Below are 144,179 nucleotides of genomic sequence, written 5' to 3'. Positions count from 1 at the left end.
GATATTTCTGAGATTAAAATGCAGAATAAGATTAAAATAAATATACCAGACTTTCTCCATATGTCCTAAGGACAATTTTTAAAAGCCTTTTCATGCCGCTACTTGAGCCATTTAGTAACAAAGTCCCTGTGTACTGTTTTAGGAATGGCATAGTCCTACTTCTTTGCCAGAGATGATCTTTGTCAGATGCTTCCAGCCAAATTTTTTGTGCACTCAGTACCATTGTGCAGGCCAGATAAGAAATCATCCCATTCAACCTCAGGAATTTCAGGAAATAAGTGACAAAGAAAAAAAAAAGTTCTGTTGAAAACCATGAAAAGGGTTTTGAATCTGAGATCATGGGTATCTCCTGGTATGCATTGCTGAGATCTGAGGGCTGTGACAAACTCCAATAAATAATTTCAGTTTACTTTTCCTTACTTTTCTAGCACAGAATACATATGTTCTCAAACAATACTGTAGCATAGCAACTTCTCATTCAAACTGAAAATTATAGGGAAAGTGGCTTGAAAATTGTACCATAATGGATTTCTTTTCAAAGTAAACTGTAGAGCTCTCCTTTTCAAATTGTGCTTTGGTGAAATTTCCTTCAGGTTTGCTCTTCTCTACATTTCATTTACTTAGTTTCTTTTTAAGTTAGATCACTGAAATGCCATATCCGTCACAAGAGTACCGTACATTCTTCACAAATTTTCATTTAAAACCTGCCGCTATTTCTATAAAACAGATGAGCTCATAATAATACTGAAACAAATCTATCTTTCTATTAATTCTTCTTATGGTTTCTATGATGTGGCTTAGAAATGAGATGCATCATGACAGTTCATTTGTTTCTGCTCTGCATATGAAAGTGAAAGCTTACAGAAGTGCCTAAAAGCTAACTTCACAGGATAGAAATATTGTAGAACTAGGGCTAAGTGTATCACCTTGAAATTGGGTCTTTGGTTTCATCCTTTTGTGTAGACTTGTCCAAGGTTAAACAGAAGATAAAGCAATATTAGGCTATACGTAAAGATGGTAAAACTTGCCAAGTACCTGCAACTACCGTGTAAAAAGCTGAGCTATCAGAACAGTGAGGAAGAAAGGAGGACAAGATGCAAAAGAAAACATATCCTCCCAGAAAGAACAGGACTGTGGATGCAAAACTGTCTATGCATTTTAATATGGCCATAAGCAAAGCTCTGGTATGTCAAATACAATAGAAAGAAGGGACTACTGCTGCTTCCTAGAAAACAAAGTGGGGTTTGTTCGTCTTTTGAGTAAGTTGTGTTTGTGTGGTTCATGATAGGGCATGTTATTTGGGGGAGGGAAAAATCTTTCTCAGTGAGTTGCAGTCTCCTTTGCTGGAAGAAGGCTGGAGCAGAGGGGTTGGCTTCTATGGTGCTACCAGTGTCACCAAGCAGGTAAACCAGAAGCTTCTACCTGCTGTATTCCCTAGTTGAAATGTCCCAGGGTTTAACGCACGTTGTGGTGCATTTGCACCAGAGGTGCTACGCTGGGCACTGGATACAACTTTTTAATTCCCTTCTACTGTCTGTCTCATCCCCCCTGCAGAGGGGGAGGGTATTATGCAGTATTTGGGCTAGCGAGAGTGCTGCATGGACAGATTCCCTGCTCTTGATCTGACCTAGACATCCTAGCACAATCCTGCTGTGGGCAGGAAGGACATACTTGTGTAGGTAAATGTCTGCCACAGTTTGTCATTGAAATATGCAAGTATCAGACTGAAGTTGATCTGCGATGACTGAAGTTTTATCATAGCTTAACACTAGACTAATTTTTATTGTTACTGTTGCTAAATAATGGTGGTCATATATAGATATGAGCCCTACAGGCTAAAATCAGTTTGAATTAACATTTTGATTATTTCAGTACATTTGTATTTTTAAGAAGTTGTTAGGGTTTGTTAAGCAATGGTGTAACAGGTTGACCTTTCATGATGGATTTGAGGATGGATTCCAGGGGAGAAATCATGCCTTCATTGGAAAGCTATATCAAAGAAATGGAAAGCTTCAGGTTAAGGGTCAGTTTTTGACTTCCTAACCTGTGAGGGAAAACTTAATATAATTTTAAACATTTTGTTTCAGAAATAACTTGTAAAATACTCCTGGGAGACTTGCATTTGGACAGTTATATTCTAAAAGGCAAAAATAGAAATGAACACAAAGTTAACAAATTGTGGGAGTTGCTCATGTGCAGGCTGATCACAAGCAATGGCTTTCAGGATAAGGCTTTAGGGCATGTTAGAAAAAGACAATGTATCACTTCAAAAATCACCTAAAAGGAATCATTCACTACAACTGAACGCTTCTCAAGTTGAAACAAAGGACCTAATTTCTTATTTCTGTTGCTTATATAAAAGCTGAAATCATATTTAGCCCTAATTCACAGCAATCACAATAGTGTGCCACTTTATACTTTGCAGTTCAGTTTCATGACACTTGAAAACTTTGTTCTAATTTCTGCCTTGCAGAATTATAAAAAGGTTTTATTTGTTATAGCTCTCATTCTACCCGCAGGTGAAACAATGCCCTTTAGACTAAGAGCAAGGATGAGATGTAATTTCTGAAAAGGTTCTTATTTTACAGTGGCATTTGGGGTGTTCACAGTATTTCTGGGTGTTCAGGATAGAAAAGTAAGGAAAAAACAAACCAAGATCACTTACTTTTCACAGTAGAAGTTTTTTGTGTAATGTACGACTTCCTAGCTTTGCCTTCCAAGTGCAAGACAGATACTTTCAAAAGCTCTTCAAATGCATTGATGTGACTTTCAAATGAAGTTGTGGAAACCAAAGGACAATCATTCAGACACTATTCTAGAGAGATCAGTTGACAAATAAAAATGCAAAAATGTTGTACTCCTGTAAATCCAAAATCAATCAGACAACAGAGGTCAGTAGTGTAAAATTAGAGAGACAGAAGGATGAACTGGGTTCTGACCAAGGAGTCATTCCATAATGGATAACTATAGGCAACTGTTTTAATCGTAAAATAATGTGCCATCACTAACAGGTTAACATTCGAGGGGGGTTTCATTGTAATGCCTGTTTGGAATGACAGTCGTTATGATATAATTTTACACTACATTTTCAGAGGCGTAAGTATCTGCAGGTGCAACGGGGCAGTGGAGAACTGGGGCCTCTTTCATCCTTAGGTGATAAGCATATATGGTTCCTGCACTCTTCTGCTCTGAGAAGGAGCCTGCATAGTTCAAATATCAAAGGGCCAGTGCTCCGCTCTGTTCAGAGGAGGTCATTCTGAGCCTCACTTGTGTCTAAAGAGTAATGATGGATATTAAGAAAATAAAGATAAATATACATATGTGGGTGGGCAAAAGAAAGAAAGTGGCATAAACCAAAGTCCCAACTGAAAAGGCTTTAAAGCCCTAATTTCTGGTTTCCTGCTCACCACCCTGGCCACGGGCTGCGTCCCACAGTTGCAGAGTGGCAGTTACACAACAAGAACCACAAGAGGTGACAACATAGTGGCAGTGTTGTGCTGGCTGGGGTGTCCACATGTGGTGACACCGAGCACCCGCTTCGCATGGTTTCGCACCAGATACTTGTGTTTTGGGAAAGAGCAGGGGGAGGGAAGGGAGATGCAACCGTACGTTTTCTGTGTTAATATGTGTACCACTCAAAAGAAATGATGGACGCTGGGCAGGAGTTGAGATTGCATCCACATCATTCAGCATGTCAAACTATTTCTCTGAAAAGGGCATTTCGGACTATGTTGTCCAGAAGTCAGGCATTGTCAGGCATCCGCAGGCCTTGTTTGAGAGCTCTGCAGATCTCATTTTGAACATGTTTGTTTTAAATAAGAAAGTGAGTAAATTCCTATATTTAGCAGCTGACTAGGCCCTCTGTTTGCCATGTATTTATTCATATGCCTAATTATATTCCAATAATTACTTCCTTTACAATTATTGGAAGTACTCATGTAATAAAGTTAGCATATGTGCATCTTCAAGAGTAGGGCTTAAATATCACTAAATTGTTCATTTCTCTTCCCAACTGTTCCCTCATTATTCAAGCTAAATAATATGAATAAGTAAAAAAAAAAAAAAAAAGTAGTCAAGAAATTAAGTTTTACAACAAGAATCACACCAGTTACTGCTTTATAGAGGAGGAAAAGGAAGGGGGAGGCGGGAGAGGAGGAGGAGGAGGGAAACAGCTGCTGATCCAAAACCCTATAACCATAGTGCTGTCACTGCCAGTGTTTCTTTCTTTCCAAATGTGCCTTTTCTGATTTTGACAAATGCAAATCTTGAAACAGGTTTTAGAAAAACAGAGTGGTTGTATTTTCCCTTTAAAGAAAAGAGATTTTATTTTTTTAGAAGTTCTAGAACTACAGTTTTCAGGAAACTAAATTATTTGCAGCAACTAGTGAAAAAAACCCACTTTAAAAGGTACTTTCTGTTGCCTCTGTCCTGTTTCTTGTTATTCCTTAGAAATGTATAAGCATCCTGTTTAGATCCACTTCTATTTCCACTAGTAGTTTGTGGAAAAATCTTTGGTTTTTCTACAGTTAAAAACTACATTTCAGAGCTACAGATTTTAAAATAAAGTTATTTTTTTATACCTTTGAACAATGAACTTCCATTCTGCATAATGTATTTTTGAGTGCTATAAAGTTTAAAAGCGTCAAATATGCAGTGTGTGGAAAAGCAGTAAGTTGCAAGTGAGTGGAACTGTGCTGCTTAAAGTACAGATTCATTCTGTTGAATGCAGTTTCTGAATGTTATGGATTATGATGAAATGCTGCGTTGGATATTATGCGTTAGAATGAGAAGTACGTTGACTAGATAGCAACACAGTGGAACTTCAACGGTTAAGTGCCATCCTAGTCTTAGAAAAAACATAGAGCCCTGTCTGCTTATGCAGAGATGAACAATCTGTGCTGAGAGCTGCCTTCTATTGCGGTGACAGAGGCTGATCCATTGGAAGGTTATTGCTCAACCAGGAGTCTGCAGTCATCTGCACAGTTCATAAGTATGATAATATGGAACTGCCAAGAATTTTATAGCTATGAATGTGCATTCATATAAATAACACCTGAGGGTATGTCTCTCTAATGAAGGCATGTGGAGACAAGGCACACAAATATTTCGGTGTTGGCTTACTGTAGTCATGCAGCTTCTTTAACATGGAAGAGACACGTCTTTTCATACAATATTTTAGAAGTGCTTTTCCTCTGAGGCGCTATGTGAATAAGAAAAAACCAAGTAAGTGCACAGGGGTAGCCCAAGTTCTCATCATGAAATAGGAGATGAGAAGACAGTAGAGCTGAGCTATTATAGAGAATTCAGAAAACTGGTGTTGCCTGAAAAACGGCTCCTTTTTACTGATGTCATTGCTGGAAGATGAGCAGGGGCCCGAGGAAATTAGAGATTTTCATGGATTCCTGCTTTCTAAGAGGATTTTGATGCTGCCAGTTGAATTGTAACAATGAGGCAGTTGCTACCAGCAGCCTGCTTCAAAAGAGTGGGTGCATTTGGCATTATTTATACTAGGGAGACTTACAGCTTGGCTGGTAATTTGGGGGGTGAGGGGATGAGGAGATATTTGTAACCTTCTGAAGGGCAGACATGACTTCTGGGTTCATGATGCTTCTTCAGTTCCTGAGGTCACAACTTGATAAGACTGGGGATAAGGAACAGATAGCAGCCTGCCATTTTTAGGCTCTGGTTTGGCAATTACACATGTTCCAACAGCACATAAGTGCATAATGATGAGCACGGAAGTAAAGATTCTCTGTGTGTGTGTTCATCCTGTTTGCTCAGTGCATCATCAGTTGATTCATTATTTTCTTAATTGTGAGTTTCATATGGATTTACTGTTCTTGAGATTTGAAGAAGTTCATGTATGAAATTGCTGAACTCCCCCAAAATGGAGTTTTAACTGCCATTTATCATCATGGTGCCAGAGGAATAAAGGGGAGCACATTTGAGAACAGTTTGAAATAGGGTGCTTGGGAGAATTATAGAAACTAAGCTGACTTCTAAGCCAGGAACATGGTAGGAATTGTAATGAGAACAGTATTAGCGGATCCATGGAAAATGGAGTTTGCAAAGGGACATCACGCCTCTTGGAATTCTTTCAAGCAGGCAACGAGCCTGTAGATAAAAAGATGAGTCAGTTGTCACAACCTCCTCAGATTTTTCAAGTTGCTTTGAGCCCTTGAGAACTTAAACTGGTATGCAATAAAGAGAAGATCCTTTTGTAGATTAAGAGCTGCCTGAAGAAAATGAGAGGAATACATATTTTTCACAGAAAGAGATCCAGAGGGGTGTATGCTGTTTGCCGTGTTTAAAGACCTAAGAAGGGATGTGAGTATTAGGGAGATAGTGTTTGCTGCCTCTATAAAATTATTTGCAGGTCAAAACTAAAGCTGGCTCTAAAGAAAAGTTTTGCTATATAAATGACTGAGAAATAAAATAGCAAGACTAAGGTCCATACTCTACAAAGCAATATGCTTGAACTAAAAAATGGACTCTGAATTAATTTGTTCCATTCAGGATCTTGGTCTTCCTGTGGTAAGCTTGCTGTCATCTCAGTGTTCAGCAGCAGTCAAAAAGGGAATTAGAAAATTAGGAATTACAAATGGAATACCATACGAAACAGAGCGCATAATTATGCTACTGCTGTAAGTCTGGGTCTTTGCTGCATCCTGAATGTTGTGTGGTGTTCTGACAGTTCTGTCTCAAAAGGCATATAGTGAAATGATAAAAGTGCAAAGAATGCCCAAAGTGTTTAGAAACATATAATGATTTCTATTTGAGATATGAATCGGATAAGGAGTCTTCTGTGTGAAAACAGATGATTGAAGTGGGGTATAACAGAAGTTTATAAAATCATGAATAAGATGACTAAGGAATGTTCATTCACTTATGATCATATAATACAGTGGGCACACAGTGAAGTTATTAGGCAGGGGAGTTTGAAGCAGAAAGTCCCTTTCCACACAGTGCACAATTTAATTGCATATCTTGTTTCTGCAGTTGCTGTAGAGGCCAATAATATAAGCATAAATTCTGTAAATTTGAAACTGTCAATAAATACAGTAATCTGAATGAACCCATAGACAAAGCCTGTAATCTGCAGGGTACCAGCAGGTAAGAGTAAGAGAAGGAGCACTTTGTTACACACTCTTTCAGGTGACTACTACTGACAACTGTTAGGGAGGGTATTGAGCTAGTTGAACTTTTTTTCTGAGTCAGTATGCCTGTTATTTCATAAAACTATAATTTTATAATTATAATTGTTGGGGAAGGAGGGGAATTGCAGTGGCTGAAAATCTGCCAGGGTCCTGTTGAGACTTTTCCTCAGTATTGGTCTATTAAGAAAAGTGAATATTTGCCCTGTCCCTTCAATAAATCACAGTTTTAACTTTGAACTTCACAGATTTCAAGATTTGGAGAAGGCCAAGAGTCCACCTGTGAGTCCCTAAAACATCGCAGTGCCTCCTGCCATTGCATCTCTGGAGCTGTGTTGCCAATAAAGCTGTGTTGCTATTAACGAGACCTTCCCAGCTACGGCTACTTCGTGAACACCTCCATGCTGGGAAAATCCCTGCAGAGGGTGATTTGTGGTAAAGGTAATGCAGTCTCTCTCTTTTTGGGGTTAATCAAGAAACCTTCTCTTAGTTTCTTCACAGGCCATGCCCCTTCTTTCTCAATGGATCTTGATCTTTGGGATAAAAATAAAGAATGGTGCAACAGAGATTGCTAACATCTTCCCTCTTTTGTGAATTGATTGTGGAGGATGTGTGTGGGCATATGTTCTAGTCTTGATTTACTAATCACAGAAAAAATGATACTGCAGCTTTGTTGAAACTTGTCTTGCAAGATACTAAAAGCTGCTGTTGACTTACTAATAATAATAATGAAAAAAGAAAGAAAGATCTGGCTAGGTATTAACCTCATGCTAACCAGAGTAAAACATTCCTTGTACTGAGAACTGAAAGTCGTGTGTTTTGTGATGTCAAAACAATAAAGAGGCTTGATACTTAGATTATTTTTCTTTTTTCCCTGACTCAGGGTGCCTTTAAAGTAAAAATGTACAGATGTTGTTATCTTAAGTATTTTGTCCAGGAGGCTATTTGTTAGACTAAGTTTTTTTTTAACTTTTTTCTCCCTCCTTTCCCCAACCAAGTGTCATTGCAAAAAATTCTTCTTCTGTTGCTCTTACAAATGATTAGGAAGAAATCAAATGCCTTTTCAAAGGAGTGTTGCTCTTGTTCTACAATGGAGTCTTACTAGAGATGTTTATTTCTGTTGAATGTATTCACATTCAGTTTTATGTCCTGCTGATGCAACTCTTAGCTTATGCTGGTCTGACAAAATAATGCTTCCAGTCTTCAGGTGTTTCCGCTCCATTACCTTGATGTTTTATCACTATATTATTATGATGATATTGCAAACAGCTCTCCAGCACCTATTCCATAATGCCACTGACATAGCCCAGCCCGGTTACATTTTGGAGCTCTGAGTCACAATGTTTGGACTTTGGGCTTTTATAATGTTTGAAAATACTTCTCTTGCAAGTGCCCTGTTATGAGCATTACAGTGCAGGTCTATGCAAGGCCAAGGTGTACACATTCTGCAGGAATAAAGATTATTCAGATGTTCCAGAAAGGATGAAGAAGTGTTGAATAAAGAAAAATGTCAGGAAATTCAGCCAGAGCTGTGGCAGCCTTGTCAGTGCTGCTGTTTCTCTTCAGAGTGCACTCCCATACCGTCTGGGGCACACAGCTGACGGTGTGTTCCCATGGCCCTTAGGAAAAGGCACCTTTGGCCAGCAAAGCAAGGAAAGGCTTCTGAGGGATTCACAGAGGGCAGGTCTGTGGTAGGGTGGAGATACTTAACATACCTTCATGACCTAGCTTGAGGTACTGGAATGCAGGCTCACCACAGCATCTGCAAAGGTATATGTATATTGCCATGGCCGGACTGTTTTTAGGTACCCAAGTTATTTCAATACATTGTGTGATGTTATCCACAAAAGATGAAAGAACTTGGGTACTTTACAAATCAAGCATGTGTTAAAATAACTCTCCCAGTGGACTGTGGCATGCCGCTTTCTTTTCTCCTTTGTACCTCAAATAGCAACAGACTACATGTAGATAGGGAGCAGGACACTGTAGTTGAAAGTAGCACATCACCTTATGATTATGTACATGAGGCAAGAATTACAAAATAACAGAATGAACACACTGAAACTATGCAGCATTCCCTATCATAAACTTCAGCAAAAAGCTGTTGTTTAAATTGAAGTAAATCACAAACATGTCTTCTGTTACAATGAAGACAAAATTGGAATAAGGCTATGCACCCAGCAATACTAAGCATGTACAACAAATTTATCAAGAAGGAGAAATGCTGCTAAGCAGTGTGGCAATTTGATATTAAGACTACATAATGCTATAGGACCATTATTTCAAATGTACTTCAAATTTTATTATCTACAATAGAGTATTTTTATGTTCCTACTTCACCACAATGTTTTGACTTCTAGGTAGGGCCAGTCTGTTACCTACACATCTAGGGAAGCCTTCTTAATTGATTTAAATATTAATTCCTGTGCTTTATCCATACTTGTGCTTCTGCATGGAGGCTATGGTTAATGGTTACGCATATCTGCAAACTGACTACCTCCTGTAATAGCTTCTTTTTCTGACACCAAACAGATTGTTGAGTGATGCAAACTTTCCCCATAAGATTGATACCCTGATTCTTCCCTCTCAAAGCAGCTGTCATTTTGGCATCCTGAGGCTGAAATAAACTTGGCATGCAGCCTCAGGAACACAGGATCCGAAGGGCTTGCAGTCACTGCTGACAGGCATAGGCTTGTACCGTGACCTGATCCCACTGCATGGTGATTGCCCTGCCATGTGCAGTTGGTCAGCAAGTGCTTGTAACATCTGTTGATTGTTGTTTATTGTCTGCAGAACACTCATCTGCTCAGATTTCTTTTCTAGCTGCTGCACACCTGGCGGATCTGGTAGTTTTATTTCCACAAATACAGACAAATCCGTTCCTTCTCCCAACAATGGTCAGTTGGCTCCAGGGGTGACCATAAAGGGCTTGAAAACTGGCATGTTGAAGGCTGGAGTAGAACACAAAGAACTCCTGGAATCTTTAAATATTAAGTGAAAATGAAGTGATGAAGTGGAACAGAAGGAATTTTTTGACACTGAACACTTACTCTCTGATAAGCACAGCTGCAACCCACACTGTACTGCAAAAATTCCCAGAGATGGAGTCAGAAAGCGTCATGAGGGACATTAGTGCTTGCCTCTAATAAGCATGCTTTTTACTAACACAGTGTGTTACTCAAAGGATGGGGACTGTCAACCAAATGTGTGTATGTTCTGGTATCCCAGCTCAGCAGCTGATAGCTGTGCAGAAGCAAACTTGTGAATTTTCAGATTTAGATGGGGCTTTTATAATAAGGCAGAGGAGGAGGGAGAATCCAGAAACCAGATCTGGCTGTGGGTTCTGCTGCAGCTTTCCTCTGTGATACTGGGGCACTCTCTTGCCCTGAAGTAGATTATCAATCTTTTTCACTTGGAAATGGAGATTATAATACTGCTATACCTCACAGGGAAAGAATGAAAATGCTTTGAGATAATCCTTTATGTCCTGCATGGAAAACACACCATTACTATAGAATAGCTGCATTTTATTTGATTAATGTTTAATGTTAAGAACAGTTCCACAGTAAAATGGGTCAGTGTACTCAAGAAGCAAATAATCATGCCTTGATCTAACTGCCAATTAGGTTGCTGAATTACTTAAAAGTGGACCTTGATCCTTGGAGATGCTGATTGAGTGAAATGCATGCATCAGTTCCTATTACTCAACTTCTTCTAAAGTCAACGTTATCAGAAATTCACAGAAGTTTACTTGCTTGTATGCTGGAAAACATATTATTTGTCTGGTATGTACTAAAAACACACACCCACAAGTAAAGAAAAGCGATATATGCGAGCCGTGCAAGAAATGATAGGAAAGGTACAGTCCTAGTGAAAGCTGAGAACACCTCTCCCTGACTGTATCATCTTACCATCCTCAGTTGTTCATGTTCCCAGATGGATGGAATGAGCTGGGATAGGTTTGGGGTGTTCTCTTTTGAGACTGCTGGCGCGAGAGACACATAAATAAACAAGGCAGAGAACTCCCAGCACACCCACACAGGGACTGTTAATTGCAGTTGAAGAAAATGCTTGAGGTCCCTTCCAACCTGGTATTCTGTGATTCTATGATGAAAATACACATAGCTCTTATAATGTGTATTTTAGAATAGTTCCTCTTATCACATAAAATAAGACTGGGCTTGTTTAAATGTGAATGCCTGATTTTTAGAACTCTCAGAAAGAGAGAGAATGACCAAGCAAATGATGATCTGGAAATAACCATTAGAGTAGTTACAGTATATAGAAATGTGGAAATGTGTTTGTGCCATAAATCTTTTACCAATTTATGATGTTATTGGAATAGTTGTTTAAAACTCAGTGCCTTAAATCTTGATTGCCTACAAGGCACAAGTCATTTTGCCTTTTCCTAGGAAGGGCACTTAAAATTTAGATGTATAGAAAGATGGGGAAAAAATAGTGAGAAAACTCAATACGCAATGAATACAAAATTCAAAACTGCATTTGAAACCTTTCTAATACAACATAAAAATTTGCACTTTCATAATTATTGAATGACCTTTCCTTCCTTGCCCCAGATTTTAGTTGTTTGCAACAAGTGAACGAAAGAACAAATCATTTGAAGTCAGCGAAGCCAACACAGCAGCTTCCATAAAACCCTTTGCCAAATTGATTAGATTTGCAATTACTCACTAAGCCTGCCTGGTCATGGCAGCATCATGCGATGAATCTTTTCATTGAATAAAACTGGAATTGCAGAGGAACTAAATTTTTTTTTGTATGAATCCTTCTGTAGTGCTTGTTTAAACATGAAATTGTTCCTGATTAACTGATGTGTGAGCAGTCTTATTCTGGAGTTAAAAAAAAAAAAAAAAAATCTTCCTGTTAAGCTTGATGTAGTTGTTTAAACAGAAGCAGTTTCTTTCCTTTGGTGGATGTAAATGGTTAGTGGTTGGATAAAGAAGTGGTATTTTTAAAAATTCTTCCTTGGATAACAGATTTTCTTAATTTGTTGATTTTCTTAATTTCTTAATTTGTTGGACTAAATGAGAAAGTGAAAGGATCTGATAGTTTCTGCATGTAAAATAGCAGTACAGGTAGATTGGCATGAAGGTAGAAGAATCCTTTGTTTCTGTGTAATAACTTACAAAGTACCAGAAACTAAAGGTTGCATTGCTCAGCAGGGAGCTTATGGGAACTACAGTGTGTCCTCAGCTTCCATGTAACTGCTATTCCCATCCAGGCAAAGTAGGGAGAGAGAACAACCTGATTTTCATTCAGACAGTAACTCAAATCCTGAGCACAATGGGCCTTTACAGACTTTATTTAGGATTTTTTTTTTTACAGCCTTTGCATAATTAACATTTTCATCATTGTTAGTGAGCACGTTAGCAAGTGAGACTTATAATATAACGAAAGATTGGATTTGTTTGTTATGGACTGATTTAAAATACTAAAATTAATTAAAACTATATATTGTCCAGAAAAGAAATATTTTAAAATGGTGATCCAGGTGAAGTAAAAAAGATGACTGTGGGTCTGAGTTCTACCTTGTCCAATTTGTTCTTCAGAAATCAGGATGTTAATCTAAAGAGAAAAGTGAATACATTTGTTAGATTTATTTTTATTTCAAAAAGAAAAAAGGACTTCCATTAGCAAAGAAAAAGTAAAGAAAGTAGAGAAAGCATCTTTCTGAGGCTGCTAGCTTTAGACTTCAACCAGAGAAGCTGCCTCTGCTGGCTTTGTCTGCAGTGATCTGAAAGCCATATTTAAACATGTCTTGAACACAGGTCCTGTTGAATCAGTGGCAGACACGGTTTGGTTGGTACATGTGAATGAGGTAGCTGTAGTACCAAAATTGTAAAATTGTTATAGACAGTGACTATCAAAAAACTTAAATCTATTAAAAAATAAAAAGTCAGATTTCTTTGCATGGTTCTTGTCAGTCACTGGAAACCTCTGTGCAAACTGACTGGGCTTTACCTCCTCCATGGAAGCCAAACAGCCAGCTGGCTGCCCTCACAGCTGGGTCTGATCCAGGACCTGATGGGAGAGCAGGTGTAACAAGTGTGGTAATGACCAAGCAGCTGCTTCCACTAGTTTGCTGCAAGGGGAACTGGGGGTCTCAGCTACGCTGTGCTGTTACAATAAGGTAGATAGTGACCTAGAGACCAGATTCCTCAAGTGACTGTAATTCCTGGTCTTGTGCTTTGCAGACTCTGTCCCAGGGCCAGGTCCTGCGTGTCCAGCACCCAGTGCAGCTCCTGGAGGTAAGTGCTATCAAGGTTGTGTGGAGTTGTGCTTTGGGTGATGGCCAAAGACTCTTTAGTCAAAGTCTGTGTGAGCTAGGAGAACAAAAGTGTTTTGTCCCGAACAATGATTATTTTTGGCTCTGGATGGAGTTCACATGTGTCCTGTGAAGGTTCATCTTGCTTCCTAAGCTCCTGGGGAGAATCTCCAGGGAGATCCTATGAATATCTTGCTTGTAAACCTTCTTCCTCCCTTGCTCCCTGCCAGCACTTACCCAAGAAATACCTTGCTTACTTTTTTAATCTCCTCTGCTAGCCTATGAGCAATGGTTGGCTGTTTTGGCCCAAATTGGCTGGAAGAGGCATATATAGGAAGACACTGAGGAGAGTTGGCTAGAATTGCCCAAAAGTTTGCATCTGGTATCGGGTTATGTCTCTCTGCCCTGGTGAACAATGGTACAAGACAAGCAATGTTTCACGTGCAGGACAGTGTTGTAGATCAAGAAGCATGCATACTATAGATGGGTCTGGGACGCAGTCAGTGCTACAAGTTTCACCTGTGGTGATGTAAGATTTGGGGATATATATGTCTGGCTGAGAGAGCCACAAAATGGGGCTGCAAAGGGGCCTGTGATGTGTATAATGATGTTTAAGCTTAGGCTGCCCTTACTGGGGGGAAATCTTACATAGTGGTGTTTGTAACTAGTGAATTAGAATACTGCAGATGTTCAAAATGACTGCAGTTTTATGCCTTAGTTATCAGTAATTTTGAAGGAACATCCTTAGTTCCTTCCACGGCAATCCGAACTATGGGTGTTTAGTTGCCATTTGTCACCAGCATTTCTCTGATCTCTGCCTAGCTACGCTCATGAAGTGCCTCCAAGTATGTTTACAAAGATGTTTACTCTCCAAACAGCTCAGGCTGGTCATTCTGAAACTACTTAAGGAATGTACCTAACAACTCGGGTGGAAAAATATTCTCTTGATGTAAAAGACTTGAAGAACTGCTGTATAACGCTGGTCGCAGTGTTCGCCAAAATTCTGAGTCTGGACTGAAATATTTCTTTCAACTCATATTTTTATTTGTGTAATACTTTGTATATTATATAGAAACATTAAGTTAAAGCCATGACACTAAATGTTAAAAACTCAGACTTAAAGTCTTTAAACCTGGAATATCATGTCAAATTCTAAACAATTTGTCTACAGGGGTAAAATATTTTTATTTTGCAAGCCACTAAAGAATGGCAGAATGATGTCTATAGTTGTTTTAGACATCAAAGAGAAAAAGAAAAGCTATAAGAACATAGCAGCATCTTCATCTGGAATTGTATGTAATCTGATTTAAATATAACAACAAGTAAAAAAGCTGCATCTTAGGAATCTTTCTGAAAAGATAGTAAAGAAAGAGAGATTGAGACATTCTTCATTCATTTGTAAATTATATAAATATGATGAATGTCAGTTCTGTATAATTCAGAATACCAAGTGTGTAAATATAACTATTTTAATCCTCTGGTTTCTAGACTGTTCAGAGCAAAACATTTTGCTTATGTGGTATTGAGCAGTTTGTCTTCCTTACCACTGTAAGCACCTTTCTCTCCTGTGCTGCTGTTTGCTAGTCCTAATGTCATTGTTAACAGAGAACCAAGAACAGCCATAGAGAATATACTAGCAAAAATAATCTGATAGCCTGGCTGCATAAAAATGCAACTGTTTATTGTAGCTGTTGAGATGCATCTGTTCAATAAATGTAAATAATTTGGAGAACATGCAGTTCTAAAAATAGTATGTGTATTGCATTCAGGAGAAACCATCCAGAAGGTTGAGCCAGGCTACTAACACTTAAAACTACGTTTACGTTTCCAAACTGAAACAACTATATAGCTTTAGAACTTGCACAATGAACCAAACCTTTTTGGCCTGTATATTTTTTTTTCATCTGGAACTACATCAGTTATAAAATCAAGCCCCTTTTTTTAAATGAAATGGGAAGGGGAAGTTTACATATTTTGCCTTTTCAGGACCATTTGATGTGTTACATCAGAGCTGCACAGCTGAGTACCCACAAGTTGTGTACTTCTGCGTAGTATGTTTTGTTCATATAAATGATAAAAGTTCAGAAATGTAAAGCATTGCGCCTTGCCTTCCTTCTAGAGAAAGCCTAAAATGGCTTGCCAAGCTCTAGCTTTTCCATCCCACATCTTCTATTTTCCAGAAATTATTTTTTTCCTTTGTAATTAACTACACGGTTCTATGGAGGAGGAAAGTATTGCTGGCACTAAGGCTTGCTCAATACATAGACACAGCAGGTGAACACCTTGTAGCCCTTTGGCCGAGTATCAACACACCATTAATAAGCAGACAGCTTGAAAACTCAGCAATAGAAGAGCGTTTGTTACAAAAAAAGAGAGGCAGCTTTGATCTGGCCATTGTGTTTCTTAGAATCACCCTGTTATTATGCATAGCAGAGTGCTCATGTTTAATTGGTCATCATACCTAATCTTGGTCCCCCTTTATACAGGGATGGTACAAAAGAGGAATTCCTGAAGTACATGTTAGTTATAGATAACCCACTGTGTGTTTGTTTTGGAGGAAGAGCAAAGGAAGGAAACTGACATTTTTTTTTTAAACTTTTTTTTCTCTCGTCATCTAGAGCAAATGAAAATAGTACAAAAAGATGAGAGACCATCCAAGGTAACTCTAAGCTGTTTGTGTGGAGTTCTGCTCCACCCTGTATACGGTCTATTTTTGTTGTTCCTGCTGTGGTCACTTGAGACAGGTTTTAATATAACTACGTCTTGGAATGCTTGTTACTGCATCTGGAGATGAGAAAACTCTGTCTCCCCTCAGCAGCCTCCGTGGATAACAACAAACAGGTACAACGTGCCCAGGCAGCGCTGGGGGAGGGAGGGAGAGGGAGAAATCAGATGAAGCTGACATGCCAGTATCATTCAGATGGCTCTGGATGAAAGTATTTCTGTGACTCCTTACCCAAGTTATTGAGTTACAAGCATTACCTAAAAAGTAACTATAGTTACTATAAGAGTATTATAAGCATGCCAGTTTAAATGGTCCCGAAGGGCAAACTGCTAAGACTTTGGTACAGACCTCAATGCTATTTTAAAAGACTTGGTTTCAAATCTTTACTAATTACTGTGAAATACATGGATTGTAGTAAGCCTACTTTCTTGTAATTAGTTTGGGACCCTTCCCTCTTGTGGTTCTTTAGTGAAACCGTAGGGCGGTGTTTATGCCAGTGCAGTTTTCTGCCGTGGCAGTGACTGTGAAGTGATTGAACACTGGATTAAGACTTTGAATGAGTTGGGCATGAAGAGCAAGCAGGGAAGGGCTCTATTAGCAATAAACATCTGGGAGCCTAATTTAACAAAATGTTTTGTTTCCACATTAGATGCACATTTCTGGTGCGTTTTCTCCTCTCTTTTGAGCAAGGGTGTTTTGGACTTGAGCCAAAGACTTGTCTGTACGTGGAGTTATCCTAGAATAATTACTCTGGAAAAAGCAGCCTGGATTAACTCCATGGGAGCAGAGTATTGTTCCAGAAGGAGTTATTTGGAGTATCAACATATTTGAGTGCTCTGTCTTGATTGCGCTTTTCTCACTTTTTCTGGAATCTCATGTGTGAGAAGCTTCTCTCTCTGTGTCTTGGATATCGATAGAAAAGGAGAACAAAGTATCGTCATGCCGCTTGGCACTCGCGAGGTTTTAAAACTTTCCCTAAACCGGAGCACTAAACCAAGACTCTGTTACAAACAGACTGAAACCTCTCTCTCTCTTTGGGTGGATGAAGTGCGTGAAGGTATGCTTGCAAATATCCTTTTGGAGTTACGGGTGAAAGCATGACATAAAATGATCTGGGATCCAAACCCACATGTTGTTTTCAAACCATTAACAGGCAGGGGTAAGCAATTCTCAGATCTGTTCAGAGATAGGAGATGCTGGAAGAATGGTGTTTAAAGTCATGTATGTAGTCTTGAGTCTCTGTCCTCATGTCAGAAAACAGAGATACATGTGCACGGATTTTTTTTCCTCTCTTTTCCTCATGGATGTGGTGTTTGGGGAGTACAGACTGAACGTGAGAAGCACCTGTGTGCTGGGGTCGTGCTGGCCGTAGCTCCTTATCACCCTTACAGCATTTCAGAAAGGTGTGAGCACACGGTCGCTACCTCGATGTGCCGCTGGGCCGCACCCAGAGCCGTATCCCCTCTCGCCCCGGGGGGGTGCGTGCCTCTGCCCTTCCCGCCGCCGGTGCCCGCGGGCTGCGGCCCGGCCCTCGGCTGCGGCCCGGCCCTCACCTGCGGCCGTGACCCGCCCCCGGCACGGCTTTATTCTCCGTTGTGAGGAGAGACGGCGGGGGCGGGGTCCCCCTGCGGGCCCCGGGGACGTTTTGTGCCGCGCCGTGCCCTGCCCCCGCGGCGGGGGCGCGGGGCTCCTCGGCGGGGAGCGGGCGCTCGGGGGCCGGGCGGCCCGCGGCGGCGGAGGGCGGGCGGGGCGGGGCGGGGCGGGCTCCGCGACGGCGCGGAGCCGGCGGGGCACAACGGGCGGCCTCGGCGCGGGAGCGGCGGCGCTCGGCAGGTCGGCGGCAGGTTCCCGGCGCCGGCAGGAGCAGATGGCGGCCGCGCTCCTCTTCTACCTGCCCCTCCTGCCGGGGCTGGCCGGCGCCTTCAACCTGGACACGGACAACGTGATCAGCCGGCGCGGGGAGCCGGGCAGCCTCTTCGGCTTCTCCCTGGCCATGCACCGCCAGCTGCAGCCGCAGGAGAGACGGCTGTGAGTGCTCCCGTCCCGGGCCGCCGCGGGCACCCTCCTCCCTTCCACCGCCGGGAAGCTTCCCCTGGCGGCGGGCCGGGGCCGCCAGCCCCCACCTGGCGGCGGGGAGCGGGGCCGGGCGGCGGGGCGCCCCGCGGGGAGCGGGCGGGGGGGGCCCTCGGAGGGACGGGGCGGCACCTGCCGCGGCACGGGGGGTGCCGCGGCGCCGCAGGCCGCCCGGAGCCGGCGTGCGCCCGGGCGAGAGCGGCGGGGACGTGCCGGGGAGCGAGGGGAGGAAGGGGAAAGCGGGCAGCAGCCGCCGCGGGGAAACCTTCCCGCCTCGGCCGCCAGAGCGGGCTCCTGCGCGGGTCCCCCGGCCGCTGTGCCCGCCGGGCCCGGGCGGAGCGGGGCGCCGGGAGGCCGGAGCCCGGGGCGGCGCCGAGCGCTCCGCCGGTGCCCCGGGGCTGCGGGTGCCTGTCCAGGCTCTGGGGGTTGTTCTCCCGGGGTTACCCGGCCTCGGGTAAGGTGGGGGCTGCTGTTCGGGGCGGAACCTGCCGGGGAGTGCAGGTGGGAGGTGGTACAAGGAAGACGGGAAAAATAAATCAGTGTTGGTGGCATACGGGTGAAAGCTAGGAACTTCCTTTGGGAAATTCAGGAAGCAAAGTAAGGCTCTTTTGTACGTCTTCAGAATCCTTGCCTCTTGAGTGCATCTGAGCAGTGCCTGACCCCACCCTATCCAGTGGTGCTGGATGGAGTGTGTCTGGTATGAGGTATTGTTATTAAATAAATGTCCTTTCCTCAAATACTTAGTTTTAATCAAGGCAAGACAAGCCCGCAATCCATATAGAGTTAATGGGAGAAGGAAGCTGGAAAGAAATCATATCCTTCATAAACTTAGCTGGTAAACTTACTTAGACATGGGCCATTTTGCTCATGCTTGCATTCTGCGTGATTTCATAAAAATTGCAGCGCGTAAAGGAATGCAAATCACAAATACCCGTGTTCCGTCTTCCATCTAGTAGGCAAAATGACCCGTGGCATCCTGGAGAAACACAGATCTGTGAGCTCCTTTTCAGAGGCCTTTATCTTAATTCTTGACAGGATTACTCTTGCATTGGTCTCGTTTTAGTTCTACTAAGAAGGCAGAGCCTGAAGCTTGTTAGTTTCCCATTGTACTGTCAGTACTGGTAGAATGAGTGCGTCAGAATATGCAGAGACAGAAAGCCAATTACTGAGAAGCCAGTAGAAACACAAGAGTGGTCACAGTATTCAAGCTAGTCTGTAATATTTGGCTGAAATGCTTCAGAGATTATTAGCATGAAAGTTCTGTATTGTATGTATAGGAAGTGCTTCCTCGGGCAGTCCAGATCTGGGGACAGAGCAGAACCAGATGCTAACTGCCTTGATATGGCTCTCTGAATCCAGGCTTTCATGAGAAGCAAGGGTCTCTGATAGAGACAAAACCAGACCAGAGAAACCACGTTTTATGGTGATGTGAGCTTCTGAGTATGAGATGTCTTGGCCATTTTTAAAATCTACTCATGAGTTACAGCATAAAGAATTTGAGTGCTACCCTGGGTAGCTGCTGGGTGTCTTGGAATGAAACCTTTTATATCACACAGGCGTATTATAGTTGCTTCGAGCATTGTTTCTATGTCTGTAAGAATAGCGGCGTGTGGCTGTAAGGAAACAAGACATTAAACGTGCCAAACTGTAACTATCTTTCCTCGGGGCAGAGGTGTGTTTAGCTCGCTTTGTGTAAGTTCTATCTCATGAAACCGATGGGAGTTTTGCTGGGGAAACTTGAAGCAAAGCCTCCCATGTTAGGCTGCATATTTATATCAGATAAAAATGAGCAACGTTGAACTAATACCAAACGATTTGTGTGTCCTGTTCACGGAAACTACATGCAGTTTCTAAATAGCTTGACAAGCTTGATAGGTGGAACAAGAGGTGTCTGCAGTCTGGATACGCAGTAAAGGTGGAAAGTTAGGGGAATGGAGGTCATACTGAGGTCTCCTACTGAGAAATAAGTATTTCTAATGCCTGTATGCTGCCTGTTATGGGTAACAGCAGGAATTTTAGTAGTTTGTTCTCAGGGGTGCAGTACCTCTGCATTCCCAACTGCATTTTTGTTTGTGTCTTACCTCTGCTGCAAAAGTGGTTTTATGTGCATCTATCCCTTAGTCAGATAGATGTATTTATTTTACCCCTTCTTCTCGAATGGATGCTAACTTCAAAGCTCAGTTACCGTTTGATTGTGAGCACTGTGAAGTAGTTGCCAAAAATACACAAGCCCCATTTCATCATTGAAACTTAATTAAAAGTGACACTCGGGTTCTCATCTGGCAGGGACCACCATTCCAAAAAAACCTGCCAACCCGAGCACCCCCTGCCCCTCCAATTTTACAAAATTAGAAACGGTTTGTAACAGATGTGGAAGATCAGTCGATCCTTGGAAAAAGAAGCAAATGAGAGAAGGTGAAATACATGAATTCTATTCAAGGGCTGTTTTAGTCTGTGGCTTGGAGCAAGGCTTGGTAAAACAAACTAAATGATGGATAATTTTTCTCTTGCCTCACTTAAGTGGTTCTTAAGCTAAATGGTTCCCTCTTCCTCACACCAGATAATTCAGTGTTAAACATTATGAAAATCCTCTGTAAAGATGAGGGTGGAGAATGTCTAGGAAGTGTGACAAGGGTTGTCAAGCGTTGGAACAGGCTGCCCAGGGAAGTGGTTGAGTCACCATCCCTGGAGGTATTTAAAAGACGTGTAGATGTGGCACTTAGGGATATGGTTTAGTGGTGGACTTGGCAGTGTTAGATTTATGGTTGGACTTGATGACCTTAAAGGTCTTTTCCAACCTAAATTATTCTATGATTCTATGAAATAAAGGTACAGCTGAAATGGCCTTTAATTAAACACGGTATTTGCTTTTGATCACCTTTTTTCTTAGTCACAGGATACTCTGGATTACATATTAGCTTTGAATAGCAATCTTTTCATTTGTTAGTGTTAGCTACTAGTGCCATGTTTGCTAATGAGGAATTACTTAACTCCCTACAGCATGGGTAGATGATTGTTCAAGAGCTGCTTTGACTTTAGTTGTAAATGGTACTGAGTATAAGGCTATGGACTAGTAACAGGATTTCATTTTTCTTTGTGAATATCTTTGGGTGAGAAAAGTTGGAAAGTTTGTCAGTTGGAGAGGAGAAAAACTTTTTTAATTCATAGTGACGGAAAGTAGACTGCTAATGGCATGTGGGTGTGAAAGACAGCCAAACGCAATCTTAATGTGCATCAGGGGAGCGTTAATGTTGGAGGTACTAAGGGCAGCCTGCCTGGATTTCTGTGTACGGTTCTGGTTCATTGTCAAGCACAGTGAATCTGGTAGCAGAAGAGCCTAATGGAGCTCTAAGAGAGCTGGGCTTGTTGCCCTGTGTAAGATAGTTCTGTTTTTAATCTGTCAATATGACGAAAATAAGGGAGTTCTGGTTCTGCAAGGGGGTCATGGCACAACAGCAGTGCGTTTCGACTGCAGACTGGAAGAAGGCTTGTAACTTGGAGGGGCCTGAGACTGAGGGACAGCGTAGCTATAGGAGTAATGGGGTTAAAGTTCAAGTAGTCCTGTGGTGGAGAATGCGAGTGTATCTAGCATCTGTAAATGGGGACTACACTCGCTGTATATAAAAGCTACTGTATATTATAAATATGTTACTATTATAATAAATATGTTATTACTAGTGACTCTCTATATAATGAGTATAGTCACATATGTGTAATTTTATGTATGTAGAATATATATATAAATGATATGTAAGTATAAATACTCTATGTAAGATGTCCAGCAGGTTTGTTCCAGTCCTTTTTGGTTGTAATTCACAAAAATTTAAGCAAATGCCTTGAATTAGACTGTAAGCCCCAAGAATACCTAAATTCTAAATTTGTATATAACGTCACTTGCAAGTAATTCTGACATTATTTTCAGTAGAGATATGGAGCTGAATTCATGTAGGCTTCTTGTTATTGTTTGAGGCAAAAAAGGATGAGATTGTAGTAATCAACATTCAAGACCTTCTCATCAGCTGAAAAGCTGTGTGGTTGAAAGCTGTGGGTAGGCGTTTTATGTCAAGACTGCACTGACCATTAGCAACTATAAAGTCCTAAAAATTGCAGTATCTTATTGAAATTTTTACTTGCAGCAGGTTTTGCTGATACTGCATATCTCTACTGTGAGCTGTTATATCAATACATGACAAAGTTGCCTTTGGTCAGCAGGGCTGCTGACATTGCTGTACTGCTGCAGTGCATCCTCAGTGGCATTTAGCCAGTACCTCTGTGTTGACTGAGGGCTTCTGCTCATAGACAGTTTGCTCCAGCAACAAAAGAGCTGGATTATGCTGGTCTGCAGTGGAAAATGACAATTTTGGCTTGCAGAGGTGGTGTAGTGTAATTCAAGCTTCAGATGGACTGAATTAATAATAGTGCATATTTACATCTTCAGGATTTAAATGCTTTAATAATGCTGGTCTTTAGTACTTCAGTCAATTAAAAAAAAAAAAAAGGGAAAATTAAAAATGAATCCTTCTTTTTAAAGTCTGTGTCCTTACTGTCTCATTGCACTTAGTATTTTTTTTTTTCTTGAGTGGGTCTGTGTTTTTGTCTATGCAAGCTATTCTTGGATAACCTGCTTAGCATGCTTGATTACTTTCTTAATTAGTGATAGCAGGGGAGTTTGTCTATGTTAGAGATAAATGTCCTGTAGCAAAGGTCAGGACCAAATGAAGTTGGGAAGGAGGAGGGAGGAGTAGTTTAAGAGTTTCCTTGTAGTGGTAAGGGGAAGATTTTTAAAAAGAAGATCCATCCTACTAATATCATGGGTGAAAGAAGTGAGAAGATACATTTACATTGCATAAGGGGCAAGAATGTGGAATTGCTATAGGTGGAGTCAAACTGCAGAAGGCAAGCTTTCTCTCAGTGCTAAGTTTGAGTTTTGCTGTGAGTTGTCTGTGGCAGAGACACAGCTGACAGGTTTGCAGGTCAGGTATACAAAAGATTGGAAACTATCATATAATTGTCACTATCTGACTCCCATTCTTGCAGGTGGAAAAGAAGAGGTCGACATCTTTATTTTTGTTTTATTTTTTGTTGTTTTCCTCAAAGGAGCAGGAAAGAATTGTGCACTCAGTCCTGCAGAACTCTACTAAGGCGAGAAGGATGAAATGGAGCATTGAGCTGGTGTACACTAGGAAGTTGCAGTAGTGAAACCACTTCCGTCAATGTAGAAAAAGAGCAGACCCTGCAAGGCACTCGTGAAGTCACAGGTCGTACCGCAAAAATGTGCTTCTGCCAGGACAGTTTAGTCCAGGTGGCTCTAAAAAGGCTATGTCAGGATAGATGTGCTACAGTACAGTCCTTTGCTGTTAGCTGTGTGAGTTCACAGGTTCAGCTTCAGTGCAGTGTTAACTGGCGTGACAGACGTTCATAGCATAAAGCTAGCCTTCCCACACGGTAAGTGGCAAACCTCTTAACCCAGTCCTCCGTCCCCTTGAGAAACTTGTTTTTCAAGAGGTTATATACTTTTCAGATAACTTTTTTTTTTATGGTCACCTGTAAGTGCATAAGAATCTTAAGGAACTCTGTGGTAGATGTGTTATTTTTCTTATGCTGGTGTTATTAAGAATATTCATTGCTGTGCTGGTAGGAGCCTTCCACAAATAAGGGACTGTAGCATATGCCTTCTGTCAGCAGTGATGATAAATGGTCTTGTGTGCAGACTCCAGCTTTGAGAAACAGCCTAGGCTATCAGCTTCAATTACAGCTCATAAAATTGTTATGCTCTTACTGGAAGATGCTTGTACCTGATACAACTCCTTGGTTTCATGGCTTTTTGTTTTCACCTATGCTGAGCCTGATGGATGAATCAGTTTCTAATGTGAGAGGTATCGTCATGGTGGGGTTGCTAGAGCATAACATTTACAGGGTAGAGGTGATGACAGGTTTAGAAGCATTTTGGCTTACGCTTTCTTACTTTTAAATGTCTCAATAGATGTGGATGGAAATTTATAGAGGCACAAATTCCTCTCTCTTCAGGCTATGTGTTTGGAAAGAGAAGGGTATTCTGTAAGCTGTTACTCTCTGTAAAACACAGCCCTGCCAAGCCATTCCAAGAGCATTGAAATATAAGTGATGGCTCAATTAACGAAAATTGCTTTAAGTTCCTCTGGTCCAACTCTTTTGTACTCATCCCTTTCTAAAGGGATGAAATTTATGTCAGGTAGTTCTTATTTAATAATATTATGATATAAATCAACCCTGATGAATGCAACAGATGCTAGCCCAGCGAGCTCTATTGCTGCCAAAGTATTAGACACATCTCAGAAAACAGATCAAAAACTTAATCTTGCATCCTCTAAAGCCAGCAAGGTTAAAATAGTGTAACTGGAACAAAATAACACAATGCAGGCAAGGAGAGACCTTGATCTCGGGAAGGAGGAGAAAGGCTTTTCTCTTCAGTAAAGTAAGTGAAACCTAATGAACTGCACAACATATGAGTTAAGGACAAAGGAAGAGCATTCTCCTTGACAAGTTGTGGTGTTCTTGAGTGGGGGCTGTGGGTCCTGACAACTCTGCTTAATGATGCCAGAAGGCTGGGCAGGAAAGTGTTGGGGGAGGGCTCACGACTGGAAAGACCAGCCAGCAGCTATTCTCTTGCTTTTCAAACTCAGCTGATGTAGACACACACAAATGGGCAAAGTAGACACGTCTTTGTGCATGTCTGACATAAAGCCTTCAGTGAAACTGTCCGTGAGGTATTCCGTTGTGAAAAGGAGTTGTAGTCCTTAATGGTGTTTGCTCTAAATATTGGGGGAAGTCATCCTGTACCCTCTTAGTCTGACTTTTAGGTCGATTTGAGAACTGTAGTTGTCAGCTGGATGGGCTGAAATGTGTTTGAAGAGCGCAACCACTTACCATCTGAAAGCCAAGGTGAGAATGAGCTGGAGAAGCATTTTTTGTCTGCAGTTCCCTTCATGCGGTGAGAGGTGGGGTGCTGACTGGGGTGTGCGTGCTGCATGCACGCTCTGCCCTGGTTCTGAGCTGCATGGGCTGGAGCTGAGCAAAGAATCAAGGCTCTCTGCAGTGCTGGCATCCTGAAAGCTTCAGCTGGCAGACAGCTGCTTGAAGCTCGTTGCTGTCCCGATCTTACAGACCGACTGGCACAATAAACTTTATGGTGCTCTTTAGACTTAAAATGTGACCCAGTCAGCTACAGAAGGGTAGGAAGTGAGGGAGACAGAGAATATTGGTCAAGATGCAGGGATGTAGAGTGAGCCATTTAAGTATCTGAAGAATGTAGCATGTACAACACGAGGCCTGCTTTCTGTGTGCTGCTGTCTTCCAAAGGAACAGGATTTGGGACAGATGTTCCAGGAGTCCTTCTGCAACAGGGACGTTAAAGGGAGCACTGTATCATTATTATCTATGAGCTGAAATCTTAAGACTCAGCATTTTTACTTGAGGACATAGTTTTCCTTTGGTTTCTGTTTTCATTATTTGAGAGCAGCAAAGAGCTTTCAGACAGGTGTGCACAGAGAAATGAGATGTACTGGTAGTGTTGGGCACAGAGGCGCAGCTGTAGCGTATCTTCCGATAATAATTCTGACACAATTTCTGTATCAATTTCACTCTTATGCTGGCTACCTTGGTCATGAATAAGACTCTTTAAGCTGACGTATACTTTTAAGAATAAACCGTAAGGCAGCCCTACCATCAGGTATAGATCCGTCTTCATCCAGATGTGGCATTGTATGTACTGTATTGTCTACTCTTAAAAATACTATTTACCTGTGTAGAGAGTCCTAATTCATCCTTTTTTTTGTTATGATCTAGTAGAAAAACATCTTGTACTGTGGCAGGAAATAATAAATACTTTGTGTTATATCTTCTTCAGAAATACTGGATAACCCCATCAGTCTGCACCTGGACTGTTTGATGGATCCAATCTGTAACTGTACAAGACAAATGTAAATCTTTGTAGTATGACTATCAAATTAAGTTTATTTAATTAAACAATTTTTATTTACGTTTCTGAGAAGTCTCTTTACTATTGACTGCCCTTTAATAAATATTCTGCAGTTGTCTAGGCTCTTTCATCCAAAAATCTAAATGTAATTTATAGTGATACTATTTCTTTAACTGAAAAATAGGAATGAAGAGGAGCACAAAGTCACTGTTGCGATGCTAGCTATGATGAGTGCATTTTTCTGTGTAGTATATGTTACTAGTGCTGCTAATGTTAATTTGTAAATAACAAAGAAAAACTTATGCAGAAGCAGGACAGGTAGGTTGGCTTCTCATAAATGTTTTTTCTTAAAGGGTAACAAGCAGAGACAAATGGTTTACTGATCTAATTTGTTGCTGTCTGGATTCTCCACAAAATAAAACAGAACATTCCCAAATTGGTATATTGGGTTGCCTGGCATGTTACAGCAGAAAATTGTTCACCAGTCAGCATGGGCCACTCTTTTCCCCTCTGTTAAACTCTATCCAAAACCCTTTCTGCGTGTGCCAGAGCAACTGTCAGTTTTGTAAGGAATGCAATCTGGTAAGTTTCCATAGGAGATACCTCAATTCATTTCAGAAGAGCTGCTGTTTAAAATCAGCTGTTGTTTAAATGTTTCAGAACCAACATGGGACTGGATGAATCATTCTAGCCATAACTGTAAAAATGCCATGTTTTGGGGACATAGTCTAGGGAAAGAAGAAGGCTGAGATTAGGCTGTCGGGCAAATGGCTGTTTGAAAACAAGTAAGCAAAAATCCATATTACTGAATGAGCAGATGGTGGTCTGTACTGTGAAATGTTAGCTAGAAAATTAATACCTCATAATGGTATTCAATAAGGGTAGGTACAGTAAGAGGCACAGGAATATTTGAAGAAAGAAGTATACAAAATGGTCTGGAAAATATTGAATAATTCATTTATTAGCATTAGATATTGTTGATTGAGATATATATAAGCAAGTTGCTGCTTTGAAACAATGGCAGAAGAATATAGCCTAGGAGACCAAACGTGAACATGGGAAAAAAAGTCTCACGTCCGTTTTTAAGGGAATTATTCAGTATATTAAAAATAAGTGAACTGAACCATAGGTTAATAAAGCTCCCTTCACAACTTTAGCATCACATGTACTGTGTTCTTGGTAAGATGCACTTCCCTTGGGTTTAAGGTGTCAAGAGTATCACGTGTTCTAAGACTATTTTGAGAATTCCCTAACTATTGCTTTGAAAAAGAGAATTGCAGTTATGTTGTTTTAGTTTAAAGAACAGGCCAGATGTATTCTGCTATGAAGTACCTGAGATTAGATTTTGTATCAAAATTATAGTAAAAGGTAAAAAGTACTGGTTCTTGCATTCAGATTTTCGGAGCATTTGCTAGTATGGACTGACCATTTTTGGCTCTGTTGGAACATGGGCTGTTTTTCTCGTTTCCTCTTACAGAACTGCATCTAAAAATATGTCATTTCCTAATATTGATTTCCTTTAAGCAGTTGTACTAATGTGTGTGAGGATGTTTTGACTGTTTGGAAGCGAGGAGGTCTGCAGGATCAAGAACAGAAGCGAGAGGGTTTCATGGTATGCTCCCTGTCTAGATGCAGTCTACAGCATAAAAATGGACTCAGCTCCCTCCAGGGTAACACATATGGATCCTGCACTGGATTTCACTGTCAGCTGTCAAGCTTCTAGGTTGCTTTTCAGCTGTCTGTGTTCTTCTTTGCATTTGTTTTCTATTTTCAAGGAGTTTGGAGATCTTTGAGAAACAAGGAACAGCAAGTAGGAATGATCAGCGTTGTTGCTACTGGAGTTTGCCGATAGTGTCCATAGGAATGGCAGGCGTTCTTACAGAGGCTGAGCGTCGTTTCCTTTTTAGTGAAGATGACAAAAGCAATTTTTCAACTGGAGTTAAATGTGCTTAGCTTCTGCCTGCTTCAGCTGGCATTGATGCCCTCCTCAAAAGTAGGTCTATAAAACATATCTTTAAAAAACAAAGCAAAACAAGATTGCAGGTATGCTGGGAACAACTCATCCCTGTAATGCCTGGGGTTGTTTGCTCAGCAGCACATGCGCAGGTCAAAGGTCTGAGGGAAATGCATGTTTATCCTGGAAGCGCTCAAAAGTGGCAACCAGCTGTTGCTGATAGCAAGCACATTATCATCGTTTGCAGTTGAATTTTCTGCGTCCCTCTTTTCTCATAGCTCTTTTCACATTACTCTTGTATGTGAATTGTAAGGATTGGTTAGCCTTGCACTTTGTCATTGATGCTGCTGAAGCTGCATAGTGGTTAGATCCGCTGGCTCTTAGACCTTAGCTGTGTCTAGCAGAGTGTGTGAAAAGAGATCACGGCTCATATTTAATTATTCATGTTTGTTTAGTGTGAAACAAACCTTAAGTGAAAATCATGTTATTTTCTTGGCCAAAGATGCTAAAATAAATTCGGTGTATTTTTTTCTTACATAGCCAACGCTTGTAGCTGCTACTAAAAATATGGCATAATTGTGCAAGTCTCTGTAAACTTTTCATCCACTCGACTTATTTTTCTGCTAGAGATATGTTTGATAATTACGTAGTGTGGCCCCAGAATACTGCTTGAAGAGGCAGGTTTCTTCTCTCTTCTAAGCCAAACTATATTCCTGCATATAGTGGAAGAATACTTCGTTGTTGTCAGGTCAGATCCAGTTGTAGTAACAGCTGCGATACTGTTGGCACACCTTTCAGCTTACAGGAAAACAGGGTGTTAAAATACTTGAAAACAAATAATTAATTCCAGGTTCTGCTCAAGTGAGAATGTGGGGAGTGGTGAAAGATGGAAAAAAAGTATGCATGAGGGGAGGCGTGTAAAAATTAAGCATGTGTGCCTGTGGAGGGGAAGCAGTATGTAGCGGAAGAGAATGCAGTGGGTTTCTTGGCGTAGTCTCAATTATAAGTTATTTTGCAAACAGAAAAATCTTGTTCTTTGGTTTTGCAAGCTGGATGAAATTCTCAGAGTTTGTACATTCCTACTCATAGTAAAATATAATTGCTGCTTCTTCCACAAATACGTATATGGAAAAGTTTCTTGTGAATATAGGATTTATTTCTGTTGATCTATTTGATCCGTGTTTCGGTATCTGCATGGAACATAAAAAAAGGCTCCTTAAGTGTCCCAACTGCATGGACATTTGTACGACTTGGTTCTCCTACGAAAATACCTTATTGGAGTGACATTATTCCAAGTGATTTGAATGCCTGTGTTTTCAGTTAATTTGAAGGAGTGGGGGGACTATGTGTCAGAACATGTACCCAGTGACACATCTGCTTTTGTGATTGAGTTCATGGCTTGAAGAAAAGCCTTACTCAAACTGTGGATCCTGTTATATGCATTTAACCCAGGGCTATGATAGTTTTCAGACTGAAGGCATGAATTGAAATCTGTGCTTTAGCGCTGCTGTTGAAGTGTGCGTTTGCTGGCTGTCTGTGTACTCATTCTCTGACACATTTATGAGAGATTATGTATTGGGAAGGTACATGCCTTTTCTACACACGCAGAGCTCTTCAGCCTGCTGCTGCAGGGGACCTCTCTGTGGTGCCGTGGGCTTGTGTGGCCGCTGGGAGGGCACAGCTTAGCTCAGAGTGCCAGTGTTGGCATGGTGTGGGTGGGCTTCCCACTGGGGCTCTGGTTGGTATGTTGTAGCTGAATGTGATGAACTTCTTTTGCTCAGACAGCGAATCTCCCAAAGTTGCATACTACCGTTTCTGTTGTTGTGTATCTAGTGCAAGAGGTTTGTACCTGTCTTGTTTTTCCCCCTACAATTCAGAGGGGGACAGTGGTAAGCCTGGAAGAGAAGGAGCAGCAGGGGTCTCATAAATTGTATGTACGGGTGAAGGAACCACAGCTTGGGTTAGCTTGGGGAGCAGTCGCTCCTCAAATACCGTGGGGCTGTGGGATTAGTAGCTGTAGCATGTTCTATTGCCCATTGATTCTCATGTGAAATATCTGTCCCTCTTACTGTGCTTCTTTCATGCCTTTTAATGGTTTAATTATGGTCATAAATGAAACTGATGTACTTCATTCAGTGAAGGAAATAGAGGAATGACATTTCAACCCAAATATTTGTTCTGCACTGTATTAAAACTCTGGCAGGTTTTTTTAAAACAGCTTTTGGCATGTTGATGAACAGTATGTGCCTGTAATGGTTGTTACCGCTCTAACAAGTAGTGCCTTCAAACGCTGACTGGGAGCGCTGCGCTTTCAGATTGCTTTTTGGAGGGGAAAAAAAAGTCTGAGCAACTGTTTCCATATTTTGATTACTTCCACGTTCATTTTCTAAAACATGTACCTAGTAGATGATGTGATACTCCTTTCATTTTTCATGAAGTTCAAATGGAGATAGTATGTGTGTGTGTGTGGGTACAAAGACAAGCCCTGCAAATACAGAGTTTAAATCTGAATTCAGAGGTTTTCTATGGCGTGAATGGCCAGCAGCCCAGCTGCAGAAGACAATAATTCCCGATTTCTGTCAAGTGCTTGCTTACTTGAGCCTGTAGAGTGAGCGTGCCCACAAAGCACTGATCACAGCACTAACTCACTGCTTTAATATAGTAGCGGCAGCAGCCTCTTCTTTACCAGCCTGTTTTGCCTCAGGAGCCGGGGCAGCGCTGGGCGAGGAGATGGGCCAGGGCCCTGGCGCGTGGGGGCTGCTGGCACGAGCGCGAGATTGCGGTGTGGGGGCGGCAGGGACGGACAATTCCCTCTTTCTGTGCTTGCAGGTAGCTGGGGACTGCTGGGCCACCCCTGCTTTATTGCAGACGCCCTTGCTCGCTTGTCCCGCTTGCTGTCGGGACCTGCGCCTGAGCGTGCCCTCGCTGCCTGCAGCGGAGAGTAGCTGGGTTGTGCCCCGCTGACTGTGGTGGGACGCGCGTGGTTTCAGCGAGCCTAATGCAGACAGGGCGGCTGCGGGCAGGGGCTGGGCTGGAAGCGCTAGGGCCTCGGCTCCCAGGTTCGTTTCTTGAAATGGTGCACTTGTCACTTCTTGAGTTAAGCCTCGTGTTCTTATAAGAGGATTGCATGCAGTAACAGGCACTGCCGCGTTAGAAAACCTGAGTGAAAATCCCCTTAACATTACTTCTTCCGTAAGTTTATCATAGATTAATTTTAGAACTGTCTCATACAGGTTTTATAGTATCATTTCATGCTCAGGTCTGTTCCTGGCACGGGTGTTGTTCTTTCTTTTAAACCTGAAGGCAAGTATAGCTTGTAAGGGAGAAATTAAAACTGTAAGTATTATACAGGTTTCACTTGCTCTGTGACAACATGAAAAATGTGAGATATCTCCTCATTAAAGCCAGAGAGTAGTGTCTGAAATGGAAAACTGTTTTTTGAAACATGACTTTGGAGCAGACTGTACCATTTCTTGTAAGAAAAATGCTTTCTACCAATGAAAATGAGATCTACAAAACCTATTTCAAATCCATGCAGGCTGGGCTCTGGACCATGAGCGGAAAGGGTTTATTTTTCCATGTGACTTTCAGAAAGTCAATAGTAAGTGGCCTTTCCAGAACAACAGGTATCTTTGTAGTGCCAGTTTTGCTTTGTAGTAGCTTGCCCTAGTCCTTATGCTGCTTTTGGCTTCTTATCCCAGCCTCTATCATAATCCGCTTCCTAAAAAAGGCTGAACGAATAAAATGAAAATCGCAATCCTTCAAGTGCCAAGCCTCCAGGCAACAGAGATTAATGCTGTACTTGGCCATGGCTTTGCACTGGTAGTTGGAAAATGGAACCGTGGAGCAGCAGATTAGGAGAACCATCAGTCACTTAAAATAGCTGTTAATAACAGGCTGGCAGTGATGGGTATCTCTGTAAAAAGTGTCACAAACAAGATCCCTGCTGACATAGTCACTGGCTGTATTTTGCCGGGAGAGGGTTTTTTTTGGAGAAGCCCAGTCCCGTAGTTCAGCTCCAGTTCCCGTTAGCAGCCTGAGTGTATCGAGGGACGACCTCTCTGTGCGCATTAGTCTGTGGTGCTCCTGTCCTGTGACTTGTTTCTGTTGCGGGAGGCCAAATCAGGCACAAAGCAGAGGTGGTGCCACCAGTATTCAAACACAATGTCTGTCGCATTGACCGACTTCAGTTATGTTGAAATAGTGTGGGGGTTAAGGTGTTCCCATCGTCCACTTATGTCAAGTTTAAAAACTGTTGGGACGAAACCAGTGCAGAGGACTGAAAGTACAGCTCGAACGGAGGGCTCTACATGTCCACATTGAGATCAGGGTCTCTGGCTGGAGGTTTTAAACATTTGATAGACAACTAGTGACTGTGACTGGTGATTTGGTAGTAAAATTTAATCTATATATGAGTTCGTGGTAGTTACTCTAATTTCCTCATTTTGTTCAATTCAGTGAAACTCTTTGCAAGCAAGTACTGGGAGCGTGAGAGGAAAAGGATGCAGGAGTCTGCCTGTCTAGTCAGGGGTGGAAGAAGTTTCATAGCGTTGAGCTTCATCACTTTCCAAATTTGCCGCCCTTGTGTGTATGGAGTCTTTCTGAAAACACAGTGAAGTGCAAAGCCTGCAGCGGCAGCATTGTTATCTGAGAACAGCAGCCTTAAATTGGACATTGGTGCTCAATGAAGGTTGCACAATTGGAAATTACTTACACTGCTGACTATTTTATTCTCCCTATACGTGGAAATGGCTAATGGTTTGTTACCCAGGAAACACTCAGTGATTTCTGCTCCAGTCTGTTAAAGCTCAGAGCTGGCACTATTGATGTGTTGCTGTTACTTTTAAAGAAAGGATGGTAAAGATGTGGTACCGTGTTTGGGGTAGAAGATACCATGGAAAAGGAAAGAATTTAAGGAATGAAGAAAGCCTTGGGAGATAGGAGAGTATCTGAGCTCAGTGCAGACTGTGGTATTTTTTGTATTTGTTTAAATCAAAATGTAATTTACTCAATGGAAGCCTCTTACTTTGATGAACAGCATTTGCTTTAAAAAAATGTTAAAGATATTCTCCCTCCTTTGACTTGATTTCTTTTGAGTAAGTGTTTATTCCAAAATAAAACTGTAATGAATCGCTGATAGTTTTTCTTCTCTGAAGTATGTTGTGAAAATCTTAAGTTGTCCTTAGACAGTTCAGGCTATAAGTGAGGACAAGAATTTCACTGTGGAGTGAGGGACTACTTCCAGGAGCCTGGAGGTTTTCTGGATTTCTTTTGATATGGTTTTCTCATCTTAACTGCAGCTTTCCTTTTGGAAGCGACCAGGGTAGTTTCATAAGCAATATTGGAGGGAGTTCAGATAGCTGTGAGCAGAAACTACTCCCGGTTCCCACTGTTGCTTTCATTAGCCGAGAAGGAGCCACAGCCACCTACTAAACCTCTCACAAATTACTAACGAAAGCAAGGGAGGGTTTTAAAATCTGCAGCCTACTGGTTAATATTCTGTAATATCTGTTAAAAGCTATTTGTGGTGTATTTTGCTTTGAATTTTAATAATGCTTTTGGGCTACTTTTGGTTAAATTAAGTTATAGCCTTTCTTCTTGATGTTCACCCTGTTCTTGCTGAATACTGATCAACAGCAGTTGACACACTGAGGCCTGGTGCCTGCCTGACTGCGGGCAGTGAGTTCCCACCTCCTTTCACTGCTTGAAAATGTGTGGGTTTATAACGCGCGTTTTCTACATACAGTTATCCAAAGGTCTGGTTTAGATCTAGATCAAGTCAGTAAGATGTCTTGATGCCTTTCCTGAGGCTTGAGTAGTGCTCAGCATAACTGATGAAATGGAGTTTTTCTTGCCTCAGCTGTTCCGTTCAGGTGTAGTGTAATATTGCAGTGAGGTAGGGTGGGTGTAGCTGTGTCCTAGGGTGCTACGTGGTGCTACACTGGTCCCTCTCTTGAGAGGGGAGCTTGTGCCCGTCCCTGTTGCACGCTGTGGCTGCACCTTGCACATGCAGGTATGGCGGGGGTCACCGGTGTCTGTGCAATGCAGGCACCATCCACCTGAGCCAAAATTTCATCTCAGTGAGGTCAGTTAGTTAAACTGGCATTACACGCCAATCCTGGAGCTCTAATCCTATAGGATTATCTCAAGTTTGGCCATGAATCCAGGGTTGTAAGGGAGTAAATATGTCCCTGGAAGCCAGCAGATGCTTATAATTGGCAGTGGGACTTGAGTCATGATCACGTATCTCCAAGAAGTAATTAAGAGAAAGCAATAATTAATCTAATTCTAACCAATAGAGCATTAGGACTGATTTATTTGGTTTGAAATTAGAATTTTGGTTTGAAATTGGAAGGCGCGTGTTTTAATTATGGGATATAACTGGAGCTAAAGAGCATTGCAGTTTTGTGCCAAGGTATGAGAGAATACTGATTTTTTTTCCAACATTGTCACTTGATAGACACTTCTTTTAATCTACAGAAATGTGACGTAATGAACTATTAATAGAAGTTAATTTATCACCTGTGCAGTCTGATTGGCTCAGGGAAAACCCAATCAGTTTATAGTATATATTTAAGCAAGATGAATGGGGAAATGCAGGATTCAAGTAGTACGAAGCATCTGATTCTGTAATTTTCATGAAGAATACTAATATTTTTTTTTTGTCTGACTTTTAGCTCATACGGTAAACATTAGATACTAAGTCATCATAACTCAAATCATAAAAAAACTAAGGCTCCAACAGGAGCTGATGCTCAGGCATGTTTATATTCAGTATACTGTATGGCTGAGCTTCTGTTCTCTGTATAGTAATAACGCAAACCTGCTGTGGGATAGAAAATCAGTAAAATATCCGCGTGTTGGAGTCGCTGGGGTTTTCATCTCTGGCTCTGCAGTCTTGACATTGGGACATTATTTTGGTATCTAAATACGGATTCTGGAGCCGACTTTGAGCATTCACGCCTGAATTGAAAGTAGTGACTGTAGCCCTCGTACACTTTCAGGGAGAAGTCCCAAGGAATAAAATGAAGCATACTGTAATCATGGGTGGAGAGAGATGAAGAACTTACTTTGTCAGCCTTCGTTCGCAGAGGAAGTTCTTTGGTTTTAATTTCGGTGTTTCATCTGCCAATATAAGGAGACAGCGATACCTAGGAGAGCACCTCCTCCCCCCCCCTTCCCTCATCCTTTTTGCAGAAAGAGGTTTTGCTTGCCACTGAGAAAACTAAAATGGAACATGCATAGCTGCAGAAAAACCTAACCTGTTTTTGGCATGATGAGCTCAAACTTGATTAAAATTCTTCTATTAAAACACAGCTGAGTAAGTAGCCATACAGTAATGACTGGAATGTGTCCTCAGTCTGGAAGGAGTCTGTTGAGCATGTAGCACAGCTCAGGGTACAAGCTGATTCATTTGGGCTGCTGCAGTCATGCTGAAATTCACGCTGGTGAATGGTCCATGTCTCATCCTTCCTCAGTTTCATGCAGACTTCTGTTTTAAATGAAGTAATTTGGCTTCTGTAGTAGAATGCTGATTTTTCAAACATACCTCTTGAACAGTAGGCAAGGTGAACGGCAGCTCTGTTGATCACAAGTCACAATGTGCTTCACAGGGGATTTTTATGTTTTGCTTGATTTATTCAGCCAAAGATTAGATGCACGTGACTTTCTTACTTACACTCCTAATAATGTTGATGATCCTCATAATGTTTATAATCCTCATCATCTTGAGTAACGTATCTTGCAGAACCTGGAAGCATAGGTTTAGTCTTCTCTGCTGTGGTCTTCGGGGCAGATAAGTAGTGGAGAAGCACAAAGGAGTTACACCACACTTTTATGGGTCTTTGGCTGCTACTTGAAAATACATTTCAGGATTTACCATAGTATCTACCTGAACTGATCTAATCCTTTGCAAGCGCCTGCTCATAGTGTGTGCTACTGTTGAACTGTATTGTGAATGAGGACTTGCAGTGATGTACCTAACAGGATTCAAGATTTTTGTGTTTGATGAACCTTGAAGACTAGTGACAGGATTCCTGACAAAGGTTCTTTGAAGTCTGGAGGGTTGTAAGTAAGTCTGCTTTGAAATACTTTGTTCACAGTGGAAAATAATTTATTCAAAATCAGGGGAAAATAACTTACGCAAGATTTGGATGGGGGTATGGGCACTGGGAAGAATCTAAGGTTGCCTGTTTCCTTTGAGATCACGTTGGATTGACACTTCTTTTTTTTAAGAAGGCTGAAGAATTGCACTTTTCATCTCCTGATCTCAACAGGTGTCTGTTTGAGATACCACTGAATGTTTGGGGCATCTTACGTCAGGTGGCACATCCTTCCACTTTATCTTGTGTTGGCTATGCTGCTTATTCCCTGATGCCTCAGTAGGTCTTCCCTCTGCTGAATTGTCATCAAGATTATGGTCACATCGTGGTATGTTGTAGAAGGTATCATTTAGCTAGGGAGAGGATACTGCCTAGCTGTCCCATAGAAAAGAACTGGTTTGTAATTTTCTTGATCTAGCACCACTGCTGTCAGTAGTATGCAGATGGGTGAATTAAACCAAATGAAGTATTTTAATTCCAGAAGCTTTTAGTTGTGTTCACAATGTTGAAACAAAAGGTTTCTGATCAACTGTCTACCTGAAAGGAGGTTGTAGTGAGGTGGGGGTCGGTCTCTTCTCCCTAGTTACAAGTGATAGGACGAGAGGAAATGGCCTCAAGCTGTGCCAGGGGCGGTTTAGGTTGGATATTAGGAAAAACTTCTTCACCGAAAGGGCAGTCAGGCACTGGACCAGGCTGCCCAGGGAGGTGGTTGAGTCTCCATCCCTGGAGGTATTTAAAAGGCGGGTAGATGTGGTGCTTGAGGACATGGTTTAGTGGTGCTAGGTTAACGGTTGGACTCAATGATCTTAAGGGTCTTTTCCAGCCTTAACAATTCTATGATTCTAAGTGAGATTCTATACATAATTTTTACCTCCCAAGCTTTGAAGAAAAAGTGGAAATAATAAAAATTTCTATAAGTTTGGAAATCAGTGCCTCTACTTTCTTAAATGTCTGGTTGTTAATGTAAAGATAAAAAAACCAACCTCATCTGTCTTTCCCTGGGGGATAACAGAACTGAGGAGAAAATGTATCTATTCCCATGTTAGGAATAGCTCAGAAACAGATGCTTTGCAAAAGAATTACTCTAAGAGATTAGAGTTAAATGCACTGTTGCCAGAATTAGAAAGTGATGTTATTAATGGCCTTTCTAAAAGCGTGGTTGTTTAGATTACAAACTCTTGTGATGACTGCTACGTTTCTGAAAAAAATCTTTGAAAAAGATGCCAGACATATGCAGGGGGAAAAGACGGAAACGCTTTAAACCAAAACCCACCCACACTGTGTGTCCTGATTTTATATGTGCATCAGTCAAAAGCAAATGTTTTACCTGAAGGTTTCACCATTCAGGGGGTTTCCTTCATGGGGGCAAATTATGGATTGTGGGAGAGTTTATTTCTAGAAAAGTGGTGAAAACTTGGCTGTTTCACAATACAGATGTAATTTTCTGTTTTAAAAAAGCGTGTTTTCTCATAATACATCAGTTTCATTTTGTGTCTCATTACTTTAGTGATATTGAATAAACGTTTTGTGCTTTGTCCCACTGCCTCTATAAAACATGCAGGAAAGCGTTTCTCTCAAGAACAAAACTCTGTAGCTGAAGCCTTAAAGAGGGTCTGAGTTCCTCTTTGAGCCTGATGGATCCAACTGTAGTCCCAGCTTTGCCCTCCTTGACACTGTAATGTCAGGGATCCCTTCTTTCAAATGTTTTGTACCAGGGTCAGGAAACAGCGTCCGTCCATCCATCCATCCATCCGTCCTTCCTACCTGCTGTGTTTTGTACCTATCAACGCCCTGTTCTCTCGGTCTCGGTTTTTCAGCTGAGCATGATGTTTCTTGTTTCTTCCACAAACTGTTGCATACTGGTTGTTATTAGTTTCAGTCAGCAGCCTGAGAGGCAGCTGTGCTTTGTGTGCGTGACACTTCAAAGAAAATCAGACAATATAAGAATTTTGTTGGCTGAAAAGCCTTATTTTGCAAGTAAATTTGTCTACTGCCGATGTTGTGATAATACTCGTAGGGGACAGTTGATACAGGAAAAAAATTTGCTTTATTCAGTTTTTAAAATAAGAACCTTCACATTTGGCTGCCAGAAGAGTGTCTAAGGAGGGCTTGTTAGAGTGGCCTTTTTATAGGAGAAATAAGTCCTTTGTGGGAATGGCCAGTTCTTGATGGGAGATTCGTTGGAGAAAAACATTTTCAGCTTTGAAATGGAGTATCTGGCCAAAGGAGCGGAGAGGGGGAGCGCATGTTTGCACAGAGCCTGGAGTAGTTCAGTGAACGCTTGCTTGCTTGGGCCAGGAGGGATCTCGCTTTGCTTCACAGGTCAGAGAGACTTTTCCCACCCTTACCAACAGTTTCTAGTAAGGCAAAAAATACCCCACTTGACTCCCTGATAGAAGGATGTTTTTTGCAAAACTGCCAGACACCTCCTTTTTTTTTTTTTTGTTTTTACCGACCAATCTCAGTGAACATTGCAACAACAATAGCAGTAACAGCAATACATTTACTGGTTTGCAGGTCCAATAACTGTACAACTGTTACTGCTTTACAGGGCTCCCCCCCCCCCCCCCCCTTTTTTTTTTTTAAGGAACAGTGCTGTGATGTACCTTTTCATCCATCTTCAAATGTTTGCACATCAAACCTCTAGGGACATGGTGAAAACGCTTCCTGATCCTGTTGCCTTCCTCTTTCCTAATACTGCCTCTGCACACCCCTTGAAATTCTTTCTCTCGCCCTGCAGTTTGCTGGTTGGAGCTCCTCGGGAAAAGGCCTTTCCGTCCCAACAAGCCAACAGGACAGGAGGGTTGTACAGCTGTGACATCGCATCTCCAAGTACACGCTGCACACGTGTCATATTTGATGAGAAGAGTAAGTTCTTCAGCATTTTTGTTTTGGATTGAAACAGTTAACCTGATCTTTCTTACTTGATGTGGTCCTTTCCAAAGGCAGTGTATCAGGCAGTTGCTTCTATGGATTTATATGTAACTTCTTTTGCATCAGAATAAGCTATAGCTTAATTGCTAAGATAGCATGAGATGCTTGAATCTTGGTAGATTTGGATGTTCTTACTCTTTGTAAATTGATGTGATGTGAAGTAATATGCTAGAAGTGTTTAATAAAATAGATGTTGTCAGTGATAAAATGTACAGACACTGCCACCTGCAGACTGTCTCGTGTACTGTATGACGTGCCTGTCCTGGCAGGGACTTTAAAAAAAAAAAAAAAAGAAAAGAAAAAGATAGTTAACTGTTAATATTTGAAGCTGTATTATGATACTCTGCAGCTGACCCGAAGACGGAGAGTAAAGAAGACCAATGGATGGGTGTAACTGTCCAAAGTCAGGGGCCAGGAGGAAATGTGGTGGTAAGTCTAAAGGCCTACTTATAGCATCTTGGGTCCACGGGAAATGTTCTGAAAGGTCTGCGTTTCTGTGCAGCTCTCTGAAAGGAAACTTTCCTATGTTTACTTCTGTGATTTCTTGTAAGTAAGGCCTTAAATGTCTCCCTAGCAAAGTATGATACTAGAGATCGTAAAAGCTTTAAATTATTTTTCTAACTGTGAGTTAGCCTTTCTCTATAAGCTTTGTAACAATTTGTGATGGACAGTTCATTTTCTGGTTGTCCACTTATTTTTTTTGTGATATACACATTGTTTCTTTTAAATACCACTGGCTACAGAAATAGGGAAAAATAGTCCGATAAGGTTGTAAAAATAGCAGGCTATCATCAGCCTGTTTTCCGAGATGATCAGCCTCACGTTAACTTTCATCAGGAACTTGGGCTGAGTTGCTCTTACGAATTAATGTGGCCATTGCACTGCAGTAAGACTACTAGCTATTCTTTGTTTTATACGATACAGAGAGAAAAAGCTTTCAGGAGTTACTGGAGAATGTTATTTTTTTTTAGCTTTTTCTCAGTTAAATAAATCTCTCATGGTGCTGCAGGATACCAGCTACATCATAAAATGGGTGTGCAGTGAGGCTTCCCCGTCTAATGATATTCTTGCAGGTTAATGTCACTGCTTCCAACACTGGAGGCAGGTGGCTTCAGGGTGTGACTCTGGAGTTATTTAAGGCTGTAGAGGCAGTAATAACTTGCTTCAGTCTGCCTCAGAACCCAAAGGGGGAAGAGCAGACGGAAAGAGTCCTGCTCATTGAATAATTAATCATCAACTAATGCTGTCTTGTGTTTTCTGAGAAGGAGCTTTTCTTTGTAAGTGATAAGTGGGAAGTGCACTTATTAGATGAGGTGTGGGCAGCCTGAAGGTCACTGTGCAGGAGGGCAGTACTGCAGTGCCCTAAGTGTGGAGCAGCTGGGTGTTTGCTTAATATTTAAACCTTGATAGGAACCATAGAAAACTATATGTCAGCTGAGAAACCTGGCTTGCTTGTGCTCTTCACACACCTACTACCTTTGGTTCTGCAAAAAACACTGCTGGCAAAGGGGTTTGATTGTTCCACCTCTTTTTACAACCGTTTGGTGGCTACACCACTTAACCCAGTGGCTGTTCATCCATTGTGTTAAATATTTGATTGGAATTCTGTTCCCAGGTGAACAGTCTAAAAGTGCCAGTCCCAGTGACAGTTATCCCTTAAATGGAACATCCAGCCTAGGAAGTAGGAACAACTTCCCTCCCCTTCACTGGAAAAGCTTTCAGCCCCTGCTTTGTGGCAGTTTTCTGGAAGGGGTGAGCTCTGAATAGTCTCGGGTAGATGGTAGTTGAACCAGCTTCTCACGTCCTGCACAAGTGTGTAAGTCATTGAACTCTGACAGCTGTGGGGAAACACAGCCACTTTGTTCTGTATAAGAGAGCGGGAGGTTCTCTCCTCACCTCTTGAAAGAGAGGGATTAGGTATCGGGGAAGGCTTTAGGGCTAAAACCCCTAAATCCTACAGAGAAGAGAGATGTAACCATGCGGCCTTCCTTGACCGTGAAGCTGATTGCTCTGACTTGTATCCATTGCTGCCCAACTTTTCTCATACGTTGCCTATAGGGAACAGTGGACTCTCTCTGCATTGCAACATGGATGTGTCTACAAGGTGACTTACTTGTGGCATCGCTAGCATGAAGTATTGCTAAAGGAGACCAGCCTTCTTTGATGACTTGCATACAATATACAGAAAGCATCACTTATTATTTCTTCTATCTTGCAGACATGTGCCCATCGCTATGAGAAAAGGCAGTATGTAAACACAGTGCAGGAAACCCGGGATATCGTTGGAAGGTGCTATGTGCTGAGCCAGGATCTCACTATTAAGGATGATATGGATAATGGAGTATGGAGTTTTTGTGATGGTCGTTTAAGAGGCCATGAGAAGTTTGGTTCCTGTCAGCAAGGTGTTGCTGCTACTTTTACTAGAGACTATCATTATATTGTGTTTGGTGCCCCAGGCACTTACAATTGGAAAGGTACGACCTGGCTTCCTTCCTGCCTACCCTTCCCGTTTCCTCTGAGATTGCTCACCAGGCTTCCATCCCAAGTTTCCTCCCCCCCCCCCGGGAGGGAGGGCATAAAAGGGATCTAATGATTTTACCCTGTTTTCACAAAATGCTATTTTCCTGTATCAAAAGTATTCACCGAAGTTCCGTTAAATATCTTTGAGGGAGTACTTACAAGTGGATAATAGAACTTTGCACATATGTACAGCAAAATTTTCCCTTATTAGTCTTAGTCTTACGGTGGGATTGAGTGCTTGCTTCGAGACTTCCATACTGCGACAAATTACTAAATTATTTTAAAGTTATTTGATCAATCTTTTTTCCTGCGTTTGAGCAAATGTTGGATAGCTGCACCGAGATCTTTGTTCACCCTGCAGTATTCTCCACTTTATTCTTTGTGAAGTCTGGGGAGAGTAGTACTTCCCAAAGTAAATACTGGAGGATTGCGGGAAGATAACTGAACAGAGCAGTACTACATGTATTCATATCTAAATCCGTGGATGTCCACGTAAAATCCCACGGATAATCTGTCTGACTAAGAGCCAAGTACTCTATATCACCTAGGAGATATTCCAAAACTTAAGGGAAAAGACCTATACATTTTCTGTTAGTTTATATTGAGAAGCATCTAAACGGCCAGCTTGGTCTCTTTTTCGTCGTGATTTTTTCCCGTTGCACTTCATTCCGCCAGCAGCTGTAAATACTTCCCTCTTTAGAACATCTGAGCCTTGAACCATTACATTTTTTCCCCTCGTACACCTGTGCCTGCTATATGAACCATGCCAAATCTTTGAGTTAAGCTCCAGCACAAGGTGTACTTCGGTGAAAACTTAATCTTCCACGCATCTGTCAACAAAATCTGACTAAGCTGAAACAGCATATTGAGTTCAGACACTGTTTTACTTTAATTGCAGAGAGGCACTATGACAGTATGTGAGCCATAGGAGTACTCTCTTGTATCACATGTTTCTGCTTGCCAAAATGTTAAATATGCCTGTTGATAAAAGGGACGCATACATTTAATTGAACAATAGCTCTTTTCCCTTTAAATAATGTTTTCTAAATATATCACCAGTGTTTGTCATAGATGAGCAGTAAATGTTTTGGGTTTGTATTCCTGCATACTTACCTCCCTTTTAAGAGAGACTTTATGAGGTTAAGAACTGTGGGATGAGGGTGGTTCCTGACCAAGTCGGTCCCATGTTTTTGTTGAGAATTTTCTTAGTATCCCATGTTTTCCAGATGACTGCATGGCCTCTCCGTAGCGCAGCGTGAGAGTCTGGCAGACAGATAGAACTTAGGAATTCATTGCCTTTTGAAAACGCCTTCACCCCGTGCGTTATTCTGTGGCCCATTTAAACAGCAGTCACTATCTCATTCATTGTAATTAACGTTAGTTGGGAACCATTTATCTGTTATTTTTGTCCCTTACCATTCATTTGCTTTTATTTTATCATTTCATTTCTTCAGGGGTGGTTCGTGCAGAGCAAAAGAATCAGACATTTTATGATCTGGGTATCTTTGATGATGGGCCTTACGAAGTTGGTGATGAGAGCCGCCAAGATAAGAATCTAGTTCCTGTTCCAGCTAACAGTTACTTAGGTAGGATTAAGTACATACGGTAAATCTCTTCAGGCTTCTTAAACGTTTGTGACCCCAGCCTGGTGCAGTGGTGTGAAATGGGAGCAGAAGATACTTCATTTGTGGACCCTGTAGCATGTTAACAATTTTGGATAATTCACATCTCCCTCCACATTTATGGGCCAGTTTTAAGTGTAAGATGATGCTCTGCTGAGGTACCTAGAAGAGCTGCTAATGTAATGAGAGATTTAAGACCTGTGTGAGTATGGTAAGTATGGTGTAGGGATCTGTAGTCCTTAGTCACAAGGTCTCTGCCACGTGGTATCAGAAGGTTTATCAAAATTTGAGTTTCTGGACGTAACTGTTAAGACTGCAGTTTCTCTCTCCTGGTAGGTGAGTGCAATTTTTTTATTCGTCAAGTTTTTAAAACTCCAGTGGCCTTTTGACGGGCCTTTAAAATACCATAATATGAGTAGTGTTAATACTTTAAGTGCGTGTGTTGCAGGAGATGAGTCTCTTGCACTTTGTGCATGCACAAAAGCAAAAATACGTCCTTAGGCCAGCGGATGTTACTGTACCCCAGTGAGGTACGCTGGTGCAGAGAAAAGGCTATGCTGCATTTTTTGGAAAGGCCTCAACTGTAAAGTGTAAAGAACCTTTCTGTTCTAGCGCAGATTTCTGTGGTGTATTGATCCACTGCTTTTGGCATGTGCAACAAATACAGTTTTGGTAACTTGAAACTGGAATTTCTGTCGAATGGTCAAAGCTGAACAGATGGGAAGGGCATTGCTGATACAAAAAGTAAAAGCAAGTCAAGAGAAGAGCCAACTTCAGAGCTGCATATCTGTTAGAAGAAATAGAACATAAACTTCTGTTCAATATCAGCAGTAATTACTGGGTGTAAAAAAAAAAAAAAGAAAAAAAAAGAGCTTACGTTAGAAGGACAAGCTGATGGCCTCTTCTGGTGAAATAAGAACTGGTAAGGTGAGGAATGCTGTGGAGCGTCTTTTGCTGTGACCAGAGCAATACTGACTTTTTGCAGTTTGATAACAAATGCATTTATCTCCTAAATGTAAATGCTGCCTTTGATTTGTCACAATCAAACCCACTTCCAGGCAAGCCTGCTGTTCACTGGCATTGCTCTTCCCTCTGTTCAGCCAGTAAATAAACACGGTTATGGCTGCTTTGCTTAACCACTATCTTTTTTTTCTCTTCAATCTTTCACTGGTGTTTGCAGGTCTTCTATTTTTGACAGCTGTATCTGATACTCATCCAGATCAGTTTGTATACAAAACGTTGCCTCCCAGCACACAGGTGGACAAATTGGTGGATGTAATGATGAATAGCTACTTAGGTTTGTGACCACTTGAGGTGGCAGCATCTGGTCAGACATAATCCCCAGACCTTTGACATGATCCTCTCCCCTCCATCCCCCCCATCTCAAATACATTGCAAGTAAAAGCATGTAAAAACAGGGGTTCAGATGGAAGAGTCGCTTGGAACATAACACGGCTTCAGGGAGACCCTGATTTGTCATGCATTGCTCCAGACCCCCTCATCCCTCCCCCAGAGGGGACTCCCTGACTGTTCTGAAACTGTCTCATCGTGAATTGCTGTAATTGAGAATTTTCATAGTGGTGGTGAAGTGTTTCGGAAGGGAGATTTCTGTCTGCTGGCTACTATCTTTCTTCCTTGCAATGTGCGTCATTTTCTACTTTGGCCTTTATTGGATATGTTGGTATATGCAATATATTTTTTGAACTCGGTTTTTGATGTTTTTTTAAAATGCATTGACTTTTATAAAGAATACGTACGACTAAATTCATGTGCACATGTCCTTTAGGGCTGCATTAAATCAAAATTGCCAGTTTCACCATTACTGTGTCAGGTGATTCTCAAATACCGTATGCATCATCCCCGTACAATACCGCGCTTGTGCAGTACGCGTCGCATGTTTGCAACAGAATGACACTGACTTGTGCTTAGGAAGTTTTATAATGATTTTGCCGGAGGTGAAATGCTTGAGCTATATTCAAGTGGTAAGGCGCAGTCATTTCTAAGCTGGTACGTTTAAAAATGATCTTGTATTTGGTGTCTGTGAAAAGTAGATCTGAGCGAGCAATGAAATAATGCATTTTGTGGGGGAAATACCTAAATGTCATGTATGGAGGAGTGTAGACTTGTAACCGTGCATTCAGCAGTCCAAATAGAAAAGGAGAATTCCCAGTATATCATATTCTGTTTTAGATGAAACTTCTATTCAATATACCACTTTAATATAGCAGGGGAATTTATTTTTCCTATTAACAATACAAGGCGTTCGTTTGTTTGTTTATATTTTATTTCTTTCTCTGTTAAAGGTTTCTCTTTGGACTCTGGTAAAGGAATTGTCTCCCAGGATGAGATGACTTTCGTGTCTGGTGCCCCAAGAGCCAACCACAGCGGAGCAGTTGTTTTACTGAAAAAAGAGAAGAACCAGCGAGCACTTTCGCTCGAGCACATGTTTGACGGAGAAGGGCTGGCCTCTTCTTTTGGCTATGATGTTGCTGTTGTGGATCTCAACAGCGACGGGTATGGCCTTGGTTAACTCCTGCTGCCTCTGTAATGAAGGCTGGCAATCTGGTTTAATTCTGCTTCGGTTTTTCACGTTAGAAATACAAGGAATGGCAAATCCCATCTTCCATGTGTTGCTGGAGGAAACGGCAGCCATCTCGGAGAACCAGTCAGGACGCAGTCTACATGTCTAATTATAGAAAAAGTTTATTTAAATTTAAACAGTTAGTGTAAACAAAGAAGAAACAAATCTCACAGGGAAGTGCTTGAGTCCCCGTCCCTGGAGATATTTAAAAGACGGGTAGATGCAGTGCTTAGGGCCGTGGTTTAGTGGTGGACTTGGCAGCGCTAGGCCAACGCTTGGACTCGATGATCTTAAAGGTCCTTTCCAACCGAAACGATTCCATGCTGCTATACCCAAAGCGGCCCTAGAAGATGCTTGTATGTCACAAAGGAACTCTAATCGGCTTGTCGTATCAGTGCAGCTGTTGGTGCTCAACCAGTTCAATGTGCTTTTTAGTCTTTGTTCAGCAGCTCTTTGGCTAGCTGACCTTGAGACCACAGGCTGATCAGTCGCTTTTCACAGTTCTTCTGTAAAAGCGCTGCTTTTTTTTCTTTAATTCTAAGGTGGCAAGACATCGTCGTTGGAGCCCCGCAGTATTTTGACAGAAGCGGAGATATTGGTGGCGCTGTGTACATCTACATTAACCAGCAAGGCAAATGGGAAGGAGTCAAACCTATTCGCTTAAATGGAACCACTGACTCCATGTTTGGTCTCGCAGTTGAAAATGTTGGGGACATTAATCAGGACGGGTATCCGGGTGAGTGAAAGACGATTACAATAGAAATGTATGTGACTGTTTTTGCAATGCCGGAGTTGGAACATCTTATCCTGACCACGACTGCAAGCTGCAGAAAGAGTAAGAATGATTTTAGATGTTGCAACTTATTTTCAACAGATATCGCAGTAGGGGCTCCATATGATGGTTTTGGCAAAGTATACATTTATCATGGATCCAAGGATGGAATAAATACAAAACCAGCACAGGTAATGAAATAACCTTTCCTCTATCTAATTAGTCTTGCACAGAATTAAAGGAATGATAGGTCTATCCATCTTCTCCCTCTCCATTACTATTAGTGGGGTGGTGGGTATGCAAAAAAGTCACAGGACCCTTCAAAGATTGCACTGCTGACCAGAAGGATTAGGAATTCTTAATTTTAATACACATTTTTCTTTCTGGGGCCGTCCTTTGGTACCAATAATGTGTAGAGAAGGAAAAAGGCATGTAGATGTCTTAAGTTTTGGGTTTTTGAAAGAAATTTGGGGTTTTGAAGATAATTAGTTTCTTAATTTTCTTTTTCACTACTACTACTTCACTTTCTTTTTTCATAAAAAATGTTTATGCCTTTTTCTTTTTTTCTTGAGGACCACTGTGTTCAGTCTGCAAGGTGAGAATGGAACTTGATGACACTTCCTAGAATACTGTTAGAATATTTTCTCCAGTACTTTTTCAGTTTCAAGTGCCTATACTACATAAATACTAGAAGTGTTGCCTAGCTTATCTTTATTTCTATGTACAACAGTCCTTTCTGGTACTCACTGCTATTGCAAAGTAACTTCTTGGAAGAAAAGCAAATCATCTTGGCACTTCAGCGTCATTTACCTGAACACAGAGGTCCTGCTTCCTTGTATCTCTTTTCCGCCCCCCTGCCCTGGCCATAAGACAATGATGTTCACTTGTTACTTATTTCACTTTTACAGCTTTTAAGTGTCTGAATTCCCTCAATCTGTTTGCTCTTCAGATTCTTGATGGTGAAAAAACAGGCACCAATTTCTTTGGTTACTCTATTGCTGGAAACATGGACCTGGACAAAAATTCCTACCCTGACATTGCCGTTGGTTCCCTTTCAGATTCTGTATCTGTGTTCAGGTATTACACACAGAACCGTAACTGGTTACACCAAGGTTTTGGTTTTAGTTTTTTAAAAACAAACTACTTAGAAGTAACAAAAAGCTGTTTGGCCTGGAGTGTATTTCTCCTTCTAGAAGTTGGAAATTTTCGAGGGGGGGGTGTCCATAAATTGGTTTGTTACTTGATCCCCCTCTTCTCATTGAGAAGCTGCCTTACCATCACCACAGGGTAGGAGGGTGACCGTGGACAGTTCTGGGAGAGCTGGCGTCTGTAGTGTGCCTGCACCCTAGCTTTGCCCTGTGCTAACTTACTTGGATGCCCATGTCCTTTGATGGAATTAAGGGCGAGAAGTAATTCTTTTGCCTTAAGAAAGGAGAAGTTAACTGATACGTTTGCTAGAGCTTTTGTTTGCCGCTGTTGTATAAATCTAATCCTGCTTTATTGAAGATAGAACAAAACCAAAGCAAACCCCTCTTTTGTAGCTGAGGATCCAAAAGCAGGGAGGCATACGGCCTTGCTGAGGCTGCAGCAGGGTCCATGAATCAGCTGTGAGGAAGCCCTGCAGATAGGATCCTTTGGGATTTCTGTAGCACATGCCTTAATTAGGGATGAGGTCACGGTCTTTTACAGAGCTCTGCTTTTTTCCCAGTTTAATGTACTGTTAAGTTAGATCACTAGTGATGAGCAGGAAGAGGACTGTCCCCTCAGCAGAGCTGTGAATGCTGCATCAAGTTCAGGTCTTTGGTGGTTGCTGTCAGATCCCAGAGGAGGAGGAGCAGAAACTCCAAAACTGGTTATCTCAATTTTGGGGATGAAAACAACTCTACCTTTCAGGCAGAATGACCCTTCCTACAATTTTTTGATGATCCCATCTCGAAGGTGTATAGTATCTGTGTACATAATGGGAATGTTCTTAAATACACTGAAACAGCACCCAACAAAAGCAACTCGTGTTGCTTGTGGAAGAGAACCGAGCAGGTGGAATGGAAGTTGGTTAGATTATTAAGTGTTCTGCTTACTCAAAAGGAGCTTTAATCATTTCCTGATAAGGGCAGTACACAAACTTTTACAAAGGTGAGAATGGAAAACCTTTATGGTGGCAAACAGTGAAAGGCGTGGCCCAGTTGAAAAGAAATGTGCTAGAAAAGGAGGAGGTGGCTTACTGGCCATTTTCAGCAACCCTTAGATGCACTGACGAGAGCGGGATCAGCTCGTTCATTTGTTCATGTGAACTGTCTTTTCTTGTCCCTTCCAAAAAGGAGGAGAAAGGAAAAGTTGCCAGGGTGAATGATGGTTGCAGCCTATGTGCAGAGGAGTCAGGAAACGCAAACATCGTTTCCCACAGCCACCCAGGCTCCACGTTAAAGCTGTTGTGAACATTAATCTGAATGACCTTCAGTACCTACAGTTGTTCGCAGGGGCTGAATTACCACTGGGGTGGGAACCATCACTGTGAATTTTCTGGTTTTTGTATGTGTATAAAATGACAACCACAACATCACATTAATGTACCCTGCTCCCCCGTCAGGCATTTAAAATATAAATGTAGTCATTTTTTGTGACTTGCTTTGCTTAGCTTTAAGTAGTTTTGTTTCTAACCATTATCAAAGGCAAATTCTATGTTTCTTGGGGTGTCTTTGTTGCAAATTAGTGCAGGCATGGGGAGGGTGTTGGGATTCACATGAATTATTTAATTAATCTTAACGGAAACTTTTCCTTCTTTTTTCACCCTGTCTTTTCATTCTCCATTCCCCCCCCCAAATGAAGATCTCGGCCTGTGGTAAGCATTAGAAGCAGCATTACAGTACAGCCTGACAGAATTGATCTAAAGAAAAAGAACCCTGAGGACCCTAGTGAAATATGGTAAATTTAAAAAAAATATTATTATATCAGAAGCCTTGGTGTTTTGAGTTTTCTGTTGTCAAAATTCGTTCAGTCAGTGATGATGTTAAAGTGAGGGGATGTGACAGCCATGCAGGTTAAGCAAATGTGTCTACACGTGATCATTCTGACTTCCCGAATTTGCTATGGGTACGGTGCTAAAGACAAGGTGTGGAATATGTTCTGTTCATAATGTCCATTTTTGAAAATGAATGTCCCTTTGCCGCTTAAGACTTAGAAGTATCTTAACTTGAACAGCTTTCTCGTGAGATGTAAGAGCAAATACCAGAAAATATTTTTTCGAACTGCTTATTAACCATGTTTTCTTGCTTTGTAGTTGAGTTTAGTAAGCAGCAAATTACTGTTCTAGCATGAAAACCACAGTCATAAGATTGACACTATCAGTCAATGGACTATTAAAACTTGTCAGTCTGTTGGACCATGCCTTATTAAAGTTAATATTGATTTCTTGGCACTTTTACAGGATGGATGTGAACGCATGTTTTCAATATACTGCAAACCCCAGTTATTTAAATCCAAGAATAAGTAAGTTTTGAAGATAAATATTTTTGATCTGTTTGTCACATGGTTTGTTTTTTGTTTTTTCTTTAGAGTGTATCATGGAAGAACAGTATTCAAATTGACTCGTCTCAGACTGAGACTGTCAAATTTAAAATGTGACTCAATGCTAAGGTCAATCAGGTATTGCACTGTCTGTATTCAGAGTAACACGTATTCAGAGTCATCCTGGTGCGTTAGGAGGTTGGTTCTGTGGATGACAGACTGAACTGAAGCTTTCTAAGCAATATAACTGCCAGTAAGCAAATGGCTGCTATACAGACTAAAAACATTTTGCCTCTCTAGGTTACTGCTGCTTTAGAAAATAGTTTTAAAAGCCTGTTTTATGTATCATTAGTAAGCATTATTTCTTATTGGAGACTTGCCCTATAACACAGTGTTTTGTGTTCATGAAAATGGTTTTGTGGAAATCAGTAACTGAAATAAAAATCTTTGTATTAATAGGAGCCTGGAGGACTGTGCCATAAACATAGTTAAAAATGTAAAGCATTAGTTTCTCACGTCTCCTATTTTTTCTCGTGACAATGCTGCTGTTACTACACCTCAGAAAACTATGCAGGATTTTGAGAGGAAATGAGAAGAATTTTAAGCCCAAACCTCCTTCATCTCACGTGTTGTTGAGTTTTTCAGTTACTTGTAAAATCCACAGGATGTGCTTGAATAAGGTCCTAGTCCTCCAACAGGTCAAGCGCTTCCAGCTCTCAGGGGCAGCTCCCGTGTGCCCGTCTGCGTGTTCCCGAGGCTTGGCACGCTGGGTGCTGTTCCCAGCCTTGCAACATTGAATTAGCTCCATGAACACAGAGATGATTAAAAGATGCACAGAGTTCAGATCGATCAAAACATGCCTCAGCATACAACTAGAAAGCTCTAGTCACACTTTTGCTTTCAGTGTTAACAGTGTACCTTGACCTCAAAATCCTGCTGGCTGCTTAGGTGCTATTTGGGACAAAACAGAAATCAAGGCCAGCCGAGTCAGAGTATTTACAAAGTTTTGCATCTCAGCCCTCTACTGGCTCCACCGCAGCAATTACAGCTCCTCCAGCCAGCTCTGCGTGCTGGTGAAGTAATGGGGTACCTTTGGAATAAAAGGATTGGGTTTAGAAGTTTCCTTTGGATACGCGCACAGGGTACCTGGCCCTCAGCTGGAGAGGGACAAAACTGACAGATGGAGAAATTTTTGTAAATAACTGGAAACAGTTTGTGAAGCCCAGCACTGGCTGAAACAGTCTTCTAGAATAATATTGTAAGATCATACCTGGAGAAATTAGAGTTCTTTTTAATAAGGCAAGGGTTCTTTTTTATAGTGACCTACTTTATTTCTTCATATAGAGATCAACTATACATTTGAAGCAGAAAACGAGAGGAGGCAGTTAGGCCTGCCGTCTAGGGTACGGTTTAGAGACCACCTGTCTGATCAGTTCACTGCAAGTACAACCCTAAGGGGGCAGAACTCAAAAGAATGTGTGACAACCAAGCTTGTACTGCAGGTAAGGCAGAGTATTTTTATTTGATTTAGATCCATTTAAAACAAAAGCATGCTCTTTTTTTCCAGCCTCATGGTACCTTTGTATATAACTGAAAAGTCACATGCAATATAAAGCTTCAAAACTAGAAAACAACCATAGTTAAGTAGTGCCTTGCTATTCCCTGCACACACGCCGCTTCCTCCTGTTGCCTTTCTTACAAAGTATGAAAGTATGCAGCATGCTGTGGAGCTCAATAGAGCTGAACTAATTTAGAACAATAGAGCTGTTTCCAACAGAAGTAATTGTTACAGAATTTAACGGTGTGACTGGCTAGGAAAAGAATTTTAACCCACGGGTTTTGGAGGGGATGAATGAGCAGGAGAAGAGAGCTTGGTATGTGCTCTCTGACTTGGCTGCTACGCTGGCCCTTAGAGGTGGCATGGCTCCAAGAGCTGAACAGATTCTCTGTCTGTGGCTCAGCAGTAATGAGCCAGCCTCCAAGGTTGCTTTTGACCACAGCAAATTAAAGAGCTTGAACTTACGCAATAGGGAGAAAGTGTGTTATTTTACTGTTGTAGTGTGACTTTCACTTGCCTGAGTTACCGTCTGTTGTTCTTAGGAATCCTTAACGGTGAGAGAAATCATCAGATTGGGAAGCCAGGAAAAAAAAAAAAACAGACAGTAGGGCTAGGCTCCTTGTGTTCTTGCACATTTTTAGGAAATGCTGGGTTTCTATCCAGTGAATAGTTCTAATACTGCAAAATGTAGCAAAAAAGATTTTGCTTTATTACTTGTTCTAAAATGTATATCAAAAGCTAGTCTTTGTGTTGTTTTTTTCTTCTCTGTGCTAACTATGCCATTAAAAATATTTTAACAGGAAAAAATCAAAGATAAGCTACGCCCCATTCCAGTATCGGTCAGCGTTAAAATTGCTGGCCTGGAGTCTAGCTCACCGTCCACAAGAAAAGAGAGAGCACTTCCGGATCTTATACCAATTCTAGATTCAAAAGAATCTGAAACAAAGACCACAAAAGTAAGCCTTTGATATCACATTTTCCCATAAATCTGCACTTTGATAAATCACTGAATTTTAAAGACTGTACAAAGCTAAATCATGACCCAAGAAAATAACTGGGGTAGCACTGGACCTGTAAGTACTGGCTTATGTTTTGTATTTTGTTCTGAACTTGTTACAAAATGTTATGAATTAGATTCCGTGTTGCTTTTGCAACAAAAGCGAAGCTGGTATAGCTGCTAGGTTTTTTTTCTCTCCCCAACAAATATAGGAGGAAATGTACTTTCAATTAAAAATGGAAATCCATCGTCTCCTGCTGTGAACACTTGCCCCACATCACAAAATAATGTATGGTCTAATGCTTCCGTGGTTAGGATGCTGTAACATCATTAGAGCTCTGCAGCAGTGACGTAAAAGAGAGGGAGTATCTCGGGCAAAAGATCTCATTTCCTCAACGCTTATTGAACAATCAGACTTAAGGATGTTTTTCCTCGTTAGAAGTGTACCTGTCACTTAGAATTATCTAACTCTGTCTTTTAGTCACATTTAAAGTTCTAAATTATCAGCATCAAGGGCTATGTCTCACAAAGCAAAAACTCTCCTGACAGGCAAGGAGTAAGAGTCAGGTTAAAATCTTACTCTGTCCAGGAAGGTGTCTCTGAGTTCCCTGTCGATGCTCTATGCAGTGCACATCAGAAATCTTGTTTTAAGCTAGTATCATGTGGCATGCAGTAAAAGTGCTTTGGTTTTATTTAGGTGGAGTTCTTGAAAGAAGGATGTGGAGAAGACAATGAATGTCACAGCAATCTGAAACTTCAGTACCGGTTTTGCACTAGAGAAGGAAATGAAGACAGGTTTACTTATTTACCGATGTAAGCCTTGATAATGCATTGCTAAAATTCAAATTATTAACAAGTGCTTAAAAGAACTTCTAGGAGAGGGTTTTGGGAGATAGAGCAGCTTTGTTCCGTTAGCCTGGCAAACACAGCCCTGTGGAGTAGTGCTGATCTGCCCGGGTGAGGAAGGCGGAGGAGTGGGCTTGAGCTTTGGAAGAGGAGAGGTGGTACAGAGTCACATGGACACAAAGTGGCCACAGCTGCTGGGGTGTGGGCTAAAAGCTAGGAAAAAAATTTCTAACCTCTGGAGAAATGAGATTCAAAACCAGCCTTGCAGTAGTTTATTCTGTATGCTACCATTAAGTATTTTTGAGATGAAATTTGACTGCGAATATGCCAACATGATATACTGCATTCTAGCAGCCTAAGACAAGCAGTTACAGAGAAGCGAACAGTCATTTCACTGTAACGCACACCTAACGCTCGGCTGCAGCCCTCCTCCCTGGAGGGCCAGTGGAATCAGAACGGAGGTGTAAAACAAACAAAAGGAAGTATGTTTCCTTACCGTCAAGTCACCTTTAGCAGTGAGTGCCACAGTCTGACTCAGAAGCCAAAAGCATGTATACAAGAAAAAAGGAGGTCAGTAGATTTATTTGGAGGAAATTAATCAGGATTAAACATTAGCCAGATGCAAGTGCTGGTGTAGGAATACTATAAACTCTTGGTTACTTCAGGGGTGTATTAGTCTTATATCCTGTTAACTGCTGGCCGCTGTCAGAGAGGAAATACTGGTCTGGGAGAAAAAACTGACCATTCGCGTGTTTATGGTCACAGCGATTCTTCCCTAATACAGGGAATTATATTTGGGTAAACCATAGTAAGAAGCAAACTTTTACACGCATTTGTTTTCCTAATGCACGCAACCCTGTATACTCTGTTTCTGTAGTGAAAATGGCATGCCAGTGCTTGTTCTGAAAGATCAGAAGGATATTGCCCTGGAAATAACAGTGACAAACAATCCATCTGATGCAAAAAATCCACAAAAGGATGGTGAAGATGCATATGAAGCTAAACTAATTGCAACTTTTCCAGACAGTCTGACGTATTCTGCATTCAGGGAGATGAGGGGTTATCCTGTAAGTATTTTTAAGATAAAAGATATTAAAATTTTTAAGTATTTTCAGCATATTTTTACTTTTAAATGTATTCTGTTTAATCAGGAAAAACAGCTAACCTGTGGTGCTAACCAAAATGGTTCTCAAGCAGAGTGTGAACTTGGAAACCCTTTCAAAAGAAATTCCAATGTAAGTTGCACCTATTTTACTCAAGTTATAAAATCTGATTCCTGACTGCAATTGTCCAAAGCTTCTGTGTGTCATAACTGGAAATTTGATTTGGATCTGTTTTTTTTAACTCTAGAACTTGACGGTGTATTCCTGTAATACTGCATATATTAATATATTTTGGAAAATGTTTACATATTTCATGGATGTTCTTTCTTGTCTAGGTAACCTTTTATCTGATCTTGAGTACCACTAAAGTTAATGTTGATACAACAGACTTGGACATTAATCTGAAGTTGGAAACGTAAGTTTGCTTTGTGCATGCACTATGTTTTTATATACAGTTGTAAACATTTTGAATTAATTTGTTCAATTCACAAAAGCAATTTAATACCAAAGTGAAAACGGCTAAATTTGAAAAACAGACAGCATTGTTTCCTTTTCATTGTAGAACAAGCACTCAAGTTAATTCGACTCCAATTACAGCTAGTGCTAAAGTGGTTCTTGAATTGCTGTTATCGCTCACTGGGTAAGTGTTGATAGCATAACAAATAGGGGGGCTGGGGAGGCCAGTTTTGCTGCAGATGTCATTAAAATCTGATTATTCTTCTTCCCCACCCCCACCTGAACAGAGTTGCTAAGCCTTCTCAGGTATATTTTGGAGGTAACATCGTTGGTGAGAGTGCTATGAAATCTGAAGATGATATTGGAAACCTCATAGAGTATGAATTCAGAGTGAGTAATTCAGATTAATGCCAACAGCTGCTTTTAATCAGATGAACAGCTTCTCTCTTTATGCATATGAATACTTGGAAAAGTTGCTGGATTTAAAATTGGCTTTTCTTGTCCCAAAATCCTGACTTCCTGATCAGAACATGCAGTCTCACTGCAGGCTAGAGCTTCTTTAGGCCTTGTACGATCATGTTTTGAGGAGGTGGCCTGAGGCTGGCTGTACACTTGTTTTGCAGAGCAGTCCATGCACATTCAGTCATACAGCATAAAATCCCTGCAGGTAGAGAACAAAACTTAAACCCAGAACCCTAACTGTGGCGTGCCCAGCTGTTAGCTGATGCACACGGACAGCGCGTATGTGTACTTACTGCATGCAGGATTGAGCAGGCACAAGACGACACTGCGGGAGCCGCATTGAATGTGTGGGTCTATTTCAGTCTTTGGTCTTCTGCCTAATTAATAAATCAAGGAGAAGGAAGGCTAAGGGAGACAATTTTTGTTCTGTAAAATCTTGGTTTATCAGCAAGAGCGTCGCTTTTTCTACATCATTAATGCAAGCCCTGCTGTCTTTGTACATAGTAGTTTGTCAGGATTAAAGTCCACCTCTGTCAATCCTTTACTTCCTTCTGTACCTGCATGCATGTATTAAAGTAGAAGCAGATCTGTTTTAGAACTTGCTATCATGAACAGTAACACTAAGACAGCAAAAATTAGGTTGGGAAACAACTTCCAGACTTACGAGAGCAAGAGCTGGTTATCTTTCTGTGTCAGAGTTCCTCATAAACTTGCAATTTGCCTTAGTTATGTAACTGAATGATTTGTTAACTGTAAATTGGAGGAGTTGTTTCACATGAAGATAGATTTCTAAAAATCAACACCTTAAAGTTCATGTTAGGAAATTTTAATCCTTATATGTTTAAACTCTGTATTTACTTGCTATCCAAGTGTGCTAGTTTCAGTATATGCTTTGTCTTTATAATCTTTCTGTCTTTCATCTGTTTTTACATTTCCTGTTACTGCATGCTTAAAACTTGCCCAAATCAATAACACTTTCGATGGAGAAGAAAATCCCTTTAAAAAGTATTTCACAGTTTAACAAATTTGTTTTAACAGGTAACTAACTTGGGCAGACCACTGAAAACATTTGGTACCGCTTCCCTGGACATCCAATGGCCGAAAGAAATTAGTAATGGCAAATGGCTGCTTTATTTGATGAAAATCGATTCCAAAGGCTTGGAAAAAGTCTCCTGTCAACCCAAGAATGAAATCAATAGCTTGCGTGTTGCGGTATGTTACTGTCTTCTGTTCATGAATTAGTACAACATGAAAGCGCCGCAGCACGTGATAGCAGGGCATAAGAGCTTGCCTCCAGAAGGATTTTTTTTTTTTTTGTCTTAAGCATCTCACGAGCACAATACATGAACAATGTATCCAGGGTTAAGCTTATTAGGAGACTTCATAACAGCTACTGGGGATAACACGCTAAAGGGTAGATGCTATGTCGTGGTGACTGTTTTTGCAACGGGCACTGTTGTCATAGGCTCTTACAGGAGGAAATTGCTGTTTGCTTTAACACATTTCATCAGCATTATTGATATCTGATTGAGTTCTTACACAGAAAAACAATAAACATCTCCCCAGCCTGGGGGAATTCCATGTAATATTTCAAAGAGAAAGGGCTTGCGTTTGAATTTACTTAATTACAACAAACATGGTAAAAACAATTCGCAAGCAAGAGTTTCATAGCCCTTCATTGTGCCTATTTAGGGAGATTTTTTCCTAAACCCTGAGCCTTCATTTTCGTATAATCTTAAGATCATTTGGGACGAGTTTTAATTTTCACCATTAAAACTGCATGCACATAAACCCATTCTTGTCAGATCACTACATTATTTAATGAAACTTTCAGTGAGTGTAATTAGTATACAGTTAAAAAAATGCATCTACTGACCTTAGCACACTTACTCTTTTAGCATAGTAACATTAATACCCTTTATATAGAACAAAAATGGGAGGTAGTCAGCTGATCTTTCTTTAGGTAATCTCAAATTCTAGTGATTGTCCTGACTCTACTGTTAGCCATAAATGTAGATAAGTAGGGATATATAATGATGTCACTCACGTGGTGATCTTGGAACACCTCGTTTATCTGCTTGTATGGGTTCAGAATTAAGAGCTACTTAGGATAAACTACTAAAACTCTTCTTACTTTTTTTTTTTTTTTAGGAATCTCATAACTCAAGAAGGAAACGTGAGGTTGCAGAGAAGCAGATTACAGACAGCACTTCTTCATTTTCTTTATTCTCAGAAAGAAAATACAAGACCTTGGTAAGCATATTGCACCAACCATAGCCTTGTCAGATACCTCCCCCTGCACTCGTAAGAGGGCTTTTTTGAGTTTGGCAGGGTGAAAGAAGGTTCTCTTTGCTTTGCTTTTATCTTAAATCCAAGCACCGATGCTTTTAAAATGTGACCATTTAGATTATCTACTGATGAGAGAGAAATAGGAAAGAATTTCTGCATAGTTATCTACGTTAAAATAAACAGGTAATAGTATCTTCATTGTGTTTTCCTGTTGCTGTCAGTACAAACAGATTTTGGTTCTTGCACATAAATATGATGCATATAATCCAATTTTTAAGGGGAGGTTTAAACAATTTGTGAGGATGTGTTTTTATTTACATGTAGACATTTGTAATTGCAGGACTGCAACGTGAATGCACATTGTGTGGACATAAAATGTCCCCTGAAGGGCTTAGACAGCAAGGCATCTATTGTGCTGCGATCCAGACTGTGGAACAGTACTTTCTTAGAAGTAAGTCCTCTTACCTGCCATTTTTGGAAGGTCAGAGTTCTTTCCTGTTCTGTGTCTAATGTCCATATTTTTTTTTGGAACAGGAATACTCCAAAATGAACTACCTGGACATTCTTGTTAGGGCTTCAATCAGTGTTCCTGCTGCCGCTAAGAATGTTAAACTCACAAATGAAGTTGCTCAGGTAGGTTCAACATTTAATACTAACCATATGTTATGGTTGTGATGTTTCCAGCTTGCCTCAGACTGACACCTCCCAAAAAAAAAAAACCAAAACAAACCCACATTTTAAAACAAAAGTAGCTAAAAGTTTAGCTTTTTAATTGAGTTATTGATAACTGAATGATTGATTGTTTTTATCTTTTAATGGGGCTGGAAAAATTCACTATCATATTGAAATTATACCAATAGGAACTTTTTCTTCAAAAACATTTTGTAGGTGAGAGAGGGTGAAGACATCTTGTTAGAGAAGAGACAAGACTGTATAAATTGCAGCTTTGTATTAAACGTGGATGCTTTTGAAATGCTCTTTCCACCTTCACATGTTTTCTCTCCTTTAGGTGCGTGTTACTGTCTTTCCTGCAAAACCAGTAGCACTTTATACAGGAGTACCTTGGTGGATCATCTTGGTGGCTATTTTTGCTGGAATACTGATGCTTGCTCTGTTGGTATTTTTACTATGGAAGGTGAGTTTTTATTCATTTGGTTATTTTACATTTCCTGTTCTACAACTGCCAAGACAGCAAACTAATGAAGCAAGTGATTAAGTATTTTCGTTTGTATTTGGGACTCAAAATAGAGCAAAACTGCCCAAACCATACATTACCTTTATCAGTTTCTTGGTTTTGCAACATTTGGAATGAAAATGGTTACACGGGAAGACTTGTTATGAAACTTTTCTGTTTCCACATCCTCAAAAGGAAGTATTTTGAGCTTTGGGCAAAACTTGAGACAAATGTTCAGAGACAACAGTTACTTTGATATGGATGGATAAAGCTAATTGTGGCTTCTGCAGTGAGGTGTTATACCTCATGTGAACTACCTACAAATGTTTTGACAGGTCTTTGTTCTCATAACATTAGAAATACCATTAAACTGATAGTAGATGAAAATAACCAAAAGGTACAGAAATAATCCATAGCCAAGTGTGTTGGTGAATGTCTGTAGTATTGTCTTTTTATCTTAGAAACCCCAAAGGAGTAAATAAGTGTGTATAACTAAAGGTTAACAATTTGCAAGAAAATCAAGTACCTATTTTTCTACCTACCTTTGGCATTTTTACAGCTAATTGTGGTTCCAGGTATAGCAGGGCAGTTTTTTTATTCTTAGTTTTTACAGGCATAGGCAGCTAGTATTTGCTGTTATGGAATAGCAGAAGGTCATTAAGAAAAATGAGGTGAAGAAGAATATTCATCTGTTAGTTACTTTCTTCTGGAGAAACTGCAGCAATTAGCTTTGCTGAGGAGCTACTATTTGCTGCAGGTTACTTCTCACACGATAGTTCTGACTTTCCTATTTTCTAATAAATGCCCAGCACCTGCTGCAATTTTTCCCGATGAATTAATACTCTGGGTGGGCTGTTCTATATATATATATATAACTACCAGTGTGTTACTGCACATGAAAATACACACGTTTTCACACACGCACACACAGTGTAAAATGCTGCTTTTGATGACAAACACTGTGTCATCTTATGAAGGACAAACATGGTACTTCAAAGACAGTTACATGACTGGTTGAAGACAAATGCTTGTGTTGTACAGGCCAAAGCAGTACTCATTTTTGTTCTACCCTATGTTTTTGTCTATCCTGTGCACTAGTCCACAAACAGGTTTCTGTATAGACTTCTTTCTGCTCTTCACAGCCAGCTTTAGTTGCTGTGGACATACTTTATAATAGCTTTTCTTAAAAAAACCCAAAAGCAGATGCATTACAAATGTATGAAAATGCCTCTAAAATATTCTTTACCTTGGGTTATTCTATTATTTTACAGGTTGAGTTAAGCAATGAAGTTCTCAGATCTAGAAACAGATGAGTTCTTGTGATTTGGGGGGTGTGTGTGTGTGGTGTGAAGGGATAGTGGGAAGATAGTTCAGAGTTAATTTAAGTCAGTTTTAATAGATTTGACTTCTTCCAGTCCACAAAAATTGACTAAATACCTTGCTTCCTTGTAGTGTGGTTTCTTCAAGAGAAATAAGAAAGATCATTACGATGCCACATATCACAAGGCTGAGATCCATGCTCAGCCATCTGATAAAGAGAGGCTTACTTCTGATGCATAGTATTGATCTACTTCTGTAATTGGTAATTGGTGATATTTTTTAATTTTTAGCTATGGCACTTGCTATGGTTGCGGTGGCTAACTATGAAGCTTTTACTGTATATGTTCTATTAACTTCTAGATTTCAAACTATCATACTTGCTTGCTCATTCTGTTGGTAAATGTTCAGCTTTTGGTGCACATGAACAAAGACAGGTGTTTACCTTTGTCTAAAAAGCTTCTTGCTTATTTCTTTAGAAAACATCTTGATCAGTTGCAATGGTTTTTAGTCTTTTTTTTTTAAATTTATATTTTAACAGTACAAGTAAGTTTTTAAGCTTGAGAGATGGTAGTCAACACTGCAGAGTGAAGATTTAAAGCTAAGACTATGTGGACGATAGATAAACTTGCTTTACTAACCTTTAGTGCATGCTAAAAGATACATGTTGCTTGTAATGAAAGGGGTTTTCATAATGAGAATTTAATTGCTGTGGAAACATCTGTTTTCCTGCAATTCTAAGGTATACTTTTCTAGGAACACACTTTCCTCTGCTGAAGCTACTAGATGCATGATGATTTATGCTTCTAGCAACCTTTATTCAACTTAAGATATTACATGCATGTACATTATTTTAATAAGTGATGCTTGGGATCAGGGAGTGGGGAGGAATTCTTAACTAAAATATGTCAAAACAATGTTTAATGAAATCTTAACTAAGAGATGGCTAAAGATTTGGTCTACGCCTGGATGTAATTTTTTTTTAATTTCAGTTCCATGTAGGTTCTAACATTATTTTTTAAAAAACCTAACCAACCAAAACCAAAAAACCCACCACCCCAAATACTATGAAAAAAACCTTGCCACTTTCATCTTTTTTTTTTTTCCTAGCAGTATCTAGTGACAGCTGGATGGCACAATGTCTCTTAACCTTAATCTTGACATCAGTGACCCATAAGCATGTAAAGTTGAGTGTCTGCCAGTCATCATCTTTGTAACATCATGGCCATAACTCCATTTTGTTTTGAAAATTAATTTCAGTCCATTCGTCAATAGTTAAAATCAGTTTTCTACAGTGGCTTTCAGTAAAAAATTGCAGGGCACAAATAAGCTGTACCAGATTTCATCTGGGGAAACTTATGTTGTGGCACATTACAAAACTTCTAAGTTACGTCTGTTTTTTATCCTGTGGCAAACCAAGCAAGACTCATGTTCTCATACTGCATACGTGTAATTAGTTCAGCTGACTGTAGTCCAGATGGTGCCTTGAAAAACAAGGCCCTAGTCTAACTTTTCTTGAAGGCCCTGGAAATCGTTCTGTAGGTTTTCAAAGGTAAATCGTGTCACCGTACAGAAAGATATTGCAGTACATACCAACCTCGATTCAGAAGAAGCAAGCTTTCCTGAACTGCATCTACTTCTTTGTGTAGCATTAAATTCTCTCGTTATGTGAATGAAGAGCTTTATAACAAGACTTAGAAGACTTGTAAAAGAAATTGAGAAAGTTAGTGGAGGGAATATTTTTAAGGTGTTAGATTACCGGATTGTCAGACTGTGCCATTTGTCTTCAACTGCTGCTGGAACAAGTAATCTAGACCTGCTGGCTCACACTTTCATAGCTATATACACTACATTTTTGGCCTATATATTTTTGTTTTCAATTTTCTTACCTGTTATGTCTGTGCAAAGGAAGAATTTATTGCCTCTGTAATTGTAGTACTTTGGCAGCAACTTAAACCTAAACTGTTGTTTTTCTTCTCTGCCCCAGTGCGGGTTCTTCCAGCGTTCTAGGTACGAAGACACTGTCCCCCGATATCATGCTGTAAGAATTCGGAAAGAAGAACGACAGATCAAAGATGGGAAGTGCAAAGACCTTGAGACAAAACAGTGGTTCACAAAATGGAATGAAAATGAAAGTTACTCTTAGGGAAATTTTTTTTTCTCCACACAGTTCAGATAGAGGTTAAGGTTTTCATTCATGGAATACTGATGGAGTTAGACCTATGAACACTATGGACATTCAACATTCGATTGTAGATATTACTAGTTATATTGACGCTTTTGTTTGCACAGTTAAAATTGCTTCAACAGACTTTATTTGCATTATTTAATTTCCAGACTGCCTCTTTTCCCCTTCAAATCTAACTCATGCTTTAGAAGATACTGTGTTGATTTGGGGTCTTTTCCGCAGAACATGCAAAACCACTGCGGCAGACCTTTTCCTGTGATCCTAACCTTCTTCCTAGGTATGCAAGGAACGCATGGTTACGGTCAAGACAGGTTCTCCGTCCTTCCGTCAATGCGTAGTCCATTATAAACACACAGTGGCCTTAACACACTTTGTTCAAGTATAATCTGAAGACCTGCAAATCTACTTTAGTCATAAACTTTGCCTGCTGCAGTAGTTAGGGCTTGACAAAAAGCATCATCTTAAATTACATGTGCAATAGGTCATGTTGCTCAATTTTTTTTTTTTAAGATCAGATTGTGTGATTCTTGCTCACAACAAATACACATAGGGTTTTTTTAAAAAAGAGGGTGGAATATTAGATGTACTTTTTGTATATATATATTTCAGTCATTTTTGTATTTATTTTTGTTATAAATCATTGTCTTTGACTAACTGTTAGGCCAAAGACTTGACTGAACCTTCAAATCCACTGTGTTTTTGAACTTCAGATTGTGAGACCTGGGGCTTTCACTGCATTTTAATAAATCACTGAAGGTGCCAATGCTTTCTAAAAATGTAAATATTTATTCCAGTGATGTGTATGGGGGCTTTTTTTTTCCCCTGATACTCATAACTCATGTAATAGGAATTATCAGGTCTTGTAACATGATTTGTGTATTACTTCAGACTATTTAACGATTTGGACACCAAGCAGAAGTGTGGTTTTTAGATACACTTTTATACTTACTGCAAGAAGTGAGAGGTTCTCTGGAAACCGCTTTCCAGCTTCATAAGGACTTCCTGTTTGGCAAAAGGTGTTGACTACTGCTACTGTTATATAGCACTTGAAGGAGGCTATAAATGCCTAAATTACCTTAACTATGGGGATCTGAGCTGATCCACATTGAGACTACTGAATTGTCTTGAATACCTGAATGTTCATAAAAGTAGAACCACAATGTTGTGTTTATCAGTGATCTAGTTATTGTAACATAACTGATAAAACTAGTTAGAGTTCCATGTTCTAAAGCGTTGGTACTATTTAAGAACGGAGATTTAGTTCACAATTGTTTATTCCATGTGAAACAAAATTCTGCTCAAAAAGTATGCACGCTAATTGCTAGTAACTTGAACTATGCAAAAACCTCTTGGTACTTTTTCCCCTCATAGGGTAAAAACCTGCTAGGAGGGCAGTTGTCAAGTGTCTTATTTTACTACTAACTTTGAACATACCTTTTTGGAAGGTGTGGTCACCTAAGAAGTATTACAGAAAGTGCATTAATTTAATAGATACTTCCTCCTCCCACTAAATAATCTCAGTATGTTGTGACCCTGATTTTATGAACATTACACATGTATTTAGCTGTTACCCAGTTTTTGAGCTTTCAAAATTCTAGCTTATTTGCTGAAAGGCTGAGCAGCACCAGAAGCCAGGCTTAATCGGAGGCTAAACTTGAAATATTGCCTTGGATTTAAAAGCAGATTGTGGCCCTCACCTAAGAACATGAATGTCTTAGCAGTGTTAAACTGAAAGTTCTTGAAAAATAAGTCATGTCACTGGTATACTTTTATCTCAGACTTTTTTTATACCAGCTAGCAATGCTACATCATTCCATGATTAGAAATTACCTGTGGATATTTGTATAGAAGTGTGAAATAAAGGTTTTTTTAATTAAACGTTGTTTTGGTAATGGTGATTTGTTACCGTAATTAACTGAGGTAGCCATAGCTAAGTTCACTAGAAGAGCAAGCTGAATGTTGCAAGCTTTAACAAATTGTCTCAGTTTCAATATTGCCGTAACTGTCAGTGCCCTCCCCCATGCAAAGGGGCAGCTGAGGCAGCTGTGGGAGATAACACACAATCCCATGCTCGCAGGCTGGCTGCTGCTTGCTGCCGTTTCCAGTGTCGGTAAGAGTCAGGCACGGAGTCTGGCAGAGCAAGCTCTGGCAAAGCACCAACTGTCAGCTCCCGTGGGGCAGAGCTACCCTCTCCCCCCACACTGCCCAGGGTACCTACAATGCAAAGTCTTCTAAAAGCTCCCCTGCCAGGCAGGTGTTTCTGTAACTAGGGGAGATGGATGCATCCCCCAAAATGAGTCAAGGACTCCACATATCTATCTGTATTCAGTAGTGGAAGTTTGATACTGACAGTCAGTTATGGCTGCAGGGTATAGCTTCAATTCCACAAAAAAAACCAAAACAAAACAAAAACCAGAAAAGCCAAAAAAAAAAAAAATGCGGGGGACGGGGGGACGGGGGACAGACAACAGGGGACATGAACACACAAAGAAAACCTCTAGTTTATCTCCATTTTTAAGGTGTTAACCCTCACAGGAGGCTTGGCTTGCCTTTGCTGCAAAGAACCTTTTGATGCAACAAAGCCTGAAATAAGGGTTAGCTGGATACGTGCTAGGCCAGTATTTGTTGTTGCAGCCAAGAAACTCCTAGGACTAGAACCAGAAGATGCTGCTAGAGCTTTCAGAGCATGTAAAAGATGTGGTCTCAACCTGCTTTTATTAAACAATTATTCTCATTTACGTGACTACACCCAAAAACATTTGTTCACAACAAGACAAAATATGGACTGGGAGAACGGTTAAGTAGCTGATCATAGGAAGTGTAGTACAAATATAATATATTAGGTTTTTTATATGTTCATATACACTATACACATATAGTACTAGATCTATATACACACTAGTACAGTACTATACATAATAGTTTGTATAGTGTACACATGCACACATAAAACCTAATGTACTATATTTGCTATATGTATAGTATGTGTGCATATATATATAAAAAATATACGCACACTATATAGCCTAAGGTACATAAATAGAACGCTAGTAAACTGCAATACCTTCACATATGTTTAACTGTCACAGCACAGGAGACATGGCAGAAGCTTTCAATATAAGGGACCATCACAGCATAGGTTCAATGACCACCTATGCAGAAGTTAAGAAGAGACGGCACAGGGTGCTCGGACGCAGATGTCGGGAATCAGCACATAAGGTGAAAGGAAGCTTCTGAAAGTGGCACTAAAACTCCCATCCCCATTCAGAGCACCCACGTTACAGTGCTAACGTCACTGCAGCAGCGTGTCTTAAATAAACAGACTGCACAGAACCAGAAAACTTCTTAATGTACAAACAACTGAAGTAACTTCTCCCAGCACAGAGTAGGTGAGAGTGTCAGCAGTCACTTTGCAAAACCCAGGAGAACTGTGATGAAACACACAGGCAAATGCAGCCTGCGCTCGGGGCCAGCGGAGGCACACGCTTCAGCTGGCTTGCCAGGCAACACACCCGTGTGTGACAAGAAGAATGCAAGCAGCGCAGTTCCCTGCAGTGGCTGTGTAAGCAGTTGCTTCAGTTTTTATCCCAGTCCTCAGATATCTTTAAATGTCCATTTGACTCCCCAGGCCATGGATTCATAATTAATGCTATTCACCTTTTATAACCTCATAAGCCTTGCTGGAGTCCTAACCATGATCATCATGAGAAAAACACAGCAACTCCTTACTCTGAGAGACTGCCATAGAAATCGGCCTTAATCCCCAGCCAGGGTGTGATGCTGTCACCGTACGGGGTGGGGGAACCTGCAGTTTGCGTTTTCCATACTCAAAGACAGACGCCTTTCCTCCTTCATCTTCTAGCTCTGCAAAATGGTTGTTTGCAAGCAGCACCTTTTCAGGGCCATACCTATCTCAAAGGTCCTAGAAGACAGAGAATGGAGTTTTTAACAAGCAGAGGTGTCCTTGCTGCTGCTTACCTAACTATGACAGAACAACATATACCCCCCTCGCCATTGATACACAGTGCTAGCTATTTATTTCCTCTTATCTCTCAATCTCAGTAGCTGATCATAGGAAGTGTAGTACAAATATAGTATATTAGGTTTTATATATGTTCGTATACACTATACACATATAGTACTAGATGTATATACTATATACACACTAGGGGATAGAGGAGGCAGGGACAGGAAAGTCAAATACTTTTGCCAGGAGCACATGAAATAATACAACCGCTAAACTGATTAAAAGAAATGTTTGCAGGATATTGCTTGGTTTCTTAATGTGGAAGGGACCAACAGTTAACGTCACAATGCTGAGAAGCATATCGTTGCCAGCCAGCTTACGAGACAGCCTGTGATTGATTCTGGCTTAGCAAGGAAGAGTAACACAAAAATAGCCATCCTGGACTAGACCATAGATCCACCTGAATCAGCATCTTGCCTCTGACAATGGCCAATACTTAAGCACCATGATGGTGATACTTTGCTGCTCCTGTTCCCACAAAAAGTTAGTGCTTAACTTCAGTAGCTACATAGTATATTTTTCCCATGAAAAAAAAGCCATCCATGATAATCAATTAAAAAAAAAAATCTCTCCAACTGCTTTCCGATCTTGAGTCACAAAGTTGTACATGGCAAAAATTCACACACTCCAAAGTTTAATTATACACTGGACAAAAATAAATAAGCCCACCTATATGTTCTTCTTGAACCTGCTACAATTTGCTAACTCATACAGAAACCCCTCCATATTTTTTATCAACTTTGTTGCCATTTTTATGTCTTTCTATTTCTACTCCTGCAAAAAAGAGACCAAAGCCACATCAAACCAATGTAACCCTAAGACAATTTTCTAGCATAGCAAAAGCAGCTGAACTTACTGACAAAAACCTAAGAACAATGACAAGCCTTTGTGCAGAGTAAGTACACAAGCTGAAAAGACACACGGATAGACGGACCAGATGACTTGCAGGCATAATAGCAAAGCATATAAACCATCGAAAGAAAAGAAAGAGATATGCTATGGCTATCTGTACCTGGCAACTTCAGTTTTTTTCTTAATCTATGATGCTCCTGTTTTGGAGGAAAGAGAGGGAAAGGGGGTGTGTGTGGGGGTGTGTGTGTGTGGGGGGGGTGTGTGGGGGGAGTGGGGGTGTGGGTGTGTAAAATGGACCAGTACATGCAGCAACCAAGAACGGTGACTTCCAGTAAGGGGTTATTTATAGTATAACCATAACAAACCAAGAAATCTTTCTATGGAACACCCTGTGAGAATGCTGTGCTTCCAATTATCTTATTAAACCTTAAATGCCATGTTAAATTTTAAATTGAAAACAGAAATTAAAATGTAATTGCTTAGGTTAAAACTAAATGCTATGTTTTCAATTATCTTGAAGTCTCATTTGTTCTGTCCCATTTAAATTATGCATCCAGATGTATTAAACTCAGGAACACCAATAACCAGGAATATGAGTAGAAAAATGCCAAATCACAAAAATAATACACTTCTCCTTTCTGGTTTGCATAACAATTTACAGAAATTGGCACATCAGAACTGCTGCTAGCATCACACTGGATCAGATCAGAGTAAGCTCCCAGAAGATCATCAATGACAGAAACATGTTTTAAATAGGGATGGGGGGGGAGAGAGAGGGAAAGAGAATTCAAAATATTCTCCAACATTTTAACAGAACATGTTTACACGGATCAGTATCTGATCAGTAGTTTAAACAAGGCCAAGAAAACATCTTTAGGTAAACAGAGAGGGTTTGTTCTGCTCTGACCACAGCGTGATCCACAATTCTCTATCCAGTTACTCCTGTGACTGCTCATCCTGCATGGTTTTCCCTGAGAAAAGTGCTCACTGTTTGCATTATTGAGAATAGGCTCCAGCTCACAAAGCACAATGATTTATTTAGCCTCTGACAGCCTTTGCCAAATCTTCTGGCTAGGGACTGCTGTCCAAAGATAACTTAGGCAGCAGGCCAGTTTTTAGGGCATGCCTGCAAGTTGAAACATCAGGCATCAAGACAGTAACACATAGACATAAAAGATGACACCAATCCAGAGCCATCATAAGAAATTGCAACAACTGAAAAATACCCAACTTAACTGCTTGTAGGCACTGCTTTAAACTAGTGCTGGCTCACAACTGAGAGGCCATTACAAAATGGTTTTAAGCACAGCAATTCATTAGTAGGAGTCCCAAACTATTACAAACTTGAGTAGCATGAGCTACTATTTGGTGCTTCTGGGGGTGGCCTACAGGCAGCAATAAAGCAAAACCTGTCAGTAACATGTATTTGTAGAAGACTTGCAGAGACAGACAAGCTGTTAGTTTGCTCCATTAGCCACCACTCCCTGGCCAGAACAGAATAAGCCATTCATTTTTAGGCACAAGATCGAAGCACAGTCTGATTACAAAGCAGATGAAGCAGCCTAATCTTGAACTATTGCTTCATTCTTATATATTATTGGTGCAGTTACTGCTCAGAAAATTGCCTCTGAAGGCAGATTAAATCAATGTTTTCTGGATTTCAATGCAACATAAAAAAAAGCCCTTAATTCATTATGATATCTTCATCTCTCTAATGGGAAGCTCCAAGCAATCCAACAGAGCACTGAACACACTAATGTGACAGAAGTATCAAAACGATTCCTGCTCTAGCAGAGGCCATTGGTTATCCATCCCCGCTATCAGGTCATGGACAAGTCACAGGTACAAGGCATGTTTAAAGGAAACCAAGCAATATTTAAGAGTTGATTTCATAAGATAAATTTATGGGACAAATACAGGTATCCACAATAAAAGAAGCAAATGATATAGGGCCAGATCCACTATTGTACTGTATCATATACAATTTTGAATTACAGGATTCAATACTGACACTGCTGTAAGTTCATAAAAAATGCCTGTAATTACTCTTAATTGCCTTTTTTGTTAATGTTCCGGATATGTCTACCTGAATAGGACAAGAAACTATTAAATACCACTGTTTGGTACCTCACATGTTGTATTAGTATCCTAACAGCCGGGAAAGTGATTTAGTGTGATGTACGGTCGGAGTACTTTTTAACAAATAAAGACACGCATTGTGTTCATTGTTGACCGATCGGGGAGTATATCTGTAAAGACAGAAGTACTATTTTTCCTCTATATTTTTTTGCTTCTCTTTTTCCTGATAACTGGAACAGAAGTTATCCCTCCCTTCGTTCTGTTCATTTGCATCCTGTAACACAGCGCAGGGCGCGAAGGGCTGGACGAGTCGGGGGCCGCAGTGCCCCTTCCCGTACCGACACGCAGCCAAGCAGACACCAGGTGCAGCAGCAAGAACACACACGGCTGGTAAACCACGGTCTCAGCCCCTCAGGTGAGGCCAATCGCCGTTCACACTCCTCAGGTGAGGCGCTGCCCTCCCGCCCCGCGGGCAACCGACGCCGGGAGCCGAGCCCCCGCTGCGGCCGCGGCGTCCCCGCCGTCCCCGTGTGTCGTGTTCCCCCCCGCCCCCCGGCCTCCGCCCGCCGGGCCCGGACCGCGGCGAGGGGAAGCGGCCGACGGCGGCGCCGCCCTCCCGCCCCGCCCGAGCTCACCGAACGGTCCAGCCTCTCCCACAACCCCTGCGCGGGCACCTTTCGGCCCCGCTGCCGTAGCGCACACGCCCCGGCCTCCGCCGCCCGCCCCCTCGCACCCAGCGCCCCTCCGCCGGGGGGCCGACGCCTCCGGTCCCCTCACGGCTTCCCGCCCCGGGCGCTGGTGAGCACCCCGCAGCCCTGCACCGTGAAGGGGACGGCACCCGCCCCCGTGCGTAACACCACCGTACCTGTCCCAGGCGGGGCTCCTCCGGGAAGCGAGCGCCGTCTCCTCCCGGCGGACAGCCGAGGCGCAGTGGCCGCGGAGCGGCCTCCGCGGGGGCTGCGACCCTGCCCGCGGGGGCCGGGCTGCTGCGGGCGCCCCCCCGCCCCGCTCCCTCGGAGCCGCCCTCTCCTCCGCCCCGTCGCCGCTGCGTGGGGCTGGGCCGGGAGGAGACGCCCACCCGCTCCGGCACCTCCTCCCGGCCGCGCGGCGGAGGCGGCCGCGGCCTGGGCAGGGGCCGGGGGAGCTGCCGCGGCGGGAAATGGCGGCCGGGCCGGGCTGAGGGGGGACGAGAGCCGCGCCATGAGGCTGCTGCGCGCCCTGCTGCGCGGCGCCTCCCCGGGCAGCATCCCGCAGCAGGTGGACTTCTACTCGCGCTTCTCCCCCTCGCCGCTCTCCATGAAGCAGTTCCTGGACTTCGGTGAGTCCCCGCCGGGCTGCGGGGCTGCCCGCCGCCCCCGCCGCGCCGCCCCCGGCTGCCTGTGAGGGGGGAGCGGGGCGGCGCCGGCGCGGCCGCGCGCTCCCCGCCCCCGGCCCGCGTTAGCGCTGCCGCGCTCCCCCGCTGCTGCTCGTCGCTTCTTCGTACCGTCCGTGCTGGCAGAAAAAAGGCTCTGCTTCCTTCCTTCCGGGGGAAGGGAGCCCAGTTGGCTCCGTCCCCGGGGACTGGAACTGTGGCAGGGTTGAACTTCAGCTGAAAACTCCAGTTTTTGGCATCGCACAAGTAGTTTGGTTTTTTTTCTGCCAAACCTGCCGTGTTGGGGAGAGGGTGGGGACAGCTATGAAAACTGGTGCTGTTCGAGCAGTGACTCAGAAAGGTGAGATTTGTTAAGCCTTTTGCAAGCTAGCAGCACGCAACCTTTTAAGGTGTACCAAACGCGAGAAACGTTTAAGCTCACCTGGCGGCGCGGAGCTGGGACAGCGAGCGCGGGTCCTCGGTCACACGCCTGTGCCCGACAAAAACACCGTACCCAAACGTTGGCTTAGAAGCTGTCTGAGAGAAGGAGCAGGGCGCGCGCAGCAAGAGCCGTCCTGGAGGGCTGGGAATCCGGCCTTGAAAATGGGTAAATTGGTAACGGGATACCCAGTCTTATACTCCTCACTAAACCCACTGGTAGTGCTCCCAGGTTTGACTGACTGCTTGGAAACAAAAGGGATCACAGCAATTGTTCTGTTCTGTTTCAAAAGGCCTCGTAACTCACACTGAGAAACCTTTCTAAAGCCTGGGGATGGAGCCATGCTATAATACACTCTGTTTCTGACCCGAGGCACTCTCACGTGCATAAATGCTTACATAAATGTTGTATATAAACATTTAACTAGTTAATAGTTGTATTGCTTTTTACGTTTTTGTAAGTAAAACATAATTGAGAACTAATCGTAGAACCCCAGACTTTGTATAAGTAGTAGGACTTACAAAGAAAAGTTTCTCTTCACTATCTGCTGTCACTTCATCCATCTATTTAACGTTTCATACATTGCAATAAAATGTATCCAATATTTAAAACTCCAGATTTGTACAGGAACCCCACCATAGTATTCTGTTGCTACCATACAAAGATATTCACTTTTTTATTAAGTTAACTGACGTTCTCTCATCAGTGCAGTTTATTGACGTATCTCAGTCTGGATGCATTAAACTAAACTACTCCATTTCAATTTTGTGAAGATTTTTCCCACTTAAGACACTCCCAGCTTCCTCTCTTTCCATGTCCCTTCCTTTAATCGTCCCCAACGCCCCCTTGCCAAATGGAAGGAGTGAGCTGAGCAGAAACACCAGAGTTACTCTTTAGGAGCTACCTCTTGTGAAACACCAAGCCTGAGGTATGTACTTCACTGCAGCAGATGAACAGGTTAGTAAGTTCAGGTGCTGTTTACGTGACACTCTTGAAGTGTAGAAAGAAGTCTGGCTGAGAATAAAGAAGTACAGCATTTCTTAAACTCTTCCCCACTCCGCACCCTCCTTTCTCGCCCAGTAAAACAATCATTGTGGGAGTACATTTAGGTCTTGATCTTAATAACCAAATTTAATTGCCACCCACACAGATGACACCTGTCCTTATAAAAGGACAGGTCAGTTATCAACAGGTGCAGTAATTTAGCTTCTAGCTTCTAAAAATGTAAAAAATTTAAAAAGTAAATGTATGGGAGAACTACTATCGTAATGACTAAGCACAGTAGCTGTCCTACTTTCATTTCTCTCTCAGTATTCACATGAATTCATTCATCTGTCTTCTGTTCCTGAACAGATCTAGCTGAAAATGAGATAAATATTACAGAATTTATTTTCTGAAAGTAAGTGTTCAAATATGAGTCATGGTAATTCAGCAGGATCAGTGATCAAGCAGGGTGTATGGGACCATGATACTTTTCTCAAGCATCCTTCCCATAAATAGTTTCCCGTGCTGGTTTCATTTGCCCCTCTGACATGCTCAGAATGACATACTGTTCGATCAGTGCCAATTACAGTCAATGTTTGCTGCAAATAAAATGGAACAATTTACATGGATAGAAACGATATTTAAAGTTGAATAGTATGGGTCTGCAACTATTGCTCTAGTTACTCTTTATATATTGAAGATTCTCATTACCGCAACAGGGCTGGTAGGTTTCAAGATGAGTTTACATTTTGAAATATCAATGAGCTGCTGCCATGAAAGAAACACTGGCTTACCAGACTGGCCGAGTCAACTTCAAAACCAAACCACAGACCTCTTATGCAAGAAAGTTAGTTAAGAGTGTTTGTAGTTCTCTACCCTAAGTACTGACTTTATTCTGATGTTGCCATATATTTATTTTGGTCTTAGGATCTGAAAATGCTTGTGAAAAGACTTCATTTATGTTTCTGCGACAAGAGTTGCCTGTGAGATTGGCAAACATAATGAAGGAAATAAGCCTGCTTCCAGACAACCTCCTAAGAACACCTTCAGTTCAGCTGGTGCAGAGCTGGTAAGAACAGTGTCATTTCATACCTTTAAGGGTGACCTTCTGCATATACACAAGTCGGAGGAACTCATTCTCTTCTATACAAAGAACATTTCATGTGCTCGTTACATGAACATCACTTACTCAGACTGAGTAAATATCCCAAGGTGACATAAAACAGGAACTAAATTTACAAACTTGGAAAAAAACCTTTAGGAGCAATTAGAGAACCCACAAGGGAATTAAAAATCATTAGGTATTGCAGATAGATAGTCATGTATGAGAATTCAGTAAAAACAAAAATCCACCAGAACAGTGTTTAATGGGGGACTTACCTAAAATGAAGAAGCTAGTTGAAGAAACCAGCAGAAGCAGGCTAATGCACAAGATGCTTGCAAAAGATAGTAGAAACCATTTAAAAGACAGGTTATTGCAAATTCAGAGTAAACATGTAGAAAATATGAAGAAAGAGCAACAGGAGGCTCCCAAAGCCAAAATGCATAAAGCAACAGAAAGAATATGAGGCTATTAAAATAAAAAAGACATCCTTGGAAAAGTAAAATGTGCTTTCAAGTAAGGAACTTACACATAAGCATAAACTTTTGTAAGATGAAGGCAAAACAAAGAGATTGCTTGGCAACTGCTAAAGGCACATGGCTATCTGGAAAGGCTTTTAAAGTTAAGAGAACAGAAAATCAGCCAGTGAATAAGTGGGATTGATTAGATGACTGAATATAAAAAGAGCTATCAATGAAGATGAAGGCTCTTAATGAAACACGAACGCTTAAATTCTCATGATACTAAATGACATTGATCAAATGGGAAATGAATTCCACTTGGACAAATGCAAAGTAGAGCAGACATATTTTTCTGAATATGTCAGTTGATGGGCAAGAAGGCAAATAGTGTTAGGAACTAAGTAACAAATGGGGAGGAATATAATTATACCACTGTGTTAGCCCATTATTCCTCTGAATTGCATGCAGTTTTAGTCACTCCATCCTGAACAGAAAAGACCAAGAGGGATAATCAGAGGGTTGGAACAATTTCTACGTGAGGAGAAACCAAATAGAATTCTTCAGCTTGGAAAATACACATCTAAGGAAAGAGATGGGAGAAACACTTAAATCATGAACAAGCTGGGAAGATTTTCTAAGAACAGGAACTCGCTGGGGCTGCAAATAAGTGGTCACCTACTGGGTTTAAAACACAAGGAAGATCTTTTATGCATTCTGATTAAATTGTGGAATTCATTGCTCTGGAAATTTTGGAAGAAAACATCATGAATAGATTCAAAAGGATCTAACAAAATTCACAGGGGATAGGTCAACGTGATATATCAAATACAATGATTTGGAAACAAGCAACCTTGGAAGACCATAAATTGCTAACCAAAGGGATCTGGGGAGGCATATTAGAATTGGTGTTTGTCATGTTTCTTTTGTTTAAAGGTACGTCCAAAGTCTTCAGGAGATCCTTGACTTTAAGGACAAAAGCTCAGAAGATTCAGGGGCTATTCATAGGTAAGGATTTGCTGGTCACATATGTTAGTATTATATTAACATTATGTAGAAGGACTAGCGAGAAAATGATAGCTTAAGGAAAATTTCAGTTATCTCCAATCTTTATGTAAGAATTGCAGTATCATCACCTCCTGTCCCTAAAAGGAGGGTACATTAAAATATGAAACAAAACACTTCTGTGCCATATCGTTCTGGTCAGGGCTTTTTTTGTTACACTAAAGAAGCTATGGATATGTTAAACTTGACCAAATGCTTACCAATTCCTTACTTGTAATGTTGGAACTGATGTATGGAACTTTTCACCTGTAGAGTAGGTTTGGTCATTGTTGGCTGACCACAACTGCTATTTGACAGGCATGGGATGAGCTACATGAAAATGGTTGGCACAGTTTTCTCTTTTTCTTGGCAGTAATCAAGATAATAAATAAATAATAATTTTATAAATAATCAATAATGGTTGATTACTAATTGTTTCAATGCTTGTTGCTTGAAATATGCTGTAAAGACTGACCTGTCTTCTTATTGCCGTAGGCAGACCTGTGATAGTTCTGTATGTAACGGTCTTCATTTTTGTAGGCAGATACTCTTGTTTGCCAGAGTATTACATTCACTTGAAAGTGAAATACTAACAATGTATTAATTTTAGTTTTACAGATACTGTGATAAAAATCCGTAATCGACACAATGATGTAATTCCTACGATGGCTCAAGGAGTAATAGAGTACAAGGAAAGCTTTGGCATTGATCCAGTGACCTCACAGAATGTGCAGTATTTTTTAGACCGTTTCTACATGAGTCGCATTTCAATTAGAATGCTCCTTAATCAACACTGTAAGTGCCATTGTTGAAAGGAGGGGAAATGATACCTGTACTACGTCAGTATATTTTCCTTTCATTTTTAAGTGCTTAATATGTACTTAAATGCTTCTTAGGAGTACGCTATTTGCCTTGCTATTTATAAACTCATTCTTAATACAATTCTTAAAATATTTATTAATAGTAGGCTTTCAAGTATGGTGAAGATTGGAATTATAGATTGCCTATAAATTTCTGTTTAGCAAAACCGAAGACACAAACTAAAATTATAAAATTATATTGGTATTAAATAATATTTTCTTTTTTGGCAGCTTTACTGTTTGGTGGGAAAATTAATCCAGCTCATCCAAAACATATTGGAAGCATTGATCCTAGCTGCAATGTTGTTGAAGTTATTAGAGGTAAATTCAGCAGATAAGAACAACAATCCTGAAAACTTACATGAATGTGTATCCGGAGAGCCAATACACATCTTGATATTCATATACTGTTTAGTTCTTTCTTACCTGGAGTAGAAGTTTCATTTAAAGTGTAATACAGTTTTGTCACTTTTCCCTATAAACCCACTTTTTGTGAGAAAATACAAAATCTCGCTGACAGTGCACAGTGTTTTCAATTTTTGTTTTTCTGTTTTGGCAAACTGTAAAGGAGGGAAAAAAAAGCAGAGGGGGAAATGTAACTTCCTGTGTTTTTATTACAGATGGCTATGAAAGTGCCAAGAGACTTTGTGATTTATATTACATGAGCTCTCCTGAACTTATCCTTGAAGAGTTGAATGGTAAGTAAATATGGGACAAGGCACTCTCTTGAACATACTGATGGCTTCTTCTAAAGTAGCTGCTGGTGAAATGTTCTCCCTCCACTTTTCATACAGTTAATGTGTTCTCTATATCTACTGTCAGAAGTAGTTTGGGCTTTTTGTTTTTGTGTTTTTTTTGAAATCTGGCAGGAGGCTTTCCCTATCGCTCCCTTTAATTAGAAAAATGAAATCAGTAGAAAAGTTTTTGACACTACAGCTGTTGATATAACAGATTTTAGCAGCCTCCTTCCCTCCGTAAGGTTTCTTGTATGTCTTCAGCCTACACTGTCTATTGCATCTCACCCTCTCTGCATTTCTTGTGACTCTTTTAAGATTTATACTAAACATGCCATTCTAATTTCTCTTGCTTATTCAGCTATCGTGTTCTCGTAGTTGTAATTAGATAGAGTACACTCAAGTAATGGTAAAAAATTATTTGAACCCATTGGCCGTGACTTGAAAAAACAGTTTACAACTGTGTTGCTGTGAACTCAGAGGTCAGCTATTGTCCTCATAGTCCTGCTGAATCCTAAAGAGCCTTTCTGACACTACTCACTGGAGTACTTTTCAAGATACTAAACACCAAGTTTAGACAGGCCTACAAAAACAAGCAATCAAAATTGCTTCTACAAGTTATTGCGAAAGCCAGAGTTCACCCACAGTAACTTGGCCTATGAAGCTAAAGGGAAAGAAAGCATGGCTTTGCCTACACGTTCCAGATCTTTTCTTCCTACTGTACAAAACCTGTCATTCTGGATCTAGGTTAAAGGGTTCACCTCTCTCCATCTTTGGAGCGTGATACTAAAAACAGTTGTAGGAAACTATCAGTCACACTAGCTAATTCCCTGTACTGAGGGGTCATTTAATGGTGTATGTGCTCCAGAAGCTAGAACAAATAGTTCAGTTTTTATAAAAGGAGTGACCTTTTGCTCAGTGAATTGTGAAGGTGAGTTAAACCTGATCCAGGCCAAATGCATATTCCTTGCCCACAGCTAAGAGTGGAGACCATTATTTAAACCGTAAGCGTGGGATCTGGGGGTGGAGGCATAGAGGGAAGCGGTTAACTTGAGGACAGGAACCTGACATATTTCAAAGTGTAGGGTTCCTCCCCCCCTTTATTTTTGCTGGGTACATAATTTGTTCTAGATGTTTTGACATCACTAGTCTTCAACATCTATGTTCATAAAGCACTGGTCACTGGCACAGCCTGGTGAGAAATTACTAATTTGTTGAACTGAAAGAACCTTAAGAGCCAGCAGAATTTTCTAAGCAGCCTTTCCTTAAATTTTGATATGATGTGTTCCCATGATATATTTTCTAGAATTTATTCTTTTAAAAAAGTTTGAGAACTATACCAGTTTTATAAACAGAATTGCCTATATAGTTTTTGTTAAGGTTTCTTGTTAGAAATCAGCTAATTTCTAAATGAATCCAAGAATAGGCTGTGCTGTAGTTACTATTTGGTGCATTATAGGATCATAAGGTAATTCAGGTTGGGAGGGACCTCAGGAGGTTTCTAGCCTGATATCCTCCTCGAAGTAGGGACAGCCACAAGGTCAGACCAGCTTGCTCAGGGCTTTATCCAGTTTGGTCTTACAAATGCTTCAAGGATGATGACTCTGGGCAACCTGTTTTCAATGTTTAACTGTCATGGCGAAAATGTTTTTCTGTGTATCCAGTCTGAACCTGTGTTGTTTTTACACTCACTGTTGCATGTTCTCCCACCACCTGAAGAGCCTGACTCTATCTTCATGGTAACCTCCTCATAGGTATTAGAAAGCAACTATTATATGCCCTAATCAGTGATGCCACAGTGGGTTTTAAGATTAATTTCTAAAGCAGCAAGCACATTTGAAAAACTTGAGTATGACTTTTGATTAACATACAACTTTTCAAAAGATTTCTGTTCAAATTTTCCTTCTCTTGTAAATTCTCTCGACAATACAAATACACATTTTGAATTACTGTGGGCATGAATAGAAGATACCTAGTTTGCTCTTTAACTATTGAGACTCTCTTTTCTCCAGTTAAATCACCAGGACAGCCCATGCAAGTGGTATATGTGCCATCACATCTCTATCACATGGTTTTCGAACTTTTCAAGGTCTGTGGACTTACCATTAGACAATTCTTTTATACATCTTTGTTTAGTGAGATAGATTGTATTTGTTTGACTTTTTTAACCAATTCTAGATAGCAGTGTGTTTTTGCAAGTGCAAACCTATCACTATTTGACTGCAGGAAGATACCTAAATTGTACTATTTAGACAAACAGTAACTGCATAGAAAATGAGCAGCTCTGGGAGATGTACCTCGTTTGCCTAGCCACTGAATACATCTGACACCTTCTGAGTAGACAGCTTTGTCAAAAAAATCTTAAAATGTATAAAGACATTAATTAATAAAGCAAGTGAGAATAACATATACAATTTTGGGGACATCTTCAAATCTGGTATAATGTGTAACAGGTCCTGTAGAGCTTTCCTCAAGCAGTTCAGTCCTAGAATTCTCTTTATCTTTGTGTCATATTGCATGTACTATGCATTATAAAGAATTCTACAAATAAAACTGTACGTTAAAATACTCAGATGTTTGTTCTAAAAAAATTAAATATTTGAAGTCTGTGTATTCTAATCAACTGTATAAATACTGATACTGAATAAACCAGAAATATTAAAAAAATCTATTCTAAAACCATATACATTTGTCATGATTCTGAAATATGTGATAAAAATAACTTTCCTAAATGGATGTTTTAAGATAATATGCAAAGTGGTAAGAACAGGATTTAAGTTGTACTTGCAAATTGCAGAATGCAATGAGAGCCACCATGGAACATAATGCTGATCGATGCATTTATCCTCCAATTCATGTACACGTCACGTTGGGAAATGAGGATTTAACTGTGAAGGTACCCACTTTTTTGATTATTTTGAAAGTTATTTTGATCAGTTTTTTTTTCCCTGTCATAGGCAGCATATTACTAAATTTAGGTGGTGATCTGGTTCCAACAATAGATCGTATGTCATGATATGGTAAGTAAGTAACAAGATCATTATGCAATTTCACATACTGCATCAGTAGGAAATTCATCAAGAGGTTGCACAGTCTCACTGAACACTCTGCAATAAAATTCTATGCTTTTGTCATGCTCATGTCTTGCCTAGCTTATAAGCAACCATGACTAAAAACGAAGTAGCACCTTTATACAGTCGTAATAGCAGCATTCTATATGTGACAATGACAGAGCTGTACAGGTGTGAAACAACTGAAAAAAGGGAAATAAACATTGTATATTCCATGCACATCAAAGCTCCCTGAAGTACAGTTTGCAGAGTAATTTCTTCTTTTTCTGTACAACATTCATGTTGGATTTCAAAGACCAACTGCAAGCACTGGCTTTTTCATAGGTCTAACTAAACCGTAGTAAAACAACTCTTCTGACTTACTCCTTCAGTAATACATTTTAATAGATTGTATTTAACTGGCAGTATTCCTGAGGAATAAAGATAAAAATACACAGAACCTGGCATTTGCTAAAAGGTATAGATACTGACTTCAGACAAAATTGAGTTATGAACAAGATAAAAGCAATGCACAATTTAAGTAGAATTTCCTTGCTTCCAAGAGATTATGAATGCTTCTTATGGTAGTATTTTATTTAAATGGTTTGGATAAGGGATGAAAGGGAAGGATTCATCTCTCTGTTCATTGCTGTAGCTGAGACATGAGAATTTAAGAAAGCCCATAATTTAATAGGGACAACTTTATATCGTGTTTTACCTGAACTTTCTCTGGATCATTGTTTGGGAGAAGCTGTCTTTTATAAAAATGTATTCAGGGACATAATGCTACATGCTCCTTCTTGTTCAGATGAGTGATCGTGGTGGAGGTGTTCCTATGAGGAAAATTGACAGACTATTCAACTACATGTATTCAACAGCACCACGTCCACGTGTTGAGACATCACGAGCTACACCTTTGGTATGCAAATCTTTTATACCTTGTCATCCTGGATATGTTTAATTGTCACAAATTTAGCCAAAGCTGTGGAGTACTGATTTTACAGATACATTGAGTATCACCATTTGAATGTTATAGCTTAATTCAAATATTTTTCTGCAAATAACTGGAAAATTACATAAAATACTAAAATACTAAAAATCATTTAAACTTGTTCAAGATTAGGCTTTTCTCTACCAAATACAAAGATCAGCTACCTTAAGCAGAACACTTAACTATGCTCCATGTACTGCAGTAAGAACAGGACTCTGAATTCTTGTTGTGGCCACTGAATGAAAGGAAAAATAATTATAGCAATGATTTCGGATCAAGTCCATAGTTTCATTTGTACCGTGTAGTCAGTTGTACCATCCCCTAACAAGGATGAAGGTACGCTGATGTGACAGGGCACACGAAGAATCTACTTTCGTCTCGTGTGAACTTAATAGATATACAGGAAATAAAGCCTTAGCTCTCAGTAAGAAGCTCTGACCAGCTTTCTTGAGTTTATTCTCTCCCATTGCATCAGTCAAAATGTGTTTTTAAATGTATATAGTGTTCTGCATCTGTGCAACTCATTAAACATCAGATCTTTACAGAGAAGTGTTGTGTATGTTCATTGAGAGATTACCTCTAAAATTTAGTAGATAAACATTATACTTAACACTTCAAGGCTATGTTGTGCTACTGCAGATAGGGCTTGATAGAATTTTAGTATAAGCTACAAATCCATAGACATTGCTTCTTGGACCTTTTTATATATATATATATACACATTGATGATGAAATGTATGTGACTGACTTACTTAAGTACTCAGTGTTCTTAAGATTAGCAGCTCCATGAGGCATAAGAGACTCAGTACAGTGTTCCCTAATGGTGTCATCTCTTCTTGAAAAAGCTACTGTAATACAAAAAGCGTTATCTAGCAGCCCTGTCTGAAAAAGGAATAAAACAGTTTTCTCATAATCACAATCATCCATGCATTCTTCCATTTCTGGGGTGTATAATAGTTCTGGGGGGCATAATAGTTAACATTTGAACCCCTTCTCTTACTGGCAGTCATCATGCTTAGTTTGCTTATTTACCTGTTAAATTAAAACAGAAAACACCACTGATTGATGCAATTAATAAAAATACTTTTTCTCCTGGATCAGGCTGGGTTTGGTTATGGCTTACCCATATCACGTCTGTATGCACAGTACTTCCAAGGAGACCTGAAACTGTATTCCTTAGAAGGCTATGGTACAGATGCAGTTATTTACATAAAGGTAGGATGTAACACTTTACCATTTTGAATTTATCAGCAACTCTCATCTAACTGCTAATGGAACTCCTTGTTCTATTACTGTAACTTTGATTAAAAAGAATCATCAGCTACAGTCTTCTCTACTTACAGGCCTTATCAACAGAATCAATTGAAAGACTCCCTGTATATAACAAAGCAGCCTGGAAACATTATAAAGCAAACCACGAAGCAGATGATTGGTGCGTGCCAAGCAGTGAGCCAAAGGACATGACCACTTTTCGCAGTATATAGCTTTTTCCTCAACAGTTCATAAGAAGTAGGTATGTCTGTAAAGGGAATTTAAAAGACCTGATTTACACCAAGATGCTGAGCCACATTTGATGTGTGAAAGTAATTTTAAGTGGAGTAACAGAAGGTTTAATGTAATTACTCTTTTCTGGAATTAAAAAAAAACAAAACCAAAAACAACCAAACAAGAAAACCCCCAAACCTGTACATACGTTTAAATTTTAAGTGAGAAGGTCACACTTAATTTGTTCCACTTTCTATTTATGACTACTTTCAGTAGCTAAGTCAAGAGAGCAGTAATTTCAGGTTTTATAGGGACCGATGCAATCTATATTACATTTGGTGAGAAATGTATTAGTTCATGTAATTACAAAATTGTTTTAATAGAAGAACTACTGAAAAAGCTCACCAGAGCATTTTTCCATTATACAATATTACAGATTAATGAAAAACTCATGTAAGAAACATTGAGGAGCTGATTGCTGTACCTTTGCACCTGTATGGCACTTTCTGTTCTTTTCTTTAAAGCATGCTGAAGCCTAATTTTGCAAGGTTAGATATGTTGCCTACACACCTTGCCTACATCAAGGTTTTTTGCAGCTGTAGAAATCACACTTAGGTCTGTAGGGATTTTAAAAAAAAAAAAAAAAAAAAAAATCAGCTCTAGCTGCTACCACTGGTATAGTGTATATCTCAGGTATGTGGCATCAGTCATATTTCTTTGGTTGTAATGTGAATATTTAATACATGTGAAAAAACTTAGGTTGCCATGATCATTGTGAATTAGCAAATAGCATTGGCTTGTGTACGGTAAAGATATGCTGTCTTACATTTGCTTGTATTTCTGTAGGTAACACCAAAACGCAGTATCAATGTTCTAGCCCTAGTGGGATCTCAGACTTGGGTATGTCAGGTTACAGCTGTAAATGGAAACTATTTTAATAAACAGATTTTTAAAATTTGCCCTTAAAAGGGCATCTCTGTTACTTTGAGATAAGAAACTACCTTCTCAGGAGTATTTAAGAAAAAGTGGAATTAACAGTTTTTGAAAATCCCTTTGTATTTGTGATGTGCTGCTCACCTTGTTTATGTAGTAACTGGAAGTCACACTAACATAAATAAGGTAAGCAGAATGTGTTTATCAGTCAAAGGCAAACTGTCAAAACATAGCGGGAAGATAGAGAGGGGAACGACTACTACATTTCAGGTACAAAGTCCTTCTTTTAATAAAGGATTCAACTTTTAATGCCTATTGTGCCAGCTTTGTTCAAATCACACACATTTATGTTGCACCTTGATCCCTGTCATTGCTGAACGTTTTAGGAGTGATGCAGTTAAAGACACTGAGAACTAATCCTTTTCTCAGTTAATTCATTGCATGTAGTTCTGTGATTTTTGTTCTGCAGCAGACATACATAATCCCTCTCAGAACGAATAAGCCTAAATTTTGCTAGTTTACTAGCTCTGCACAGAGCAGAAGGTGAGATACCACAAGTAAAGGGAATAGCTGGTATGTTAGAAACTGAAGCCATGCTTTTCTAGTTGTAGCTGAGCCAGATTAAAGATTATCCCTTGTTAGCTCCCTAGCCCTCTGCAAAACAATAAAATGGTTTTATACCCTGGTTAGGCTAATGTAGGTCACTAACAGGAGTTGTTTACAGAATGGGCTATATACATAAACTGACACTCTGAGGGAGGATTATTCTAGCTTAATTGCCACCAGAACAGTACAGTTAGTTACCTGCTCCACTCAAGCTTGCGGGCACTTTGAGAGGTCCCTATTTTTCTTTACAAAGGTGTGAGGTGGTGACTGGCATACCTTTCAATCCGCATGGCTACAAGTGAGGAGAATCTATAGCTATTCTCTTCTTCAGCCCTGCAAGAGGATGTATGTTAGAAATTCCACATATTGTAAAATGAGGCCTGTACAAAAGTTAGAGGGAACACTTGCAGCTGTTGCTTTTGCTAAACTAAAGCTGAAAGTTACAGCAAGGGATTCGAAAAACTCTGAAGCTGAACATCCTAACTTTAACGCTGTTTTAAATGTTTAACTAACTTAATTGAACTGATTTTAGTAATATCTGAGAACTACAAGAGATGTTTCTAAAGAAAAGCTAACACAGTTTGTTTTCTAGAAAATCTGTTGAAGTATTTCATATGGTATTATTGATATAAAACCTCTTTCATGCTCTCAGCTAGCTACTGATTGAAAACTTGCCATGTAATTACCTTTGTATGTATCTCCTCACCCACCACCCTGAATGATTGTGGTGAAAACACAAATGTAGTAATATTTTGGTTTACAATGTTTAATCCTACTTACAAGTTTGATCTTTGATTACTTTTGATTTAAATAGAAGTCAGAAGATATTTTTTGTGTTTAAAATTTTCATTACTGTACTGAAGTCGTTGCTAGCACACTGGTTAAGTTGAAGTGAATCACTGTAGAAAATTAGTATACTAGCTCAGCTATCAAAATGCTGAGACTAATAGTTTTGTATGCAAATGAGCTCAGTCTTACACTGTAAAATTAATCTTGATTTGTGCTAACTTACTTAATTTTTTGAAAGAATCACTACATTTATTCATTAAAACTATTTTAAAAATTAAACTTTAAGTTGGGTGATTTTGTGGCTTAGTACTAAGCTAGTTCCATGGAGCCAGCCCTCTCGTTTAGCATCTGACAGATGCTAAATGCTGTGGTCTGTGATAATCAATATTCTTACACTCAGGTGCCAGGTGAGTTTATCATCCCTGCTATGGCCCCCGTTTAACTACAAGAGCTCTGCACACAGGCAAACCTTTGAAACTATTATTTCCACTAGTATCCTTCCTGAGAAACAAACTCTTCACAGGGTGCAACATTCAGTTCAGTAGGCTTAAAGGAAAACAGTAATACATGGTCGCATCAGTATTCTCTGTTCTAGCTGAAAGCACTTAACTGAGAAGTAAACTTCCTTGACTGAATTAATTGAAGGGTGGTTTTACATGTGTGATCCTAAGCATTTGATCATTCCATACTTCTAATTCCCTTCTCTTTTATTACTAGGGCAGCATTCCTCTCTAGCTCAAGGTCTGTAAGTTTGGAGTACAAACTCAAAGCTACTGGAAACAAATAAGTTAAGAGTTGTTTCTTAATGCACAAAACAGAAAATTGACCCTCTTTTTAGAAGTAATTATTACCAAGATTTTCAAACTTTATTTTGGAAATGCTTAGTGTGCAAAAGCATTTCCACACAGTCCTTTTGCTGAAATTCATAAGACATTTATATGAAAAAATAACAACTGTGAAACACCAACAGTGAATTTCATTCATTTAATTAAAATGAAAACCAGTCCATAGATTTAAAGGAGAACTTGGTCCACATAAACGAATTATTAAGTTTTGTTCTAGTCCATTCTAAGGTGGAATTGATATTTAAACTAGTCTATGTTTCTGGAATAATCTAATTAAAGGAAGTGCTGTGGTAGTATCTCTAGAAAATAGTATGTAAATATACAAAACACCAATTCATGTTCTAAACTATTCTGAGAATCAAATCCTCCTTTAAAGAGAAATAATCTGTAGTCTACAATCGGACATTTAAATACAATGCAGAAACCCAGTGCTTCAGTGGTAATTTTTCCTACAATTCTTCCCTCAGTATTTTAAGTTTGAAAAACAGTATAGTTTAAAATTAGCAAATATATAAATTTGGTCCGCAAAAATCTTGTAGCAGGTAGAAAAGAGAAATACATGTATTGCAAATTGATCTTATTCATAGCATAAATCTATAAAACTATGTATTATTTAGGAAAAATAGGTTAAAAAAGATCTTATTTATAGGTTTAAACCTTGTCCCAACACCATACAGGTAGTGTACAGAAAACTTAATATTATGCTTAGTATATGTAGTTTGTGAAAACTACTTAACATTTCTTGTTATTTTCTCAGTAAATTGCAACACATAGAATTCAAAACCAATGTGCTACTACAGTGAACTTTGAACAAAAATCCCAGAAATACAAGAGTTTAAACAAAATAATCCATAAATTTGAAATACATGCTTTCTTTTTAAATTAATTTGACATTACTGTTTTCTTAAACTTAATTTTTACTGTACATCTTTAGTGGCAACAGATAAACAGACTGTCAGAGACTGAATTTGTTGGCAGGATTTTTCTGTTGTCCCTCTATCAGATTCAACTCTATCAAATGCTAGTTGACTAATACTGGAATGATTTTTAATACAGTACTCTACTTTTCACGAACATCAATTTCAATGTAAAGGGCATATGAGGTCTTAGAAGCACAAATATTACTTAAGGCAGAAAGTTAAATTATGGTCTATTAGTACAGGCAGAGTCAACTAGGAATAAAAATACTGAAAACATTATTTCATTTTATTGGGTTGCAATAGGGAGGGACCATAATTAAAAAGTAAAAAACCACCTACCATGTTAAACTGTTGCACTTTCCCTCATCCCTCAATTGTACAATTATATACATATCTGCTGAACTTCCTCAAGATGAAGTAAGTCTGTGCTAAAATAAAACAGGATCATTTTAGCAGCTTGATTCAAGAGTGGTTGCCACTCTGCCAGTCTTGCGAACTTCTCTCTCCTTCTTTTGAACCTTTTCCTTCTGCTTTTCCAGTTTTTCTTGTGTTTTTCTAATATCCTTAATTTTTTTCTTTATTGTTGATCGGTCATTTTGACTGGAAACTCCCAAAGCCTTCGAAGGGGAGGAAAAAAAGAAAAATACCTCATTAATTTTTCCAACAGCACCGTCAACAGTGCTTGTGCGTGAACAGTTTAAGAAAGTGTTATTCACTTTGCTGCAAGATAGTCTGTTTATTTGAAAAATAAGGACCCAGGTCCTCAAGAGCATTGTAAATGATCATCTAGGTAACAAGTAAGGAAACAAGGGCCTACTCTTGTTCGGTTGTGAAATAACAGCATCTCATTGCATTTTACAAACATGTAGACACCTGACAATTTCCAGCAAATAGCATAATAAGTAGTAGTCTCAAAATACTTTTCTAGCTCTTTTTATACAAGAGGAATTTATATTCAGTAACTACTCTTTAATTTTTGACAGTAAGGATTTTAAAGTGTGTCATTAAAAAGTGTATTCAGTAAGAAAACGGTACACTTTGATTTTTGATCAACAGGTGGCAGTACCCGATTCTAAGTTACAGCACTTGCTCACACTCCATGGAACTCCTAATGGCATTTGATGTCAATTAAGCTTTAAGCATCAACATCCAAAGTTCCCCAAACACAGTCATTTGACAGACCAGAACATGTATTTCCTCTGTGTCCAAGAAAATATTTAATTAACAAAATACAGTACATTTAGTGTTGCACATCTATTCTAAAATGCAAGTATCTTTTGGAGACTGAAGTTAGACACTTTTTTCCCTCCCTAAAAAACTCAAATCCTACTATTGATCATTAACAATAATTTGCCTTATGCCAGAATAGACCAGTGAACCTCATTTTAGTCACACATCTTGCCTGTCCAAAATGCGATCTGATAATCTAATGAGAAAGAAAAACTGAAGGAGTTTACTAGCACTATAAGGGATACATACCATGCAGCTTCTGGAGGTAAAATGGCAAGAAAAGGCTCAAAAGAAAGATTTAGAATAGATTTTTTCAGCAGGAGTAAAAACAAAAAACATTTAAAAGGTCACCAGATAGGATTTTAGCCTTCCCATTTGAAGAGGAGATGCGGAAGAAACAGATTTCTAAAACTGGATCCTGCAATTCTATTCATTTGAATTGGCTGGATCTTCGTTTTGGTATGACCTTATGCTGAAATTGATGACAGATGTATCAGGCCCCTTTGGGGAATTACGCTTACCTGGATTTCCTCAAGATGCAAACAAGCAAGAAATACTTGGTATTTTTATGATTAAAAACAGCTTGTCTTTAATTGTACAATCAATTACTAAATTCTCATCTAACTGTATAGTCTCCAAGTATTTCAAAAGCAAAACTCTATTCCTTAAAAAGCCATGAAAACAGGAAAATAGACTTTGTAGGTTTAAAATATGCCTGAATAAGCAGTGAAATTTATACAGTTACAAATCTATCCTGGGATATTCACATACCTTTAACTTCTCACTGTCGAGCTGCATTAACTGCTGTCCATCTATGTTCATAGCTGTGAACTCTGTAATATACTGCTCCATGTTCATTCCCATTAACCAGTGGCATACTTGCTGGGTGGTCCATTCAGAAATAGGTCTACTGTGCCATTGATTTTGCTTTCCTGTTGTTGCAAATTCATCATCTAATGCCTAACCAATTGAGAAAAGTCACCATAAGCAATGTTTTACTTGACTATATGTTGAATTTCAGTTGCCAATTGAGTTTGATTAACAAAATGCATTTTTAAACATACTCTAGCTCCAGAAGGACTTAAGTTCTTGAGATCACAGTTTATAGTCAGCTTGCCTAGGAGTTTGCTATGAACAAAAAGACGCTACAACATTCAACACAAACTAAGTCAGAAATAGAGAACATAAATGGTTTTCTCTAAGAAACTATATCGCAAAGCATTTGCTTAAACTTGATGTATCTTAACAATGAACAAGCTTCCTCAGTTAGTCGGTTAAGGTAGCTCAATCCTAATGTTGGAATCTGCCTTACACAGCATCAAGAAGAATCAGGTAGCACTTCAACTGTATTATTGATTATAGTTAAGTGAAGGAAATCCAGAATAAAAGCAATTTTAGTAGTCAGTAGATCTGGTGACTGTTCCAGGTACAGTTTTATTAAATTTGGTGCATTTCTAAAAAAAGAGAAGACTGTTTATTGTGTCATCTAATGCCATTACGTCAACATTTTAAAGGGTCTGCCTAGTAGCAGACCATTTCAGAAACATAAGAGCTTGTAGCCTTCCACTGAAAATACACTTTGGCAGCTCACAGAGCTTTTGAAGCTCCCTGCTTCAATTTCAGTTGGCTTCTGAGGGGAAAAAGGTACTGCTGTTCGTCCTGAAGCACTCCATTACTTCATCACAAAAGAAAAGCTACATAAAACAGGGCTCAGTGTCTGTACAGAAGAAATTCTAGTGCGATACTTGAATCAGTAACATCAGAGTTACCTGAAGTTTTATTAACTATCCAAAATGATCTCTCACTAGCTTATGATTGAGTACAGGCTGCATTAGACTTGCAGACTGCTCCACTAGGCAGTTTCCACTACTTATCAAAGATACTTGCAAAACAGCAGAAAGTACGCCCATTTTTTCCAGCGAGCCTTACGCATGTCATTTGTAAACAGAAAACATGGAAATAAGCATCTTTCTCCTGATAGATTTGACCCTGTAAGTTTCAGGTGAACAACTACAGCTCACAACTGGAGAGATCTCACAAAATCCAACTCTCCTGATGGAAAATTAGAGAGAGTTGGTTGAATGTAACAAAATAATTCTAGTGATTGCAAGTGAAAGATAGCAAGATGTAGGCCTGTCACACGATCCTCAGAGTGCAACACGGAACACATATCGAAGGTGAAAAAACACAATTTTAAATTTCCAGTGTATCAGAGGACTACACATAGTTATAAACAGTTTTGCTTTACCCGGTCTGTGAAACAAAGGGCAGTGGTTACATTAGGAGGCAGTGCACATAAATAGGAACAAGTTTGTAGAGCAGAACAGTTTGTCCTAAAATCCACGCTACAAGCATTTCAAAGGGTTTTCACTTCTGAATAGCTCTAGTCTGGTCACGGACTCAGTGGCCACTAGCAGCTGGAACACACCAGGAACACTGTTGGAGCACATCTGATTTGATTTCCAAGATAAATCAAAGTAAGGCTAGTGGGGACAACCAGGAGATTTACTTCAAAAATGAACTCCTAATCCACATTAAAATGCTTATGTAGAAATAACAAGTGTGAACACATCCACCTTCCTGATGTGCAAAAGAATAGCAGCAATTCTCACAAAATAACAGCAAAGGGCTCTAGAAGAGGTTTTGCTTGAAGTGCTCTATACAGCACCTGTATCAAGACAACTGGGGCACAGTGAGTTTTCTATCCAAGCTATCAAGCTCGAGATGCTTTGTACAGAGAAAGAAGATTCGTTGTATAAATTACTACAGGAATTTCAAAATGCCCATTTATTTTAAATAATTTTAGATAACAGTATTCTTCAACCTGATATTGTAATACAAAATATATACTGGTAACTTTTTATTTTGTCTCATACTAGCAAGTGTTCATGAATAATACACAAAAAAGGGGAAACTTTTTGCATTTCAAGTTTGACCTGTATCTCAGAGTTGTGTGTGGTCTATCAGCAGCAAGAAATACTAAAATATATATTGCCACATACATATTTTTTTATATAGATCTACTTTTATCCTTGGGGGGTGTGTGTGTGTGTGTGTGTGTGTGTATGTATATATGTCTGTCTCTCTCTATATATCTCCTTTACACAGAGAAATGTGTAAAATGTTTTATTCCAGTTGGAACTCACTCATTAGTTTTATTTAATCTATGCTAGCCATGCAACAACTTCACTTCTGTAATTTCAGAGTGTAAGTACTTGAAGAAGGTGTACTCCTGGCAAACAAAGAGGCCCGGATTCATTCATTCCGCCAGGGGAATGCGGTCCCCGGACAGAATCTCGGAGGCTCTCTGCACCAGTTCCTCCAAGCAGTACGGATTAGAGCAGCTAACAGACTGTACCATGGAGGAGTCTGCCAGACTGAGCTACTAATTTCAGTCTAGGCTTTCAGCATCACCAGTTGCTAATAAACTCCTCCTACTTCATATTGGTAAAGACACAACCCTAAAACCAGAAGAAGTTGCACAAAAACTGAATCTGTGTTAAAACACTTAGACATCATCTCCTCACAGAAATGAAGGTGAACAGGAAGACATTTAATCCTGTGTAATTGGAATTTTTCACTACTGCACAAGGGAAAAGCACATCTGTAACTATTTTTTCAGAATATCAATAGGAAAGTGAAAAGCGTAGAATACTATGATGAAGAACACTGATTTTTGAGTAATGCTTATTGGTCATTAAATAACACCTCTACATCATTTTTTTTCCAATTGGTTACCATCCTTCCAGAGGCAGAGGGACTGTCCCAAGCTGCTTGTACATCAGAGTTACAGTCCCCAAAACAGCCACCACACACACACACACACACAAGATTAGCTGCAAAGTCAGAAAGCAGATCTAAAACTACTTATAGGGTATGGAGCATGAGAAAACCATGTGCTCCTGCGTAAACATGCAGATGATTCAGAAAGCAAGTACAGAAATACTGAAGGCTCTAAAGATAAAAATACAAAACCCAAGAAAACACCAATGCCATCACAGCATTTAACAGATTAAAAACTTTAGAAGGGTAGGAGGGATTACCAGCTAGCTTGCTAACCAACTGTGAGTGGAGGTGCCTTTGTGGTAACTAGCTGACTGCTAACAACCCAACTCTCACCACGCCGTCACTTCCCCAAGCTGCCTGTGAGTACCTGCCCAGCTGAGGCAGACCCTTCAGTGCTGCTCCCATCTCGATTTCTAAGAGATGTTTCCATCTCCTGTCTGCTAGCAATTCCAGGATTTGTAGGGCAGCATGCAGTAGCTCACTCCTCTGAAAGCAGGGGTTGTTGCACTGGCTACCATGATCCCTGATGGATATTTATGAACTCATCCAAACAACAAGCACCAGGTAGAAATTCTACTTGTGAAGGGCTTAAGGTAAGGATTTGAAACATCCAAAACTGCTATAAGATTGGTTACTTATTTTTTCCTAGACCTCAATGTATTGTACTACCAATTAAAAAACCTCAAGAACAGAACTACCTATTTTTCTCCACACATGCTGCTTTCCAAAGGAGAGACCAGCTAAGAGTTTATTTATCATTATCCTCAGGACAGACCCTGATAATAAATGTAATTACTGAACAGGTACAAACACCTTTCATTGGTCATATGCATAAGCAACATGTGAACTAGAGAGAACACTAGAATCGGACTCATCCGTAAAAAAAAAAAAAAAGGCTTAAAATATCACTTTACACATGCACAATTAGTAATAGACAACTTTTGTTTGAGTTTTAGAACCAGAAGTTTACTGAAAGTTGTAACACTGATCAAAGAACAATATTCAAGAAGATATTTAGCTTTGTTAAAATCTTACAATTTATACTACTTGACAGTTTTAGAAACACATATTCCATTCATGAACCATTCCATTCAAAAAACTGCAGGGAGCACTTGCAATGATAGATATTAACTAGATTAGATCTATGACTGTTATCTCTGATAAAAATCTGCAAGAAATTAGTCCACTACTGAAACACGTAAACTAGTTACACAATTTTTGATGCCCCAGATTTTTATGTTAGTGATTTCATATTTATAGCATTGTTCATAAGACTGTTCTGACTGTCTACATATTACCGGAATATTTTAAGATTTTCACCAAAGCCTGGTTTAAGATAGCTAATAACAAACCCCCACATTCATGAACCACCATTTAATTTTTTTCTTCAAACATTATCACTACCAGTTTGGCAAGCCCTCTAACTCATTTCTGGAAGATGACTGTGTTCAGCTTTTAATGACTCCTCCTAGTCTATAAAGGATTTAATTTATAAAGATGCCCATCAGTCAAACACCGAGTGAGACAATATCTCAGAACATTACCAAATTTTAGGTTTTAGGTTTCAGCGGCAGCCAAAGGAGTTAGCTCTCCAGGGGGATGAACACTGACTTTCAGGTATTTAGTTTCTACCTATATATCAGAACCACTATATTCTGCCATTTTTTTTTTCTTCTCTTTTCTTCTGTTTGTTTTTATTTAGATGAAATTTTATAGTAAAACAAACCTGCACGGATGTGAAGGCAAGGTCAAAAACGCTGCAGTTTTCATTCACCCAGGAAGTTGCTTTAAATTAGTGGAACAGAAAGGTGTTATATTTAAAATTAAAAAATGCAATTTGATCAGACAGAGTTCATTCCAATTTTAATGATATAACTAGGATCAGAACACAAAGGCTGATACGGCATCTACTAGTCCATGCACGTAGTTCAGCAACAGCTTACGATTCTTTACAGTGCTCTTCAACATTCAAATATGGAAACAGCCATCTAGTTCCACATAACACAAATCTGCTTCTATTAAACATGCTGTAGTGTGAACAACAACATCAACAAGACACATATACACACTTTGAAACTCACCTCATTTGAAGAGAAGGTTAAAGTGTGTGAACGACCTGACAGATTTGGTTCTGTCACTAACCCTGAAAGTTCACAACTTGGCTTGCTATGGTATGTATCATCTATGACAATTCTACTCTGCAAACAAGTGGAAATAACGTTTTATTAACTCACTCCTTGGAACAGCAGGTCATAAGGTGACATTCTAGTAATATTGATTTTTGGTAAAAAAAAAAAAATACTATAACTCAGTTATCTTTAGAACACATGAAATGCACTCACTACATCAGGCATCTGACTTGCTTTTGTTAAACTTCTGAATTTGAAAACACAACAAATTTAAAGCAATATCCCCAATAAGAGCACCTTGTGTGGAGAATCAGTCATAACCTGAAATGGTGTTAAAGTACACAAGGAAATACATGCGGTTACTTTTTCAGCAGGCATACCACACTCGGGAAGAAGCAACTTAAGATTCATTTGGTGGAATTATTCATGCCAAGTTTGTATTCAATTGAAACCTACACAAGCACTATGAATGTGCTTCAGAAGGTGCTGTTCTGTTGGCGAGATAAAAATGAGTCCTAATTGTTTATGGTCACTAAGATTCCTGTGGCACAGAAGTGCCCCCATAACTTAGAAAGTTTCTGAAAATGAGAACTAGATTTAGACTTCATAGTGGCCCAGTACTGAATGACTGTCATTGACAGTGAAACAAATAGGCTGACTTTGTCTGACATACATTAAGAATTGGAATAGCAAGGAGCTTTCAGCAGCTTGCAGATCAGGGTTTAAATTAGTTCATGAATAGAGAATAGAGAGCTTGCCTAAGGACAAGCTTTCCCAAAACTCTAAACTCTAATTAAAGATACTGTATTGTATTGCTGTTCATTTTAACAACTTCAATGAGGGTGGTGAAGCACTGGAACAGGTTGCCCAGAGAGGTGGTAGATGCCCCATCCCTGGAAACATTCAAGGTCAGGTTGGACAGGGCTCTGAGCAACCTGATGTAGTTGAAGATGTCCCTGCTCATTGCAGGAGAGGTTGGAATAGATGGCCTTTAAAGGTCCGTTTCAACCCAAACTACTCTATGATTGTATGATTCAGTTTTGAGGTGGCTGACTTTGAGGCACAGAATCACATCATCTGAAAGTTACCTTGATATGAAAAATACCACATACATGTAAAATATCTTTAGAAGAATTTTCATAATAAATTGACTGTACCAAGCTATGTAAAATCTTCTTTATAGTTAAAGTAACAAATAGTGTAAAAACACTATAATAAAGCTGAACATTTTAGAAGTTAAACAATTACTTGGATGTCTTTACAAAAAATGGTTTAACACTGTAAAGCTACAGTAGTTATGCAGTTTGACAGCCTGAAAAAAATATTTTCAAAATAGAGAATTCTTCTGAAAGAAGAGATTGACAAATTTATTCTTTTAATAAATTAATAAAGTACTAGTTTGTTTGGTTTTTTTATATGTAACAAAGTAAAATTCAGGTTAGAAATATGACTAATGCAAGAACTATCATGTTGAAAGAATGTAAATTTTCATAGCATTTACTATTTACATTCAGTTATTACACTTAATCTGTGTTTAAAGGAAGTTTTTGGATCTGTACTCCTGCCTTAGCATCTAAAAGCAGCAGAATCTAGCTTTTTTTCAATCTTATCCAGCAGCCAGTACTCATACAACCTCAGGCAGCTTACCTGAGCAGCATGTGACTCAAGCTGAAGACTACAAAAAAACCAGATGCTACTCCTGAAAACTTCCCTGCAGGTGTAGTAAGAAAATCTTAAAGAATACTAATGTATGTGTTTCCCAGAATATTTTCTAATTCGATTACCTCCGTTTCCAACTCAGATCATGACCTCTCTGTTATTTTTCTTTAGTGAGTGAAAAATAATTCTGCCAAAAGCTTGCCTCCTACTTTTGCCTTTCTAAAATTTATTTCTCAGCAGTACTCTCTGTTGCCTATAAACAGCAAGCAATTATTTACTATTATTTTCTCTAAGTCTCTAATCAATTAACTATACTTTGTAAGGATGCCATACCGTATCCCTATATGCATAAATAATCTGAGATCCTAAATCAAGCTGATGTTAAAGACATTTTTCTTCAGTAACTTATGCTGCTATACGAGAACTATGTTTTCGCAGTTGTCTTCATTGAGCGCTTCTGTATTTGTGTTCTGATTTCAGTTTAACCTGAACTCTAAATTTTCTAGATTATTCTACTTTTGTTTTGGGGGCGGATACTTGATCTTTGCACTCCGTTTTAGCCTAAATTACTGATACATATTTCCAGTCTTTAAAACAGAAAAGGTAAAGAAAACCAAAAGAAAAAAACAATAAGAAAAAACAAACACCAACACAACCCAACAAACAAAGAAACCCCCAAACCACAACTTGAGCTTTCCTGCTACCTTTTCATGGAGTGTGGTATTGTACATGAAGGAAAAATGGTATTCTATTTACCATGTAGATTATTTTATTAATTACATTATATTTTAAGGACTTCTTCAGTCTTTTAGATGTAAAAAGTATTACCAGAAACAACAGAATACTTTGTCCATCAACCTATTCTCAAATTAGTTTCAACCTAAACTGAAAAATCTATTTAGGAGCTTTTCTTTTAGCCACCCTTCAGTTCACTCTTTCCAACTTTGCAGAGCAATTGAGAACAATTCAGAAACAAAAATGTACCAAAAAAAAAGGACAGGATTATATTTGAGGAAAATATTTAATGAGACCTTAGAAAAAATATGAAGAAAACATAGCCAAAAGTAAAGCATCTCAGCACCAGTTGTAATGTTTTCTCCTCCCCCTGCTCCTATTCAGTTTAAAGAAATGGTAATTTCCTTTTACAGTATTTAGAGCCAGTTGCAAAGATTTTTGATTCTTGAAAACCACAGAATTTAGATAGAAGAGGTTTTATAGGTATGTTTCCTAAGATTTAAGGTACTAGGATATAAATAGTTTATACCAGAGTGTTCTTCCTTGCAACGAAAATGAAACACTGCATACGAGCTTACAGAAGCTAAATAATGCTCTGGAAAAATAATGACTATGAACAGTATGTATCTGTTTGTATTGTATCAGAGAGTGGGACTAAATCAAGGGGCAGATTATGTAAAGGGACTGATTTAAGAACTGTGTAATTTAGAAATCTGACACGGCTAAACAGTCTGCAAACACTCAGATCACAGGATTTTAGTTCTTGTGTTTCTAGTTTTCACAAGCAACAAGAAGTTGATTAATTACTTTGCCAAATAAGTTTAAGGCTAACTTGAGTATCATTTTAAGAAAAAAAAAATCCTTTTAGATGCAGCAATTTTAACAGCCAAATTTTGCAGAAACAGAAAACAGTTAAAATATAATTATATTCCTTATACCATCAATATTAAAACTACAGAAATTATACACAATGCAAAAGATTCAGTACAACAGTCATATATTTTTACATGACAGAGTTCTTATTTTAGGGTTTCTACTTTTACCTGCTCTTTAAGAAATGCTTTCACCTGATCATACGGGATACTACAGACATAAAAGCAATAAATATTATGGAGTTAACATCAACAAAAAGGAGTATTCTTTCCCTCAGTTCTGGGAAGATGATTTTGTCCCTGCTGTTACGCTGTTTTAGTAACAAGACTCACTGCTGAGTGGTCAAGCACATTTCTTACTGAGTTTTATTGTCTTTTCATAGTGAGGTTTACCAGCCAAAGCCTTGTTATTGTAGTGCAAACTTAATGATCAACCTCAGGTTAAGATCTACAAAGATTAGTCATTCCAAGCAGTAGCTACTGTCACATTACCATCTATAAAAGACTCCAAACATTGCAAAGTAAAAACAGCCTGACTTTGGAGAGGCCAAGTATGATTTTAGGATCAATTAACGTATGAGAATTTGTTTTTTAACAGGGTCAGCTTTCTACCATTTTACAAAGCAGAAATACAGCCGAAGACTTGTATATTCTTCCAGCTGCCAGTTTGCAACTGGCACTAAGGAAAAGAAAAGAGCAGCAAGCAGCAATTACATACTGGAGCATGAGAAGGAAACAAAAAATAAAACAGTAGGCAAGAAACCAGCTGGAAGGTTAAAGTGATAATCAACTTGGATAAAGTATACAACGATGAGAAAAAAAGGCTGTTGTTTTAGGGCAACATGGAAAGGAAGAGAGCACCCAATCTGGTAAGATCTATACCTTTTTGATTGCCAAAAAAAGTGTCTATATAGACACATTAAGGGGTGCTTAAGCACATTATGTGTGCTTGTAGCAGAAATGCAGCAGTGGGACTTCTACTATGCTCAGAAAAATTATTTGAATCTGACAGAAAGAAGGAATGAAGAGGGGATGAATAGGTTCTTCTGAACCAAAGACTTTGAAAGCTAAACCACTGAATGTTTATCTATACAGAAGACATCTCTTGATAGCTTTGCTACAGCCTATTAAGAGATCAACCACGCACTCCTATTTAAACAAAAATTGTACTGAAGTATATGCACATGCCCTTCAACATGGATCTTGCAGTCCCAAGATCCTCAGGTTATTTACAGACACATCTTTTGGCCACCAAATGCTTCAGCAGAAGCAAACAATGCAGGAGCTGTAAATACAGAAGACTGACACACACTGGACAGTATTCTGTAAAGTGTCGTTCTACTTCAGACATTAAAAAGTTCCTACTCTTCTTAAGTTCCTGTGTTATAGTAAGGTATTGTATGCTTCTGAAACCACTTTCTGTATTTTTTACAAGCTATGTACGCAGACGCCTTACTCCTGTCACAGGGACTGTAAATTCACACTAAGAAAACAGAAGGTAATCTAGAAAAATGTATTATAACAGCATTTTAGTGTAATCAGCATCTGGAAACATGGCAGATAACAACAAGTTGGCTTTCCATCTATGCAAAATATCAGTGACTTCATGGACTACAACCTGGCAAGTTTCTCTTCTAGATTTGTAACTCATTTCTCTCTAATAACACAGAGTAAAAGGAAAAAGTGAAAGGGTATTTTAGACAACCAAAGTGAAGAAAAAGTGTGAAACTCAAGAATAAACCTAGCTTATGAGCTTACTCAAATAGCTACAATTTTGAATCTGACAAAATCCACAGGAAACAAGAATGAAGGTAAGTTAATAAGATTGTTAGTAAGTCTTACATTGAAATAGGTTTTAACAAAATATTTAGACAGTGCACACATTAAACTTCTTTCTTTTTATAGCCATTTCTTTCAAACAGTTTAAACTGTAAAGATGGTAACTTTATAGTTATATACTGAACTGTGTAGCCTCACTCTTAAAATCTGGTTAAAAGGCTTTAAATTATTGGAACATTATCAGTTACTCAGAAGCAGTTTCCTAGAAGAGAAAGTGTTCTACAGATGTGTCTCTTGGCTTTCAATACTAAATTCGTTAATGAAAACAAGGATGCTATCTTCATCCACCCGTCTGGTACTCCACCCCTATGTACCAGTATGCTAAGAACTGGCTGACCAACTGACTGGGAAACTGACCTCTATTTATGTACACTTCTTCCAAGTATTAGACTGGGAAACAGATTTAGCTTTTAAAACTATACTGTCCTATAGCTAACATTACTTTTAGCATTATAAACCAGTGAAAAATCATACCCTGTGATTGTTCCTTAGATGCTACTTCAGCCTGAATAGCCTCCACTGATGCTTCAACTGAACAGGAGGGAATGGGAACACTCACACAGTTTCTGCTTGTGAGGGCTGTCTCAGACTTCTGCAGCAGTGTTTATAAGAGGCAATGTGGTCAAGGACTAAAGTCATCAAGCTGCCGCATACTAAGCACTGATGTTTTTACTTCATCAAGATGCAACACTGAAATATTCAAAGCACAAATTAGTCATCTTTACCTTGCTTCTGTTCTTCTCTTGACCGTGTTCACAACTGTCCTGCCCGCTCTGAGTAACATGCAGGCTGCTACTAGAAATCTGAGGCTCTTTGTGGCTGTCTCCAAACCAAGAGAAAGGCATGCAAGTAGGAACAGGGGAATCTGAATCTGATGCAGATAGATTGTTGCCAGAGTCATCCAACAGTTCTCGGGAACCTCTGAAATAGGTAGATTAAATTGTGTTTAAACAACAACAGCAAAAAACCCCACTCTGCCCCCCAAAACCCAACAAACTCAGAACACCACTCATTTTTACCCATTTCACAGCACAATTCATATTTAAAATGAAAACTAATACTTGCCTTTAAATATCCATGCAAAATAATTTGAGTTACCGAACAACACAAATTTAAGAGCTTTTGCAGTATTTAACACAATTTCAGTAATTTGCTAATTTAATTTACTCAACATTCATCTTCCTAAGCAAAATATAGATTTTATATTTAAGATAGAGCATGTTAATCTTACGAGCCACTTTAAAATGTAACCCTGCTTTACTGTTTCCTACATACTATTCCATGTATTTTTCTTAACTTCATGAGATCAGAAGCTCATCTCGACATCATTATATTAGAATTTTGCCACTGTTATACTTGAATGTACTTTAAGGTAAAACAGTAATGATAGTTTTAAAGAAATTCTTAGGTTAAAAATTTTAGGAATGCAGCATGTATGTATTAAACAAACAAAAAACCCAACTACCTGCTATCCAGAGAACCTCTTAGATTTTCTTTTTCTTGTTTCTTGCCCTTGCCCCCAGATTTCCGTAATCCACTGAAGTGAAAAAAACCACAGTTTTCATAAAGCATTTACATTTACACCGTGCAACTTTTTTTTTTTTTAATTAGCAAGTTGGTTTTTACATTAATTTCAAGAGTTACAAAAAGCCACATTTATATTGTTACACAGAGCGTGATTCTGCAGATTATGCATGCAATTAAAAAAGTACTGTCATTCATATTTTATTTAAGAACCATGACAGAATTATGAAAGTACCTTTCAAAGACCACATATAATGAAAATAAACACAGAGAATGCCCAAAGAAACTTAGCCTATAGTGCATACAACCCAGAGGAAGAACAGTTTTATTGCTATATAAACGTTCATATGCAATGCAGAGTGACTTGAACTACGTCACTAACTACATTCTCTGTGTGTTAAATAAGTTATCATTTTTATGTTATGATTTATTTGTTGCAGTACCAGTCTGAGCCTTTGATGTCAGCAGGCTTCAACAAGCTTTATACCTGGCTCCAAAGGAGCAAGGCTTATTGCAAAATGTAGCAGCTCTTCTCTCAAATCCCCAGAGTTCAGTTACCACACTGCATTTGCAGATCATATGCAGCTTGCACTTTTGTTTTACCCCTTGTTGTTCGCAATCTCATCTTCTAGATAAAATTCAGAAATCCACTCATCACTGCTGCCCGCCTCCAAGGAACAGTTCAGTAAGCAGCTACTATAGCCAAACCCTACGTAACGACACCTCCACTGTAGAAGGAATTAAGGCAAGACAGGTATCTACTTTAGACTATAATGCCAGCAGGACATAACATTAGAGTCTAGGCTCCAACAATATTTTGGCATAAAACTACGCATGGATTTGCAATTTAATTCATAGAGAAATTGCATATTCAGATAAAAACTAAAGAATCCTAAGAAATTCTTTGAGGGAAAAAAGTACAGATAAATAAAATCAAAATGTGGTAGAAACATGAATGCAACATTACAAATTCAAGATGAAAAATACTCTGTCCAGTGGTGTTGCTATGAAGTAGCATTACTGGATTTTCTCAACATTTTTTTTTTATTTAGAGAACATGATATTCTCCAAAAGTAACACTGAAAGCTATTTATTTCCAAATGAACACAAGTAAAATCTTACCCAAAATCTGGAAATCTCCTTTTGGACTTCCCTGATGATGTTCCTTCATTTGTTTCTACTGTCCTGTCTTCATTTTTCTTTTCTTCTGGTTTTCATACAGGGGCAAAAAATAAATATGTTATTCTAAAAATACTTGCAAGTTTCAAGTACTTACGATGATGCTTCTAAGTAAATAAGATACTAAAACCTGAGTAGCAGTGTTAAAATTCACATTCACACATGCAGATATTAGCTGAAAATACTACCGCCATATCAACATAATTTATTCTCTATGACATCTTCCCATCATTCTGGCTGTGCTGTACCATTGAAAAATTACAACAAAACAGTTGCTTATGACTGATTAAAATATTGCTTTTGATAAACAGTAATTCTATACAGTCTACAGAAAGATAAAACTTACCACAGTATTTTGCTTCAATGAATTACAAACAAAAGATAATTTAACATAGATTTAGAAAAAAGTACCTCTCTCCTTTGCAAAATGCCAACTTCAAAATACACTGAGATAACCAGTGTAAGATGTGTGAAATTAAGTTTTAAAGCAACAGTTGAGCAAGTACAGCATTTAATCATCCTTTATTACGCTTAAAGTATTATAAGATATTCCTTTTGCATTTTTTCTGGTTCAGTAGCTAGTCCAGGCTAGCTACTTGGAACACGGGCTATGCGTGCAAGCTGCTAGCTCCAGAAAGTGCGCCTAACCAACGTGATAGCCAGTACCTGGAGAGCAGACAGATCCTAACAAGCTGTCTTGGAAACAGTATATAAACTGCGACTATTCTAAAGAAGTAATGGGTACTTTGAAGCTCCTCCAAGACTGTGGTATTTTCAAAACTCAATACAACCTGCTAGGATCCAATTTTTCACCAGAGGGAGCATGTTGAATTCCAACTGCTCAATTATCAAGTGAGATTGACAAACTTAAGCATCACACTACCTCTTCCCACTGGATTGTGACAGATTACTGCAAGTCCTGAACGTACTTTCTTTTAAGTCCTTAGGCTACTAGATTTTTTTTTTTTTAAATAATTGACATATGTTTTGTATTGCAAATAAGGTATTTCATAACTAAGCTGCCTATGAAAGAGAGGCAGCCTGCTTTTTGTGAGACAAAGTAGGCTCTAAGCTCTGCCTTCAAGACAACTCCTGACATGAAATAATGTACACAGATGCCCTGAAGGGTCATAAAAACCGAAAATCATGTTTACTACACAGAACTGAGGACAACGCCCCACCATCTCATCAGCTAATAATCCTTCATGAAACGTCTAATGGTTATCTCAAAGTTTACATGCTGAATACTCAGGATAGTCAAGGGTTTTTCCTCTTTTTTTTTTGTCATATCTGATCAACATCAGAACTTTATCTAATTAGTTAACCACTCTTTCTAAACATGTAACATCCAATAAATTATAACTACCAGTTAAACTTTTTCATTTTCTTTCATAAAGTGGTCATTTTTCCTGTCAACTTAAATACAAACCCAGAAGAATTAATTTTAATATTGACGTTTGTTTCCGCCTCTCTCTCCAGAAGTAACATTTTAAGAAAAGAGGTAATTTCTAAAACACGGTACAATAGGTTAAAATACAGACTGATACACGAATGGATGGGAAGGTAATAGAAAGGATTATTTCAATGAAATAATAGGTAGACATTTAAATACGGTTAGAAAGCAACAATCTAGCAGAAAGTAGCGTTTAGTGTCATTTTGCCTACAAAGAGCAAGCTTTCAATACTAATCCTCATCTTCAATGTACTGCATTAATTAGCTCTTCCAGTGACTCTGCCAATTTTAAGAAAATGTTTGCAATGCTTTAGCCATCACAAAAAAATTTGTAGAAAAGAAAGCAAAATCACTTATATATTAGGTACTTGTTTTGCTAAGATTTTTTTTTTAAAAACAAACAAACAAAGAAAACAAACAGAAGCTGGGGTAGAGACTATTTTGGTTTAAGACTTTATAGAAACACATAGAATGAGGAGAGTATAAAACAAATCCTGTTTTCAGGGTGTTAAAAGAAAGGTTTTGTCCAAGCTGTACAGAAAAGACAGCAAGTATAATCTGCCTTTACATATTGTGCTAGCTGACTAAAGGAAATATCAAGCATTTAAAATATTTTATCTGATCCCTTTTTCAATTATTCATAAGAAAAGCCAAATATTTCTATCAAATAATGATTAGTAGTGACTAGGCTGATTATAATAACTTTAACCTTTTTCTAGTGAGAAATACCCTAAGAGGGCAAGATGAATAATGCCTGTAACATTCAGAATCCATATCTTGTTTAAACACCTGGATAACGTCTGGAAGCACAAAGCCAACACTGAATTTTTCTGGGAATCGGGAAATCAGTCAAACTTACTCTCTGATACATTGCCACTTACGAGGCTAGTGTTTTGCAGAAATGTGTTAGGACCTTTAGTGATTATCCACAGTCAATAACTTAGCTCCCCTCTAGCTTATGTCAAGGCAATCATTTAGACCCTCTAGATTTATAGGTTTGAGCTTTTAGCAAACTGACAGGCCTATTCCTTTCTGTAACTGTTTAATTGAAACACCAGTTATTCTGCAGGCACCTTTTAGACTCTTGGCGCTATAAATTATTTTAGAAATGTTGAGTTTTTGTAGAAACTTGGTAACTAGCTTGTTGCAGATGAAGGAATTAAAAAGATAGACAAGCGTATTTCAGAACATACTACTGTTTTATCAAAATCTTTCAGTAAGTAAAAATAGAATACAATGAACTTGCATACTTTTTTGCTAACTTCAAACTTTCCTGAAGAGTTAACAAGTGGTTTTAGACCAGGTAATTAGTTTTGTAGTCAACTCATTTTCCCTCAAAGTAGTTTATTGTTCAATATTCATTTATATCTAAAATCTGTAATCCTTTAACCCCAAAAGATTAAAATAATAATAAACCCTTAAGTCTTACCCTTGGCCTCCTTCCCTTTCCCTTTTGCTTCTCTTTGCTTAACATTCTTGGGATAACCTTGAGGAGAATTTGGAGCCATCTCTTCAGGAGGAGGTGAATGAGTGGTAATTGTGCTATGTTCATTGTTTGGTTTGTGTACTGGAGAAGAGTGCGTGGAAGCAGAAGGACTTGACTCTAGAGGACTTTCTGTGCTTTCTGTTTGTTCAGGCTTTTCACTCTTTCGATCTATGTCATCCAGGCGTGGGAGAATTAGTTTTTCACTTGTTTCTAAGGTCTTGTTTAGGTACACAGTGGAAAGTTCTCTGTTGAGAACAGTATCTTCTGAATCCTCATCCTTCAACAAATTCAAAAGTTATTTTATGATGAGCATGACATATAATCATTTACTATCAGATCTTTCATCAGTTCAGAAAATTTTAACTTCATCGCTTCTAGATACCATCTAAATCACATGAAGCTGATTTTACAGGCTTTCCTTTATCCACCCCTATACAGATCTTTCTGCACATCCCAAATCATCTTTCTCTAGCCAAATCAGAAATGTTCTGGTACATCTTGGCCATTCCAATTCAATGCAACTACTTTCCGATCTAACTGAAGTAGTTCAATCTTCTCCCTCTATGACAGGCTCTCTCATATACCACCTATGTACGCTTCAATTCTTCAATTGTTTTCCAGAAATGTGCTAGAACATTTTACTGGTATACTTTTTGTGGACTTAAATGATTATTTATGGAATAATGAAGCATTTCAGAAGTGTTTAGCTTTTGAAGAAATTTGGTAACTAACTTGTTTCAGATGAAGGAATTATAAGATAGGTGAGCATTTTTCACAACATACCACTGTCACTATATCAAAATCTTTCAGTAAGTAGAGTACGAGCTTGCATACTTCTTTGCTAACTTCAAATTAACTGTGCTACAAAGAACATGTCAGAGGTCACATACATGGTATGAACCTGAACAGGGTTTTTCACTTGATACAGCATAAAAATAAGATGCTTTGGCACAGTCTGAACGAAGCATGGACAACACTTACAATTGCAAATAAAGATAAAACTGAACATACATTCAGGCTCCTGAATGCATAATTATCTACCAATATTGGTACCTGTAGATTTGCAGTCTGTTGTCCAGCCCCAAGAGATTCTTTCAGCTTTGATCGAGAAGGTGGCTGGCGTTTTACTTTCAAAGCAAGCTGAGCTTTTGCTTTGTGGGCACTGGTGTCTAATCTGGGAGTATCCCCAACAAAAGCATCAAAATCTGCAACAAATATGTACTACTTTAAAAAAAAACAAAACAAAACAAACAATACAAAAAACAAACCAAAACTGGTAGGCAAGTTCTCCAACCCACTGTCCAGAAAAATATTCAGAAGTTAAATCAGAATTATTCTGTTAATCACTGCTATACGAAAATACTGTTTTATAAAATACTACAGTATTTTAACATATTGTGATAGCAATTTCTAATGAATTTGAAATATATTTCTTAAATTAAAAAAAAAAATCATGAGGATATAATGGTATTATGGCTTGAAAACTGTATTTTATTCTCAAATAGATGAGAATTTGTGCCCAAAATGTACTTTCCTATCCTTGTTCTTTAAGATAGAAACTGTGCAAAGTACATAAGCATCTATCAAATCTTTTTAAACCATGCTTCTCATTTGAACCACCATCTAATATTTTATAACATTCTGGGCATAAAATCACAAGACAAATAAAAAAATCATAGCAAGTTTTGGTGTAAATCACAGCTTAAAATCAATGGGATTTTAACTGATGTATCTCAGTGTTTTAGTCCCCCTAACATTATCAGTTTCACTAATAGAGAATCTGAGGAACAGTGAAGATGGATCTCTCTCCATATATCTCCTCTTTCCCACAGCATTTAAGAAATACTTTACTACAATACTGAAAATGTTGGGGGACCTAAACAAAAATATCCCCACTGCCTCAGGTCAAACATTTACCCAGTCAGTAGGAAATAGCAAACACTTATTTTAACAACAAAAAAACATTACACATATAACTCCTCCTAATTTTTGTTAAATGCAAATCAAAGATCCTACAACCTACTTACCAGAAATTAACATATCTGAAGAATTTAGTCTTTCGTCTATTGATTCTGTCTCTTTTTCATTTTCTTCCCTTATCTTTGACTGTTCATTATATTGGCCTGGAATTTGACAGCCATCTTCCAATAAACTGCCACCTCCAAACATATATGGCATTCTCTCATATACTTTTAATTTACTTTCAAGCTCTGAAATCTGCAAGAATTAAAATTCAGAAGTGAGATACAAATCTCAAAGAATGCAGAAATTTATTTCAAAATATAATACTGCTTTACTTTTTCCTGATATATTTTCAGCTGTTCTGCATATTTCTGGTCTCTCTCTTCAAGTAGCCTTGAATGATCCTCCTCTTTTTTCATAAATTCTGTTTCTCTGGTGAAAGAAATATATACATATATATAAAAAACAGTAATATATAGAAATGTAGAAAAATACATAAAATAGAAATACGCACAGTTGCATTTACTAAAAAGCATTCTGTTAGTAAACGTTGAAAAAATCAGCCTGTAAGGTATAACTGATTCATGAATCTTGTAACATCACAAAATGACCTATGTATTTGTATGCTTCTGCTGTCTTCAAAAGAAAATACATATGACACTATAATTTACTCTGGGCTGAAAAAAGATGTGTTGCAACAGTTTTTCTACAAAGTTACAACCAGCTCTCTACTTTTAAAAGTGGCAAGTGGCATATCCATTTAAAGCGTGAAATGTATACACAACTCCAATCATTACATCTTACTCTCTTCCACAAAGATACATACGCACACAGTATTTTCCTTCCAAAAGCTATGGTAGAATTCTTTGTAGGAAAATAAATTGCATTTCAAGTTTCTACTTGGTTCATCCTACAGAAACTGCAATATCTGGGTTTTACAAAAAGAAACGATATTTACAAGAAGGAAACAAAAATAATAGCTGCGTTTTCCTGCAAGTCAGATGGAATAACATACAAAGCCAGAAAATAAGTGTAGAACATCTACACAAAACGCAAAAGCTTCAGGGATAGTCAAAGGAGTAATGGGAATTTGCTAAACAGCGAGGAAATGGAAACGAGCATGTTAGCAGTCAACATACTTTTGAATTTGCATGCAGACAAGCTTGGGAGGAGAGGGGAAAGGAGGCTTTAAAAAGCTCACCAAACCGCACAAAAATGCACTGTGAAAAGTAACATTTCTGGATGTGGACTACAGTGCAAAAGATCATGCAAACGGCCTTTAAAAATAAGTAGCAAGTGGAGAAATTGGGGACAAGAGAATTATATGCTTACAGTAACTATCAAAAGCAACAGTTGTGTTCTGTATCAAGACACTTCTACAAGTATTTTGCAATTAGCTCTTGTTTAGCTAAGAGGAAAGAAGGTAGAACAAATAGACACATCTGCATGACAACAGTGTTCAAGTCTTACACAGATGTATCTAATAAGCAATATTACCTCTACTAAAAAACCACAAACCTGTCAACAGATTGAAGATACTGTTTTCGTGCTGCCATTTTGATGGGCTAGATACATATCCCAAACTCTTAATTTTTCTCAGAATTCCTTTTACTCCCCCTACAAGATATAACTCCTAACTCAGACTGAATCACACGTATCTGGCTCTTATTATATATCCTTTGGTGCGTACCCTATTTGAAACATTTAAGTTGGTCAAAGCTAGAGGGTTTTTCACAAACAGCAAAAGGTATTGCCAAATACCTCATGCCAAATTTCAAGTAGTCCTTCCAAAAGTATAGACACATTACAGTTTCTCAACTAAGTTGTTTTAAAAATTTGATACAGAAATATTAAATAATTTCTTTTGAAGAACCTTTCCAGAAGCTGGTGACTTAAGGTATGGAAGAATTCAGCATGTATAGCCTACTGCTTCCCTAAACTCTGGCAGACGAAAAGAAAGTGCATTAAGCAAATGCCAACCCTAGGTATTGTCAGTTTTCCCCATAATGTACAAAGCATACAAGCAAGAAATAAAGACCTCGTATTTTGGGGTACTTACTTTTGTTGGTAATCTTTAACCAATTTCTTGGCCTTGTTGTACTTCTTTTCAAGGGCATCACATTGTTCTTGAGTTTCCTTAAGACGCTCATTTACTGTTTTGCATAAACTCTGTGCCTCTAACCAGTAGGTCTCTAACTTCTTAATTTTCTCTTTGCTTTCATCTAAGTTTTGCTGAAGTTGGGCTCGACTCAGTTTCCATTCATTTTTTTCCGCTTCAACAACTTTTAACTGAAAAGATTAACACTTAAGGAATTAATCTAAACTAAAAGAGGAAATAAAAAACAGTTGTTTATACATGTTTAAGTAGAGAATATAGCTAATAACAATTAAATACTTACCAGTAATATTAAAACAAGACACTGAACTTTTAAAGAAATCATATCAACTCTGCCAACCCTTGCTAATCCAAGTAAGTTTAGAGCTCAAACCCAAGAGTCTTTTACTACTTCCTCATTAGTATTGCTTCTTTTAAAAGAGATAAAACGAAGACTACCTTTATTGTTAGCTTATGTTGACTTGTTCAAGATCTCACCATCTCTTAATACCTCTGGGGAGGCCTGTTTTGATTACCTTCAAAGGCAACTGGAGATAAGGAATCGTAACCTCTGTAAGACAAGCTCCCTGTCCTACTACTTTGTTACCAACAACTTTTCGAATAAAGCTAATGAGATCAGTTGATCTTCCCTGGTACCTTATAAGACATTGGTCTTCCTAATAAATTATGATATACCCATGGTTTGCTTTCCTGGGGCTAACGTATAAAACCACCAAACATTCCCTCAACAAAGGAAAGGGATGGGGCCCCTTCAGCTTGACAGCAGCTACATTATAAAAGGGAATGTTAACATTAACTTCTCCAGGCCTTGGAGGAGTGAGCAGGCAGGATACTACTTAGTTTGTCCATGCCTCCTTCTTTGGGGACACCATTTACACTGAGGAAATCACTGGTTTTGAAGCCAGTTAAGATCACCTGCTGATGAAACAGAGATGTTGAAAGGACCAAGAATTTCTCAAATTAAAAGTAAGGCAGTAAGTTGTACTAACATCTTTTCAGCAATCCAGTTGGGCCAAATTTCAAGAATACTGCAAGGAGGAGGAAAAGGTCAGAAATTTGTCAGAAATCAAAATCAGAACTGTCATAAGAACACAAAGAAGTTTCGGCTGCCTTACCTCTCTACTCTTGGAGCTCTGAACATTTGCAGAGTGCAAGAAAAACCCCAATAGATACTGTTATTCAAAATTATTGCAATCTGAAGCATTATCCCCTCCCCACTTGCTACCTGCCCCCAGCAATGCGCTGCAACTTGTCCTAGGGTACACATTTCTCAGCAAGGCAACACAGAAGGGCAATGGAATAAAAGAAGCGGCTCACCTACAACAAATATTTCCAGAAAAAGGTCATGCACAGATCTCCATCAGTGGAAAAAGCAGCAAAAAGAACAAGAAACTCTTTCTCAGAGAAAGCAGAAGTGTTGAACCAATCCTCACCAAAAAAAAGCTGGAAAACATTCTCTCCCCAGAGCAGGTCAGAAATTTGAGGAGGGAAAGAGAGGAAACAAAGTAACAGAAATAACTTTCTGGTAACAGAAAGTCAGCCACAAACCATTGTCTCTAAGTGCCAAATCTATACTCAAATAAGACAAGTTCTATCCATTGAAAATGTTCTCATATTTGTTTGGGAGCTTGTTTCATACAGCACTCCACTATATTCAGTTCTACTCTAAGTAGTAATACTAAAGCATTCATTTTATAATGGCACAGGGGGTATTTTGGGGTTGGGTTTTTTTTGTTTGTTTGTGGCGCTTTTTTTTTTTGCTTTTGTTGTTTGTTTGTTTTTTTTGTTTTTTTTTTGTTTTTTTTTTTTTTAATTTGAGCACAGCTCTTCAGCTGAGAAATGCCTGTCTAGCACAACACAGAGTACATAGAGCCTGAGGCCTAAAACAGATTGCTGCCTTCTGCATTCAGCCTTTTCTTGGTAAAATTAGTAGGTAGAAACAAAATAAAAAAAAAATCACCAAATAATAAGATTCTTTGAAAACTTACTTTCTCCTTCAGTTGATTCACTTCAGCTATTGTTACTGCATGCTTTAACTGTAGCTGAAACAAACAAACAAAATTGTATGAGCACACACAAAATGACACTTGAAATGCTAGTTTTAAGTATATGTCCACGATTCCCTTCTTCCTCAAACCATTTTTATAGTAGCATAAAGTCAACTTAATTATTTGTCAGTTACAGGAGAAGTGATCATGAGCTTCTATTGAAAAAAAAGTTAAATTAAACCCCCAAAAGTTCCACGGTGTTCTATTTGCTACAAAAATCAATACATGGCCACCTATAGTTAAAAATCCCACATTGTTGTCTATATATTAAGAAAACTGGGCACGTTAAAATAATGTTTCAATGTGCCAGCAGAATGAAAAGGCAGCGATTAATTTATGATGACAACTGGTGCACAGAACCAAGTAAAAATTTAACACTACTAAATATTTTTTACTTATCACCACTTAAAAATAAACATGCTGGCTTTGTTTTAAAATTAAGCCTTGTACTTTACACCATAAATCTTCACAGGATTATTAGAAATGGATAAAGGCTACACCTAAGCCAAATATAAAAAATATTGTTAACAAGTCTTAAGAAAACAGTATACATACAAGTGCAAAAGCACATTTTTTTGACAACTATTAGTTATTTCTTGAATCTCACTTTCCATCTGTAACCCTGAGGGGATTTTTTTTTTTTTGGGCAAGGCATAGTGCACCAAACACACAGATTAAAACAAATGAATCCATGACTATCCTTTAGATTATGTCAATAACAGCATAGTAATGATGCTAGCTGAGAATCATATCCCAAGTAAATGCAGCGCTTACGAAAAGATGCTGTAGCCTGTTGCTATGCTTCCTAACCTAGAAAAACTGCAAATGTTTTATAGTGATCAACAGCCTGAAATTTCAATTTCCTCAATGACATCATCAATGTTATCAAGAGAGCAAACTTAAAGAGGTCTGCAAAATAACTGATCCTTTATAAAAATAAGTAGATGTATGTACAAGCGGCATCTGACAAACCAGTTTCTTTGCAGTATATTTTTCTCCTCCAGAGTGAGAATGACAGGGACTTAAATCTACCAAAGAAGCCCAGACCCCTAAACGCCAAAGACTGCACCACTTAAATCCGTGACTAAATTCCACAGACCTGAATAAAGCAAATACGCTCCTTTATAAAAACCTTCAGAAAAAGAAACCCAATTTTCCAATTATGTTAAGTTGGGATTCACAGTCTGGAAAGCCCTATTGGGTTTACAAATTCATTACTTCCAAAAAATACACCATAAAGAAAAACAGAGGGGATCACCTGAAAAAAACCTCCAAGCCAAAAACATGCCAATCTACAGAATCAAGTGTTTTTATGAACGCAGAGATTTCCCAGAAGACCTCAGGGACTACAGCAAGAGATTAGATGTGTATTTCTTATCTTCCTGAAGAACATCTAACCACAACACTTGAGACCATTCAGAACGGGCACACTTGTACCCCCATGCTCCACCCTGCAGCCAAAGCTGTTCTACTATGCAGCAAATAAATGCAAAGTCCAATGGGCTAAACAAGAATTAAGAGAAGCATCATATCTATTTAATGGAATGTTCAGACACCACAGGAAAGAGGGAGGTGGTGTTGGGTTCTAATGTCTGTTTCCAAGAGTGCTTTTTTTTTTTTTTTTTTTTTATTTAATTTAAATCAAACAACCATTTAGTATCAATATGTACAGGGAAGCTGTGATCAGAAAATTACAGAAGGCCTACATTTCAAGGAATGTTTACCAGAGAGTTTTATTGGTGATGTTGGGAAAACAAACGCAAAACAACGACGAGGGGGACATGAAGGAGAGTATATACAGATCTTGCAAGGTTCAGATGCTCCCCTGTGTATCTCAAAGAATATTTAAAAAACTGCTACCACACCTCTTTAAATTTAAGAAGAGACTGCGCTGAATCCATATCCAGTGGTAAACCGATATCTTCATTTTCAGGAAGATCAAAAACTTCTACAGATTTTCCATGTAAATGTGACTCATATGTATCATCATCATCATCATAGTCATCATCCTGACAAAATGGGAAAATCATGACATTCTGTAACACACACACTTTGCATTATGGTAGCAGCAATAACAAAAGCACACAAAGAATCCAAATAGCTGCAAAACTTGTCTCAATTAGTTACTATTCCTTTTTAGTTTCTTATATCTATGATAAGTTTTAAAGATGACTTGCAAACACCTTCATCAAAATTCCACAGAAGAGAGCTAAGTAAGCCAGGCACAAAACAAGCCACAGATGATACTTAAAAATATCTTTTGGATTATTGATAAATTGGAAGTATAGCAAGTAGTGATAATTATACATTACTATTATCAAGGCACAGGAAGTTTATATTTTCTGGTTTTAACAAGTTGCCTATTTTATCCTTTTTTTTTGCTTCAATTTGATTCCAAAAACATTTATTCCACCTGCAGAAGTTATTGCATGTAGCAGTAATCATGTACTTTTAAAAATATGTAAGTACGTAGGATGTTTTACCTGCTCTGTATCATCATGAACATAGTGCTGCTCATACAGACATCTCTCTTGCTCTAAGGTCTCACTGATGAGGCGGGCTACTTCACTCTGAGTCCCTGGCTTCTCTCTCCCAATCAGAAACCTACAGAAGAAAAACAAATTACCTTGCAGCAAAAAGCTTAAGATATGCTTAAGAAATTAGTTTGCCATACTGTTGCCTTCAACATCTTTGTAAAATTTTCAGATTATGGTTTTGTATTCTTCATTAATGAAAAATGACAAAAAGAAAGTATTATTTCATTGACAACATACATACCTCACTGTGCCTTTGGTGTTCTTTAATACAGTGGCTGCAAAGAACTGAGTAACTCCCACTAGACTTATACCATCAACCTCAACAATCTGATCATTTACTTGAATTCTGCAAAATAAACAAATGCTTAGCTATCAGTTCAACAAATACATTTTGGCTTGACAGATTTTTAACATGACAAGTATCACTTAAAATTCACTAGTATTTATAAAGAGAAATTATGAGTCCCAAGAAACTCATTGCTTGAAAACAGTCTCCTGATCCTCAGTTACTATGTAGACTACCAATTAAAGTGTACGTGGTATTTGCCTTGATATTTTTATACTGTTTACACACTGATTGGTGTCCTGGGGTGTCAGCATGATTTTGTGGCACTGTTACACATGATCACATTCTAAGCTTTTCTTACATATGCTGTAAGCAGACCTACTCTTATTTTGCAAAAATGTCCTATATTAAATAAAAAACTTGTTTTTTAAAAAAATTAACATAAAGCAGGAATGTAATATTTATTCAGCTGCATTCAGCTTTTGTACTTTTATTCACAATATTTAGCATATCCAATGAAAACGACCGGGCTCAGTTAGAAATTTGTAAAAAGCGTAATCAATTCAATGAAAAACTCACCGTCCATCTCTCTGAGCAGCTCCACCATCTGTTATTGTTTTTACAAAAATACCTAATTTTTCCAGTCCCTGGTCAGCACCAACTCCCATTCCAATGATACTGATGCCCAGACCACTGTCACCTAAGGGATTCAAAGACCTAACATTAGCCGCATAACACAAGACATAACACTTAGCAGTAGTGAGCTGTTTCAAAGTGTTCCAAGTCCTTCCACATAAAGGACAGGAAAATTCACTCTAAAAAAAAAAAAAAAAAAAAAAAAAAAAAAAAAAAGGACGAGAACAACGTATTTTCTATCTAGATACTACTTAAAGCCTTTTTGTTCTGTAGTTATGACTGCCTGTTAGATTCAAAGCTTTATGGTATCTGGAGGAGACAGCAAGATTTATGAATTTTATATATTTTGGTGCAGATCTGTCACTCAGTAATGTAGCCTTCCTAACTTCAATTAAGTATGACAATTTGAACTTAGTAGAGGCCTGTCCAGTTAAAGTTCACTAAATTCAACAGAACTAGCCATAAATGAAAGCCTGAACACGCATTCAAAAATTCAAGACCTAAATTCAGAGAAAATACAGTTTAAAATTGTTTTATCTTTTGTGCGCGTAGTATCTCTTACTAATGTTCAATGTTTGATTTGCACCTTTTTCAATTTCCACAGGAAACACTTCCATTTTTTCCACCCTTTTCTCAAGTTCATACTCAGCTGAGGCTGCCACAGGGTCAACTTCTTCATTACGTCTATCATAGTCTTCATTTGAGTAAGTACTGAAAACCTAAGAAAGGTAACAGAAAACTTTTTTAGTGCCTTCCCACCCCCTTCCAAACATGATATAATTGAAAGAAAATCAGTAAGGAAATTAAAGTGGTATTTTTAGAGATCCCGTTTTCTAAACAACCATCAATTTAATAAATATTGCTGCTGTAAGACAGCTTCTAACTTGCACAGAAGTAACATTTTAGAAGTTTCAAAACAATTCCTTAAACACTTTTTGTGTTGTAAATGCACCAAATAGTTAAAAGAAACAAGTCAAGGAAATTAGTCATCTCCTCTTTGATGTAGTGTTACTTTTTTTTTTTTTTTAGTACTACATTCCCCCAAATCCTTCTTCCTCTCTTCTTCCCTCCCCCCACACCATCTGCCAATTGCAGTGCTTCAAACAGATGTAGTTGTCCGATTTTGCAAGGGAATCACACAGTTTCCCAGGAAAAGGAAATGCCTTGTTACATACGTTACTATTTTTAGTAATCACTCCAGCTGAATTTCTGAATTGTTAAAAATAAAAGATAAACAAACAACATGAATTAAGACAGAAATCTAGAAAGGAAGAATGAGGTACATGTAACAGGCTTAATTTTACATATCAGCATGTTCATTAATTGTATTTAAATTCATAAGTTAAAAAATATTAAAAAACAATACACGAACCCCCATTTATCTGAAAAACAAGGTTTATCTGCTTAAGTTTTTGCAGGCAGTGAGTGTTTTACTCAACATCACTGTAAGACAAAAAACAGTTATGGATTGCAGCTGCAGCAGCCATCTCCCTAATCAAGAACGTGCAGTGCTGACACAAAGATAATTTACACTGGCCTACTAAGTTTTTGCAACTTTTGCATTTTCCCACTAAGACTACCTAGACAGGTAGCTGCAATCATGTAAATAAGACAGAATTAACTGTAATTAGCTGTAATTAACATTTTCCCAGTGAATTTATATCCGCTAGTATATGGTGTTAGCTCTGCATGGCAGTAGCCTCAGACATAGGAAAACGGTTATTGAAACAGACTACAAAAAAGCAACTAATATAACTCAGTATTTCCCCACGGGGACCTTACTGCTTCACCTCCAGGCTACAGCTGGAGGACAGTTTCACAAACTCTTTGCCAAATCCTGCAAAACAGCTACTCCAGAAACATGGCATGGCCATATAGCAGTCCAGTAAGTAAGCAAGATTAGATCCACTTGGCTGAAAGGGAAGGAAGAAGCCCCCTCTCAGAAATCTTATGTTTCCCCCAATAAAAGAACCTTCCTGAAAAGTTCTTCTTACTAAGTCTTGCGTAAAGGTAAACCCATCCAAATGGTCTCAAGTATTCTTACTCTATCAGAAAAAGGTGGCCAAGTTCTTAAATTAATCCCTCTCCTCACCCCTCCAAATCAGTAAATAGGATATGAAGTAGAACCTTTAGGGTTTCACGAAGCACTATTCTCCCTGTGGAACAAAACCCATCTGGTTTGGTTCCTTTCCATGCCAATAGAAAAATCAATCTCTCAAAAAAATATAGTCAAGTTATAATACTAAGATGAATTTTAAACTAATAATAAAAAAAAGGTCATGAGTGGAAAAATAACTTTTTAATGAGACTATCCGAGTTCTTGAGAACGAATCAAATACTGGGGCATGAAAAAATCAAGTTTGCTTCATTATAAGTGTATGTATGATTGAGTATTAATAATACGACTAAAATGTTAAAGATCATCCAGTGGCTGAATGAGCAAAATGTGTCTGGTAGTAGTCTATTTTGGAGACACTGACAACTGTATTTTCTTGATTCTTTACAACTCAGTGGTCTAACTCACAAAGCAGAAGACAATGCAAGTAGTCACTATCTGTTGAAGAATTACATTAGCAAAGGGATGCCCAGTTCCTTACACAATCATTTATAAAGCGCTGGAAATTTTGAGGAAGCAAAGTCGCACCATCTTAACACACCGCATTACATATGCTTCAACTCTTAGGCTGCCAGTACTAAAATATCTCTGGAATTTCTAAAAATTATTAAATATTTTTCCAACTCAAAAGTAACAGCATTGTACTTGGAAGTCTCATGGAATTTGCCCATTTTGACGCAAGACTGATCATCTGCCAGGAATGGATCACAGAAATAAAAATTAATGGTGGGTTAGATTCCAGTGATGTTTATAATTTCTATATGTAAAATAATAATAGCACAAACATAGATATGCAAATGAAGACTACTAATATTTAAGTGCACTAGCTCTTTGAGAAAAAAATATCTGAAATCAATTCTGACTAATCCACTAAGAGAAAGAATTCATACTTTTCCTCTTGAAGTTACAGACGGGAAGTGTGTGAGAACATTTAAGGTAATATTCTAAAAACCATAATGCCACAATTAGGACAAGATAAAGCTGTATCAAAATAGTAAGGAAAAAACCACTGACTTCAGAAAAATAATTTTGAGGAAAAACATCAATTTACAAAGAGTAGAGGAAAAGCAAAACTGATATATAACCAGAAGCCAAACACTGCAATAACAAAGAGAAAAGCAAGAGCACACTAAGAAACCTACAGCGCAAAGAGTCAAGGGCAAAAGGCAGAAATTTTTATTGCATACAGGTGGAATCATAATATGGTATTCATCTTTCACAAGATGGAAACAGTAAAATTGTTGATACTAATATAGAAAACCAGAACTGCTCAGCAAGTTTTTCTTGCCAAGTAGCAAAAGGAATATTAAACGCAGTTAAAATGTGGATAATAAATAATATAAGTTACAAGTTACACAGTTTAGAAGATTGATGAGAAAGCTAAACACAGTTCATCCCTGCACTGTGTCTGGCAGGGTTTAGTCACTGAATCAAACACATTAGGGACAAAAGAAATTCTAATCTTACTATTTAAAAGCCACTGCTAGCCAGAGATCGTAAAATTATTAGTGTGTAAGTGATATTTTTAAAAGATATGCTTTAGTAACACAAGTTATTGTCTCAACATAGTAGAAACTAGGAGAATTTTACTGTGGAAACAACGTGACTTTTACAAGCCTTTTACCATAGCTTGTTATATATCCAGAAGGTTTACCCAACATTAATAACTTCTGGATCTACTCAAGCTAATAAATGATGAAAACCCCTGCTATATGAAAAAGGAATTTCTTTTTACACTCAAGGCCTCTTTTCTTCAGAATGAATAAAAATAATTGGAATCCAAAAAAGTTCTGACAGAGGGCTGAGTTTTTAAGGATTATTTCAATTAAATTGTTGAGATATATAACTGTAAACTTTCAAATATATATTTAGTCCTTGGAGAGCAAATATATTTGGAGACAGAACAAACTGCATTCTCCACACCAGGAAAATGAATCACTCTTTGAATGCAAAACTCAGTTCACCTCCTTCTATGAAGATGCTAGTATCAACATCATCAAGATCAGCACTCAAAAAAAAAAAAACCCACCCAAACACAAAACACTAACACAGCCTACTGTCTAAAGGATCCTACTGTTCAGCTCCTGTTACCATACAGAACTAAAAATCTCTATCATCTTAGTGCTATCACAGAAGACAGCATTATCACAAAAAACCAACAATGACCTCTCAATTCAAACTCTTAGCAGCACATAAAAAGCTCTACTTAAGAACTATGTTAGCTTTAGGATACTGTTAATTTTGTTAGAGGGTAAACTCTTCAGAAGAGAGACACTAATTTACTGCATGTTTGCATTAAACTGCTACAGAGTCACAAAATGCAGCCCAAAGACCTCTGCTCCCATATTAATTTCTGCTAGATAGATTTGTTTGTGCCTGATCAAAAGCAGAACATCACAAAAATAATTAAAGAGTAAGATTAAGAAATCAGTAACTGCCCAGAAGGGCTCTCAACTAATTGGAACGGAAGCAATATCAACATCACTTTAAAATGCTCGTGTAACACTGCAGCATTTGCTGGAAAGCCTCGCAACATCTGCACAGGCGGTTAAAGTAACACTTAACAGCGGAGAGAGGCACTGAAGTGTCACCGACACCCCTGCCTGGACACCATGCCCAGCAATGACTGCACCCGTTGGTTCGTGTTTCTTCTGAAACACAGTTCTTGCTCTGAACATTTGAGTTTACTGACACTCAATAAAGCCATACGTTCAAAACACAAGTTACGGCTCAGGGAAAATTATCTAATAGTGAACAGTTTCAGCTTTTCAAATTGATCGCCTTTGCGATGCCTGGCAAAATGTGGAGTGCCCAGGCAAACATGAATAATCATTTGAAACAGTAGTACTGAAGTAGGACTGAAGTATAATGTACACTTTGAAGTTTACTCTTACAATCTCCCTCTTTAGTTGAAGTAGACATCTTGTTACCGCTACCCACTCTTCCCTTTGTTTCCGAAAGCTACACAGTTAGTATTTTATTACCACTATTTGTTATATTTTAAGTGAAAAACTATACCTGATTTAAGTCAATTCATGCTATCAAATCCTTTAATCAGCAAACAGAAACACCTTGCTTACTTTTTTTTTTTTTTTTCCAAACACACTTTTACCCTTCTGGTAACTGTTAAACAGGTTACTATTATAAGCCATTACACTCAACGTAGCATTTTCTGTTACCAAACAGGTGGACAGACAGGCTGCACACACTTATGCACTTGATCCTGTAGCTCTGCATGACTTAATCAAAAACCCCAACCAAGTCAGTTTACATAGAAGCATAAGTGCAACCTTGCTTCAGATCTACAGTACAATTTCATATAGATAATTTCATCATAAATAAACCAGTTTTTTACCAGCCTCACTATTCTCTACTTAATTCTCAATAAAATCAGTAAAATTTATTCTCTAGTTCTGTATTTCACTGCAGTAGCAAAGGCACTGGATCTAGCTAGAGAGCAAGAAAGACAACACGGTATCTGTTTCACTCAGGTTATGCTACCTACTCCAGAAGGAGAAACACTCTTTCACTTTCAGGTATTTAATTTTTAAATCCCAGTGGAAGAAGTACTGAAGACAGAGAAAAGCATCCATTCAGATTTGGTGCACTAGTTTTATTTAATTTCAAACCTATAGAGCAGAAGTTGAGAGACGATCCACATCCTCCCTCCGTGGAAGTGGAGCTCTGCTGTGACCTGGTTGTACTCCACCACCATCTCAGGTGAGGTGGCATTGCTCTCTGACTGACAAAGAGACTGAAAGACTCCAAATAAATAGAATATGACCAGAAGAGGCAAAAACTACTCGCAATACCACATAAGGGAGGGCACCTCCAAAAAATCTTGGCTCCTGGAAGACTCTGTATACAAAGACAGCGATCCAATTATGAACATCCATAAGCTTCACAGGTGTCTTGGTACCACCAATTTAAGCCTAGCAATCCAGAAGAATTAGATATGTGTATTTATTTAGTATTGACCAAAATAAAAATCTTGACCTGACCAACTCTAGATAGCAAACAAATTGGTAAAGGGAACTTCGAAAGAATAACAATGAACACAAAAAGAGTCCACCTGGCTGTTTTCTAAAGGTCATAAGAAGAACGAACAACAAGATAACCCAGCCATACCAGATCATCTGAGTTCACTGATCTGCAGTAATACTGTCACTAGCAATGATCAATACTCCAGGTCTAAAAAGGAGGATCATCTCACTATACCAAGACACATCAGAGGGTGACGGAAGAAAATGATTGAGAAATAAATCTAAAGAATTTGCATGTTGCCTTTTGGAATAATACTTTACTACTCAATAAAAATACAAGAACCCTGTAAAAAAACTCTGCTACACTGCACCTGTATGATCTCAAGATTACAAAATATGTACTCAGATAATAGAGGCAAATGTCTTTTTTACTGATGTCCTTCTGAGTGTTCACCTTCTCTTTTACGTTAGAATGACATGAAAAGGGATAATTTATTTTTTCCATCTCTCAGAAGGTAAACCACAAACAAGTTTCAGCTACTGCCTGTTCATTCTTTATCAGGCTAGGTTACGTATCCTCAGGCGCTAATAACAGCAATCATCATCAACAAGATCCTGAATCTTTCAGCAGCTTAACTGTTGAGGTAATGAACTTGTCTCCCATAAATTTGCCTATCTTTGCTGACCTTTGCTACCTCCTCAGTGTTTCTTCTGACTACACCTCCTCCCATGAAACCCTCAAGTGCCTCCCATTCACCCCCTTCCCTCCCTCCTGTTCCCCACAGCTATTCTCAGAGCAAAACGCAGCACAGGCTGGACATGCATAGTGATCAGCTAACATTAAAGAACAAGTAACTTAAACTAAAGCTGCAGCCCTGCCATCAGTGACAGCACAAATCTGCAACTCTGACAGAAGTGCTAGTTTTCCCCAAACCAAGCAGTAATTTAAAAATACCTTTAAAAATATCTCTCTTCCCTGTCAAATCCAGGTGAAACTGCTAGGAAGTTAGAGGTTGGAAGGACTGAAAAAGGAGTGAGGACCAACAGGTGACCTGTCATCCTCACTGTCACCCCACCTGACATCCATAACCTCAGCGTTCTCTTATTTGCCTGTAGGTTTATAGCATCACCAAGTACAACAAACAGGGCAGCTAGTATCTCATATAACTGCATTCAGGGAATAATTCCGTTAGAAATACATTGAGATATGAATGTAAAGAGTCAAGCTGCTCCAGCAGTAAGCCAGGATATAAAAAGAAATTCTTTGCTTTTTCTGTTCTGGTTTAGATTTCTGCTCTACAGCCCCATACCCTGGCACAGGACTCTCATCCAAAAACTCTCGAAATGCCAAGTCAATCTACCATTGTAAAAACTTACATATCCAATATTTCCTAAAAAAATCAAAACAGAAGGTGTAAGATATAAAAAAAAAAAAGCCAAAGAAAGTTTGAGTTGAAAATGCTTCTTTCTGGAGAGCTGAACAAAGCTCATGGAATCAAAACATAACAAGGACCAGGAAGGCATCACAAATACTGGATAAAGAACTTTCTAAAACCAGGTAAATCTATACGCAGAATTAAATGCATTTAGGCTTAATAAACATTTAACTGTTACGAAAATTGAAATTTCAGTAACAGTTTAAAGATTATCTTTCCTCAAAAAAAAAAAAAAAACACAACCCAAACCACAAAATAACAAAATTTTCACACGTGTGTGAAAATATGTACCTTCTTCCTCCAGTTAATATCTGTGTTTTCAGCATCTCATGTGTTTACGTTAGCCAGCAGGAAATGCCATACTCTCAGATGCAGGCAGAATACAACAGGGTTATTTTTTGTGAAAAGTCACTGAAAAGTACCATGGAAAGTTTACATTTGAGATAAAAACATGAAGAAAAGTTGTTATGAAGTTACAAACCTTGTAATGTTGATGCAAGTGACAAACAGAGCTTCAAGACAATTAAAATCTGTGATTTACAACAAAGAAATTTTTGTCATTGCAAAATATCCCTAACAAAGCATGACAGAAATATACTTACATTATTTGTGTCAAGAAAAAAAGCAGATGACTTCCCACATACAAGTCAATTCTGCTTAAATCTACTCTCAAATCAAATCTCTGTTTTCCTAGATCAACCTACATCCCTGTCACAAACTTGTTTCTTAATGCCACAGAAGTATTTTACTGCAGCGTTTGACCAATGGCTGACAAACAATTGACCATTTATGCAGTCATAAATTCTCTAATTACTGAAGAAACTCCAGGGTTTCGGTATCTTCCACCAGTTAAGTGTATTTTGTATCCCTTTCTGTGTATGTCATCGTAAGTATAGAAGTTACAGTTCAAAAATCAGAGGATGTGTGAAGCTGAAGCACTACTTTGCAACATTTTGTTAAACAGCGTTCAGGAGACTGCACATTGACTTACAAAACTGTGCATCTCTTAAAAGTGGTAAGCATTTACAGATATCCTGTTATACAGGAAATCTAATTCAAATGTATCTTCATTTACTGCTGCATTAACTTCCACAGTAAGCAGTTCTGTACTGAAAAGATTGAAGAGTATGCCAGCCTGAACAAGATTACTGTTTGTGTCCCAGCTATACATAAAACAGCTCTATTCCGATATGCAAGACAAATGTCAATATTATGAAGGATTTCCATATTCTCTCAGAAGCAGCTGATACTTGTCTGGTTAGGACAACACACAAGCTATGAAACTACTTTCAGTTTCCTTATTTAAGAAATACTTTTAAACTTCTGCTCAGCTGTGAAAAATGTAAAAGTAAAGCCTTTATGAAGGTTTCTGGTTTATTTTTTTTTTTAAAACTGTATTCTTGACTTAACAATCTTAAAAGAAAATATGATTCACAAAAAGCTAGGAACAGACACTCCCGTGCAACATAAACTGGATAACACTGCTAATTAAGCAGACTTACGGAAGCAAATAGCAGCTGTACTATCTTTTCAGTTTACCTGAGCTATAGAATTTCTAAGGATCATACATCATTGCAGAAGTTAGTCAGAGTTCTATTAAAGGTTTTGAGGACAAAGTCTGACACAGTCAGAGGTAAAAATATCTCAGAAAGTCAATTTGGAAACAGGCATTTGTTTTCACAACAGAAAGTTTCAAAATTACAGATGTCAAACAGCACTCAGTCATTACATTTATGTTAATTAAAGCCTTTCAAGGTAATCACATAATTGAAAGTGAGTTTAATCTCTACATTACAAAAGCAAAGTGAAATATAAAGGGATGACAGCACAGTTACCTGACGTTATTTGCACTGTCTGCAATGCTGATTGTTTACACAGTTTATTCAGAAAACTTCAAGACAAAGACAAATTCAGTTCCCTTGCAAATACCTTGGACAGCTGAGTGTGCTTTACATTCCTTAAAGGCTTCATATGTGGCAACAAGAGACTAAAAATAGCTCATGTACCATAACACAAACCCAGTCTGTGAAGTTCTGCTAATAACTGTACAGTATCACTCTCTTCACTACTGTAGGAAAAACAAGCAACGGAGACATAATGTTCCTTAAGGTCTGCAGAGATCAAACAGCAGCAGGACTTAGAGTCCGGTAACCCTTGGCAAGTAAAAAATCTTCCCAGACATCATTTATCACCAGCTTCTACAGAATTGAAGCATTTATTTTTAAAAAGTCTCATCTATGCTTATTTTCACGGGCACAGGGCAACTCAAAATAATGGGAATATTTGCGTAATTATGTTCCATCTTTCCTGAAATTATCAGATCAAATTATGTTCTTAAGCCCTGCTACAGATGTCAACAATTATGGATCTCTAGTATGGGTCAGATGCAGTGCTAACAGTGTTAGCTGCCTTATACATCTCCTGGGAGCTCCACAGTCTCCCCCTTTTACTCAAAAGCCTTGCCGATTTTACAACTGACTACAAACTTCGAAACAGAGATATTAATCAAGTTCTCTTTGCTGCTGCAGCATAAATACTGTTTTTAGGGTGCCTGTGTGTTAAGTTGTATCTACTACCTACACGCATATCCAACTTCCCTTTACTTGGTATATCAAGTACAACGGTCAAAGCTTCATCGCTGCAGAACCTTGATGATCTGAGAACGTGCTTTTCCTTGCCCAAACACCTTCTGAATGTTTTGAATTCTCCAACTCTATCAGACACCTGCTAAACAGCAACTGCAAAAGACAGAGATGGTTTCTTCATAATCACTAGAGAGGTGCAGAAGGAAAACAGCAGGAATGCCAAGGACAGCCTGGCCTCTCTCAGGAGTGTCTAAGACGAGGAGGAGCACAGACCTTCTCCTCAAGTGGCTATGGATGTCTGGAATGGCACTTACATTTCAGTCAAACTTATTAGTCTAAGTAAAGCTGAAAAAAGAAGCTGCCAGGATACATTTCTCACTATGGCACTGCTCTAAGCTACGGTGGGGACCAGGAATAACCTTTTGCTGCCACTCAGGATGTTTTTTTCTCTTCCAATTTAAGATGCACTAAAATCTATGCATAAAAGCCAAAGAAGAGAGATTTCCTTCTGTGAGGTAAAAGTGGAATTTTCTAAAAAGTTAATGAGATATTAAAGGTACATTACTAAAAAAGATTTTGTGGAAGTGCAAAAAAAAAAGTTGGAATTCTTTATTTTACAGAGCACAAAAGCTGAAAACCGTATACCAGGACTCATTCCCACTAAGTATCATAGAAAATATGAAACAAAAAGGCAGACGAGGGTAAAGAAATCATTGCTGAGGCATGAGGAACAGAGGGGAAAAAGCTACTGAAAATGGCGCACAGAAAGAGATCCCTATACTCATTATAGGAAAGATACAGTTAAGCTTCACTGAAAAGGGATAAAGGAAGGCAAGTATCACAAGCTTCAATTTTAGGGCCTTAAAAAGAAAGTGCACTGACCATATTGCTATTAAGTACAGTTTATTCTGCCAATCCAAGTGGGGCATTATGGCAAGAACTAGGTTATTTTTAATGGAAAACTGCTAACAGTTGCTACCAACCGTTCATCTCTCGGTTGTGTAATTGATAATCTGGTACAGGTTGGTTCCTGTGGCTTTCAGAGAAGCAGCTGTAATTGAACAGTGCTAGTTACCAGAAACTGAGTTTTGTCTACATGAGAGCTTCCATCACACTTGGCACAGAGGTTTCTACCAATGCTTTGAACTAACTCTGGCATGGACACAACAGAGAAGGCAGGAAAAGTCTGTTACAGCCACTGCTTCAGTAGGATTCCAGCAATCATCAGTAAAACCCTGCCTACAGCAGGAAGTCAGCGGTCACTCAATGCACGCAGATTTACAGTAGATGCTACAGGGCACTTTCCTCAGATACTCAGTGCACAAATGTGAGGGGAAATGGACTGATGCCCCTCCGGCTCTCTCACAGCCCTCACCAGGCTCATTACGCAGTTTTCAATAGTGGCACTCCCCCCTCAGTGCTCCAGGTCACCACTAAAGCAGCATCAACTACAAGAAAGCCATATAAAGTCAGCCTGTCTATGGAGAGACTATAAAAAACCCACATGCAACAAAACTCATATTGTGCCACACCCAAAACATTTTCTGGGGTACAGCACTGGCGTGTGATTAGCAAACTGGGAAATTACAGCTTTCCACTGCAGGAAGTACAGTCAACAGAATTTTTGCATCCTTCTGATCACTAAAAGGGAGTCCTGACTCTGTACAAACAAAGTGTAAAAATTGTTTATTAAAGATGATATTTTTCATTCATGTAATAGTAGAAGAAAAGTATGCTTGAGAAAGCCTGGACAGTTTTCCATTCTGTCCTGGTCCACATCTCCCAATTCTCTTCCCAAACTTTAAGAGGGACTACAACACGACGAGACTATGGGTAAAGACAGTTTGAGCTATGCAATGACTTATTTTGTGGGTATTTTTGGTGAGGGAAGATCAGACACCTACATCTTTTTCATTTGTTAGCATTGTAACTTATACTACTCCTCATTATCCAGTCTGCCCTGTAACTTCTACTTCCACAACTACCTAACTCCAAAATGCTCACGTTAACACTCCTACAGTATGTTCACCAAGCCAGTATTTTAAAAAAAAAAAAAAAAAGGTTATTATTAGAGAGAATTCTAAAGTCTTAAACAGGAACCAGTCATTTGATATTTTCTCACAGTTAATTCTGAACACGAGCCTGAGGTTGAATCTGGAGGTTTGCTATGAGTTTTTTTGTTGTTTTGTTTCGTTTTTTTTTTTTTTTTTTTTTTTTTTTTAAATTTGTACAAAAAGTAAAACTGAAAAAATTCTTCCTAATGCAATGCCTCAATTTTCAACAAATCAAGGCAAGTATTAAAGGTCACATGTTTGCATCTATTCCTAAAAGTTCAGTGTTCCTGAAAATGTCCAGTAAGTAAAATCTCACGTTTCACTATGCGGACTCTCTTATGAAGCTGCTGTGATTCAGAAATCACTTGTGCTTAATTTATAACTTCTCTCGTTCAGAAAATTTGTAACTTCTCGCTTACTCAGTTTTGAATAAAAGCCATAAGCTTACATGTTTTTAAGGGTTTTTAGAGCTTTGAAAAAAAATACAACAAAAATTTAGTTCCTGGGTATTTTTGACTGCAAAACAATAAAAAAAAAATAAAGAACATTCAAGTGTACTTACCTTGATAGGAGCTGTTGAGAACTTGACTTTTCGGTCTGGCTCAGGATCTTCCTCTTCAGAAAGTCCAGGAAACTCCTCATATTCACTGTCATACATATACTCTTCCTCCTCTCCTTCCAAAATTTCCTTGCCTTCAGGCCCTTCGTTTTCTGGCTCTATATCCCTGTCATCATCAAAAGCTGCATTCTCTATTCCAAAAGCACTGAAGTTTTCGCTCTGCTTTTCCACCACTTGCTCCTCTTCTTCAGTGTCCCTTTCCTGCTCTAGAACATCCTGAACTTCTGTAACTGGACCATCTTTCACAGACATCCCATCTCTTTCTTCTTCCCGATTGGTCTTGCTGCCTTCCATAAACTCTTCTTCCACCTCCAAGGAGTAGTCGCTCCTCTTTGCATCCTGTACTTGACGTCGGAGCGCCTGATGCTCTTGAACAACGTGATTTTTCTCCAAACCTTCTTTTTCATGCCCTGAGGTTTCATTTTGTGCAACCAGCTCTGCACAAGTCCCCTCCATGGAGGAAACCTGGGAGAGAACACTATCTGATCTCCACTGAGCCTCCTGACCAGGCATACTGCCCATATCCCACAGGCTTCTCTCAAGTACCAGTTGCTCTCTTTTGTCGTTTCCAAGTGCCTCACTCAGCTCATCTCCGAGGATCACAGGCACTTTGGTGGACACAGCCTTCTCTGGACATCCTTCAGCAACAGCGGATGAATCCAAACTGTGCTGGCCTCTCAAAGGGTCCTGATGTGGAGGACTATCATTTTTGGAAATTTCTTTGGATTCTTCAGTATCACTGTCACCCAGAAAGCTTTCCAGCCTCCTAGAAATGGGCCCTGCATTCAGGAAGGAGGATTTGGAACCACTATTGGGATGTTGCTGCTTCAACTCCTCATTACCTTGATTTTCAACTTTCTCCAGTGCAGCTGGAAGACTTGCTTCTGTATTAAAACTGAAGTGGTCCACCACATTGCTGCAATCAGAAGCTGAACCGTGTCTCCTCTTATCCTCAGTTCTTTCACATTTGCTGGGGGAATATCTGTCCACTGAGCTCTGTTGTTTTATATTTCTCTCAAATAGCTTCCTGGTCTCCGAAAATTTTTCTGCCAGGGCAACTTTGTCCAAGTCTGCCTCATCGTTGCTACGGATGACCTTGTCGGCAGCAGAAGGCACAGACAGTGAATCCACAGGACTGCCGCTGGGGCTGGTACTTGTATTAAGAAGATTATTTTTTTGGACAATGAGGAAAGATGGGCTACCTGGAGAAGGTCCATGCTCTGCTGCCGTGGTCCGGCTGATTAATTTGGTCTCAGCAGGTGGACTGCTTTCACAAGAGGGTGTGGAAGAAGAGCCTCCCATTTGCAGAAACATATTTTTGATCTTGTGTACTCTATTGCCATAAGTGGCAGCTCTGCCTCGACTGTGTGGGTCATTTCCCCCTCCATTGGAAGAGGTGCTCAGCTTCTGATGCAAGCCTGTTTTGTTGGAAGTGTTTTCAGGATTGTTTACGCCATCAAAAGAGCATTTGATAGCATGGAAATCGGATTTATAGGCATTTCTGTGTGGAGAAGCACTTCTTAAAGTCCTTTCCCCTTTGCCTTCAGTTTTCATCATTGTCAGAGAGAAAGCTCCCTCGACTCCTGAAGAAGAATGGGAAGGACGGCTCCCAGGCACAAAGCTTCCACTCTCCAACACCAGGCAGAGCAGATCCCACAGAAGATCCGAAAAGCAGCCTTTCTCTCGGCCAGCCTCCTGCCTCGCAGGGGAGTATACGTGGAGAGAAAAATCACAGCGCGTAAATGGCCACGCCGGGTATTATCCCCAGCGCGGACCGCGGTATCCGGGGAGCCATCTGCAGAGAGACAGAGAGTGCTCATTAACTCGGGGCCTCGCCGGCGTGCGGCACGGATCTGAAAGCCGGGGTGGGAATCGCCGCCCGAGACCTCCCCGCCGGATAAAGCCCATTGTGTCCGCCGGGACGCCCGGACCCAGCTGCTCCCAGCCGCCCGCCCGGGCACCGACCTGGCGGCTCCGGCGGGGGATGCAGCGGCGGCGGCGGCCCCCGGCCGCTCCCGCCCGCCCCTCCCTCCCTCCCTCCCTCCCGCCAACGGCCGTCCCGGGCCGGGCCGTGCGGCGGGGGAGGGGGCAGCGCCCGGCCCTTCCTGCCGCCCGGGGGAGGCCGGGCCCGGGCCGGACCCGGCCGCACGCACCGCGGCTCGGCGGGGCGGAGGGGCCCGGGCGGCCCCGCGCTGCCCGGAAGGGGGGAAGCCGCAAGTTTCGGCCCCAAGTTGGGGCTTCCCCGGGGCGGCGCCTCCGCGCCGCGGGGCCTGCGGGGCGCACAGCGGAGCCGCCCCGGCACCCCGCGCCGAACTTTCCGAGCCAGCCTACCTGGGGGCGGGGGTCCCGCCGCCTCCTTCCCCTCAGCGCTCCCGGCCGCCCAGCGGCCGCGCACACCACGCCATCATTATCCGCCGCCGCCAGCCGCCTTCCTTTCCTTTCCTTCCCTCCCCTCCCGCCGCCGCCCCCCGACCCGCCGCCGCCGCCTCCGCCGCCGCCCCGCGCTCCTCACTCCACCTCCCGCCCGCCCCCGCGGCGGCGCTCCAAACCGCCGCCCGCCCGCCCCGCTCGCCGGCTCTCACGCCGCGCGGCGCCCTCCTCCGCGCTGTGTCTCGGGCCCGCCCGCGCGCGCTCCCTCGCCGGCACACAAAGAGAGGGAGCGGCGGGCGCGCCCTTGCTCCTCGCGGCGTGCGGGAAGAGCGGGGCCGGGGGGGCGGGCGCGCCCGGCGCGAGGGACGCGCCTCCCGCGCCGGGGGATGCCGCGCCGTGGCGGGACGCCGGCTTCGGGCGATACGCGTCGGGGAGGCGAGCGGGCACGGGGCCGCCCGGCGCTGCCCGGGCCCGCCTGGCGGGCGCTGCCCGGCCCCGCCGCCGGGGGAACTGCCGCGGCTGCACCTGGGGGCGGCGGCGGGCGCTGAGGGAGGGCCACGGGTCCCTGAAGGAACGCGAGCGCCGGGCTGCCGGCGTCGGGGCGGTGCGCGCTGCTTCCAAAGCGCGGGCGGCCCCGGCTTCAGCGCAGAGCGGCGTAGTGCCCGGGTGGAGGGAAAGTCGCGGCAGCTGCCACGACGGAGGCTCTGACAGCCGGAAGTAACAGCAACGCCAAACGTTCCTTTCACCCCCCTTCCTTTTCAAAATCTCCGTGTTTTTAACCCCTCGCGAAGAGGTAAGCATCAAACCCAGGCGAAGGGACGCAGCCGCGGGAGCGGGGGTGCGGGCGGGCAGGGCGGCGGCTGCGGGGGCCCGCCGCTCCCGCGCTCACCTGCTGCCCGTTTCCCCCGCGTGGGAGCGCGCAGCGCCGTTTCCCACGCTGCCAGCGAGTTCGTGGCTACTCGTCCGCGTCCGCGCAGGGCGACCGGGCCAGCGCGCAGGGCGACCGGGCCAGCCCGCCGGGCGACCGGGCCAGCCCGCCGTGCTCCCTCGCACGCTGCCCGGGCTGGAAGCCGCTGCGCTCCCCGGGACTGAGGAAACGATGCCCGTCCCCGGTAGCCTGGGGCAGCAGTCACTGCAGTTTTGCAAGCAGCGTTGCCGATACCCAGTTCTCTCGTTTGTTAGTTCAAATGAAAGCACGGGCTTCAGCCTGTTCATCGGTTAAAGACAGAATCTGGATGACTGTCTGGTTTCTAGTGTAGCTACTTCCACAGAGCATATATAAAAATCACACAAAATAATTAGGAGAGTGCCAAAGAGCACTGGTAGCTTCCAATTATTTGGTAACTGTTACCAAATTGTGTAACAATTATTGAGAAGTCTAAATACTTAACTCTCTGAAAATAATTGCTTCACTGGGTTATTACTCAAATCAATGTGGAAATGTATACATTCTCGCAGACATCCCAATTGACTTTGGCTTAACTGGGACTCGCAATGCCCGGAGTGTTTCACAGCTTGATTCAAAATCTCTGATACGGTTTCCAATCAGCCTTAATCATGATTTTGCAATAAAAAGAAAATCTTATTATTGATACACTTTTCTAACACTTCATTTTTCTAATACAAAGCAGCGCCAAAATTGTTGAGACTTTCTTCTGCATTTTCAGACATTGCGGGAACAACGGCATTTCACCAAGAGCTGCCACTAGCAGTCTTAGATACGTTTGACAACACCATTTTGAATAAAATTTTAATACAGTTTCACTGTAAGAGCAACAAATGTTTCTTATTTTGAGCATACATAGGTCTTATCTAGAACAAGTAGTGGCAATCTTTCTCCCACATCCTCCTGAGACAGTCCTTCGTGTGGTGTTTTTAGGTTGGGTTGAAATCGCGGGACTTCACCACCATCTTTCAATAAGCAGGGCGGGAAGAGAATACTAAGCAAACGTTTCTTTCAGAAAGCAAAGGTAAATACAAGGTTGCTCAGCAGTTTGGCACAGTGTGGCGGAGAACTTCCTCATGCTGCTGGGGGAGCCTGGCAGCACCCAGCAGACCGTTCCAAGAAAACAAAGGCAGAGGTCAGGAAGGACGTAATAACAAAGCCCAAAGCAGCTCTAGAGCGTGCCCAGCAAAGTCAGAGTTCTTTGTATTGGGTGCTGGCTAAAAGAGGCTGGAGCAGGAAGATAGTCTTGCGTTTTGAATTCTCCCATGCTTGAGAAAGCAGGAATTGTAATTACAGATTTAATTGCATTATTTCCTTACAATTTCCTATCGTAACTAGGAAAACATATAGGTTATTTTGGCTAGCCGTGCTGCTTAGGAGGGACAATATTTATCAGGGTCAATTGGTTTCTAGTGAGGAAAGACTCTGAATTGCTCTCTAGGTGAACTGATGTGAAAGAAATAATAGAATTGTGTAGAGAAACAATGATTAAAAAGGTCAGAAGAATTCAAGATAAAGATATCTGGAATTTGAGCAAGAAGTCTGGGAAGGTGACGTAGTTTATGATTTCATCATAGTGAATAACTGCAATAAAACCCGGGAAGAGTATGTTATACATTCAGTCTGTGGTGGTTTCCTTGAAAGATGGTGAAACAACGGTGAGTAAGCAAATGGTTTGCACTGAGCGAGAAGCGTCTACGTTTTGTCATCTAAGCTTATTAAAAAAATACGAGTTTCAAGGGGGACCTTGGTGGCTCAAAATCTTCTCGGGGAAAAAGGGAATCAGTGTTGCAGTACACAAATTCATGAATCTCATGAAGACAGACAAAGAAGAAAACGTTTCCAAGCAAAAAATAAAATTGAGGGCACTTCTGCAAACCCAGTTGTTCAAACTGCCACTGAGGTACAGTTTATTTCAGTATTCACTCTGATTACAGAGGCGTATATGCGCAAAAGGAATCCATTTCAGTGGTCATCAGAGAGTGATTAAGCATCTTCTGAACGGAACAATGTTCCTGTGACTACTCTTGTCTTGGCTTAACTGTTTCAAAATCCCTCTCCTATTGCACACACATGCCTGTGCTTATGGTTTGGGGGCAGTGTTGACAGAGGAACGACGGACATTCCCTATGAGTACATCAAAAGAGTGTCTAAAACAGAACTGAGCAAGGAAAAAGACTCTCAGGAGGTCTGGATGAGAGTGATATTCTGTTATTGTTGTGAAATTATCCCGTAAGAAAGATCCAATAAATATGTAAACATATGAGCTTAGGTAAACTGTCATTTCTTAAATGGTTTCTATTCTTTCAGCTTGTAAGGACTGCCATCCTTTTAGACTTCAGTTGAATGTTTAATGTAGCTAAAATGGGGCACGTATTTAGTGGTCTGGGTAAATTTTTATTGATATTGGTGGATCCAATTGCTTCTGTTGATTCAAGATGAGCGTAAGAAACCATTAAGTACATGTTCTGTGCCAAACGAGTTTGAAACTGATATCATCACCCCATTAACATACTTTAATCAACTCACGAAAATTTTGGTCTTAAGTCTTTTTAGAAACAAAAAAACTTGAGCAAGCAATGTTTTGGCTGGCGGCTGGATGGGAAAGCTCCCTCTCTCTCTCCATTGCTGCTTTACTGATCCCTGCAGCTGACTGGGCAGAAGACAGCCGAGAAGGAGTAAGTGCCTCCCAGGGCAAGGAGAGCTCAACAGCCGGTCTAGCAGTTCAACATTGTTAAAGCTGGTGATCAACTGAGCTGAAGAAGCCTGCGTGAGACAAAACCATGTCTCCAGCATTCATTGCAAAACTTAATTCTCTGAACTTTTACTCTTTAAAAGTTATCTGCTTTATCCACATTTTAGTTTTGTCATGTGATTTGAAATGCAGTCTCACCAAATTTGTATTTAATCTGTTTAATGTGAGTTACATCAGCAGTTTTAAGTAGAACAAGTCAGTGGGTTTTTTTATACTTCTGCAAAAAGCCATGAATAGAAGGAATAATTAAGCATTCAGAGTTCCACAACTATTTCTGTAGATTTTTAAAGTTGTATTTTAAGAAAATATTTTTCTATCATTTAGGAGTAATTAAAATGTTCTGGAATTATTTCAGTCATACTCAGTATAATTCGAACAGCAATTTTGAATTTGAAATAGAACACCTTCTATAAGTTTGGTGGGCAATTTTGTGATGTCTGTCATTAGAATTAAGAAAGCAATCTGTAATTTTAGAAGACTGTACTTGTGTTAAATAGAAAACTAAAATAATAAAGTAGCATTTTAAACTCATTACTTTGTAGCACTTCTTCACAAAAATAAAACAGAACTAAAGTCCAAAATGGTATTTAATGGACAATAGCATTTGATCAACAAAGGAGAAGCAAAAAGTTTCAGAGCAGATGAAGAGACAAGTCATTTGGTAAAGGCAGTGCGGCAATGACTGTGGACAGATATGGAACAAAAATCTGCAAGAAAAAAGCTCAGGGTCTAAATATGGTCAAATCCATGAAGGGCATTTCCAAGGCTGAAGGGCTGGACCAGCCAGGCTGCCATACAGTACCATGTGAAATAAGGATGTAAAGATATCCTAGAAGAAAGTGAACCGGACCACCACCAGTGCAGGAGCTCTAGTATGTAACGGTAAATCAGGGCAGATTTTGGAATGGGATTCCCCTGACAGCTTGCATTTTGTGTAGAACATTACAGTTGCACAGCAGGACCCTAAAGCACTACAAGTGCTGTGGGTGAAGAAATGCTCTAAAGATAGGAGCTAATTAAATTTGACTCTGTTCCATTCAAGTTGTGCTGGATAATGTGGCAATTACTCTACTGCATGCTAGCAGTGCCATAGAGAAAGCCTGAGACATCATTGTGTCTGTCTTTGCCATTGTATATGATAATATATATGTTCAATATTTATGTTCATTTCTAAAATTGGAGCCACAGAGTTTTGGGTAAGTTAGTGCCTGCTCCAGGTTTTGTTTCTCTTTCCTCAAACTGCTCCCCAGCACATTCAAGAAAGAGTTGGTAAAAATACAGTAGTTCAAGTTGAAATGGCTAACAGCAATGTCGTAATCCTGCAGCTTTATTTTTGGTTTCTCCTGCTATTGACACTTCTGAGCCTCCCCCATTCTCCCATTCCATGGTCAGCTGAGCCAAGTTATAAAGAAAAAGCCCTCTGAATAGAGCTGTGCTTACTGGAGAATGATGTATTTTATAGGCCTAATATGAAATATGTATCCTATAACTAGCACTGTGATCAAGAAAAAAAATTACAATTAGTACAAACCTTAACAAGATTCATATTTAGTGCAAGTAAGTAAAAAACCTATACCGTTGCAAGCAAACTTTAGTTAGAAAACTCATACTGAGCAGTGCTATTAACAAGGCAACAATACTCAAGACTCAAGTCTGCAGCTTGCCTGGTTCTCTCTCATTGCAGTAATATTGATGCCACAGCAAACTTTAAACATGGGATATGAAGTGGAATTTTAGGAACAGAAGCAGCTCCAGCAAAGGAGGTCTGCCTTCTCTCGTTCCCACACGTCTGTCATGCAAAGCTTCAGGGAGGGACCATGCTGATGAATAACACATCAGTGTCTATCTTACTGGATTAACTTTCATAAATCAGTATTTTCTTTGCCGCTTGTTCACTAAGAGATAGGTCCTTCAAGGATAGGGCTGTCTGCAGAAGGGTGAATTTAATTAATGACCAGTTCCATCACTTTCTTCTACAGCCCACCCAGGATGCTGTTCCCCAGAAATGCTGTGAATTAATACCCTGACCACATATTCTGGCCACAGAACCACAAATGTTAAATGAAGGTTGGTGGAACATCACTGAAACCTGCATTGAGCGCAGCTGGCCTGCCAGCACGTGTTACTAATAGTCTTTGCTAACTAAGGAGGGTTCTTTACATTACAGGTCCAAGGCACACTGGAGATAAAATTAGAAGAATCTCTTAAGTTTTGAGTCTCCAGAATCTCTTAACCCTCAAGGTAAAATATTGGCAGTTGAATTTCAAAGTTGCATTAAAAGAAAGAAGTCTTTATTGGCAGGAAGGCTGAACAGAGGATGCTTGAGACTTCCCTCACCTTACAAGCCCCATTCCTGAAGTGTCCAAACCATCAAAGCCACTTGCCACATTGGCAAATTCATGAAAGAAAAAGAACAGAGGAGGAAAGAAATGACCACATTTTAGAATTCTGTGAAACCGTGGTTCAAGACCATGCTGGGTTTCTCATGCACAATAAGATGTTGGCATGACAAGAAGGCAGGGGGTCTTAATAAAAGCATCCCACCAAAAGCTGTTGGAACAGAAAAGTCCGTCACTGCATTTTTCAGCCTGATAACTGGAGTACTGTTGATACAGCTTTCTAGAATTTATGGAACGTTAGGAAATAAAGTTTGTGGCTATTGTTGATTTTACTGATTTCCAGTGCAAGAGAGCTTATGCTGTTGCACTGTCTCCGTGTGTCTCTGAGTGTCTGCTACTCTGCAAGGACTTTTGAAAGCTGGCCAACTGGTTTGACCAGATTTGACACAGGCTGAGAGTTTTCAACAATAATTATGTTCCTACCAGTTTTGTAAAAATAGGCAGCTGGAGAGAGAGAGAAGACAGACAGACCTTGCAAGATCAATCAAGAGAAAGGTTACAGCAAGAGATCACCCCTTATAAGCCACTAGAGAATCCCACGTAAGCCACACAAGACTGAAACCTGATGAATGTGTTTGTTAGTCACAAGAAAAGCCTTATTTTGAAGTTGCATCTTTTTTTAAAGCCAAAGTCATTCAACCAAGAGACACACATTGGGAGGGCAACTGGCTTCTTTAATTCTGGAGTTCACAGCACAATTTCTTATTCAGATGTGCTAGTTTCTGTCTGACCAAGCAGTTTTATACAAAACCCAAAGTGTTTCTATACAATAAAAGTGCATTCCCTGATCTGAATTACAATCAGGAATGCTATGAAAATCATGTGAAATAAATCCTGTCCACACGCAACTATGATCACTTTTTTAAAATATTAAATAATATTATACATGTATGTTGTTTCATAGCATTATTTAAAACACCCTCTGTTAAAATGTCTATATCACAGTTATACCTATTTATGTATAAATAACACACTTATGAATGTATTTTTGAGTTATGAGACAACCTTAAATCCTTTGAAATTAAGTCCTTATAAGGTATTTTAATTTTAATATTCAGATTCCCTAGTCTTTTTAAAAAACTATAGCTATTTATAAGCAAAGAGACAAGTATACAGAGACTAGAGTTTAGATTACAATATAAAGCTAAAGCAATGCAGTTTGAAAGCAAACCAGGAGCATTCTAACTGCGTATCTTATACATTGAAGTAGTAATGTTAGAAAAAGCAAAAAGGAGAAGCATGATCTTACACATAGGTGAGCTATTTCCTTCAATTATCAATAATTTCAAATAAATAAGGCAGTGTTTTGAAATTCTGTCAGTCCAAGTATTGCTTGACATCATCTAGGTTTAGAATATATATTATAAAACCCCTCAATGTTACAAAACCAGAAGAAAAACATGAAACAAATTGAGCTTCAAAAATGCAGTTATTTTTTAAATAGGTCAGTCTGAATGAAAATTGTGTCAAATAAAATAAAAACAAAAGGAGATAAAACAGGATATAGAATTTATGTATATGGTATAAATTGCACAACAAAGATAAAATAGTTTTAATCTGATACCTATCAGGACAATTTCCATGATGATTCCTTGCAACATATTAGGAAATGTGCATTTTGCAAGCCTTATGTAGACAGAAATTAAGAATCAGCCCCCCACTACTAGATGTATCTGCAGTTGTGTTGGAAATGTGAGGGAAAGGCATTAAAAAAGCAGTTTATGCAAATACTAAATTCACATCAACATTTTCAGAGAAATAATAATTATTTTCTAAATCTGTCAATCTGTAAAATATAGCTTTAAGGGTAAAAATAAGTAAAATTTAGAGCTTATTTTGACATTTCCAAATAAAAACATTCAGTTTTTATTTTGAATATAAAATTCTCATTTAAAAATATTTTAGAGAATAAAATAACTATAAAGTGAAACATTTAGGCTAAAGAAAATATTTTGCATTAACAGAAACTAATTTTTGTTTTCGAAAAATAGAAAAAATGCATTTCACTTGTACTGAACCCTTCCCCCCCCTCATTTTTAATTTAGCTTTTGAATCTATTAATACATTGTCCAGATGTACCAAGAAACAGCAAACTTATGACTGAAGTCTTTCCTACCATAACCCCTAAAACAAGTGGAAAAAAGGAAGTGAATTCCCCAAATCCAAGCAAACAAGTGATCTTTCAGAAACAATCACCAAGTTTTGTGCTATTCTAAGACAACTGAAAAAATAGTGCCTGGTGAATAGAAGGCATTAACTCCGTCCGTATTGGAGAAAGACCTGCCAGATGCCTGTTCCAAAATCTGATCTAATTTAAAAATTGCTATTGGACCTTTGCCTTCAAGTGTCACTTTTAGAATAGCTTTAAGAACATCATTAGCAACTGGTGGATTGTCACTGTTTCAGCAACTAAGGGATTCACTTTGACAGTATATTGATTCGATTAGACATATTTAAGAGGCATATCAGTGCTCTCTGGGAAGATAAACGAAGTGTCCGTTCCTTTCATTGGTAGGATGAAGTTTCTAATTTCACAGGAGCTGAAACCAGACTGGCTGATTTCCTAGGCGTCACAGCTGGAGCTATTTCAGAATTAGGTTCTTAGGTTTTCTGACTGCAAAGTTGCTAGCTTGTTTAGCACTTCTTATTTTTGGAACAGAAGGACGAAAGGCTATTCACAGTGACTTTTTAATGTAGGAAATACCATTGAGAGGTAACTACTAAACTGAGGGACCCTCAACTAAATGTGCTTTAGAAACAAATAGTTAAAAAGATTGTTCCTATATCATTCTTAGTGTTATTCTTACAGCAAAAGTCAACAGGGATGTACCCATATATGGGATAAAACATTTGTTCCTGTATCTTTATTTAAATAGCAATGTACTACTACTAGTGGCCATAAAGCAAGTTACTGCCTTCAAAAGATTCTCTTCCTGCATTTAGCACTTCCACCATGACCCTTACACCATGAGCCTTAATATTTTCATTAACACCTTAAGGAAGAAGAATGTCTCGAGGATTAATCTCAAGTACACCGAAATAATTGAAAAACCACCTTCCCTCTGAAATTAATGCGCTTTTGATGAGGTTCTTACTCACTTGGTGTATCTTTGCCTCCAAGCCAGCACTGCGGCAGTGGTTTACCATCACTGTGATACCATCTATAACACAGAGCTGGCGAGTCCGCAGCCTTCTACCGGCGCTCGGAGGGCAGGTCTCAAATGTCACAGCACGGGAAGCAAAACCGGGCGATTCTCAAGTACAGCCATGCTGAATCATAGGAGATGAAAGAAAGCTTCACTTTCATTATAGACTTTCTCCACACTGAGGTTTAAACCTCTAATAGCAGAGTTACAGGCTGAGCCTGAAAAGTTGTGCTTTAATATGGTCATAACAACTGCAGTTTAGGTTACAGAAAAGCTGGTTGCAGCAACTTGGTTTAAACATGAAAATAAAACCACAGCGCTGCTCACATGGATGTCTTATGGGGTGAGTAGATGAGTACGGCAAAAGATCACAAGACGTAACAGGAAGGACAGTAGAATCAACAGAATATTTGCCTTCAGGCACAATCTAGCTCTGATATATTTATTGTACCTATAGCTCTAGGTGTATATTCACATACCAAACACCAGAGAGCTGGAGGTCATAGCCTTGTGGTAAAGCGTGACAGAAAAATGTATTATGCTGTGTCTGTAATCACATCTTTCCAAAGACTGGTATCCTAATGAGCCTTTGGAAGTGTATGTCTACACACTTAGACCTACCAGCAAAAAGTAAATCCTTGTATGCTGCTAATATGTCCCATTTCCAGGTCATGCAACAACCTGGTGTGCCTCTGGAAGGCCTGGTTTGAAAGCGTGGATGTGCACTGGATGATTTTGGCTATGAACCTTTCCACCAAGTCATTACCCAGTGCTCGAGCAGACATTCCAAACCACTGAGCAATTTTAAGCAGCTGCCCATTTCTTAATATCAGAAATAGAAAATATTTCTTTCTCCCTAGCTCCTAAGACTCTTCCTGAAGTTAGTTCTGTCTGAGATGCAGACTAGGCAACATTCAGTTCTGCAGAAATAAAAGCTCAATAACTTGCCTACTTTTGCTTTAATTGCTTGATAAACAGGAGTTTTTTCTTATTGTTATTTTTCAGCATTTATTTTCTGACCTGAAAGGCTCCCCAGTACAGCCTAAAGTTAGAATTTTAAATGAATAAAACTTGTGCAGGGTGATTTCTGGGTTGTTTTACTCTCATTGATTTGGTCTTTTTTCTCTGCTGTGAGAGCTTTGCACACAAGGGTCTAACTACCCAGATTTTCAGGAAAAGTACACGGATCAGTTCCATAAACATAGCAAAACCCTTGAAAACTATTCCAAAAACAGTATCTTTCAAGCATGTATGAAATATACAAAAGGCATATGATGTGGAAAAGAAGTTGAATTGAAATAAATGGCAATATGCCATGCTCTACTAATAAACTAAGTTGATTTACTTAACATTCAATTCACATTAGACTTTACAGACATTCAAAATATGAGCAACTTAACTCTACTAGAATCAGACCCTGCAGACTCAGCCTCACCATATAGTAGTGCTCCTCTCATGCCACAGAGCGTTCCCATTCCACAAACTGAGGCAGAAGTGTTGCGCTGGTTATGCCTGGGGTAGATAGGTTCCTTCACACCCATCTCAGGTGACGGGAATGAGCGTGGCTCTGCCGACACTGGAACCACACTTACAGACATCAGGGAGAAATTTGACCCTTCCTTTCTGCAGTATAGGGAAGTTTAGAAAAAGTACAGGATGGGAGTGTAAGAGCAGTAAAGTATTCCCTTTAAACTTGTTTGATTGCTATCATAGTGAGATATAAAGCCTTTATTAGAGGTCAGTCGGTGAGAGCTACATAGCTTGTTCATTGTCCTCCTTAGCTTATTCCTAGGCAATAAAAGCTTATAGTCATAAAAAGTTAGTATTGTGCTACATCTCAAAGTTTCTTTTGTACTTTAATGCAGACTTATGTAGCCTGCCTATATAAAAAAAGAGGAATTCTTTAAGTCATCTCCTCTTTAAAATAAGATACTGTGACTCAAAGCTCCTTCAAATCAGTGCAAAAATACGGAGTCAGCCATTTGTCATGATGATGTGCATGTGAAAATACTGTCATCAAAGACAGCCATGGCCTTTGCTACATTTTCTGCACCTTGTAATCTGCCCACTAAACCGCACCTCTCTGTGGGTCACTTCTTGTGCTTCAAGCCCTGAGCTAGGCACCAGGACAAAAATAATCAGAAAACATTTTTCTGCTTACTTCAAAATTAATTGAATTAGAGACACAAAATAAGAAACTTTCAATTCAGAATGAGCTGACTTTTTTGATGATTAACTGTTAAGGAAAACTTTAATCACCAAAAGAAAAAAAAATTACCATCTTCCCACAACAGCTATTTTTATCCACGATATGGCCATTTAGGAGAGAAACAGTTTTGGAAAATATCCCTGCAAAGGAAAGCACTTAGACACAGACTAGATTTAAAGTCAATAGGTATATCTGGCTTGTCTTTGCTGGGTTTATGGACTAGGGACCAGATTCATGGTTTGTGTAGATAGTAAGTCTGAAAATCTATTCAACTCTGTTTTATCCAGCAGGTGTAGCCACCAAAGTGGCCTCATCACATCTTAATGAAAACTATCATTCTACGGAACATACTTAAATTTATTGTGTAAATTTTTTATATACCCCATAGCTTCATTGTTTATCTTCACCAAAATCTGTATTTTATCCTGTTCTGGAGGCTTCTTTCTGTTACGGAGTCATTTCGTTAGCCTGTCTAGACCACAATGTGAGGTCATCGTCATACCATCTGTTAAACTTGTTTGGGTTAGTGTGTCTGCAACTCAGTTCAGCTCAAATGTTATTAGAACATCCTCAAAAATGAGGGTAAGTCAGGCCAAGTCATACCTCCCAAGCATACTACAGGTACTAGATCTAATATAGGCAATATAGCTAGTATTTTGTCATAATTTGTTATAGAAGTATTTAGAAGTCATTTCAAGCTAATCTTGAAATATGTTCATCTGAATATCTGAATTCACATAAAAATTAGCATATTTAAGTGGCATGGAATTATTTAATTTATAGTACAGGTACAAACGTGGAAAAAATGCCTGTAATCTGAGGACAGATGTCAGAGAAAAAAGCTAGATTTTGATATTCTGATTGACATTGAGTAAGACCTTGCATATACCAGCCCATGACGTCAGTCAGATGATGGGGAAGGGAAGGCACCACTTAGTGCTTGTTGTAAAGATACCAGTGTGGCCCCTCCGCCTGTGGCTCTGGTGTTTCAGGGCATACAGATTCATCAGACAAAACTTGCAAACTTGTTTAGTTTGATGTTAACAGAAGCAAAACAAATATTGGTAGAGGACTTCTATTTTGACTTACCTTCCAATGAACTGCATTACCATGCCAGTACAGCTGTTTACATGCATGTGTTGCAGAAAAAGTTGAAAAAATGTACCGAGTGAGGGCTCCTTTATCACACCTTGGTGTCCAACAAGGTGATTAACACCTTTTCTACAGAGAAATAAAACAACATTTGAAGTAAAACATTATTTCTAAACTGTTCTATCAATGTAGAATACTCTAATTCAGTAACAACAGTGATATCTGTGAATATTACTCTCACTAAAAGAACATCAGTGAGGAAATACTGGACAATTTTTAAACCAAAAAAAGCAGTAGCTTTTTTTTTTTGTGTTGTTCATTGTATAACATATTTTCAAAAATTAGATTTTTTTATAAATACTACGTGGAGAAATAATGAGTAGCACTAGGTAGAGTATATGTTGAATTTCTTATGAAGTTAATTTTTTTGAAGTGACCATTTTGCAATCATTGCTACTAGCTGTATGATCTACTTGTTTCCAAGAAAACCTAGGCTTTATTTATTTTTTGCTATACAACTGTATTTAGTTTGACATCACTCATATCCTGTAAATAAAAAAGAGAAAAAAAAAAGAATGTTGAACAAACAGCCTCCAAGTTTATCTGCAGAAAGGAAAATGCATGTCGGAAAGAAAACTGAAATATTGCTAGATGTTTGCATAGATACAAGTTAGGCCCTCAGGGTTTTTTTAATCTGTATTTTGTTAAATATTATAATTATGTTGACATTTGTAGAACTCTGTCTTGTTAGGCAACTTGTGTTAAAGAAAAGATTGTTCTCAAATAGTCTCAAATGTACTTAGTGCAATTCACATCTGGCTTTTTAGAGGACAAGCTCAACTAAGCAACCGTTTCAGGCTTGTTGCAAAATACAGTACTGTCTTCAGGAGCTGGAGAGGGAGATAGGACTGACCACAGCGACATGGCCTTTAATGATAATGGAGTTACCTGGGAATTCCTTGTCTTGGCAGGGATGAAGTCCTAGTGCCAGTACAGGCAACTTGGCACATCATCTGTGTCTCTCTGAAACACCTGTGTCAGGGCAGCACAAAAATACTTTGCTTCAGTGCCCCAGGGAATGGGGAATACCAGTGGTTGGAGTTGTGAAGGAACGGCAGTATCTCCGCATTGCATTGGGTCTCCTTAGTAAGAAAAGCCATGTTGCTCAGTGCTGAACTTTCTCCGCGAGGGTGTAAGTAGGCATATTATTTGGCGAGATCAATATCTTTGTTATTTTCCTTGCTCTCTGTCTGATCAAACTTATAAATGCTTTCTATGCCTTTTAGAACAGCTGGTGTAAAGAGAAAGTTGCCATTTCGGCCGGAATGTTGCAGGACCAGATTATTTTCACCTGTTTTCTGAGGGGTGGGAATACACATTGACCCCTCCACCCTGTCCCTGAAATGTCTTTTTCCTTATGCAAGTTTTGCATTTGAATCGTGTAGAGAGCTGTACATCAGCAGATATATCCTTATTTAAAGAGCAGAATTTCCTAGATTGTACTAAAAGTAATCCGTTCTTTCCCTTTCTAACAAACCCTATTAGTTCACTTCAAAATACCTTCATCTTCTTGAACTACAGTAATGCCACTCTGTTCTGAGGGCCAGTATGAACTGATATCATTTTTAGGAGCCTGTGATTTTCAACTGGCAGGAAATGAATGAAATCAAGGGGGGAAAAAAAGTTGATTTTGTGCCAATGCTTGGGATATCAGTTCTGCCAATTGACTGTCATCCACTACTAGCAGATGTGCTATAAAAGGAGACGAAATTCATTGTTAGCATGCTGCTTGGCGGCCAAAGCCAATTACAGAATGGAGAATTGAGCCTTTCTAATAAAAGAATTTGCATATGGAAATTACATGTGTTTCCATATAGTGATAAGTTTTTTCGAACTGCTTAAAGGAAGGCTTGACTAAACTCATTTTATGTTAGTATGCATTAGCATAGCTCCTTATTTCATACACAGTACAGAATTTTTTTACTATTATATTTTAGTCTGATACTTTATTTCTCACTGGTCATATTCCTTACTCTTTATAAATGTTTTCCAAGATAGAATATATTTTGATACCTCACATTAAAAGTGTATAATGATTGCCAGGAAGAGAAAAACTTTTTTTTTTTTTTTTTTTTCTTTAACAGAACGTGAGTAAAAAAAGTAGACAGAAATGGGTTGCTAAGTCTGGTGAGGATAGACTAAAGGGAGACTTAATAACTATTTTCAAGTATACAGTAGTTTGCTAGTTTGAGGAAAGCAATACACTCTTTATTTCTTGCCCTTTTCTTAGTGGATATGGTAACATGCTTAAAACAGCAAGGGAGACTTAGATTACACGCTTTGGAAAGCTTTCCAACAGATACAGATTGCGGAGCACAGAATAGATTATCTAGGGAGCTTGTGGCATCTTCACTGTTGGAAGTTTTTTAAGAACTTGTAACACAAGTCTCTCTTAAGAGTGTTTTAGGCAGAACTGATCCTGTTTGGGACAGGGGATGTAATACGTGACTTCTCTGGGTCTCTCCATTCTTAATTTCTATGAACCCTTTGAGTAGTCCCAATAGTTTCCCACTAAATTCATACTGTAAACTATTAACTATAAACTTGGCATACAGTTGCAGCTACATTACAAGTAGTAATGGGCATTATCTTGACAGTATAGTAGTACTACCATTCTAAAAGTACATTATACCAAAATTGCTAGGTGCTATTTGCATGATGTCTGCAGAACAAGTCTTGTGCTCTGCCTTAATTCTGTGCCATTAGCTGTCTCCCCATGTCTCAGCCCCATTTTCTTCACTAAAGTATGACAGAAGTGTACAAATCTAGTTTTTTTAGATTAGCAAAGAAAATCTTGCCTCTGTCTTGA

The 144,179-nt window shown here is 39.4% G+C and overlaps 3 protein-coding genes across 9 annotated transcripts; 2 read left to right on the top strand and 1 right to left on the bottom strand.

Annotated features, from left to right (window-relative positions):
• Nucleotides 1-13,381: 13,381 nt before the first annotated feature.
• On the top strand, nucleotides 13,382-64,452 carry ITGA6 (integrin subunit alpha 6). 4 transcript variants are annotated; one of them, XM_082313833.1, is made up of 26 exons: nucleotides 13,382-13,423; nucleotides 38,992-39,119; nucleotides 39,535-39,614; nucleotides 41,404-41,659; nucleotides 43,160-43,291; nucleotides 45,631-45,841; nucleotides 46,451-46,644; nucleotides 46,783-46,871; nucleotides 47,630-47,757; nucleotides 49,507-49,602; nucleotides 50,105-50,166; nucleotides 51,529-51,686; nucleotides 52,543-52,698; nucleotides 53,437-53,552; nucleotides 54,463-54,652; nucleotides 54,737-54,820; nucleotides 55,024-55,103; nucleotides 55,251-55,328; nucleotides 55,432-55,534; nucleotides 56,645-56,818; nucleotides 57,758-57,859; nucleotides 58,236-58,346; nucleotides 58,430-58,528; nucleotides 58,905-59,030; nucleotides 60,522-60,651; nucleotides 62,374-62,543. In XM_082313833.1, exons 3-25 carry the CDS (start codon nucleotides 39,570-39,572, stop codon nucleotides 60,627-60,629), a joined length of 2,898 nt encoding a protein of 965 aa, XP_082169959.1. In that variant the 5' UTR covers nucleotides 13,382-13,423; nucleotides 38,992-39,119; nucleotides 39,535-39,569; the 3' UTR covers nucleotides 60,630-60,651; nucleotides 62,374-62,543. The 4 variants fall into 4 exon arrangements, with proteins under 4 accessions (XP_082169959.1, XP_082169958.1, XP_082169957.1 ...); XM_082313832.1 differs by lacking the exon at nucleotides 13,382-13,423 and adding an exon at nucleotides 16,082-16,281; XM_082313831.1 differs by lacking the exon at nucleotides 13,382-13,423 and adding an exon at nucleotides 17,978-18,193.
• Nucleotides 64,453-70,732: 6,280 nt separating this feature from the next.
• Nucleotides 70,733-83,100, top strand: PDK1 (pyruvate dehydrogenase kinase 1; the record flags this gene model as incomplete). The annotated part of the gene is made up of 11 exons (XM_082312416.1): nucleotides 70,733-70,850; nucleotides 73,234-73,375; nucleotides 74,803-74,874; nucleotides 75,521-75,705; nucleotides 76,002-76,091; nucleotides 76,391-76,468; nucleotides 78,517-78,593; nucleotides 79,302-79,400; nucleotides 80,363-80,473; nucleotides 81,647-81,760; nucleotides 81,889-83,100. The coding sequence occupies 11 exons, from the start codon at nucleotides 70,733-70,735 to the stop codon at nucleotides 82,027-82,029; spliced, it is 1,227 nt and encodes a 408-aa protein (XP_082168542.1). The 3' UTR covers nucleotides 82,030-83,100.
• A 745-nt stretch (nucleotides 83,101-83,845) lies between these two features.
• On the bottom strand, nucleotides 83,846-127,950 carry LOC309590527 (neurabin-1-like; the record flags this gene model as incomplete). Of its 4 annotated transcripts, none has more annotated exons than XR_014228162.1 (18): nucleotides 83,846-83,902; nucleotides 86,463-86,740; nucleotides 88,125-88,313; nucleotides 99,099-99,294; nucleotides 99,839-99,910; nucleotides 101,020-101,104; nucleotides 103,959-104,292; nucleotides 105,069-105,220; nucleotides 106,043-106,232; nucleotides 106,313-106,409; nucleotides 108,037-108,266; nucleotides 110,082-110,135; nucleotides 112,007-112,150; nucleotides 112,625-112,745; nucleotides 112,920-113,024; nucleotides 113,544-113,664; nucleotides 114,187-114,319; nucleotides 126,337-127,950. XR_014228162.1 is itself a non-coding variant. In XM_082311806.1 (18 exons), the coding sequence occupies 18 exons, from the start codon at nucleotides 127,948-127,950 to the stop codon at nucleotides 86,573-86,575; spliced, it is 4,122 nt and encodes a 1,373-aa protein (XP_082167932.1). In that variant the 3' UTR covers nucleotides 85,246-86,572. The 4 variants fall into 4 exon arrangements, 3 of the variants coding, with proteins under 3 accessions (XP_082167932.1, XP_082167930.1, XP_082167931.1); XM_082311806.1 differs by lacking the exon at nucleotides 83,846-83,902 and adding an exon at nucleotides 93,221-93,337 and having other exon boundaries at nucleotides 85,246-86,740; XM_082311804.1 differs by lacking the exon at nucleotides 83,846-83,902 and having other exon boundaries at nucleotides 85,246-86,740.
• Nucleotides 127,951-144,179: the final 16,229 nt, after the last annotated feature.

This window comes from Platalea leucorodia (assembly GCF_965183815.1).
Source record: "Platalea leucorodia genome assembly, chromosome: 5".
Lineage (NCBI taxonomy): Eukaryota > Metazoa > Chordata > Aves > Pelecaniformes > Threskiornithidae > Platalea > Platalea leucorodia.
This window is presented reverse-complemented; position numbering and strand designations above follow the sequence as displayed.

Excerpts from the sequence above, each read along its gene's own strand:
- ITGA6 (XM_082313834.1), top strand. The coding sequence starts at position 18,033 with ATGGCGGCCGCGCTCCTCTTCTACCTGCCCCTCCTGCCGGGGCTGGCC. Across the intron at positions 54,821-55,023 it reads CTTTCAAAAGAAATTCCAAT|GTAACCTTTTATCTGATCTT; the intron begins GTAAGTTGCACC and ends TTTCTTGTCTAG. Across the intron at positions 57,860-58,235 it reads AAAGAAAATACAAGACCTTG|GACTGCAACGTGAATGCACA; the intron begins GTAAGCATATTG and ends TTGTAATTGCAG.